Raw genomic sequence first — 144,179 nt, 5'->3', positions numbered from 1 at the left:
AATACCCTAGAAGGAAATAATTTTTTTTTCTCGGCATCCACTGAAAAGAAAGGAAAGTAGCACTTCACATCCCAGAGATTTATGAAGTACTAAGCAATTGTATCTATGAATGAGACGGAAAGGAGGGGAAGTTGCTATCTCGTTGTTACCCGAGTCGAAATTCTTGTGTTAGTATCCAACATCTCCTATCGTACCAGTCGAAGTATTAAATTCCACTTCAAAACTGTTCAAACAAGAGAAATAAAATTATTCACACCTCGCATTAGTACATTTCATTCCCACGGTACGAGTTAAAATCTTAAGCACCCCTTTGAAGCTGTCGAAACAAGAGAAGCAAACGTATTTACACATCGAATTTAATAGAAGACATGACTAAATTGCCACATTAATAGCTCTGCGCACACATTAGTAACCAACAAGATTCGATATTAAAAGTGTTATTGTCATATATAGACCAATTCTCTTAGATTTTAATAATTCGCAATCATCAATTAGGCTAACTTACATCAGTTTAGAACATATGAAGGGTGCAGAACCATAGTGGACCAAGCGCCATTTACTAAAACCGTAGAAAACAAGGGTTAAAATGAAGTTATTACCATAATTCAATGGAAACATATAGGCCTAGCAAGTAATATAAAGTATATACATTAAAACTAAATGACATATCAATTTTCATTAAACTATGGTATTCACTTAACTTTAACCCTTGCTTTCTTCGTTTTTAATAAATGGTGCTTGGCCCACTATGGCTCTGAACCCTTCATATAGGATCTGCTTCGTTCGAATTCAAGATGTTCTCGATTTCTCCACCTTATTTTCGGAAGACTTACCCTCTGGTCATAAGATGATAATAAATGCTACTTCTGAAAGTTAATTCCTTCGTTTTCTAGTAGAATATAATAAGCTTTCAATTTTTTTCTCATGATTGTATATCAACTAACACACGCAGGCCTATTCACACTTGTAGATTTTCTCTGCTAGGCTATCCACATTTTCATTTCGGTATAACGTAGTATATTTTAGTAACGATCGTACACAAACCATTATGTATATAAAAATTTGTCGTAAATCATTACAAATTCTAATTAAAACTTTTACACTGTTTCTGTAACTTCTGGTAATATTATGAAGTTAAGAACTTAATAAGATTATTGCAAAAAATCTTAAAATACGAGAATGTTTCTTTACTCTCCATACTGTATTCAAAATCTTGATCTGTAACTTCGTTAAGAAGAGAATATGACTAATGTATGAAATTTCATCAGTCAGTTGTTAAAAATTAATGAAAATGTCACAAATTGCTAGGCAATATTATTACTTTACATATAAACTTCTAAAAATATGCATATAAAATACTTTACTTAAACGATTGCATTTTGTAACTAAAATTTACTGTATTAGCCTACATTTTTTAGGTAGATGAATTTTATTATGTAATAAAATGTACAACTTCACCCTTGCTATAGGTAAGGTTGATCGAGATGTAAATGCGTTACAAAAATAAAGTGGGGAATCCACAGATATAACGAAGTTGCGGAATAAAGTACTACACATCATATTAATGTTTTCCTTAGCCAGTAATAGATAATTATTTTAAAATGTTAAGCGTACGTAATTTTCTTGTAGAGGAAAATACGGTTTTGTGAAAATTTAGATTAGATCAGTAAAGTTGTCAAGAAACGAATTTCATTAGCCACTGCTTGTTTCTTAATTATTAATTTTTGTAAAACAAACGTGACAATGGCATTGTTTTGGAGTTAATATTGACAGACATCAAAGGTTAGAGTGTTAGACGACTTAACGGGAGAGGATGGTTCTTACAGGGAGGAAAATCAGTAAATTAAAAATATTGCTATAAAATACACTTTGATATGTGAAAACTATATTACATATAATATATTCTTGTCAGTTGCTACGACGCTATTTTTAAAGCTCTGGTGCACAGGGTTTTAAGGGGAAAAGAGGGTAAAATATGGCGAAAATCCATTACGTTTTCCAAAGAAAATATTTTTTTCCTTCAAAATAATCTTTAACGTGTAAAACATATATTATACAAAATTTTATGCGCATTTATGGCCTTATTAAGGGGTTAGGTACAGCTTACAGCAGTAAAATTTTGGAAATATTCAACATTTTTTTCCTCCATTACTATATCTTGTACAATAATAAAAATTAGTATGTGTAAAACACTGTCCTTCTGCTATATGAAAAAAAATTACGATTAAAAAAATATTTACATTTCTTTTTTCTTTTTCTTTTTCAAAATTCAGTTCACTGTGCAGTGATAAAGCGTTTCCCATATAACTCAAAAACTATCCAACATTCTGTGATGACATTTTTGTGTGTATTTATGCATGTCATATCTATAATATGATGCAAGATCACTTCTCTACCTTTGATATATTGTATGATAAAAAATAAATTCATAAAAAAATGTTCAAATAGCAGTATTTTCTTCTAACACAGAATAAAAATTATTATTTATTTAGGAATATAGTTGAAATAGCATGATATTGTAAACATGAGTTTCAGCCATAAAATAAAAGAGAGAACATGAAAACGTGAACAAATTTATGAGTTATGAGGGAAACGCTTCATCACTGCACAGTGAACTGCCGCTATTCTGAATTTTGAAAAAAAAAACTATGTACATGATTTTTTTAAATCTTAAAAATATTTTTATCATACAGCAGAAGAAAAATGTTTTACATATACCAATTGTCATTATTGTAAGATACAATAATGGAGCAAAGAAATGTTGAATATTTCCAAACATTTTTCTCCTGTAAGCTGTACCTAAGCCCTTAACTACTGTGACAACATTTTTAAAGCTATGTCACATAAAGTCTTTAAATGATACTAAACTTTACAATTTCCCATTTCCCGTAATTTTAATTTTTTGTTTTATTTTCAAGCAAAATGTCCTGTACCTTTGGAACCATTAACGCTATAATATATATTATATTTGAAACACATATTCTTTAGGCTATTAGAAAAATTTTTCCTGTAATAATAATTCGTTAATTTGTTGTACTTGAAAAATATGCCTCCACATTTCTAAAATTCGCTCTTAAAACGTAAATATCATAAAATTATGGAAGTTAATACCAAAAGTTTACTATATACATTTTAAAGAACGTGCTTTGAGGAGTAAAATTTCGCATAAAATTTTATTTTATTTAAAAAAATAGCTGAAATGGAGGCCTATCCATTTTAATAAAATACTGTATCTCGATAGTCTTTTTCAAAATTTAGACCCCAATTTTTTTTTTTCAAAAATAGATCTTGTATTTAAGTTTTTGCAGCAATGATACTTCTATAATTCTACCAAAAAAATGAAAAAAATGTCTATCACATAGGAAAAAATTAAAGAAATATCACCTTCTTCCCTTAATGACTTTCGTTTGATAAGCTGATGACCAGAGACCGGAAGTTTAGGCATTATTAATCATTAAAATAGGCAGGCAAAAAGGCATCATAAATAGTTAAAATAAGCAGGCAAAAAGGCATTATAAATAGCTAAAATACGCAATAAAAGGCAATTACAAAAACCTTGCACTTTCCACAAAGGGATTTCGGCAGCAAGAAAAGCTCTACATAAGTCGAATGTAAATTGAGATTTTCGATTCGATGTTGCAATTACTGTTGGAAGCAAAGAAATCTTCTTCCAGGTAGCCTCGGAAAGTGCATTTTTGTGTTTGGTTGTACTGATATGATGCGATGTGAAATATTTAGCTAGCTACAACAACGTCGTCGCAATGAAAACTGAAAGAAAAATAACCGTTAAAAATAACGTTACACCCGCACTCAAAAGGCAAGATCCTTAAAAAGTACTAGAAAAGAAACAAAATTTAATTTTATAAGGTAATGGCAGTGCCAATGTTTCTTTATGGGTCTGAATTTTGGATCCTGACTAAAAAAGAAGAAAGAAGAATAGAAGCAGCAGAGATGAAATTAGTAGGCTAGCGGTGTCAAAGAGGACGGAAGCTTTGTAGTTTCAATAATTTTAATTATATCGCTGTCCATTGTCGTCAAGTCTTTTGAAGGCCGCTCCAATACTCTACGCGAAGTGTATAAACCAGAGTTGCAAATTTTAGCAGTGTGTCTTGTTCTAGTTCACAGTGAAAATTAATTATATTACAGTTCAGTGTATAATAAAAATGTGGAGGCCGTGGGAAGCGAGTGAAGTGTCGGAACCGATACCCATGAACGTCAATAACGACGATGGTAATAATAATAATAATAATAATAATAATAATAATAATAATAATAATAATAATAATAAATCACAGTTAAATAACAATTCAAATTCAAAAGCTAGACCAAAATTATGTAAGCAGTGTCAAACGTTTGCGTGCAATGCTCACACGTATGTTCTGAAAAACAATTTAGGTCAAGGAAAAATTTCGGAGACATCTAAAATTCTTAAATTAAATAGAAATACTGTAAATAAAATTGTAAAAAAAGGGACCTAAGACACCTAAAAAGCGTGGACACAAAGTCACAAAATTTAATAAAGTAGATGGTTTTACGTGTGATTACATTCGCCGTGAAATATATAGTTCTTACAATAAGGGCCAATCCTTAACAATAAAAGAATTATTACAAAAAGTCAAACTTTCCGGTTTTCCTTATGGAGAAATATTTAATAATTTCTTTAAATAATTAATTTAAAATAAATAATCTAAATAATATAAATAATCTTCAAATTAACTCATGCTTTGAGCGATTAAGCCTAGCCCATATCCATGTTATATTAAAATATAGCAGCAACAAACAAGACGTGACAACGTCGCATTTTCATTTTATTATCTGTGCATGCAATAAAGACCTACAAATCTTAAAAAGAATGCCGCTGCCTAATAATTAAACGAGGCAACTATACAAAGAATGGAAGCAGACCGCAAACCAAAACTGATGATTAACTATAACCCAATAGGTAGAAGAAATGTTGGTAGACCGAAAACAAGATGGGCTCAACAGTGTTAAAAAAATGAGACCGGAACGAGCCTTATAAGACTTAATCCATGATGCTGATGATGATGATGATGATGATGATGATGATTATGATGATGATGATGATGATGATGATGATGATGATGATGATGATATTAAAAAGGCAGAAAAGGGCAATATAAAACTGTGACGTTTCAATCACAAAGGTATAATTTGTACAGATTTACTTTCAAAATGAAGATAGATTTAACACATTTAAAAAGGCATTCTGCCAAATTTCCGGTCTCTGCCGATGATTATGGGAATACTGAGTGCGCAATACAGGTGCACCTCGTCAGGCTGTGAAGTAAGGAAACGAAAAAAGCAGCAATTTTTCCAGGCGGAAAATTTTCCAGAAATATACTTACTTACTGGCTTTTTAAGGAACCCGGAGGTTCATTGTCGCCCTCACATAAGCCCGCCATTAGTCCCTACCCTGAGCAAGATTAATCCAGTCTCTGCCATCATATCCCACCTCCCTCAAATCCATTTTTCCAGAAATATAATTATGGAAAAATTTTTCTATTCAAAAACTTTTACTTCTCACATGACAACTTGTAGGACAGGCAGAGCAATTGGAAGCCAGAAGGCTCTGGGTAGATCCTTGTTTGTACACGCTTGTTACGCAACTTGTGTGCTTTTGTCAGGCATTTCCCTTGGAACCCCGTGACAGCGGAAGGAACTGCAGAAGCCGGCGGCGAGATGCTGGTCTTGCGGCCGGTGGTATGATAATGTCGTGCCCGGGATCACGGCGCGGTCTGCAGACAGGTAAAACCCGTTCAAGCTCCTTGTAGACTCAACCGCTGACAAAAACATAGCTTGCTTCTACCCTTCTTTTTGCTTTATTTACCTTTGCGCATTGCATAAGTTATGTCCTTCTGGTTTATTTGATATGGTATCGTTTAGTTCTTCAAATTGCAACAATTAGACCATTCTTGCGTATCCATCAACAAATAATGAAGATAAAAATTGGTACAATTCGTCGCTGCTGAAGTATAAACCTTCTTTTAATCCAAGGTTTACTCTATATCGCTATAAAATTGTGAGCTTCATAACAATTTCAAACTGATAACGAAATATTTCATAAGTTGTAGATAAAAAATATCACCTAGAGTATTGTAGGCTATAGTTATTATTTTATTGCTACTATTACACTTTCGTATCTATCAACAAATAATGAAGATACAAATTAGTACAGTGCGTCACTGCTGAAGTATAAACCATACTTTAGTTTAAGATCTAAGCTTTGTCGCTATAAAATTGAGAGCTAGATTTGTAAGCTACATTTATTTATTGCTACTATTATTCTTTCGTATCCATCAACAATTAATAATGAAGAAAAAATTTAGTACAGTGCGTCACTGCTGGAAGTATTTTAATCTAAGATTTAAGCTTTGTCGCTATAAAATTGAGAGCTTTATAATAATTTCAAACTGATAACGAAATACTTCATAAGTTATAGATAAAAAATAACATATAGACTTGTAAGCTACAGTTAGTTATTGCTACTATTATTCTTTCGTATCCATCAACAAATAATGAAGATAAAAAATAGTACAGTGCGTCACTGTTGAAGTATAAACCATACTTCAGTCTAAGATCTAAGCTTTGTCGCTATAAAATTGAGAGCTTTATAATAATTTCAAACTGATAACGAAATACATCATTAGTTAGACATAAAAAATATCATCTAGACTTGTAGTTAAGTTATTTATTGCTACTATTATTCTTTCGTATCCATCAACAAATAATGAAGATAAAAAATAGTACAGTGCGTCACTGTTGAAGTATAAACCATACTTCAGTCAAAGATCTAAGCTTTGTCGCTATAAAATTGAGAGCTTTATAATAATTTCAAACTGATAACGAAATACATCATAAGTTAGACATAAAAAATATCATCTAGACTTGTAGTTAAGTTATTTATTGCTACTATTATTTTTTCGTATCCATCAACAAATAATTAAGATAAAAATTATTACAGTGCGTCAGTGCTGAAATATAAACCATATTTTAACCTAAGATTTAAATCCTGTCGCTATAAAATTGTGAGCTTTATAATAATTTCAAACTGATAACGAAATATTTCATAAGTTATAGCTAAAAAAATATCATCTAGACTTGTAAGCTACAGTTATTTATTGTTACTATTATTCTTTCGTATCCATCAACAAATAATGAAGATAAAAATTAGTACAGTGCGTCACTGCTAAAGTATAAACCACACTTTAATCTAAGATTTAAGCTTTGCCGCTATAAAAATATGAGTTTTATAATATTCTCGAACTCTTTCGAAATATTTCAAAAGTTACAGATAAAAAAGTTGTTGATAATTTTGTGTTTCTGAGAGTTATCCAACAGCAAGAGTAATGTAAATACTTTTTATGCCATCCTAGCATTATAAACAGGTTGTTACTGCATCCAAAATCGTGCATAATCGCCTTATTATAGCACGCGTGCCAATAAAATCAATGACGTATTCGCTATGACGTAATACCGGACCGCTTGCTTTCTTGCTTCCGTTTGTACGCGTCACGTAACAAGAAATAAAATTCAGGACAGAAGGAAACGTATCATTTACTTCCAATCTATAACTATTTTGTATCACTTTTGTAACATCACATAAAACAGTTTTGTGGTTTACAGAAACTACATTAATAAAACGAAGGAACATTTGTAACATAACCTGCAAGGTCATCCATTTCTCTTTATTCAGTGTCAATAACAGGCGTCCACACCTGTGTAGTAACGGTCAGCGCGTCTGGCCGCGAAACCAGGTGGCCCGGGTTCGAATCCCGGTCGGGGCAAGTTACCTGGTTGAGGTTTTTTCCGGGGTTTTCCCTCAACCCAATACGAGCAAATGCTGGGTAACTTTCGGTGTTGGACCCCGGACTCATTTCACCGGCATTATCACCTTCACATCATTCAGACGCTATATAACCTAGATGTTGATACAGCGTCGCAAAATAACCCAATAAAATAATAAAAATCAATAACAGGCGCAACTAATTGATAAGAACATACGAAGACTGTCAGCTATGGAATTTATTTTATAATTTATTTCCTACAATTTATAAAGCTAAGATGCCTTAAAGTGTTGTAGGCCTATCCAACTCGTGAATAACCTTATTACGACACTCGTGAAAATTGTCGCACGAACGATACTGAGTGCGACAAACATTCACTCACGGCATAATCATCAAGATTATCCACTTGTTGCATCAATAACTATTATGGTTGGTTACCAAACTCTGTAACTTAAGCCTGGGCTGAAAGTAAAATCTCTAAATACAACCTTAAAGAAAACTGCAAATTTTGTACATGTTAAAAGCCAAGTACTCAAATTTTCTGGCTTTCTGCATAACGGCCTAGATTAATCCTAAATGTTCCATAAATTTCAGCTACCGATATTACAACGTTTTAACGCAAGCAGATTGTAGACACTTTTACAATTTATATGCACATGTTAATAATAATAATATTCATCATCGTCCTTGCAGGTATTAGGCCTAGTGGCCTGTTACGGTCTCCGGCCATCTTTTCAGGGGGCGTCCCAAAGCTCGTCTTCCATGTGGCAGGCCTATATAGCGGAGAATTTGTCTTGGGAGTCTGGAACGGTCCATTCTATTGACATGGTTAAGCCATTTTTGTCTATAGTGGTTGAGATGTTCATAAATAAGTAATAATAATAATAATAATAATAATAATAATAATAATAATGTATGCGGTTTTTATTCATGTATTGCTACGAGTACATTTCCCTCACTCCCAATTTCAAAGCTCCTCTGACTTCACATAGATTTTCAGGAATATCAATTCATTTCTTCATCTATATCATGTTTTCCATTTTAATAATAAAATCCATCTTAAGGGGTTAGGTACAGCTTACAGCAGTAAAATGTTTGGAAATATTCAACATTTTTCCCTCCATTACTGTATCTTGTACAATAATGAAAATTAGTAAGCTTATGCGTAAAACACTGTCCTTCTGCTATGTAAAAAAATATGTTTTTACGATTTAAATTTTTTAATTCAAAATAGCGGTAGTTTACTGTGCAATGATGAAACTTTTCCTTCATAACAGCTCATAAACTTGTTAACTTTTTCATGTTCTCTCTATTTTATTTTATTGCTGAAATTCATCTACGATATCAACTACATTCCTTAATTTTTTTGTCTTCATATTTTGTGTTAGGAAAAAATGCTGATATTTTACCACTTTTGAAATGAATATATTTTTTATCAAACAATCTATCAGAGGTAGAGAACTGATCTTGCATCATATTGTAGATATGACATGCATAAATGCACACAAAGCATTTCATCACAGAATGTTGGATAGTTTTTGAATTATGTGGGAAACGCGTCATCACTGCACAGTGAACCGATTTTGAAGAAAACAAAAGTAAATAATTTTTTTTAAATCGTAAAAATATTTTTTCATATAGCAGAAGGACAGTGTTTTACACCTACTAATTTTCATTACTATACAAGATACAGTTATAGCTATATAAGCTGTACGTAACCCTTTAAAATATGATTTAGCCTATCGTCTTTTATTGTAGTTTTTATCTTATTTTAGTGCATTTCTCTTTTCATTTTGTAATTAATAATAACTTAGTTTTGAAACGGCGACCGAACACGAGAATTGCTCATTCGTTCCTCAAATTTATTGAAATTATTATATTCACTAGTTTCTTGTCATATGTAATTATTACTTTATTCTATTCGTATTTTTTTCTCATGTTGTACTTAGTTGTAATTCATTGTATTTCATTCATAAATTTAGAAGTCGTAATAGGCCTATGGATATTTCGAGTGAAAAAAATTGTATTATAAACTTGTGTCCTTTTTCAATGAGTGTAGAAATGCAGCTGTTTGAATAAGACGCTTAAAAAGTCTTATAAATAATATGAAGAAGAGATAATTAGTCTTTTTTTGCACAATCGTGTTTTTTGTTGTATTTACGGCTATTGTTTTTAGGCCTTGAAAGTTAGAATTCCCACACAGAAACTGTTGCTAGGAAAATCATTCTTCATAATACAGGCCTAAAACTATACTGAAATAAACCCATTACAGTGCACTTATTGTTATTTAGTTATCATTACAGTGCAGTTTTACGAAGGCTTTGGAATAATATTGCTCTAAATTTGCAATGCAAAATATATTGTATTTGTAATTTTAAAAATATGATCGTGCAAAAAAAATGTTGTACAATACACGTTTGTGAAGTGCATTAGGCTACAAAATCTCGGAAATTAAAAAACTCGGTCTGCTCGTTTTTCAAATTTTTCCTGGATTTTGTAAAAAGCATTTTCCAACCTAGTATCGTTATATAGGCTAAATGATTACATTTACTGACTTTTAAAGAAATCAATAATTTGCTACTTCCAGGTTAATGTTTCTAAATGATCTGTAATAAGGCTGTAAAATTATATCAAATTATAACTGTAAATTTTTATAACTCTACAGCTTAAATATTAGCCGATTTATGATAATTTTTCCATGCGTTTACGTACAATACTCTTCTTAAATATGTAGTTCAACGCTATTAACATCTATGTAGCTTCAAATATCTTGGCAATAATACATGTAGCTCTTCTAAAATCTTCTTGGCATTCTTTCATAAGGGCAGAACTGGCCATTATACCCATTATCTCCTGGCTTAGTTGCTTCATGAGTGATGTCTTCTTAGTGTCACTTATGTGGTGCCAATCTGTTTGCGCACAGTTGACTAACCAACAACAACATTATTCATAAAGTTAGTGACCGATCTATCTTTTGTGTTTACTGTTTCTTTGTGAACCTCGCTTCCCATCAATCCCCAGAGACAAAAGTGTGTACGACTAAAGTCTGGGGACCTTGGTGGCCAATAAATGAGAGCGCTACGACCGATCCGTCTTTCGGGGAATGGTAGATCTAGTTGATGCGTTACCTGATGGTTATAATGTGCATGTCATATGTTTTATAAGGCTTTCAATTAATCAATACAGGCAATCAATAAATTATTTAAGCCTACATCTCTATGTATTTTATATGTAAGGTTTTATGCGTAATATTCAAATAGGCCTAGCTATATCTTCACACCCAATAAAAACTGGACAGTTTATATTAACTTCTTACTCGAAATAGCCCATACTGTTACCTTCTCATAAAATATTTACTATTCCTCCTGAAACACCCTGTGGAGTAATAGTAGCCTATAATGATAAAAGCAGGAAAAATCGAAGAAAACTTGTCTTAAAGTTGTAGGCTATTGTCCAACAACATATCACAAAGAATCTATAGGGAATCGAAGGCGTTACAAGAGAAGTAACCTCACAAATTTGTTGGTATACCTTAAATTCATGTTCACTGAGTAGCGTTTAGAACGAAATCAATGTTTAATCTTGAACTGCAATCCATCACAGAGTGAGTAAAAGCTTGCTGTCGTGGAAATAAACTACGACACGCTTTTAGAAACGACCCTGTCGTCCCACGTCCCTTGTCTAGCTTCCCTTCCAGTAAGACTGAACATACTTCAGCATGTACGAGCAAAGACAATATATAGATTGGAAGTAATAGGCCTATAACCCGGCAGATTTTAATAGCTTATTTCTTGGATAGAGTACAACGCAAAATTCCAGTGACATATTAGTCCCGAATGGAAACTTTTCCCTGAAAAAAATAATGTTAACATTGTTTTACTGAATGAGTAACCTTACCATCCGAACGATTCTGATTTTTACACTTATAATTAGAGAAACTGAGGAATGATTTACCCGTTTGTAGTTTTTAATTAAAATAAACGGTTTTCTTGCAAACTAAATAAAAATATTAACTCGTACATAAATTGTACATTGTAGAAATAAGTAATCCTTTTTAATTGATTATTTAACGACGCTGTATCAACTTCTGGGTTATTTAGTGTCGATAGAATTGGTGATAGCGAGATAGTATTTGGCGAGATGAGGCCGAGAATTCGCCATAGACTACCTGACATTCGGCTTACGCTTGGGGAAACCTAAAAAAAAAACCAACCAGTTAATCAGCCCAACAGGGAATCTAACGCACGCCCTAGCACAACTCCGGATCGGCAGGCAAAAGCGCTACTTCCTGAGCTATGCTGGTGGTTGTAAGCCATTTTAATTACTTAGGTTGAGATCTCTTTTATAATTCTCCGGTGGCTGGGCAAAAGGGCTTAAGTGATTACTTTTTGTGATATAAGATTTCCTTCATTAAACCCGTTTCTTAAAAGAGATTCTAAAACCAGTGACGTCAGCAATAAAGAAAATCATGAAATAGTTTAAACATGTAACTTTTCGGATTTACAGCAGTTGTTTAAATCTTTGGAAATTCCTCCCGTAAATTTTGCATAGAGTGACTTAAGGAATTTGGTACTGCTTACAGCAGTAAAATGTTTTGGAAATATTCAAGGTTTTTTTCGTCCATTACTGTACCTTGTACAACAATTAAAATTGGCATGTGTAAAACACTGTCCTTCTGCTATATGAAAAAAATATTTTTAAGGTTTGAAAAAAAAAATTATATATATATTTTTTTTAAATTGAAAATGGTGTCAGTTTATTGTGCAGTGATGAAGCTTTTCCCTCATAACTCATAAACTTGTTAACTTTGTCATGTTCTCTCGTTTTTGTTTTTATTGATTAAATTCATGTTTACAATATCATGCTCTTTCAACTACATTCCTTAATAAATAATATATATTCTTCTATTTTGTGTTAGAAGAAAATACTGTTATTTGACCACTTAAAAAAATGAATTTATTTTTTATCAGACAATCTATTAAAGGTAGAGAAGAGAAAAAAATGTTATGTTTTATTTAACGACGCTCGCAACTTCAGAGGTTATTCAGCGTCGCCGGATGTGCCGGAATTTTGACCCGCAGGAGTCCTTTTACTTGCCAGTAAATCTACTGACAAGAGCCTGTCGCATTTAAGCACACTTAAATGCCATCGACCTGGCACGGGGTCGAATCCGCAACCTTGGGCATAGAAGGCCAGCGCTTATACCAACTCGCCAACCAGGTAGAGAAGAGATCTTGCGTCATATTGTAGATATGACATGCATAAATATACACAAAAAATTTCATCACAGAATGTTGGATAGTTTTTGAGTTATCAGGGAAACGCTTCATCACTGCGAAGTGAACTGAAGTTTGAAAAAAAAATGTAAATAATTTTTTAAATCGTAAAAATATTTTTTTTAATATAGCAGAAGGACAGTGTTTTACACATACTAATTTTCATTTTTGTATAAGATACAGTAATGGAAGAAAAAAATGTTGAATATTTAAAAAATTTAACTGCTGTAAACTGTACCTAACCCTTTAAGACCTTTTGCCCACCCAACAGAGAATTGTGATGGTGATTTGCAAAACAAATTTATAAATTTCAGTAGGCTACATGTGTGGGATGATAAAACACACTGTCAGTAATAAAAACAAGAAAGATAACAAAGTGAAATTGTATAGAACAATGACCACGCCCACATTGTTAAATGGATGCGAAACTCAATAGAACACAAGAACGAAGCACAGAGAGAGCTGAAATGAAGTTTATATGACTTGTAGCTGGATATAATAGAAGAGATTAAATTAGTACCGGTAACCTCACAATTCGATGAGAACTAAAAGTTTTTAACTTAAATTACATCTATATATATATATATATATATATATATATATATATATATATATATATAATCTATATATATATAATTTGAACTGGTAATGGAAATTACGGGAAAACGGCTGGTCGGATTTTAATAAATGACCCCTCATTTTGAAGCTTGGTACTCAAAGGTTTTCGGAAAAATAGTAGTTTTCAGTGAAATGTCAATTTTAAACATAATTTTCCCATTTTCCAAAATCCATCTGTCGTCAGTTTTGAGAACTAGCTAATAGCATTCACGGCCGACTTGATATACCCTTCGCTTTTTTGTAAAGAAGAAGCGAAGCGAGCATCAAGTCGGCCGTGTTGCATTACAGAATAAAACAAAACACATACTACAGTAAACAATATTACACGAAGGCCATGATCTACAAGAATGCTGACATATTTAGAGCTCAAATTAAATTGGTTATTAAAAACTTAACTTACTAAAAATAATTTACAGGTTCGATTCTGTGGCGTGTAATTTTCTGGGTACAACTGTGTATTGGATATTAAAAACTACAAAACTTGAGGTGGTTTGGTGACATTATTACCATTAGAAATGAAATATTATTGTAGTTAATATCATGATGTGACTATTTTTCATTAATTATACATATTAATGCTATATTGATGATATGAAAGTGAAACGTTTTGGGGTTATATAAGTAGATGTAGAGAATAACTAAAATTAGATTTTGATTTCTATATTTTACTGAGTGGCGGCTCTATAGTACATATAGAATATTTACTGAACGCTATAAAACTTACGTAAGATAATAATATTATTAAAAATCAAATATCTTTATAATTATTAATCAAGCGGTGTTGGGGTCTTTTTCATATATTTAATGGCGGTGTGGTGTAGATATTTATATGCGTGGTTCTCTTCAGTATTGGCTCGAGAGAGAGAGTATCGTTCATTATTATGGAAGCAAATAACTTTCTGAATGTCTGGTATTCTACATTGAAAATAAATCTGAAAAGTGTTTATTTGAACGTCTAATGAACTTAGTCTAATGAACTTGCTGCACAAGCCACTAGTAATAATAGAAAGGGAAAATAATTGGAAAGACCATATATTAAGAATGGATCAAACAAAAATAACGAAACAAGCTATGACTTAAAGACCCATTGGTAGGAGAGATGTTAATCGACCAAGGAGACAATGGGAAAACGACTTTGATTCCTGAGCGAGCGGAACGAACCTGGGAAGGTCCAACCTATGTAGATGATGATGATGATGATGATTAACGTGTAGTCTGTCATTAGTTTCATAAGGAATTGTGGCAAATTTACTGCAATGACTAAGGGACGGAACTCTGCTAACTCTACATATTAACTTTGGAAAACGCATGATGATGATGATGATGATGATGATGATGATGATGATGATGATGATGATGATGATTAACGCGTAGTCTATCATTAGTTTCATTAGGAATTGTGGCAACTCTACTGCAATGACTAAGGGACGGAACTCTGCTAAATCTACATATTAACTTTGGAAAACGTATGATGATGATTAAAGCGTAATCTATCATTAGTTTCATTAGGAATTGTGACAACTCTACTGCAATGACTAAGGGATGGAACTCTGCTAAATTTACATATTAACTTTGGAAAACGTATTAGGGGCCTATAAAGGCTATCTTTCACGTGTTAAATTTTATATTACCTTGTTAACATGTTTCGGCCTGCTATCGGCCATCATCGGAACTGGTCGTTACTGGTCTTGGCGCCTTTTGTTTTGTTTCCTGGGGGGTGTGATTGTGTAGTGTAATGTGGAGTCAAAGAGTGTGTGTGTTCTGAAATTGAGTTGTGTGTTGAGAATTTCATTTGGATGTGTTTTTGTGTGTTAGTATATTTCGTATTGTTCTAGTGTGTTTAGTTTCTGGCTTTCTGGTTGGATGTGTAGAATTTCCATGTCTGTGTTGATGTCTCTCTATGTGTGGTTAGCATTTGTGATGTGTTCTGCATATGTGGAAGTGTTTTGTAATTTTGTTATGGCTGTGATGTAACGTGTTTGAAATGATACATATTACATATTAATTTTATGACGTGCTACATTTTTTCAGTTGATAATTCTAGCTAAAGTTCTCAGCTAATCGTTAAGTTATTGATGCTCAATTCATCAATGGCAGTGGAACTACAATGATAGTTTTATGCTGCTCAAAACTAATAGGCCTAAATAATATATACATTTTCAATGAGTTCAAATGTTTTATTCCAACATGGTGGAAAGTTTAAAAGAAAATGCTACCAATCAAACAATTACATCAAGCACACAAGGTGAACATGAAACTGTCATTAATTATTGTATGTCATTTCCAAGTACGAACAAATAACGCCTAGCTAAAAAATTAAATGTTAGACTATATAATGTAGGCTATACAGAATGGACCGTAAGGAATGTCATTAATTTCAGGGGGTTACTCTTTGAGATATTTCAAACAAAAAAGTTAAATGCAATTTTACTCGTTTTTTCTTCCCTTTCGAGATAAAAATTGTTTTGTATAAAATATTTCATAGAGTATTTTGGGAAAGCCATTGGTTTAATTTCCAATATGCTCAGTCAATTTAAGGGAGCAGTGTATTATGACAATAAATGATTGAAAGAATTTTAGTTTTGTCATCTCACTTCTCAGAAATTTGATCTGAACAAATATAAATTTCGTTCTTCAAAGGAATTTTAAAATGTTACATTTGTTCGGATTAAATTTCTGTAGCCTAAATTTAAAGGACAAAACTAATATTCTTTCAATAATTTATTATCATAATAACTGCTCTCTTAAACTGGCTAAGAATATTTGGAATTAAATCAATGGATTTCTCAAAACACGCTATGAAATGTTTTATATAAAACAATTTCTATCGCGATAAGGAAGCAAAAATTAGTAAAATTATATTTAACTTTTTTGTTTCAAATATCTCAAAGAACAACCCCCTGAAATTAATGACGTTATTTACAGTTCACCCTGTAGGCCTACTGTAGGCCTATATAGCCTACTTACAATAATTTTAAAAATAAACACATAAAAGCAAGCATTTGACGATAAAACTTTATAATACATTAATCACAAATGTTCACTTGTTTTACTGCAAAAGGCTAAGGTCTTCACTTTCTCAAATATTTATCAATAAGCTTTATATTCCTGAAGGCTTAGGTTTGAATCTATAACCTCTGCTTTCACAGAAAAACAATGGATTACACTCATGCAATTAGATTACATTTTTGCGTGGGAATTATCTAGCCGAATACCATTTGTGGTGACAATTTTCTGTGACAGGCTAATTTAATTTCTCCTTAAACTCATGGTTCTTGTCAAAAGATAATTATTTCTCGACATTCGGTCTTCAAATAATAAACTATCATGACAAGAAACTTTCATTGAGCTCTATGAAATTATAATAAAACTGCCAGCACTTGTGGTATTAGGCCTACTGTAGATAGGTCTAGTTTCCTGACATGTATTGGGAAACAAGTAGGCCTACTTGAAGTTTGTAATTGTTATTTACGAACTAATGGAGAAAAGACGTTCAATAAAACTGCAGTAACGTGGAAATCAGCATGGAAAAATAATCCTCATTCTAAAACAGCACCGCTCACCATATCGTCAAAGAGTAGGGCGATTTTCATCTTAAAGAACAGAATAATGAACAAAATAAAGAACATCATAATGTATAACATAGAGAACATGATGAAAAACATATCGCCGTTGTTCCTGCAATATGTGACATATTTATCGATTTTCAGATTTTTGCTCTGTTAAATAACTTAAATAGTGATGATACAGCAAATAATAAAATCTCCTATATGTAATTATATTTCTTTGTTTCGAAAATGTAAGAATTCACAGTCTGCTATGTACGGCTGCCATAGGATGAATAAACGTGTTTTTTTCTTCCTACTGAAAAATTTTATATTTTGCACATAGGAGTTATTGCAGGAACAACGACGATAAAGAACATGATGATGAACAACATAAAGAACATGATGACGAACAACTTAAAGAACATGATGATGCACAACATAAAGAACATGATGACGAACAACATAAAGAACAGAAGGATGAATAACATAAAGAACAAGATAATGAAAAATATAAAGAACATCATGATAAACAACATAAAGAACATGATGATGAACAACTTAAAGAACATGATGATGCACAACATAAAGAACATGATGACGAACAACTTAAAGAACATGATGATGAACAACTTAAAGAACATGATGATGCACAACATAAAGAACATGATGACGAACAACATAAAGAACAGAAGGATGAATAACATAAAGAACAAGATAATGAAAAATATAAAGAACATCATGATAAACAACATAAAGAACATGATGATGAACAACTTAAAGAACATGATGATGCACAACATAAAGAACATGATGACGAACAACTTAAAGAACATGATGATGAACAACTTAAAGAACATGATGATGAACAACTTAAAGAACATGATGATGCACAACATAAAGAACATGATGATGAACAACTTAAAGAACATGATGATGAACAACATAAAGAACATGATGATGAACAACTTAAAGAACATGATGATGAACAACTTAAAGAACATGATGATGAACAACATAGAGAACATGATGATGAACAACTTAAAGAACATGATGATGAACAACATAAAGAACATGATGATGAACAACTTAAAGAACATGATGATGAACAACTTAAAGAACATGATGATGAACAACATAAAGAACATGATGATGAACAACTTAAAGAACATGATGATGCACAACATAAAGAACATGATGACGAACAACATAAAGAACAGAAGGATGAATAACATAAACAACAAGATAATGAAAAATATAAAGAACATCATGATAAACAACATAAAGAACATGATGATGAACAACTTAAAGAACATGATGATGCACAACATAAAGAACATGATGACGAACAACTTAAAGAACATGATGATGAACAACTTAAAGAACATGATGATGAACAACTTAAAGAATATGATTATGCACAACATAAAGAACATGATGATGAACAACATAAAGAACATGATGATGAACAACTTAAAGAACATGATGATGCACAACATAAAGAACATGATGACGAACAACATAAAGAACAGAATGATGAATAACATAAAGAACAAGATAATGAAAAATATAAGGAACATCATGATAAACAACATAAAGAACATAATGATGAACAAAATAAAGAACGGGATAATGAACAACATAAATAACAGAATAATGGACAACATAAAGAACATGATGATGAACAACATAAAGAACATGATGATGAACAACTTAAAGAACATGATGATGCACAACATAAAGAACATAATGATGAACAAAAAGAACAGAATGATGAATAACATAAAGAACAAGATAACGAACAATATAACGAGCATCATGGTAAACAATATAATGAAAATGATGAACAAATTAAAGAATGGGATAATGAACAACATAAAGAACAGAATAATGAATAACATAAAGAACAAGATAATGAACAACGTAACGAACATCATGATCAACAACATAAAGAACAGGGTGATTAACAAGACAAAGAACATGATGATGAACAACAAAAGAACAGAATGATGAATAACATAAAGAACAAGATAATGAACAACGTAACGAATATCTTGATAAACAACATAAAGAACATAATGATGAACGAATTAAAGAACAGGATAATGAACAACATAAATAACAGAATAATGAACAACATAAAGAACAGAATGATGAACAACATATAGAATAGGTCAACAGAATGATAAACAACATAAAGAACAGAATGATCAACAAGCTAAGGAACAGAATGATCAACAAACTAAAGAACAGAATGATCAACAAGCTAAGGAACAGAATGATCAACAAGCTAAAGAACAAAATGATGAACAACATGAAGAGGAGGATGATGAAGAACATAAAGGACACAATAATGAACAAGATAAAGAAAAAAGTGGTGAACGTGATAAAAGGAGCAAGCTGATGAACAACATAAATAGAGTGATGGAAAACATTAAGAATGGGGTGATGAATAACACAGAAATTAAAAAGATAAACGATAGTCATGAAAAAGATAGACAGAACAGGTTGACAAGGAGCTTAAAGAACAGAATGATGAAGAAAATACAGAACAGAATGACGAACAACATAAAGAACAAGATGATGAACAACGTAAAGAACAGAATGATGAACGATTTATAGAACAAGATGATGAACAATATAAAGAACTTGATGATGAATGACTTGAAGAACAAGATGATGAACAACATAAAGAACAGGATGATGAACGATTTATAGAACAAGATGATGAACAACATAAAGAACTTGATGATGAATGACTTGAAGAACAAGATGATGAACAGCATAAAGAACAGGATGGTGAACGACTTATAGAACAAGATGATGAACAACATAAAGAACTTGATGACGAATGACTTGAAGAACAAGATAGTGAACAACATGAAGAACAGGATAATGAACGACTTATAGAACAAAATGATGAACAACATAAAGAACAGGATGATGAATGACTTGAAGAACAAGATGATGGACAACATAAAGAACTAAATGATGAATGACTTGAAGAACAAAATTATGAACAACATAAAGAACAAGATGATGAACAACATAAAGAACATGATGACGAATGACTTAAAGAGCATGGTGATAAACAACACGAACAACATAAAGGACAGAGTGATCAGGATAAATAACAGCATAACAAACAATACAAAACAGGATGATGAACAAGACAGAGGCAATGATGAAGACGAAGGTGAGGGTAATAATATAGATGAAGAGGTGAAGAAGAATGTGAGAATTATGATGGAAACTAGTAGCAGGCCTAATACGTAATAATAGCACTATGTTAGTAGAAATAGTAGTCTAGTGATAATAGTTTTATTCAATTATTCTTCCAACTTCAAGGGATAGGCCTATTCAAAGTCGAAATTCAACATAGTCATAAATATACAGTACAGCTTTAGACTAATCCTCTTCTGCAGTAAGCCAAGCTAAGTATCTCATTGCTCTCAAAAATTCATGGCCCTCGGCAGATGGTAGAGAATAAATTATGATTTTGATCAATAAAATAACGGTGAATAGCCTACAATTTAGAAGGTGAATAGAGTGCTTAGGATAATAAATAGGCTGTTATTATTATTATTATTATTATTATTATTATTATTATTATTATTATTATTATTATTATTATTATTAAGACACTGGAAAAGATTCAAAACGGGCTCTCAAGTGTTGTAAAAATTCACCATTAAAATGGGACACACTCACGGACAGGAAAACGCGAATTCTATTATGCGCAATTTTCAAAACATACAGAGGTGAGCCTGCCTGGAGAGAAATAAAACATAGGTTGCAGCCGCCAAATTATTCTTCAAGGAACGACCACTCATATAAATTGAGGGAAAGGAGACAGAGGACGGACACTGAAAAGTTTTCTTTTCTCAACCGTACTATCAGGGACTGGAATGCTTTAACTGCAGACTTACTAAATGTATTTAAAAATAGACTTAAGAACTTTATTAATAGACGGTAGTATATTATACACACTATTTAAAGGGTGTAATTGATATTTTGTTATTTGAAGTGTTGTATCAGTGAATAAGTGTGTTGTGTCATTGAAGTGTGAAGTATGTTTTGTAGGTTAAGTGTGTTTCTGTCAGTGAAGCTTTATAGTTTATAGTGACAGTGCAAAGTATTTGAACAGTGAAATGTTTTTGAAGTGTTAGTGAAATCAGGATAGAATAAATGAAATGTGTCGTAGTTCCAGTGCAGTGAGTGAGTTGACAGCGAAATGAGTGTAATGCTGAAAGGTAGGATCTACTTGTGCATGTATGAACATATCATACTCGTGGGTTTTAGTTCGAACTTAGGGTTGAGATACAAATTAGATTTACTTTATATGTTGTTTTAGGCCTAAGTGATAGTGCTTCATTTAATTTAGGATGCTCCCTGTTGTTATTGTTATTATTATTATTATTATTATTATTATTATTATTATTATTATTATTATTTATTAGTATTAATTATTATTAGCATTATTATTAATTTATTATTAATTGAATTTTTATTGATTGTGTTTATTATTGTCATTATTGAGTGTAATTACTTACCACTGCCACCGGGTATATACCCATTGCAGTGTGAATAAATACATACATGCATACATATATTCATTATTATTATTATTATTATTATTATTTATTAGTATTAATTATTATTAGTATTATTATTAATATATAATTAATTTAATTTTTATTAATTGTGTTTATTATTGTCATTATTGAGTGTAGGTTACCACTGCCACCGGGTATATACCCACTGCAGTGTGGATAAATACATACATGCATACATACATTCATTATTATTACTATTACTATTATTATTGTTATTATTATTATTATTATTTATTAGTATTAATTATTATTAGTATTATTAATATATAATTAATTTAATTTTTATTCATTGTGTTTATTATTGTCATTATTGAGTGTAGGTTACCACTGCCACCGGGTATATACCCATTGCAGTGTGGATAAATACATACATGCATACATACATTCATTATTATTACTATTACTATTATTATTATTATTATTATTATTATTATTATTTATTAGTATTAATTATTATTAGTATTATTATTAATATATAATTAATTTAATTTTTATTAATTGTGTTTATTATTATCATTATTGAGTGTAGGTTACCACTGCCACCGGATATATACCCATTGCAGTGTGAATAAATACATACATGCATACATACATTCATTATTATTACTATTACTATTATGAATATTATTATTTATTAGTATTAATTATTATTAGTATTATTATTAATTTATAATTAATTTAATTTTTATTAATTGTATCTATTATTGTCATTATTGAGTGTAGGTTACCACTGCCACCGGGTATATACCCATTGCAGTGTGAATAAATACATGCATACATACATTCATTATTATTATTATTATTATTATTATTATTATTATTATTCTTATTATATTATATGTGGAGTAACGGTCAGCGCGTCTGGCTGCGAAACCAGGTGGCCCGGGTTCGAATCCCGGTCGGGCCAAGTTAGCTGGTTGAGGTTTATTCCGGGATTTTCCCTCAACCCAATATGAGCAAATGCTGGGTAACTTTGGGTGTTGGACCCCGGACTCATTTCACCGGCATTATCATCTTCATATCATTCAGACGCTAAATAACCTAGATGTTGATACAGCGTCGTAAAATAACCCAATAAAATTTAAAAAAATCATTATTATTATTATTATTATTATTATTATTATTATTATTATTCTGAAGATTTAATCTTACTTTTCAGACCTACCAGAAATGGCTCACTAGAAATTTACAATAATTCTAAGCTGAGGTAGACATCTTTATGTCACTGTCAGGCTAGAAGGAAGGGAAGAAATTGCTAGGTTCTATGAGGAAACCTAAACACTGACGCTGCAATTAAGGGAATTTGCTCTCGCGTAAATAAATAGGAGCTGCCATTCGCTCTGGAGGTAGGCAATCCATATCGTTTGTACGTACTAAACCCGAGCTATTCAGGTCTGTTTTATAGACAGATGCACATTTCTCCCAGTAATACATTTCAAACACGAATTGCTACCCATTCTACGGAGATTAATTCATCCGTGACATACAGAAATCTCTCTCTTTCCCTTCAAAACGGACTTATGCGGGGGGCTGTGCTGGAAATCATTTTCTTAGGCTCCGATGTGCAAAGGTTTTATTCCTCAGACTTCAATTTATCCCAGTCATCGGTAATAATTGAATTATGTTTCGAACTTCAAATACAGACTAGAGAATTCCCTCCTCCTTCCCTCCGCCTCTGTACTTGTACCATCAGGATTAAGCCACTGGTGAAATTTCTCTGGTAGGTGAAGAGGGATGTTGAAGTTGGGGTTGAAGAGAAGTGAGGTAGAATTAGGAGGGTTGGAGAAGAGGGAAAACGCCTTTTCGTACGCTTGCATCTTTCAGAGAAATGAAAGGACGATCTAAGTGACAATTTGCGGGGGTAGAGCAGGAACACGTCTCTACCTTCAGAGGGCGGTAGCACCCCTTTCATTTTTATTATCAGACCTGTAGTAACTTTCCACCTGGGCGGTAGGTTAGACCAGATAGTGGAGCTCTGAATTGAAATCGAGAACCGGAGAAATATTTGAAGATCACTCTCGTCAGGACTTGAGTCATTATTTCGTTTTCCCCTCCAATACGACCCTCCAACTTGGTATTGTCTCAGATAAAGGAATAGCGTTTGGAAGCGTCGTTTTGCGCATCTCCAGAAATATCCCTCCCTTCCACCCCCTCGTGCTCTGTCATCCCCTCGCCTTTACATCACAAGCGACCTCGTTTCCCAGCCCCAAAATGTGATTCGTCGAGAAGGGTGCCTTCGACGCCGTCTTTCCCCTCTGTTCCGCCACACTACTCGTCTCATCTTCGGAGACGGTATCCAAGGAAAGAGGCCATTTTCGTAAAACCGCCCTTTCCTCCCCCGTCCCCCCCCAACAAACCAAACCGCCATTTCCCCCCCGCCGCCACTTCATCTAAGAACGGCCCTCTTCAACGTACGATGCGACCTTAAAAATTCACATCTTCTCTCCCTCCCTCCCTAACCACCTACGTAATCTACATACTTCATCACAATCAACCACCAAGTTTTTTTTTATAAAAATAACCTTAAAACCAGGGGGGGGGGTAAAAAAAATTAACATGCATTCAGCTTCCGCAAGGGTAACAGTCTCAATTTATAAAGCGACCTGATTTTCTTAGTTTACAAAACGGCAGGGATTTACTTGAAAGAGGGGTGGTATTACGGAAGAGAAAAACATCCCCTTATAAGGAGTGGGAGGGGATAACGTATGGCCACCTTTACCACTCCCAAACGAATTGCTTGCTTGAAATTTTGTTGCCCGCTTATCTCGCAAGACACACCGGCCACTCTTCTCCTTGCACTCGACTAGACCGCCTTTCCAGCGTGTAATCACTCTTCATATAGGCCTACGCCGCATCACTTAATATCTACCGCGTTTTTTTTTTTTCACTTTTCGGGTGTTGACAATACACACGCTGCAATTTTATCGTAACGCTTCAACTTTTATTGTTTTCACTCGTTCACTATATAACGCACAAATTATCACAAGTGTCGCCGACATGAAGAGAAAGTGAATTAACATTTCACTCGGTCGTTTTTTATTTATTCCACAGAACGGAACTTGTAACAGAATAACGAACACGAACTTATACTTAAATAAAATTTAACAGGCTCTGAAATATTAACCTTTTGTGATTCTTACGTAAAATAAAACGAAAATTAATTCAGATAACATTTCTTTACAATGTTTTATCATTCGACGTATTTTTGCACCAACAACAGTGAAATATTTCTGTAGAAATTAAAAATTTTAAGCTTATTTGCATATTGAACTCACTTAACAGATAATTTAAAAGTGTTTATATGAGGACGAAAGATATGACAAATAAAATTTAGAATTTACTCATGGCTATTTAAAATACAACAATTTGTTTTTGTTTTCTTGCATCTCTTTTTATCCTACTGAACATTTAAACTTCGTGTGAAATTATTTTATCTTACAAATTTTATCATAACAAATTGACTACAATTTTAAAATCTCACATTTTAGATCAATAAAACTGCTATTCAAATTATATTCAAATAAAAAAAAAAATTGGCTCGCTTATAGCCTGACGAAGGAAATGGCAAGTTATAGAAGGTTTTGCTCTTTAATGTGACAAAATAGATCTAAAGCAGATGAAAAAATTCACACATTCACTTGAATACAGAAATATTTGATCAAATAAAAGAAAATGATACACAGACGATGTTTACTGTACAACTCGAAGAAAATGAAGATGAAGAAACGGAAAAATAAACAATTAAGAAACGTTTCTAGGAATTTTACGAAGAAGAATGTTTAAAAATAATAAAAAAAAGGGAAATTTATTGGATAAGAAGATAATTTCATAACAGAAGGTTTTATAGTGTATTTTATACACTTATATTATACTTAGTGGACACAAAATACTACTGGAAACTACGTCTTGCTAAAGATAACGGAAAAATATCTTCGCAGCAACCTTCCACAAGCAATTCAACACTTTTATGGCACTCTTGTTCACTTTATATTCACAAAAAACATGAAAAATGTTCCAATAAACTGGATACTATTTAGAAAATTATTTGCAAGTCTCAATCGGAACACGGAAAATACCTTCAAAATAATCATAAAGTAAAACATAGAAAATAAACATTTCACATTCTGCTGGAAGATGGCGTTAGCATCACAGATTCATGACGAAATACCAACTGATGTCTTCTTTAAAATCCAAAATGGCGGAATTTGTCACGGATGGTGGAATACGAAAAAAGAACAAACGACTGCAAGAAACACCAGAGTTGAAACAAAAGCGAAACTGCGGCCGCAGCAGGTCTGAAACATGGCCCACCACGATCTCCCGTACTAATGATAGCTGATGGCCTTTTAGAGGGCTGGCCGCGTGGACAAGGCCTGAGCGAGACAGACAGATATATGTGTTACCTCGGCCTCACATGCATGTGGTGGACATACACAGATCACAGCCAGATAGGAGAGAGGGGGTTGGAAAGGGAGCAAGAATGACTACTGCATGTGATGGTGGTGTATCTATTATTTTTAACCCTCTCCCCCCCTTCGACCGAACTTGGGTAACGCCACTACACGTAACCGAACCGAACCACTTCCTTCCAATATCCAAGAATCAAGCCCTGTTGTTTCCCACCTCGTTCCACAATAGTCCGGCAGCCCTTGTTATTAGGTTTTCCTGTTCGTTTGTCGAAACACATGCACCGGAGTAGGGAAACCCCCTTGTTTGTCCTCCCTGCATTATTTTATTTTGATAGACATATATTCGCCCCCAACTTTATCTCTATCTCTTTTCACTGCTATCCTATGGGTGAGAATGATTTTGGGGTGGTCTCTACTGTCTCGCTCCCACTCTGTCTGTCCTATCCCCCTTTCAACCCCCTCTTCTCACTGTACTCTCATACTATGTTGATGTTGGATTCGGGAAATGGGAGGTAACAGGAGTGGGGGGTGAATATCTCCAGAACTATGGAGCTGAACTGTTGGACTTCAACTGGACATTGGACGGAGAGAATGAATGGCACAAGAGAGAGGGAGAGATGTGTGGTCAGTGCGGGCATGTGTGTGTATCTACGTGTTTGTAAACTGCAACATATGTGGAGAGGAAGGGGGAGGTATCGGGAGATGGCGTGACAATGAGAAATCAGTTTACACCGTCAGAAAATAGCGGTCTTTGAAAGTCATCATCATTATCAATGTTATAATCTTAAGTCCACTGGTTACGATTAAAAAATTATGCTTATAATTTATAATTTACTGTTCATACAATATGTATAAGCATAAATATAAATTAATTTTGTAGCTTGAAATACCAACAGCCTAAAATTGAGAAAATAAACACTGAGACAAGGAAGGGAAGGGATGGGGTAGGTATTGAAAAGAACAAAATTGCAACGTTAATAAGAATAATATTGAGAAAAGATGGAAAAAAAAGAGAGGAAGGAAAAATATAAAATAAGACACAAAAGATGGCGACGAGAAGAGAAGAGAAAAGTGAGAGAGCCGAAACTGGAGAAAGAAAATAAGGTAAAAAGTAAAGAAGTAAAAGGAAGAAATAAAACAGATAGGAGAAGAAGGAAACGAAAACGAAGATGGAAAAGATGAAGATAGAAGAGGAATGTAAGAAAGAGAAAGAAGAAAAAAAATAAAAAATAACAAAACGCGAAATATAATTCAAGATATCGAAAATTAAATGGAATGACAAGAGGAAAAGAAAGAAACTCGATAAATAAAAGACGATATAGAGAAAAGAAAATTAAAAATGTAATAGGTAAAAATGGGCAACACAAAGGTGAGGTGAATTATAAATATGGTAACACTGATAACAAGAAATGAGAAGAATAGAAACAGACAAAGAAAGAAAAGTTACAGGAAGTAAGAAAAGTACGAAAATGAGTAGGGAAAAAAAGTGAATGAGGTAGACCTATAGGAAAAATTAAGAATATTCATTCATAAAAATATAAGACGAAAAGTAAGGGAAGAAAAGACGGAGGAAAAGGTGAAGATGAGAGAGAAAATTAAAAGAGGCCTAGGGTCTACAGAAGGATTTCAGAGTTAGGGCCTATATGTTTTTATTCACAATTTTCCCAATGAAAAATAATGTTAAAAAAACGTTAGAAATGAAGTATCACATAATATTTCAATTATATTTATAAATAGATCCCGAGAAAACAAAATAAAATTTCAGTCACCTTTACAACTCGACGCGGAGGAAAAAGAAGTCTAGCTTAGATCTTTAAAATATCTACCAGATGATTTTATTTTCTGTACCGAAACGGATCATCCGGTCTAAAATCGTGAAGGAAAACAATGATGATGATGGCGGGTGAAGATGCTAAGAGTAGTGATGATTATAACGATGATGATAATGATTATGATGATGACGATGACGACATACATTTCTCCATGCAATTTTTCTAAATAAGTGAACTCCTAGAAAAATAAGCAGTATTGGATCTATTTTAGTTAATATTAGAAGTAAAACTATTTAACAACAGAAAGCATATTGATTTAGAGTCGCTTTTATTGGCCTAAGTTACTTACCAAATAGTCATTGACGAGTCGCAGGTTTTCTCCTATTATATCCACATACTCAGAAAAAGAGTAGGCCTAACAGGCCTAAGTGATAAAAAGTTAACATAGTCTTTCTATAAATAGGGACCTATATTTTTTTTGTTTCACAACGTTACAGTTCAGAGTTATTCTCTTCAAATATTACTCAAAATAGGCCTACGTAAGTTTCATAAGTGAAGACATTTAATACCTACGCACAAAAATGAGATAAACTTTTTATCTTGGATTTTACACAAAACACTTTTGTAGGCCTAATTGAAATGTATTATTATTACTGCAGCTTCCGCGAGTGTTTCTTAGCAAGCAGATGTGGTAGGCTATAAGCTTACAGTGGAGAACCTAACGGTTGAATATAATTAATATTAATATTTCAGTCTAAACAATGGGTTTATTCCAGCATGGCTCAGAATCGATTCAGAACTACCCGCTCATGCGCAGTAGCTCAATGTGTGTTCCAACAAGACTAGAACTGATTCCGAACCGATTCTGAACTCCAAGTTACCTGTTCCAACATGCTTTAGAACTCGTTCGGAGCAAGTGAAATTGGTTCTAGATTAAGAGCAGGAAATGGGAATTCTCAACTCTTGACGCTTGCGCATGAACTATTCGGAGAACCACATCTGCATTTGCTTAGTAGGTTCATACGAACTAGACGGAAGGATTGTCAGACAACTCCACCGACCACATCCCCTCTTCACTACTTAGGGAATACTTCTGCATGCCATGGCAGGTCAGCATTCTGAAATGGCTTTTCTTCCATTTTTTAAGAAACAGTCATACCTCTGTGACTCGGTCCCCAGAGCCTCGTTTGTTAAAACAGGTTGCACCACGGGAAGGAGAGGATGGGATTTGAGTAGGAGAGGTTATGGAATGCACTTCACTACTCCTTGCAACCCAATTATATAATAAGACTAACGATTGTTTGTAATAGTACTGAATGAATAATTTCAAAATGAAAAAAACAATACGATATTGGAGATATTAAGGCAGCTTGTGCATGCTGCTATATTTTTGGTATTTGGGAAATAATTGAACGGAGTTAAGCAATAATATACCATCCGGCAATTTTAAAAAATTGAGATATTTGAACAAATCTGTTATTGGACGGATTATTTAACTATTTTGCTGCTTATAAGCAAAATAAGTTTATTGCATAAAATTTATTTAATTTAATTTAATTTAATTTAATGTAATTTAATTTAACTTTATTCTATCTATCTATCTATCTATCTATCTATCTATCTATCTATCTATCTATCTATCTATCTATCTATCTATCTATCTATCTATCTATCTATCTATCTATCTATCTATCTATCTATCTGTCTGTCTGTCTGTCTGTCTGTCTGTCTGTCTGTCTGTCTGTCTGCCTGCCTGCCTGCCTGCCTGCCTGCCTGCCTGCCTGCCTGCCTGTCTGTCTGTCTGTCTGTCTATCTACCTACCTACCTACCTACCTATCTAACTTATATCTATATCTATATCTATATATCTATATCTCTATATCTATCTATCTATCTATCTATCTATCTATCTATCTATCTATCTATCTATCTATCTATCTATCTATCTATCTATCTATCTATCTATCTATCTATCTATCTATCTATCTATCTATCTATCTATCTATCTATCTATCTATCTATCTATCTATCTATCTATCTATCTATCTATCTATCCATCCATCCATCCATCCATCCATCCATCCATCCATCCATCCATCCATCCATCCATCCACCCACCCACCTATTTATTTATTTATTTATTTATTTATTTATTTATTTATTTATTTATTTATTTATTTATTTATTTATTTTGCTTTTCAATATTACATCAACTGCTGGTCTGTTACTAAAAATCGCTTAGCCTTTTCTAGTATTATTTGTGCTATTTTTTTTGTGATAGTATGAATGTTACAATATTTCTTGCATAAAATGTTTAATAAAAACCAGATTTACTTCAGTGATCAATAGGCCTACGTCGGAAACAGGTTTTTGGCGGTTGGTCTCTTATTGCGTAACTCCGTCTAATTAATTGTGTGAATATGTTTAAAGGATAGGCCTACAATTCATAAATCATCATACTATAGCTTACATTTTTGGATTATAAAACTTAGTTTTCTGTGCAATGTAGGTAGCAAAAGGCTATCTTTTTAACAGGATTGTAGGCCTACAGCAAATGATCTTATTTCTGAATGCATCCTACTAGTAAGTAAACAAACTTCCCCTAAAATAGGGGTTGCCCTGAAGGACAAAGTATACCAAATATACAAATATTAGTAAATACGTACAATTTTATGAAAATGTTTTCGTGAGAAATATAACGATTATTGTTGTGTTATTAATTTACTTTATATATGTGATTTCTCAGAAGATAGATTGAATATTTTAGAGCTATCAAAGAACCAGTCTTGGCCAAAGAAGATTCAAGATTGAACTCTTTACAGAAATTAATAATTTTTTTTTGTAATCGTGCCTCTAGCACCTACTAATAACCCAAGACAATTCAAGATAATCTGAAAACACGAATAGCCTATCACTATTCGTGTGATAATATTGTGGGTCGTTGGGAAACGTGTGAAAATAAACTGAGACATTATGAATCAATATTGCGAACAGATTTTTCTAAAATATTCCCTTAGGTCTATATTTTAAAAAGTTAGCCTATAGAATTATTGTCTTGGGCTTGTAAGACTTATCTATTTAAGATCTAAACGGAACAAAACACTCACCATCTTCTAATACTTCAGAAAAGGAAGAACGTCCTCGTATGCGTTGTTTCTGTCGGACAATTAAGGCAATATTAATCTGGTGTCACTGCTTCCATTGGACGGGTCGTAGCGCGTCGTAGATATAGAGGTGTCTTTGAAGTCCATTTGGAAATTCTGAAACACAAATGAATAAAATAGCTTTAAATGGGAAAAGTAGCAATGCACTTTCTTTCTAAAATGAATTTAAATTTTATTGTCTGAAATGATAATAGTACATTATGCAACGAGCTTCTTAACTACCATTATAGGCGAGTTTCATACGACTTTTTATGCTCGACCATATTTCTAAGTTGATATTATTAATTTTCTTTGTATCTGACATTGACCAATGTCCCGTATGTTGTGAGATGTGCGCAGACGCGAAAGTATTGATTTTTTCCGAGGAACAGATGTTCACATTGACCTTGCTAGGCCATAAGAACCTACAGAGATAACATTGAAATTAAATTAGACATTGAAAAACGAGATGACAAATTGAATTTATTTGAATATTATTTACAATTAATGCTAATTATTATAGTAACAGAACATAACCTTCTGCGACAGTATTGGATTTCCAGCCTCCGTGACTTTTCGCTAATTCTCTTTCGATTGCATATCCGAGAATAATCGATACTTGCGGTTTTATAACGGTAGAAAGCTGACCTGTCATTGGCTGAACAGTTGTAACCTGAGTCTTCATTGGCTGAAAGACCTGGCCTTTAATGAGTAGGTGTACTTTAATGACATGCATTAAAGGTCTGCTACCAGGTGTATAATTACTACATTTCGGCATGGTCGAGCATAAAAATATGAAACAACATATTATGCAAAGTATGAACCTATTCCGCTTTTCGCGTGGAAGTGGGATCAGAAGAGTAGAGTATGTAAGACATGTTGTAACTAGTCTATAATTTATTTTACCATATCGCTAAGAAATGCTGATAACTGTGACTGTGAAATGTTGATCTTAAATTATCATAAGAGTGAAGACGAATCGGGTCATACAGAATAAGTCTTCAAGATAAATAACTACCCAATGTGGCTATATGAATATTGAACCTCCGTTCTCGCTTAGGCTACACACAACACACGGGATTGATGTCTAATTTATGTTGCGTTATTTAAATGAAACTGAAATATGGAATAACTTCACAAAATATAGGCTACAGACTGGAAGTATTATAACTCTACAGATTTTAACAGCCTATTCTTGGACGAAGTAACATAAAAATTCTAATACCATATTAGTCACAAATGAATACTTTTCTCAGACTATTACATGCTACTTTTGACCAATAAAACGATACAAAAGGACGACTTTCAACCAATCATGGCTGTTTATCGCACAATTTTATCGTTTCCCCAGCATTTGTTTAATTTTATCGCTTTTATCACTACCCCAGCATTTGTTTCTTTGTTTGCCAACATTTCAAACTGAAAATTCTTTACGGTACTATAAAACATGCTTTGCGATCGTAATTTGTTTCCCGCATAGACAGTCGACTTAAAATGGCGGCTCCGTTCAAACATTTTGGTGAAGCTAACATTAGTAAAATAGAATTTTAGTAAGTCATTTTTAATATCCATTTTATTGTATTAGAGTACTTTATTTCTTCTAATCTTCATATAACTTTTTCCTGTTTCATCACCTTTCTACCATTTGTTTCTTTCTTTGCCAACATTTCAAACTCCAAATTCTTTACGGAACTATAAAACATGCTTTGCGATCGTCATTTGTTTACAGCATAGACAGTCAACTCAAAATGACGGCTCCGTTCAAACGTTTTCGTGAAGCTAACATTAGTGAAATAGAATTTCAGTAAGTCAATTGAAGGGTTCAAAGCCATAGTGAGCCAAGCGCCATTTATTAAAAACGGAGAAAGCAAGTTTAAATTTAAGTGAATACCATAGTTTATGTGTAAATATATGACAGAAGTAGTTGAAGTATGCTAACAAGTGTCTCCAGTCCGCAGAAACGGTCCGAGGTACTTCTGTCGCCTATGAAATTATATAAACTGCACAAAATATTCAACCCCTCCCACCTGTTGAATGGTTTCTGATAGTTCGGGACAGTCACACGCCAGTTTGCCGGATTAAAACACGGGAATGAATATTAATTGCTCCACTGCCGCCTACTCCACTACTCACGTCTGTGCTTCTGCTCTCCGCCGTGTGTTCTCTGGAATAATTATTTACTTTCTGGCAGTTCTAAATTCGCTCCAGCTTCTGAGCTTATATTTAATAGCGACCTCCGCTACCACTTAAAGGCTGTACCATGACGATGACTTAGTAGTGATTCAGTGACAGGGGAAGGAAAAGTACTAGAAGAATATCGGCCAATTGTGGCTTTGTCCAACATAAATCTATCAGGATAAAATAAAAGCATTTTTATCTTCTCTCTACATTATTTGTAAAGAGTGAGCATATGAAAGCGGTAATAACACTTGAAAACTTTAACAATAATACGATGAAAGAGTAATGGAACGGAGAAAAATTCTCTCCGGCGCCGGGATTTGAACCCGGGTTTTCAGCTCTACGTGCTGACGCTTTATCCACTAAGCCACACCGGATTCCACCCCGGCGTCGGAAGAATCGTCTCAGTTTTAAGTTCCAACTCTTGGGTTCCCTCTAGTGGCCGCCCTCTGCACTACGTCATAGATGTCTATGAACCTAGGACCGAAGTCCACACATGTGCTGAGATGCACTAGTAATGAGTGACTAGTTGGCCGGGATCCGACGGAATAAGCGCCGTCTTAAATCACGAAGTGTTTTACGCATATCATATATATTATTATAATGTACCGAAATACATATGATATTTCCATGCAGATATTCTGCGTCATTATACGATGAAAGAGTAAAAAAAAAATTCTCTCTGGCGCCGGGATTTGAACCCGGGTTTTCAGCTCTACGTGCTGACGCTTTATCGGATCCCGGCCAACTAGTCACTCATTACGAGTGCACCTCAGAACATATGTGGACTTCGGTCCTAGGTTCATAGATATCTATGACGTAGTGCAGAGGGCGGCCACTAGAGGGAACCCAAGAGTTGGAACTTAAAACTGAGACGATTCTTCAGACACCGGGGTGGAATCCGGTGTGGCTTAGTGGATAAAGCGTCAGCACGTAGAGCTGAAAACCCGGGTTCAAATCCCGGCGCCGGAGAGAAGTTTTCTCCGTTCCATTACTCTTTCATCGTATGATGACGCAGAATATCCGCATGGAAATATCATATGTACTTCGGTACATTATAATAATAATATATTTAACAATTATGTCACACTATTCTGACGTCAAGTGCTTAGCAACGGATCTTTCAGATAAAAAAATAATAACTTCATTGTAAATACCTGCACGTTTATAACTAGAGCCCGGATGTTTAGGCATTTATTTTGGTTAAAATAGGCAGGCATATAGGCACTAAAAATAGTAAAAATAGTCAGTGAAATAGGCATTTAATACTCATGGAAACAGGCAAAAAATAGACAAATACTTAATAAACTATCCCATACGGTACTCACTTTCCTTGGTTACATGTCACAACAAGATGCTTTTTTTAGGTTGTCAACTGTCATAGTGAGCCGCCTGTCAGAGAGAACGTTTTTCATGGTGGAAAAAGATATTTATACTTCTACTGAAGTGATTGGAGCAAACTTAAAACAACTTATTTCAGAAGGACTGACACTACTTTCTTTCAGAGATCGGAAAAAAACCGACTGTGTATTGTCTCAAAAAGAGGGACGTGAGAAGAGATTAGAGACTTCAAAGTACGCGTAACTTGTCGTGCAAGCGACAAGAGTAACAGAATCTGGAGACTTGCTTTTAATACTTCCCTCATTCTCTTTCTTTTGCTGGTAAACCCCGAAGTGACCTGAGCACTGAGGATTATACTGTTCAAACATCTTTGTTAAGTGACATAAAAGATGGAATCGGTATGGGAGAGCAGTTTACGACTTCTTGGAAACATATGTATTGCTGGAGAATAAGATTCTCAGCAAATATTTGTGTGAGGTGAATATATATATTTTTAATTTGTACAACCGTTCTTTTTTTTGTTTTTATATATATATATATATAATTTTATGTGTGATTTATTTTAAATGTATTAAAAATATAGAAAATGTACAATAACGACGTAAAAAACCCCTAAAAATGGAATTTAATCTTAAAATAGGCAACGGGAGCTAAAATAGGCAAAAAAGGAAAAAATTAAAATTGGGTCTATCGTTCTCAAATGTGTGGAAACGTGTTTATCTCTAATAACTTAGGTCTTTCATACATACACTCAATTTAAAAAAGGCATTTTGCCTAACATCGGGGCTCTATTTATAACATATGGCAGCATTTTTCAATCTTATTCAACATATGTCAGACCACCGGCGTGGCTCAGTCGGTTAATGCGCTTGCCTGGCGGTCTGGTGTTGCGCTCGGGCACGGGTTCGATCCCCGCTTGGGCTGATTACAAGGTTGGGTTTTTCCAGAGGTTTTTCTCAACCGTTAGGTGATTGCCAGATAATCTATGGTGAATTCTCGGCCTCGTCTCGCTATCACAAATATCATCGACGCTAAATAATCTCGTAGGTGATTCAGCGTCGATAAATAACCAACTGAAAACATCTGACAACTAAAGGTGTAATTAAAAAAAACCGTGGCAATTCACATAATCTAAATCAGCGGTTCCCAACGAGGGGGAATTTTGAGGGTTTTAGGAGGAAATGGGCTTATATAGGCTACTGAATGTTTATTTTTTAGTAGGTTATTTTACAACGCTTTATCAACAGCTTAGGTTATTTAGCGTCTGAATGAGATGAAGGTGATAATGCCGGTGAAATGAGTCCGGGGTCCTGCACCGAAAGTTACCCAGCATTTGCTCATACTGGTTTGAGGGAAAACCCCGGAAAAAACCTCAAGCAGGTAACTTGCCCCAACCGGGAATCGAACCCGGGCCACCTGGTTTCGCGGCCAGACGCGCTAACCGTTACTCCACAGGTGGAGAGTTGACTCTAGTTGACTCACGTATTTTAGTACTTTGTCTTTTCATTTTACTTTCCCAATTTTTGCTAAGGCAACCTTTACTGTTTTAATTTTCTCGCTGCACACCAGTTGAAAATGGCTGATGTATGGTATACAGGATGAACTGTAGATAAAGTCATTAATTTCAGGGGGTTATTCTTTGAGATATTTCAAACAAAAAAACTTAATACAAATCTGCTCGTTTTTTTTTCTTTTCGAGATAAAAATTGTTTTATAAGAAATATTTCATATCGTGTTTTGGAAGTTATTGATTTAATGCCCAATTTACTCAGTCAATTTAAGAGAGCAGAGTATTATGATAATGAATGATTGAAATAATTTTAGTTTCGTCCTTTAAATCTGCCGAAATTTGTTCTGAACAAATATAACATTTTAAAAATCCTTTTTCAGAACGAAATGTTACATGTATGTACGAATACGAAAATAAAATTTGGAGCACCCTTATTGAACAAGTTTCGCTTACTACACAATGCGCATGTGCCATAAACAAGAGCCCCTCTATATAAGCTACCTGTGAATAGTTTTACGAAATTGCTGCCTACATACAGGTGGACTCCCTTCAAAACGTGCTCCAAATTTCAATTTCATATCTGTACCTAGCGCACTTATATTAAACGTTAAAATTATACTCACTTTGTATTGATTAAAAGACATTTGGACAATTTCAAAGGATTCTTAAGTACCTATCTGTTAATTGATTTCTAGTAATTTGAAATTTATCTTACATTCAAACCTCATTTATACGCAGGTTTGAACTATGCGTAATTTTAATTATTCCGTTTCAGATACGTACAACTCAAGTTTTACTCTAACTCCTTAAAAATCTGAATACCACTCTAACATCCAACAGAGAAACATTTCACTCAATTACAGAGATCTTATGAATCCTCAGTCACATTTTAGGTTACCCGTTTTTTCAGAGAAACAGATGAATGTCGAAAAATCTATTGCATACTACCCGCTATCGACATTTTCCCTCAATTTCGCGCTGTTGTCACTTATATTTCTATGATCTTAAATCAGCACTTAACCAACTTCAAATAATCTGATATTGTGAGTGAGTGAGTGAGTGAGTGAGTGAGTGAGTGAGTGAGTGAGTGAGTGAGTGAGTGAGTGAGTGAGTGAGTGAGTGAGTGAGTGAGTGAGTGAGTGAGTGAGTGAGTGCCCACTTCACTTGCGTAATTCGGGTTCCGCATATGTGATATTAAGTTGTTCAACATAAAAACTCATTATTTTTTTTATCAAAAGTGAACTCCATTAAGCGATTTTTATAAAAAAATTATTTGTGTACAGTGTATTTATCCATTTACTTAGGCCTACTTACAAATGGCTTTTAAGGAACCCGGAGGTTCATTGCCGCCCTCACATAAGCCCGCCATCGCTTCCTATCCTGAGCAAGATTAATCCACTCTCTATCATCATATCTCACCTCCCTCAAATTCATTTTAATATTATCTTCCCATCTACGTCTCGGCCTCCCCAAAGGTATTTTTCTCTCCGGTCTCCCAACTACACTCTATATGCATTTCTGGATTCGCCCATACGTGCTACATGCCCTGCCCATCTCAAACACCTGGATTTAATCTTCCTAATTATGTCAGGTGAGGAATACAATGCGTGCAGTTCTGCGTTGTGTAACTTTCTCCATTCTCCTGTAACGTCAACCCTTTTAGCCCCAAATATTTTCCTAAGAACCTTATTCTCAAACACCCTTAACCTATGTTCCTCTCTCAAAGTGAGAGTCGAAGTTTCACAACCATACAGAACAACCGGTAATATAACTGTTTTATAAATTCTAACTTTCAAATTTTTTGACAGCAGACTAGATGACAAAAGCTTCTCAACCGAATAATAGCAGGCATTTCTCATATTTATTCTGCGTTTAATTTCCTCCCGAGTGTCATTTATATTTGAAGAGTCCACTGCAAGAATGATGGATGTCATTTGGAATACATTTTGCAGGAGAAGCAATTGGAAGTTTGAAATGCTTAGCGCTCAAAGCTTAACTGTGATTTTCCGATCATTATTGGACAATGACTATTAGTGTTAATGCCATATAATTCTCTATGTACATTCTATATGTCTTAAGCTATGCATTGACAGTCTTGGTTCATTTTCGACAAGAAAGTGACATTCATCTCTCTTGCAGTGGACTCTTCATTTGTTACTGTCGCTTCAAGATATTTGAATTTTTCCACCTCTTCCAGGATAAATCTCCAATTTTTGTTTCCATTTCGTACAATATTCTACAGTACAGTATTTCGTACAGTTTTTATCCACTGGATTCTTTTAATAGAAAATTATATGTTCTGATGGCTGTGTGACGGCAATGTGATGAAGAAAGAGGAGGACGTTGAAGCACAGAAAGGAGACTGATTTCTGCCAGTCTTGTGTTCAATATTCGTTGCATAATTTAACATCGGTGCCGTCATCATATTTATTGTCATAAAATTTAGAACGTAACAAATGTATGGGAATGCCAAACCCTGTCAGATATCAGAAGCATACACAGAACGGAAAATCCATTCTGTCAGCCATTACGCTCATCCATCATTGTATCATTGTTATCGTCATCGTCACTCGAGCTTGGTCCAAACTTCCTGATGGATGCTTCCAGCAACACAAAGTGAAAGTGAGGGTTGTCATAACATGTCAAACTATTGCAACCGCACGGATCGTTTGGCACAGAAAGGTCACACCCGGATTTTACGCGTCATTTTTATTACTACGTGACAGATTGAACAGCTGGGATTGTGTCAAAAATTAACAAAAATTATACAATTTTAACAGTTTCTCTACGCTGAAGTGAATTCATTCGTTTCATTCATAGTTTTCTGCCCCATTAGTAGCATTTTACAACATTTAAGGCACAAATGGGACACAAAGCATGGACAGACATCAATGCTGATCATATTAGGAAGTTAATTTTCCTTTGTTAACCGCACAATAGTAGACGAGAACAGCTTACCTGCGGCAATCTTTCAGGGTGGTCCTCTCAAAATCAATACATTTAAGGGTACTGGGACATGACGACTGCCTATTTTAGCTCTTGAACTTGCAAATGAGATATAGGCCTTACTGAACCATTCCTATGTCACAGATTTACGAAATTTATACCATGCATTAAAGAATTCTTACGGTATCTTTTATGAAAAATTAAATTACTTATCCTCAACAGAATCTTTATAGGGTGCCCCCAAATATGGTAATTATAAATTCCCGTAACCTTCATTTTTCAAAACTTAGGTACACTTATCTCATAAACTAATGAAGATAGAGTCATAAAATTTTTGTGGAAGGTACATATTAATTATCTCTTTAAAATGAATGGAGTGGTTTGCTTTTAAACTTTATCATTGAATTTTAAAAAATTCAAAAATAAAAAAATAAATAAAAGAAATTATGTTCATACATATACACACATATATATATATATTATACATATGTGGTGTTTAGTTAAGAAAATAGTGCATTCATTTTGTCATGTGATATATTCTCATTATACCAGAAAAAATAAGAGAGGTTTAACTAAAATCCTATGAGATAATGTGTACCTAACTGATGAACCATGCGTAACAATTTGTTTTCTAATTACCGTATTTGGCGGCACCCTATAAATATTCTGTTGGGAATAAGTGACTTAATTTTTCATCAAAAGATAGCCTAGTATAAGCATTGTTTAATGCATGGTATAAATTTCGTAAACCTGCGACATAGGAATGTTTCTGGAGGACATATATATCATTTTCTAGTTCAAGAGCTAAAATAAACAAGTCGTCATGTATCATTACCCTTAAGGAAAGGTTGAGAAGATTAGACTGACAATGTAATTTGTAGGTGCAGTGTAATTATCTAAGTTGTGTCATGTAATTAATTAAGTTGATATGTAATTAATTAAGATATGTAATTAAGTTGATATGTAAATAAATTAAGGTTATAAGTAATTAATTAAGATGATATGTAATTAAGTTGATACGTAATTCATTAAGGTGATATGTAATTACTTAAATTGGTAATAGTTGGATGAAATAGGTTAGGTTTACTTTTGCTTATTGAAGGCGTTATTATAGCATAGTTTTTATTTATAGTCCTAGGTTTATTCCATCTATTTATTTATAGTTAGAAGTAAATTTACGTTTATTTGATTTTTATTGCTGTAATTATTGTACTATTGTAATGGTATTATTGTATATTATATACCACTGCCACCGGGTGTATACCCAATTGTAGTGTTAAAAAAACACACACACACACACACACTCTCTCTCTCTCTCTCTCTCTCTCTCACTTCCAGTTTATCACCTTCCCCTTAGTCTCCGCACACGATCCATATAACTTAATGTTGTCTACCATCTGATACCTTCTTCTACCCGAACTCTTCTCCTGTTCACCATTCCTTCCAGTGCATCCTTCAGTAGGCAGTTTCTTTTTAGCCAGTGACCCAGCCAATTCTTTCACCTCTTCCTCAACAATTTCAGCATTATTCTTCCTTCACCCACTCTTTTCAACACAGCTTCATTTCTTATTTTGTCGCTTTATCAACAGCTTAGGTTATTTAGCGTCTGAATGAGATGAAGGTGATAATGCCGGTGAAATGAGTCCGGGGTCCAGCACCGAAAGTTACCCAGCATTTGCTCATCTTGGATTGAGGGAAAACCCCGGAAAAAACCTCAACCAGGTAACTTGTCCCGACCGGGAATCGAACCCGGGCCACCTGGTTTTGCGGCCAGACGCGCTGACCGTTACTCCACAGGTGTGGACTTGTCTATACATTTCGCACGCTCCATTTTCTACATATCAATGTTTCAAATGCTTCTAGTCGTTTTTCTCCTTTTCGTCGTAATGTCCATGTTTCTTCCCCATACAATTGCCACACTCCACCCAAACCACATCACTAGTCTCTGCCTTAGTTCTTTTTCCAGAAGTCCACAGAAGATGCTCCTTTTTCTATTAAAAGCTTCCTTTGCCATTGCTATCCTCCTTTTGATATCCTGGCAGCAGCTCATTTAACTACAGTGCTTACAGGACACCCCAAATATTTTAAGCTATCCACTTTTTGTAGTTGATCGTAACATACTATGGAAAGTACTGATGAATCGTGGAATCCCGTCTCAACTAATTAGTGCTATACAGGGCCTTTACAAAAACAATAAAATAATGATTAAAATACCGAACAGTACAAGCGAAATGGTAGAAATAAATCAGGGAGTGCGACAAGGGTGTCCCCTCTCACCCACTATGTTTAATATATACATTGACGAAGTCATACAAATATGGATGACGAAGATTGAACATTTTACCATTAATAAGCTAAATTTTACAACATTATTTTATGCAGACGATCAAGTGATAATTAGTGGCAGTGAAAATGAACTACAGAAAGCAATTTCCAGATTGAATAAAGTAGCCATTGATTTTAATATGAAAATATCAGCAGAAAAAAACAAAAACTATGGCATTTGTAGGATCACAACCGTTGCGGGTGAAAATTGAATTAAACAATATAATTGTACAACAAGTACATACATTTAAATATTTAGGCTGCAATGTGACTTACAAGGCAAACTCAGAGATTGAAACTAAAATCAATATTTTTAATCATTTTGCGGAACTATAAGACGAACATTGGGCAGAACAGTGAGGAAGGAAACTTTATTAAAATTTTACAAAGTTATGGTTCTACCAGCATTCCTTTATGGCAGTGAGAGTTGGACATTAAGAAAAGATCAAGAACGTAGAATTGTAGCCAGCGAAATGAAGTTCTTAAGATATGTGGCAGATAAGAAGAGAAATGAAGATAAAAGGAAGGAGCTAAAAATGGAAAGTTTAATAGAGACGATTAACAATTATAGAACTAACTGCGTAAGTGCAAGTTTAAACCAATAAATTATTGAGATTTGCGATAGATTAATTAGTTTAGGAAATTGTATATGTATTATGTAGAACTACATTTGTATATAGATCTTTTGTTAAATTATTAAGTTTTGTACTTTTGTGAACTACATCAATAAATCAATCCATCCATCCATCCATCTATATATCTATCTATCTATCTATCTATCTATCTATCTATCTATCTATCTATCTATCTATCTATCTATCTATCTATCTATCTATCTATCTATCTATCTATCTATCTATCTATCTATCTATCTATCTATCTATCTATCTATCTATCTATCTATCTATCTATCTATCTATCTATCTATCTATCTATCTATCTATCTATCTATCTATCTATCTATCTATCTATCTATCTATCTATCTATCTATCTATCTATCTATCTATCTATCTATCTATCTATCTATCTATCTATCTATCTATCTATCTATCTATCTATCTATCTATCTATCTATCTATCTATCTATCTATCTATCTATCTATCTATCTATCTATCTATCTATCTATCTATCTATCTATCTATCTATCTATCTATCTATCTATCTATCTATCTATCTATCTATCTATCTATCTATCTATCTATCTATCTATCTATCTATCTATCTATCTATCTATCTATCTATCTATCTATCTATCTATCTATCTATCTATCTATCTATCTATCTATCTATCTATCTATCTATCTATCTATCTATCTATCTATCTATCTATCTATCTATCTATCTATCTATCTATCTATCTATCTATCTATCTATCTATCTATCTATCTATCTATCTATCTATCTATCTATCTATCTATCTATCTATCTATCTATCTATCTATCTATCTATCTATCTATCTATCTATCTATCTATCTATCTATCTATCTATCTATCTATCTATCTATCTATCTATCTATCTATCTATCTATCTATCTATCTATCTATCTATCTATCTATCTATCTATCTATCTATCTATCTATCTATCTATCTATCTATCTATCTATCTATCTATCTATCTATCTATCTATCTATCTATCTATCTATCTATCTATCTATCTATCTATCTATCTATCTATCTATCTATCTATCTATCTATCTATCTATCTATCTATCTATCTATCTATCTATCTATCTATCTATCTATCTATCTATCTATCTATCTATCTATCTATCTATCTATCTATCTATCTATCTATCTATCTATCTATCTATCTATCTATCTATCTATCTATCTATCTATCTATCTATCTATCTATCTATCTATCTATCTATCTATCTATCTATCTATCTATCTATCTATCTATCTATCTATCTATCTATCTATCTATCTATCTATCTATCTATCTATCTATCTATCTATCTATCTATCTATCTATCTATCTATCTATCTATCTATCTATCTATCTATCTATCTATCTATCTATCTATCTATCTATCTATCTATCTATCTATCTATCTATCTATCTATCTATCTATCTATCTATCTATCTATCTATCTATCTATCTATCTATCTATCTATCTATCTATCTATCTATCTATCTATCTATCTATCTATCTATCTATCTATCTATCTATCTATCTATCTATCTATCTATCTATCTATCTATCTATCTATCTATCTATCTATCTATCTATCTATCTATCTATCTATCTATCTATCTATCTATCTATCTATCTATCTATCTATCTATCTATCTATCTATCTATCTATCTATCTATCTATCTATCTATCTATCTATCTATCTATCTATCTATCTATCTATCTATCTATCTATCTATCTATCTATCTATCTGTCCGTCCGTCCGTCCGTCCGTCCGTCCGTCCGTCCGTCTGTCTGTCTGTCTGTCTGTCTAAATTATAGAACTAACTGGATACAACATGTATACCGAATGCCTGAAACACTCACAACAAAAGCTGCTCTACAGTACATGCCTAGAGGAAGAAGATCGCTGGGAAGACCTAGAAAGAAATGGCGTGATCAATTGTGAGGAGACGTAACAGGCTATTCGAGAGGCCTAATACTTGTTTGAAGATGATGATGATGACTTTTTGTACTGCCTCGTTTAGAATTCGCACCTTTACTTACAGGACACCCCAAATATCTGAAGCTATCTACTATACTTGTTCTACTGCCTCGTTTAGAATTAGCACGTTTAATCTTCTTATTTTTCTTTCGATAACCAGGTCTTCATCTCCATCCCATATTTCTCACAGCTGTTATTTAGCCCCAGTAGCATCTCTCTTAATGTCATCTCTTCTGCCATCAACGTCATATCATCAGCAAATGTTAGGCAAAGTGAAAGACGATAACGCCGAAATTGACAAATGTAATGACGGAGATGGCGATGGTAATGACGATATTAATTATGATGATGATGATGACGACGACAAATGTGAAAGTAGGCTAAACGAAGTTGAAGACGAGAATTCTTTTGATACTACATCGTAAGAAAGACTAAAGCATTGGAAGCTACCCAATTTTTTTCAATGTTGAAATATCACAAATCATTTACATATTAATAGCAAATCTCTTTGAGCAATAATTTATATCGATTCTGGCTGTATTGTTCCAGCTCGTTTCAATTTGATGCATAGCGCATATTGCGATATACCGCAAACACACAGTGCATTCAAGCACTACACATACACTAACCTGAGGCTTCAAGCATCAGCTCTTTTTATTCAGCCTGTTCGTTAATTAAATTTATGTGAACTGTAACATTTACGATCTATGAATTCGTAACATCTGTACCAACCCTTCAGGCACCTGGAGTGAAATACATTATCATGCAGCATCCATCGAATGCAATCGTAACTGGAATTCAGGTGCAAAAATTCTCAACAGAATAAAGTAATTATGCAATGGTTTATTCATGAATTTATTTATTTACAGAGATTTCCGTAACAGAGATACAGTAACGTTTTCACTAGATCCGACGATTCTAGGTTCAAACTTGAGAGGAGTAAATGGAGTTTGAAGACAGGTAAGTCCTTAGAGTGACTCCTTTTGTGAAGGACATGAAACTGGGAGGCCTTGCCGCGTATTTACGATATGTTACTGAACTTTGTCTTTATATTAGACCTATAAGTGGATTTCAGATACGGTTAATTAAACATTACCTCCCCAATATAAAATTTACCTTGCTAATTGCTAACCTGAACTATTTACGAATAATAAAGATTCAGTCTTCATACTACACTTCCCTATTACGTATTTTAGTAGTAGTTGTTTCAGTAGTTCTTAGTAGCGTAATAGAAGTAGTATATCCTAATAGCAGTGACAGTAGTAGTAGTAGTAGCAGTAGTAGTGGCAGTAGCATTAGTAGTGGCGGCAGCAGCAGTAGTAGTAGTGGTGGTGGTAGTAGTAGCAGCAGTAGTAGTAGTAGCAACAATAGTAGTAGTAGTAGTAGTAGTAGTGGCAGTAGCATTAGTAGTGGCGGCAGCAGCAGTAGTAGTAGTAGTGGTGGTGGTAGTAGTAGCAGCAGTAGTAGTAGTAGCAACAATAGTAGTAGTAGTAGTAGTAGTAGTAGTAGTAGTGGCAGTAGTATTAGTAGTGGCGGCGGCAGCAGCAGTAGTAGTAGTAGCAGTAGTGGTAGTAGTAGCAGCAGTAGTAGCAACAATAGTAGTAGCAGCAGCAGTAGTAGTAGTAGTAGTAGTAGTAGTAGTAGTAGCAGTAGTAGTGACAGTAGCATTAGTTGTGGCGGCAGTAGTAGTAGTAGTGGTAGTAGTAGTAGCAGCAGTAGCAGCAACAATAGTAGCAGTAGCAGTAGTAGTAGCGGCAGCAGCAGTAGTAGTAGCAGAAGTAGTGGTGGTAGTAGTAGTAGTAGTAGCAGCAGCAGTAGTAGCAACAATAGTAATAGCAGCAGTAGTAGCATTACTGGCAGTAGCATTAGTAGTGGCGGTAACATCAGTAGTAGTAGCAGTAGTAGTAGTAGTAGTAGTAGTAGTAGTAATAGTATTAGTAGTAGCATCAGCATTAGTAGCAACAATAGAAGTAGTAGTAATAGTAGTAGTAGTAGTAGTAGTAGTAGTAGTAGTATTTGCAGTAGCATTAGTAGTGGCGATAGCAGTAGTAGTAGTAATAATAGTAACAGTAATACTTAGTAGTTGCAGTAATAGTAGAAGAACTTTTACGGGAGTTTTTATCTATAATAATCTCACTAGAGGTTTTGATTTATCTAGAGAATATCATTACTCGAGTGAGATTTAATTGGCTATTACACGATTAGAAGAAAGTATATAAAGATTAGAAGAAGTAAAGTACTCTAATACTATAAAATATTAATTGACTTAACGAAAATGCTAAACTGTCTTGAAAATGTATTATTGTACCATCTCATCATTACAAATATTTCGCTAGATGGCAGTAGTGTGTTATGATTAGCTGTTCGCTTGTTACCAGTTGTGCCAATTATAATATCTTCATTGAACTCTATGGATGGTTACTAGTCAAGAAGGCTTTGTTGATTCAGTATCACTTTTATTAAAACAGTTGCATTACACTTCAATTATCAATACATATTAAACAATCTCTAATACTTGAATATCCATAATCTCATACAGTAGAAGCTATAACATAACCTAAATAATATAAACAAGATAAATGATAGAAAAGTTTTAATTAAGGATGATGAAATAAACATGAATCATTTTAAAAAGTACAATGTTGGAAAACAAGGAAACAAATGTTAGGAAGGTTTTAAAAACAAATAAATGCTAGGGAGATGCCAACGAGACGAATACCATGGTCATAGGAAAAAAGTAAAGAAGGTAAACTGTCGAATTCTAAATGAGACAGTAGAGCAAGTGGACAGCTTCAAATACTTTGGGGTGTACTGTAAACAGTAGCAAGAGCTGCTGCCAAGAAGTCAAAAGGAGAATAGCAATGGCAAAGGAAGCTTTTAACTGAAAAAGGAGCATCTTCTGTGGACCTCTGGAGAAAGAAGTACGGAAGAGACTAGTGAAGTGCTTTGTGTGGAGTGTAGCATTGTATGGGGGCAGAAACATGGACATTACGACGAAGTGAAGAGAAGCGAATAGAAGCATTTGAAATGTGGATATGGAGAAGGATGGAGCGTGTGAAGTGGACAGATAGAATAAGAAAAGTACCTGTGTTGGAAAGAGTGGGTGAAGAAAGAATGGTGCTGAAAGAGGAAAAGAAATTGACTGGATCACTGGTTGAGAAGAAACTGCCTTCTGAAGGATGCACTGGTTGGAATGGTCAACGGGAGAAGAGTTCGGGGCAGAAGAAGATATCAGATGATAGACGGCATTAAGGTAAATGGATCATATGAGGAGACAAAAAGGCAGAAAATAGAAAAGACTGGAGAATGCTGGGTTTACAGTGAAAGGCCTGCCCTTGAACAGAACACTATATATGAATAAATAGTGACAAGTCTTAGAAACTTCAAAGTACATGGAGTACATTGTACTTTAGAACAGCTTAGCTGCTAGAACATTATTAATTCTGAATTAGTTTTATCAACGATTCCTAACTAAAAATGTGTCAGAAGAGTACTGCTTAAGCAGTGGGTTGAAGGACGCGCGACTTCAACATACTGATGGTGTCTCAATATTATGTATAACAGAAAATCCATCAATAAGAGTAAATTGTTTTTTTTTTATTTTAACAGTGCATATTTTGTTATTTTTAATACATATATCGTGGTTTTTAAGTGCATACGTGCATGTATATTTTGCCGTTACTTAATGCTTGTGAATCCGTCCCCTAGTTATGAATAATATTTAGGCCTATTTAAATTATTTACTTATTTAAATTAGTATTTATTTATTTATTTATTTATTTATTTATTTACGTATTGACCTATTTATTTATTTATTTATTTATTTATTTACGTATTGACCTATTTATTTATTTGTTTACGTATTTTCCTATTTATTTATTTATTTATTTACGTATTTTCCTATTTATTTATTTATTTATTTATTTATTTATTTATTTATTTATTTATTTACGTATTGACCTATTTATTCATTTATTTATTTATTTACGTATTGACCTATTTATTTATTTATTTACGCATTTTCCTATTTATTTATTTATTTATTATTTATTTATTTACTTATTTATTTATTTACGTATTTTCCTATTTATTTATTTATTTACGTATTGACCAAATTATTTATTTATTTATTTATTTACGTATTGACCTATTTATTTATTTATTTACGTATTTTCCTATTTATTTATTTGTTTAATTATTTATTTATTTACGTATTTTCCTATTTATTTATTTATTTATTTATTTACGTATTGACCTATTTATTCATTTACTTATTTATTTATTTATTTATTTACGTATTTTCCTATTTATTTATTTATTTACGTATTGACCTATTTATTCATTTATTTATTTATTTATTTACGTATTGACTTATTTATTTATTTACGTATTTTCCTATTTATTTATTTACGTATTGACCTATTTATTCATTTATTTATTTATTTACGTATTGACCTATTTATTTATTTGTTTACGTATTTTCCTATTTATTTATTTGTTTACGTATTTTCCTATTTATTTATTTATTTATTTATTTACGTATTTTCCTATTTATTTATTTATTTACGTATTGACCTATTTATTCATTTATTTATTTATTTACGTATTGACCTATTTATTTATTTATTTATTTATTTATTTACGCATTTTCCTATTTATTTATTTATTATTTATTTATTTATTTATTTACTTATTTATTTATTTACGTATTTTCCTATTTATTTATTTATTTATTTATTTACGTATTGACCAAATTATTTATTTATTTATTTATTTACGTATTGACCTATTTATTTATTTATTTACGTATTTTCCTATTTATTTATTTACGTATTTTCCTATTTATTTATTTATTTACGTATTAACCTATTTATTTATTTACGTATTGACCTATTTATTTATTTATTTACGTATTGACCTAATTATTCATTTATTTATTTATTTACGTATTTTCCTATTTATTTATTTATTTATTTATTTATTTATTTATTTATTTATTTATTTATTTATTTACGTATTGACCTATTTATTCATTTATTTATTTATTTACGTATTGACCTATTTATTCATTTATTTATTTATTTACGTATTGACCTATTTATTTATTTATTCATTCATTCATTCATCCATTCATCCATTTATTTATTTATTTATTTATTCATTCATCCATTCATCCATTCATCCATTCATTTATTCATTTATTTACTTATTTATTTATTTCTCCCTGGTAGGAGACTTAGCAATACCCATTGCAGGAGATGCAATGAGCTTGAAACGTTACCCCACGTGCTAGGTTTCTGCCATCGGGGCGAATTGACAGACATAACACAGTCCGCTCAATAATTGCTAACAGATTAAGGGAACATGGTGAATATGAAGTATATGAGGAAGTTCAATGTCTTTCTAGGGAAGGATCTACACGGCGTGCTGACATCATAATAATTGACCGAGATAAAAAAAACTGGTCTCATTCTTGACCCCACAGTAAGGTTCGAAATTAATGAAGATCAACCAAAGCAGGTACATGAAGAGAAACGCGCTATTTACCTTCCATGCTGTGATGAGCTCAGTCATACAGTAAATTTAATATTCAAGATTGGAATGTCATTGGACTTATGTTTGGTGCGCGAGGAACAATTCCCAAATTTATATTGGAGATCCTCAGAAAAGTAAAGGTTCCTGATAAGACTCTTCAGACAATTGCATCAACCATTTTAAAATAATCAGTGAACATCATCAATCATCATATCTATTCATCTTTATAATATTCAATGTATATTACTTATTTTTAATAAATTTTTATCGTTTTGATAGCCACTACATCTTGTCGCAGAATATTCTTCTTTAAAATGCCATTATGTATTTTTTTAACATTAATTTACATTTTTTTTTGTTCACTTCAATTGATTAGGATGCCGATATTTTAAATCCAAGATTTGGACGGCTATCATTTCGATGATATTCTCTCTATTTATTTAAATATTTTACTCATTTATTTATTTACTCTGGAGGAGTTAAGGCTATCAGGCCTTCTCTTCCACACCTCCAGAAATACAATACAACTACAAGAAAAATTGTACATCATCATACAGTATTAGTAGTATAAATAGCAATTTTGATTAACACAGCGTTTATCGTTTCCATTTCTCAAATTGTGTTCCATTAAAATAGTAATATACGTTACAAGAGCGGTATGTTGACGTTTTCATGGTCGAGGAAAAGATTGAAAAAGCGAAACGTAGTTGAGCTTTTTTAATTTCCGAGAACATGAAAACAAACATACCGCTCGTGTGTCGTACATTATTTTGTACGAAGATCGTTTATTACATACTTAAAAGAGGAATTTCTAGTTAGTTGCAATGAAATCTCCATGTTGGTTTGTATTTAATGACGCCAACTTCGGAACACCAAAATATCTTTCTTCAACATTGTTGCTATAAAATGTTTTCTGTGTTTACTATACTCCAGCAGGTCGTGATATACGTCTGTCTTTTTTTCCCCCCCCCAGTCTATAAATGCGAACTTAAAACAAACGGTAAGGTTATGTAATGATTTATTTTTCATTTTAATATTTTAACAATATTATTTATATAACATATTGCAGTAATAACATCTGGAATCTCATTGATTTTTTCACGGCTTCCTTAATGTTACTTGTATCAGGAATGCAATAAGTTTCGTGGAGTAGTAGACTTTACTTAATTTTTGCAAATATTTAAAAACAATAATTAACATTGCAATTTAGATGAAATTTCAGTGGTAAGTTTCCAATTTATAATTATTACTATGTTAAACGTCTCTAAAAATAATATGTTAAAAACCTAAAGCAGTAAAATGAATGTCGCGCTTAAGCGGTAAGAAGAGAGAAATTGTTATGTGTGTTACGTTGGGAATACTGAATGTGGTATTTCACACTTACCGCGTATTGGTTCTGTGCGGAAAACAAGCAAATACGCACGATCTCGCACAAAAATATTTAAAATAGGGTATGTTAACGAATTCAATTTCTAAGCGTGCAAGAATGCACTCCTCCTGTTAATGTGATTTCTTATTTGCAAATCTCTCGAGAAAGTTGGCGGTCAACAACCCGTGTCTAACTTGAGAAGTTTCCGAGCCTCCAGGATAACAGCGTAGTTTACCGTAATAATGGTTAACTGTCCATATCACATGAGAACGAGAGAGGGATGGTGCCGGTGGAGAGAGGGCGGAGCGGTGGAGAACACAATATCACATCTCACACGAGTTGCATAACGCCGCAACCCCACCCTCAAAATGCCCAGGACTTACACACATTGGTAAAGCTCCTACCCTCACTCCAGCGCTTCCCCTCCATTTATGGTGTTACCCCCTTCACACATGCTCACTGCCACCCGTGCACTTCCTCTCTGATTTGGCCGGACATCACTCCCTATCAGGTGGTTGATAAGTCGCAGTGAGTACACAGCCATTCACCCGTGCAAGGGGCGCCACTATCTCGGCCGAGGAACTGAATCAATCAGCGGAGTGCAAGTGCTACACAACACAGAATAACCAAAATTACGTCATCAAACACCAGATCTCTCTAACAGAAATCAAGTCATCCCTTGAGAAACAAGTGCAATCTGCAAATTCAGCGGCACTCGGCTCGAAAGGGAATCGAAATTTACCTATCTTCCACAGGAACTGACCGTGTGTCCCTATGTCTTATTCTGTGTTGTGTCGTAATACGGCCAGGTCATACTTCTTCTCAAAGTGCCATAACTGCAGCGCGCCGCTTTGTATCCTGTTTTGGATAAATATTCAGCATAGCTGACAATTGGAGATTTATCATCAATCCATAAGAAATTTAAAAAAAAATCGGATTGTGGCTGTGATGGGGACACGGTCGTGGGTGTTACGTGAATAGGTCTGGCATAAATCCACAGATCTAGACGAGATCTTCCGTTTGGTACCAAAATCAGCGCGCTAGCACATCGGAGTCTCGAGATATACTGCCCGGAAATTTTCGCCCACGCCCGAAATGGCCGTCAGTCGCCGCAGGACTCCACGGCGCCAACTTGAGTTCCTGCTCGCATCGTAGTCGTATACCCGATCGAACGAGACCGCATTTATTTCAATAGTGTTAGTCACGAAGTTATAGTATCGGAATTGATAATCCTACGAACGTTACATCGCCGTTTCCGTCCTGGTGCCGCATGTGCCGGTCTAAATTTTTAAAATGTATTCAAGTCAAAAAGAAAGTTTTTTTTTTTAAACTCAGTCTTCATTAGATGTCTTCTTTAGCTACACATCACTAGCATATGCAAAGCTGTGACTATTTTGACTATGGCATCAATGATAATTACGAATATGACAAAGACTATTACGACCTTGACAACGACCACAACGACTATGACTACGACTACTGTGACTGTGACTATGACGCTAATAACTACTACGATTGTGAATTGTGTCGACTACTACCCTGATTATAATAAATTATAATGACTATTACCATGTCTATGACAATGACTACCATGGCCATGAATATAACTACCATGACTATGATAATGACAACCCTGACTCTTGCAATGACTACCATGACTAGATAATCACTACCATGGCAATGACTAACGTGACTATGACAATGACCACCATGATGATCACACAATGACTACCATTATGACTACGACTATGACTATTACAATGACTACCATGACTATGATAATCACCTACCATGGCAATAACTAACGTGACTCTGACAATGACCACTATGATGATTACACAATATTACCATTATGACTACGACTATGACTATTGCAATGACTACCATGACTATGATAATCACTACCATGGCAATGATTAACGTGACTATGACAATGACCACCATGATGATCACACAATCACTACCATTATGACTACGACTATGACTATTACAATGACTACCATGACTATAATAATCACCTACCATGGCAATAACTAACGTGACTATGACAATGACCACCATGATGATCACACAATCACTACCATTATGACTACGACTATGACTATTACAATGACTACCATGACTATGATAATCACCTACCATGGCAATAACTAACGTGACTACGACAATGACCACCATGATGATTACACAATGACTACCATTATGACTACGACTATGACAATTACAATGACTACCATGACTATGATAATCACCTACCATGGCAATAACTAACGTGACTACGACAATGACCACCATGATGATTACACAATGACTACCATTATGACTACGACTATGACAATTACAATGACTACCATAATTATTGCAATGACTACCACGAATATTACTATGATTGCCATGACTATTATGATGACAATAACTACCATAACTATGACGATGACTCAACGACTATAACAACAATGACTAGTCTACCATAACTAACGAGTATGATTGTTACGACTATGAAATTGACGGTCACGATTATGACAATGATATAATGACAATAACTATCACGGCTATGATAATGACTACCATGACTATGACGACAATGGCAACCATGACGTCCACACTGTGGAGTAACGGTTAGCGCGTCTGGCCGCGAAACCAGGTGGCCAGGGTTCGATTCCCGGTCGGGGCAAGTTACCTGGTTGTTACCGGGGTTTTCGCTCAGCCCAATAGGAGCAAATGCTAGGTAACTTTCGGTGCTGGACCTCGGACTCATTTCACCGGCATTATCACCTTCATCTCATTCAGACGCTATATAACCTAAGGCAGTGGTCGTCAGCACTCGCTGAAATGTGCAAAGGGTACGCGGTGCTGTCCCGTGTGCACTGTCGTGCAACAGGGAGAGATAGAGAGTATACCCGCTAGCAGCTACAGAGTGCACCCTAGCGTCGTAAAATAGCCTACTAAAAAAGTACCATGACTATGACGACAATGACTACAGGCACCGTAACTATGATGGTTTTGACTACCATGAATGACCACTACAGTATGACAATCAAGACTATGACAATGATCAACATGACTATGACGACTATTCTATAACCACCAAGCTTATAACAACGAATATCATAATTACTATGACGACAATGACTATCATATCTATGAAAATGATTACCACGACTGTGACAGTGACTACCATGACTTACGACAATGACTGCACTGCCATGACTGTGACAATTACTGACATTACTAAATTGATTATGGCGATAATGACTATGCGACTAAGAAAGTAACTATTTTGACTGACGCAATTGGAAATCGAACCTAAGCGCAGGTCCAGATCAGCAGGCATACCCATCTACCGCTTCAGCTATGCCTAGGGCTTATTTATTATTATTATTACTATTATTACTATTATTATTATTATTATTATTATTATTATTATTATTATTATTATTATTAACAGTCAAGAAGAATACTCTTTGCCACTCATATTACAAGTACGCTGTTCTGTTGCAAGTCTGGAGAATTTTAAAGTACGGTACTTCCAAGTCGCTCTATCTTGGAGATTTCAACGCAAGTCATGTCTGAACATCAGAAACAAAAAAAGTCTACATAAGTTAATTTTAAACGTATCGTATTTAGAAATTCACGTTTCCACGATGATCAAATTTTTATGTATGTTCCTGATACCTGTACTGTGTACGGACCAACCTGTAACATTTCGTTGACTCTTACACAGTTTCATATCCTACGATATATATTTTAGTTCTTTCTAAGAAGAAATCGTAACCCATTCAAAACTGGACCGCAAAGAGGATCCAATATGTTGACAGTTCTTTCAATAACACCCGAAAGTACGTTAATTTTGTAGCATGACTAAAAGAAAGAATATCAACAACCTATTACATCATATTTCAAAAACACTGTATTTTAACACAAATATTATCTCAAAACTTAAACAATTCATTCTTCTCAAAATTTGAATCGATTGGCGTTTTCAAAGGTTTCATCGATTATAAAATAATTAGCTATTTTTAAAAATCAATATGACGGATTGTTTTCCATTTCCTCTGTTTCATTTCAACTTCGCCACTAGATGGCACACATAAAATGGAAATCCAATGTAGGTACTATTATTTGCAGATGACACAAGTATAGTAATTACAGCCAATAACTCCAACACATTCCAATCTTCAACAGAGGAAATTCTCTTCAAAATATGTGACTGGTTCTCAGTCAATAAATTAGTATTAAATTGTAACAAAACTAACATAATCCAATTTAAATCCTGTCCAAATTCAACCTCGCAAATTTCTAGCGCAATAATTAATAACAGATCCTATTAGAAACAACAATAACCAAATTTCTTGGCTTAAAAATCTATAATGTGTTAAATTGGAAAAATCATATTAAAGAAATTACCACCAAACTAAATTCAGCTTGTTTTGCTATTAGAACTTTGCAAAAGATAGTAAATATCAATATCTTAAAAACAATATACTTTACATACTTCCACTCGGTAATGAGTTTTGGAATAGTATTCTGGGGAAATTCCACAGATAGTAACAATATATTTCTATTACAAAAAAGAGTAATTATAATAATAGTAGGTGCCAAATCTAGGGAATCGTGTAGGACTATTTTCAAAAAAACTACAAATAATGTCCATGGCTTGTCAGTATATTCTTTCATTAATAATCTTCCTCGTATGTAATCGTGAAAATTTTGTAACTAATTCAACAGTTCATAGCATAATTACACGTCAAAAAATGACTTCCATACTCCAATCGGCAAGTCTATCGTGCTATCAAAAAGGAGTGCGTTATATGGCAGTAAAAATTTTTAGTAGCCTCCCTGTCGATATAAAAAATGAAACTCAAAACATAAAATTATTTGGGGCCAAATTAAAGAAGCACCTAATTTCTCACGCCTTCTATTCTGTAGGTGAATTCATGACATTCAATAACACTTCATGAAATTGATACTAAAACTATGTGTTGTACTAGTAGACTATATTGTAAATCTCGTCTGTATATATTTCATCTAGACTGTGACTATAAATTAAGATTTTATAATAGTATTAAGTTTTTTGACTTGTTCTATATTCTAGCTGTAAGCTTGTATGAATACCATGGAATGTTAATAAATACAATACAATACAATTACCAACAGACAATAGTGGTATGACCTTGCAGTTAAAGCAACTAACAGAAAGCAAAAGAGAAGTGCGATCCAGAAGCAATTTATTCCCCGCAATTAAAATTAGAGGGAGCAAGGCTAATTATGGTCCGTCCCAGGGATGTGTGGAGTAACTTCACGCATATGGAGGCAGAGTCATCTGTGCCGGAGTGTATTGCGGGCTGCATCAGCTCGAAGCCGCTAAGGGGTAAGATGGTCGTGGTAGAAGGTAGAGTAGAGTTCAGGTAGAAACGATCCAATTCCTGCAAGCGATTGCTACCTTCGTTCAACCAACACCTCCCTCCAGAGCGGTCATTGGCCCTACCCCTCCCACATACCACTTGCGCAGAGGTCTTGTTTCGTCTTTCTACTCTACAGATTCCTGGAACGGAGCATAGGATTTTCCGGTCTCTGATCGGGTCAAAAACACTGAAAGAATTGATATTTAACCAATGTGATGAATTTTGGTGAAATCCGGAGGACCTAATTAATCAAATCCAGTCTCCTCACCTCCACACTGGGGCCCCTGGGATCTTTTAAGGTGCAAAAGAGAGGGTGGTGTGCGGAAAACAACGGAAAGCTACCGCATTTATCTTTCCCAAGGTAAAGAAGATGATATCAGATTACAGACAACATCAAGATACCTGGGTAATATGAGGAGACTAAGAGGAAAGCAGAAAATAGGAAAGATTGAAGAATCCTGGATTTACAGTGAAATACCTCCCCTTGGGCAGAACAATATGAATGAATGAATTTTTTTATAGTACAGCACAGTGTTAAAGAAATTAGGCCTACATGTTGTAATTATTATTTTAATTAAAATATAATATTGTTTCATTCAATCAGTGAGATTTCCTTAAATCATCTACCACTTTTCCATTTCTCTAGACAGTTATTACTTTTGCTTTTTTTTTTATTTCGATATTTTTTGTTTACTTCCTCCTACCGGATAATTTCGTCTTTTATCAAGTTTTGTTCCATTCATTTCTTAGCCGACTTCTCCTATCTCCTCTTGAATTATTTCTTTTCATGCAATTCCTTTTCTTCACTTATTTCAATCTTTCTTTTATACATTTTATTTTCTTCTTCTTCTTCCTCATATACGTCTTTCTTTCTTCCCTCATATTTTCATTCTTTCCTGTTGGATTCTTTCTCATTTTTTCTTTATTTTCCCGTTTTTTTATTTATGTTTTTACTTTGTTATTTAACGACGCTGTAACAACTACTAGGTTATTTAGTGTCGATGAGATTGATGATAACGAGGTGGGATTTGGTGAGATGAGACCGAGGATTCGTCATAGATTACCTGACATTCGCCTTACAGTTGAGGAAAACCTCGGAAAAAACTAAAACAGGTAATCATCCCAAGCGGGGATTGAACAAGCGCCCGAGCGCAACTCCGGATCGGCAAGCAAGCGTATTAACTGAATTAGCTACGTGGTGGCTATTTGCCTGTTTTTTCCTTCTTTCTTTCTTCATTCGTTCCAGTCTTTCGTCTTTTTGCTTCTTAAATTCTCTCCTTATTTTCTTGAACTTAAAGTCGTTTTCTTTGTTTATTGCTTTCCTTTTCCCCTTTTATTAATTGTGTTCCTCTTTATACCTCTTTTCTTATTTCTTTCTCTCTCCATCAATCTCAGAAATACTGTATTACACCCCTTTTAGTTTTGTTCTGGTTGCTTTCGATATTTTTTTTTCAACATCATGTTAAATGTAATAAAAATTCTACACTTGTAAACTGCGACTTCCAGTGTCATCAAAAGCGGCGGCTTAATCTATAGGCCTATGTAGCCTACATCACGATAGCTAACAAAAGACTGAAATACAAAAAATTTATCACTAAAACGTATGACATACACGTCAACAATAAAATCAATTACATTTTATTTAATATATACATCATGAAATCATTTATCAACTGCTCCAAGCTGTTAATTCACGGGTATTTAATTAAGCACGCATGCATTGTGCCCTTCATTGCAATTATATGTACATTTTGCAGCTGTAATAATAGCTGAACACTGCATGATTACGAGCCTGTAAATTTTGAGTATACATTTTTAAAATCAGACCACACACACTACCGTTCACACAGTTCATGTTTCTATTTTCAGTTATCAGTACAGAAGTTACACACTACAATTTGTTTTTAAATATTAAGTTCTTACCTTTTTAATAATTGCGAATTAAAGAACCTCACAGTAATGTTTACTAAACGTTTCGCTACAACATTTAAAAAATGTGATTTTTCAATAGGCCTAAATAATATTAGTAGGCCTACTTCTTAAAATTCAGTACATGAATATGAAATGCTACCAACGATGTAACCAATTATAAAAAACGTTCGAATTTTTTTCCCCCGCAGTAGTGACAGTAAAGACTCATTCACGATGAAAATTAAACATAACGTAAGCGTTAACTTAAGAATATAAACGTTACGCTAAAATCAAGAAGTCATACCATCATTCACGATGGGAACATAAACATAACAGCAAAAATACCTGGTAACCATGGAAACATAACAACGACGCCATTTTCTCATATTCTGTCGTATACTTCAGCGCTCCACGATAGTGTTCTGTTTGTAAATCACGTAAGCATAATCATGAAAGTTTGGAGTTTGCAAATTTTCATGTTAACGTCTTACGGTAATGTTTATGTCAATGTTTATGTGAATCATTGTGAATGATCCCATTTGGTAGCCTGGGCGCAAACTTCTGTGTTTATGTTACGGTTATGTTTAATTTTCATTGTGAATGGGCCTTAAAATTTAACTCAAAAGTTCACGGCTAAAACGAAAAAAAATTTTATCGCGTATTATTATTATTATTATTATTATTATTATTATTATTATTATTATTATTATTATTCACCACGGCATGGCGCGTCCTCAGGTTGCGAATCGGGGAGACGGCCTCCAGATATGGAGGATAGCTGTGAATATATTGAATAAGCAGTCGCGGACAGCCGATGAGGGGTGGTCCTCCAGCTTGGAGGTTGGGCGAAGGGCTAACAACCCATCACCGTAAAAAACAGCTTGTTACGAAACCTAACAATAAGCCTCGGAATGGGACTGATTCTCTGGCACGACCACAGGCACGCATTGTATTCTTCACCTGACATAATTAGGAACATTAAATCCAGACGTTTGAGATGGGCAGGGCATGTAGCACGTATGGGCGAATCCAGAAATGCATATAGAGTGTTAGTTGGGAGGCCGGAGGGAAAAAGACCTTTAGGGAGGCCGAGACGTAGATGGGAAGATAATATTAAAATTGATTTGAGGGAGGTGGGATATGATCATAGAGAATGGATTAATCTTGCTCGGGATAGGGACCAATGGCGGACTTATGTGAGGGCGGCAATGAACCTCCGGGTTCCTTAAAAGCCAGTAAGTAAGTATTATTATTATTATTATTATTATTATTATATTTTTACGTTCCTTTAGCTCATTCTCTCCCAATAGAGATAGGATATCGACCCAAAACTATTCACAAATAGGCTAGTGGAACCTCCTAGTCATTTAAGCACAGAACAACACAAGAGAAGAGATATGCACCCACATCCCATGGGAGCTAAATAAATATTCACTTCCGTGCCGGGAATCAAACACGAGTCCGCTGGATTTACAGTCAAGAGATGGCACCACTTGAACGACAGGGAGGACATACTTTATTTGCATGTCATTATTTACTGTTTGGCGGACAATTAAGCGGTTACAAGAGCCTTAATTGGCAGGTCATCTCCATTTCATTAATTTCACGTCTGCATTCACCGCTGGAATCATAGTCCAGTCCACTGAATAGGTAGGCAATGCCTGTTACCACTTCAACAACGAGAACCCATTATATTTGCATCTCTTTTATGTGGACTACTGTTTCCCCAGGCAATTAAGCATTTAGCACAGTATTAAATAACAGTTATTATTATTGTTGTTATTATTATTACGTCATCACTATTATTATTATTATTATTATTATTATTATTATTGTTAAGTTTATTTCTCTAGAATATAATGTATTTAAAACTGCACATAGCCGTAAGTTCAATAATAACTACTGTGTGTGTGATTTATATTAATATACAGAGTGTTCCGTTTGGGTATGGATAAAATAAAAACACCGTAAACATTCACTACTGAACTTTATTTGTTGAAACCTTGTGCATAAGAACACTGAAAGATGGGAGATTCCTCAGAAGTACAGACGTGGACAAATTATTAACAAAATTGACTATTTTTATGATAATTCTGTTTACAAAATTTGACTTTTCAATTTAGGCTACAGTTGACAATTTTGCCTATTTCTATCATTACAGTAGATAGAAATATGCAAAAATGTCAACTGTAGTTTAAATTGAAGAGTCAATTTTTTTAAAAATATATAATAAAAAATCTTCATAATTTGCTAATAATTTGTAAATATGCAAAAACGTCAACTGCAGTGTAAATTGAAGATTCAAATTTTGTAAAAATATAAAATGAAAATCTTCAATTTTGCTAATAATTTGGAAATATGCAAAATGTAAACTGTAGTCCAAATTGAAGAGTCAAATTTTGTAAAAATATATAATAAAAATCTTCACTTTGCTAATAATTTGTAAATATGCAAAAATATCAACTGTAGTCCAAATTGAAGGGTCAAATTTTGTAAAAAAATATGCAATACAAATCTTCAATTTTGCTAATAATTTCGAAATACGCAAAAATGTCAACTGTAGTCTAAACTGAAGAATCATATTTTGTAAAAATATGTAATAAAAATCTTCAATTTTGCTAATAATTTGTCCACGTCTGTAAACATGACCCCCATTGCGCACCCTGCACAACTCATAACGGTGATGCAGTTTAACCCATGTCCGTTGTAGCATAAGAGGAATGATTTGTTGAAAAATCTGAGTAATTTTTACTATCAGATCATCAATGTACCAGGGTTTCTGTGAATAGACAATGTATTTAACAAAATCCTACATGAAGAAGTCAGCAGGTGTTAGATCTGGGGAGTTTGGGGGCCAAGCCAAGAGATAGCTGCTTCTCGTACTGGGTTTCGTCTGCAACCTCCTGAATGTTTTTTTTTTTAACACAGAACCTGTTTCTACAAATGTTCGATACCACAACATTATGGAATCGTATTGAGGTGCATTACGCACACCACACTCACGTCGAAATTCCTTTTGAACGCTTTTAACACTCTAAATTTAGCATCCCAAAGAACACATTGTGCCCGCTGTTGATTTATAGTAGCCATTTTAATCGTCTACGATTTTCATTTGTCCTTTCAGATTATGCATTGTTGATTGTCATATAGCCTATGGGAACGTCCATCTTTTAATCATAATAGGCCTAAAACTAGCAAGAAATTTATCCTACTATCACAATAACTTTATAATAATAAATGAATATTATCGATACCCAAACCGATCAGACTATATATTATCATATGGTATTTATATTTGGGGAAATATCAAGATTCTCATTCAAAAAAAAAAGTTTTACGCATTTTAACAGGGCCTGCATATGACGCTCACTGTAGACCACTATTTATTCAAGAAAAAATGTTAACTGTCAAAATTTGTATGTATTCCAATGTCTAATGATAATTAAGAAAAACCTTAATACTTATCACCTTAAAACAGAAGTTCATCACTATAATACAAGGTACAATTATAGTCTTTCAGAACCTAGAGTTAGATTAAGTAAGTCCAAAAAATAGTTCAATTCTATTGCTATAACAATGTTTAACAAGTTACCACAAAAGCAGCATGATGCAAGTGATAGACAATTTAAATCTGTTTTGTATAACTGGTTAATCAACCATCCATTCTATAGAATTAGTGAATTTCTTGACTCCACTGTAAATGTATTCTAAATTTCTAAGCTGCATTGCTCTATATTATTCCGATTATCATTAGTATTGTTTATTGTTATTATTAGTAGTAGTAGTAGTAGTAGTAGTAGTAGTAGTAGTATTGTTATTCCATTTGTATTGTATTCATCTATTTTTACATTTTATATAAAATATTATTTTATATATCTTGTAATTTAGTATATTTTATGTCTGTGGCAACAAATTGTAGCTCATGTCATTAATAAACGATTGATTGATTGATTGATTGATTGATTGATTGATTGATTGATTGATTGATTGATTGATTGATTGATTGATTGATTGATTGATTGATTGATTGATTGATTGATTGATTGATTGATTGATTGATTGATTGATTGATTGATTGATTGATAATAATTTTTTTCTTATTACTGTGTGTCGGAAGAAGTTTAAGATCACCCCTAAAACAAATTGTTTGCACTCTGGTCATATACATTTTTTACAGTTCACGTTCCTAATTTCATACCTCGAAGATTTTGCTGAAAACAATACCTCATGTTTGAACCTCAAAAGTTAAGGTTTGTTAATTTTTTTAAGTATGCAACATAAAAACAAATTCCACTTTTTATTTAAAACAATGTTAAGAAGTGGGTTAAAATAGATCTACTTATTACAGGTAGGTCTATTTAACTATACAGCACGAAAGAAACAAATGAAAAGATTATCGTTAAGAAAGGGGTTAAAATAATACTATTGAATATTTGATTACAGATCGTGAAAAAATTCAACTCAATATTTCCGCAGGTTTAATGTTTCTGAAATCATGATTAAAACTGTTAATAGTGACATTTTATTTTTAGTGTATTTTAAAATTCCCGCTTTCACGTCTAAGTTACAAGAATATGTTTTCTTTTTCTGAAATTTATAGATACCGATGAGAGTTAGTTGTCCTTGTAATAAAGTAGTTACAACATGAAGAAACAAGTATTTTTATTGATATTCACTATTTTTCGCATATTGCTTTTAAATATATTTATGAGTTGTTTAGGTTTAAATATTTATTTATTTATTTATTTATTTATTTATTTATTTATTTATTTATTTATTTATTTATTTATTTATTTATTTATTCTCCTAATTTCCTATTGGCTACTTGTTGTTGGCTAGTATATTATTAAATGAATAAAATATTATTACATATAAAAATGTAATATTATCTAAGTTCGAGACGTCTTAATTGACATTTCATCTTCGTTTCATTTTATATCTTTATTTCTGTTGGAGTCCAACACCAGTCCAAAGATTTGACCACAACGAGGGGCCATTATAAATACATGTTTCTATTTATTATTTGGCATAAATGAATATGTAGCCTATTTGGGATTGTATTATAGTAATGTATTATTATTATTATTATTATTATTACTATTATTATTATTATTAATATTAGCTTTATCATTATCATAAATACCTCAATTTATTAAGTACAGTATTAACGATAACTGGACTGTATTATGCAATGAGATCAATTAACAAAAACCTGTTTTTGAAATATTGATCATGGAAGGAAACTTGGCTCTTCATTAAAGACTTTATGCAAAAAGTATTGTAACATTCATACTATTACAAAAAAATAGCACAAATAATAATAAAGAAGGTAAATCGATTTTTAATAACACACCAGCAGTTGATTTAATATTGCAAAGCAAATTGAATAAATTAATTTTATACAATAAACGAATTCTTCTTATAAGTGACAGTAAAGTGCAGATATCTAATTTTTTAGTTTTTCTCAGTTACACAATCCAGCCAAAAACAGAATTCTTCAAATATCTCAATTTTTTTTCTTCAAAATATTTATATGTCTACCGTTGCATAACTCTGTCCAATAGTTCAACACTATTTTCTTCTTGTGGCAACATATCACAGATTAAATATATAAATATTTATAAATAAATATTAAATTAAAAATCGAAAATGTAAGAATAGTTCTATTTGGTGATTGATCTCACTATATTATGCTTGCATTTTTTACTTAAGAATTTATGTATTTAGTAACGTATGTTAATATCAACATTTTATTATTATTATTATTATTATTAATATTACTATTGTTATTATATATTATTATAAATTGCTATTGTTATTAAAGACTTTATTATTATTAATATTATTATTATTACTATTGTTTTATATATTATTATAAATTGTTATTGTTATTAAAGACTTTATTATTATTATTATTATTACTAATATTATAATTACTATTGTTATTATATATTATTATAAATTGTTATTGTTATTAAAGACTATTATTATTATTATTAATATTATTATTACTATTGTTATTATATATTATTATAAATTGTTATTGTTATTAAAGACTTTATTATTATTATTATTATTATTATTATTATTACTACTACTATTATTATTACTATTGTTATTATATATTGTTATAAATTGTTATTGTTATTAAAGACTTTAATATTATTATTATTAATATTATTATTATTATTACTATTGTTATTACATATTATTATAAATTGTTATTTTTATTAAAGACTTTATTACTATTATTATTATAATTATTATTGTTATTATTACTATATTAATATTATTATATTAGTCTTAGTGTTAGTAATAATTTTATTATCATTATTATTATTATTACTATTGTTATTATATATTATTATAAATTGTTATTGTTATTAAAGACTTTATTATTATTATTATCATTATTATTGTTATTATTACTATATTAATATCATTATATTAGTCTTAGTGTTACTAATAATTTTATTATTATTATTATTATTATTATTATTATTATTATTATTATTACTGGTGCAGCTGTTGACAGAATTCTTCCAAGCACTTGGGCGCTTGCACTCCTTCACATCACGCCAGCCGATGCCGAAGATGTTCCCCTAATACTCCAGATATTAATTAATAGAGTGGAGCAGGCTGCTAAACCTTATTACTGAGCCAAACTAATCCCCGATCAGCGCGGCTGAGCCACATGGGCCTTGTAACGGGATTCCGATTCCATCGTCTCACTCTTTCTCATTTGTAACAGTCATCTCTTCCACTCGCTGCTGTCATTCTTCCTGTCACTCTAGTCTGCCCCTGGAGCCAGGCTGGCCCGCCACACATGGAAGGGTAGGGAAGACAGACGGATTCGAGAGCACAAGACTATATGTGCAGGAGAATGACAACGGCATAAAAATTCCACCAGACCAAACAAGAATGTTGGCTTGTGATTGGTTAGAATCAACCACCAACCTCCCCACCCCTCTCCATCCACCCCTATGCTCTCTTTTTTAACCCTTTCTCTCTCTATCTCATGTATGTATTATCATCCCCCCTTTTTTCCGACCTTTTTTTTTGTACAAAAAAGGCTTTTTCCCTCTCTTTTAAATAGCTGCGCGCATGGACAGAAAAATTGCGCTAAACTTGATGCGTGGAATGGCAAAAGGTGGAAATGGAAGGGGTGGTGTGCGGGGGGGTTGACGGGGATGGACTGAAAGAGGGGGTTGAAAATTTTATGGCACTAAAAGAAGCAACTTTTGGCGTTGTTTTATGAGCCGGATGGGTATGCTGGACGGAGACTAACCCCGTTGGAAGAGAAAAGTTTCGCTACATCCCCTCAGAGAAAAAGTCGCTGTCGCCTCGTCATAAAACGCTGCCGCTCTTTTTGTTATATAAAAATGATATCAAGGTGCTATTAAAAGTGTTTGTGTGTTTGTGTGTGTGTGCTGGTGATAATTGTGTTACTAGGATTTAGAGGCTCGGCGTTCGATTTTATTTGAATTTATAGCCCAGCGAAAGCAACAAACCCAAATGTGAAATGAGTTGTGCAACTTCGGAAATTGCTTATTAAGGAACAAGAACCCAGGAACATAATAGATCGCTCCGGACCGGACTACACTGCCTCGTACACAAGCATTCCTGCCTTTTTTTGTGAATTCAACGGCCGATATCACACCTGGCAAGAAAGACATTAGCTCAAGATGTTCCCCAAACATTTAAATGCAAACGGAAATAATGTTGGTAACATGGCGGAACATTACGACATCTAATATTCATAGCACGGGCAGATAGTGGTCATTACTAAATTCACACAACGAATAAGTAAACAGGAAGGCCTTCCAAATATATATCACATAATTATGGGTATTTCTAGATATCAAAACAGCTCTCATACAAAATAATTATAACAACTTATGAAATAATTCAACAATAAAAACTCTATAGCCTACAGAGTTGAAAAATAAAAGCTATATTAATATATTCAAAATTCTAATAAACATTCAACATAATAATAAAAATAAATTTATTTTATAACAGATTTTTTAAAATATATAAAATAATTTTTGTTCTCCAATAGAATCCACCAACAATATTTTAGCTTAAAATGAAATAATATTGTTTTAAATATTAGCAAAAAGTGTAATTGCAGAACTTTACTAAATTTAAACATTGATATTTCATAAAGTTCTTTTAACTGATTTAAAATATTACTCAATTCTTAGTGAATTATATAAAATTAATTCAATGTTATGGTACAAATTCTCAAGAAATTTATTTCACAAGTTTTACTCATTAAACCGAAATGTATTATATTCCATCAATAATAAGTATTTCAATCCCAATTATTAGGCTTAATGAAGAAAAAAAATGTTTTGTTTTACATTTAAGCTACCAGAAAATAAATAATTAATGTACACAAAATTAATAAAAATGAGTAATTATGCAATATACTATACAATTACAAGCAAAATTAATCCAAACATACATCTAAGCAACATACTTTATTATTTTCAATTTTGTAATATTATTTTTTCAAGCTATAAAATATTTAAACAAAAAAAAATAACAAATATTAAAAAAAAACACAAATATTTTAAAATTTTAATTGCACATTTAAACTTGGATTTAAATGACACACAAAATACTTTTCCAAAAAAATATATTGAACTGATTTCCAACTTGAACTAAATCATTTCGATAAATTTTTAATGTTTCCTAAAACTTCAAAATGTTTAACGGTTCTAGATTTTTACATGAGTTTACTTCTACAAGCATTCATTGTAAGAAACTATAATTATTAATATCCTTGGGCACAATAAAAGTAGGAAATAAGCATTTCATAATATTTCACGTTTATTGTTTTTTTTCTGTTAAGTAATTGCATAATTGAATCGGTCATTAAAAGGTACTAAGTCAACTTTGAACACATGGACATTTTGATGGATTTCTTAATACTTTTCTGTATTTAATAGAGAATGAAAAGTATGAATTATTTTCCATGAGTGATGCTTAACCATAACACAAATTATTTTAACAATTATTAAGAGAACATAAAATTTTCTTCGATTATCTGAGTACTGAAAAAGAATGACTTGTTGCCTTTTAATAAACTCAATTATATAATTTATTTAGAAAGTTTCAAACTCTAGTAAAAAAAAATAAAATTGTTTTAGTTTGAAATATTGCAATAATTTTGCTAATTCCATATTTGTATTACATTAAAATTAAATTTAGGAATTTTTAAAATGATAATTATAAAAAATTTTCACAACAATTTATAATTTAGTTTGTTCGGCAAATGAAGTAGAAATCTACATAATATTTTTTCCTATAAAATTGTCAAGTGAATCATAAAAACATAACTGTGAAATGGCCATTCAAGCAATACATTTTCTAACAATAACAGAATATTCATAAAAATTCAAATTTTGAAAAAGAGAAAAGAGGGCTAGTTTTCAATTTTAAAATGTTGAATTAGACTAATTTTTGTGGTATATTTATGTTATCTTAATATTAAATCTTTAAATTTTACATAAAACTTTATTTTTAATATACAGTAGTACCTTTATAAATTGCCTAAATAAAGAGACTGCTTGAGAATTTATGTACTGTGCTGTACGACGTTCTAGGCAAAACTTCATAATTAATTCTCTTGTAAATATTCAAGCAGTATTTATGAAAATGTTTTAAGATTATTTTACTACACGGTATGCTATGTGTAAAAACATTTTTATTGAGGTGGATTTTAATATCAAAATCTCAAAACTTACATTTAAATAAAACTACAAGACCACATATATTTTTAATTAAATAAATATCTCATTTAAGGAACTACAACTGGTTGTAACATTTCTGATAAACGTAGCATGTACTTTATACGTGATTGTTCATGAACTGTTAGAAGTACGAATGTATACAACTATAAAAACAAAAATATTTATTGCAGAAAACTTGAGAATAATATATTTTTCATTAAACGCTTTTCTCTAACTGTAACTAATGGATGATCTAAATTTCTGAAGTTGCTTACATTTTAGTTTATAGAAAACAATTTGGAAGGTCCTGCTGACTCAAAATGGATTCACTAAAGTATTTTTATTACTGGCAGGATTTTTGGTACTGTAATTAATGTTCTATCTATGTATTATGGTCACATTCACTAAGGAATATTTGATTAAATTTCTTATTTAAAAGGATAATTTGTAGATTATAAAATACACAATACTTTACTATCAGTTTACAAGTAAATTTACAAGCATTCACTCGCATAATTTTTGCGATGTGTGTAAGTTTCAAGTTATTTGTTCAAGAAGACATAGAACAGAGAACTATTTAATCAATTTTCTTTCATGTAAACGGAAGCCTATATAAGGAATTCACAAATGCATGTAATTTAGTACAAGATATCTCTCTATCCAACACTAATTTTTGATGGAAGAGCATTCTCAGATCAGAGCATAAGCTGTGATAGCTGAAATTTCTCTAGATAATAATATCAAATCAATGAAAAATTTTCCATTTTCTTGTCTTATGATATACGTTTATTGGTCCACATTTGAATGATTTGTTTCCAAAACCTGCTACTTTTCTCAAAAACCGATTTTCACCCAACAAGATAATAAACGTATTTCTTACATTCTGGATTCAATGCTAAAATTATTTTTTGTCATTTTCTGCTATTTGCCACTGAAAAAATGATATTTAAAACTATAATTTATTTTTCAAAAACTTCTATTTTTTTGTTTTGTTTTTCAGGCCGAAACCTATTATTTTAGATTTCAATTTAGAAATTGTTGTAAATTATGAAGTATTCTAATGCATTCAGTACATAGAGTGGTATAAAATATCTGCAAGATAAGAATAAGCACACATTTCGAAAATAGGTTCTTGTATTTCAAAGCCAGCCATTTTTCTCCTTCCTGTAAACATAACTGAAAGTGAAACATCAGGTTTTGGAAACAAACCATTTATTTACGTACAAATGCAATGATAATATCATACAAAATTTGGTAATTCCATACTTCAAACGAAAACAGGAACAAAATAAATCACAAATCCACTTGACAGAACTCATGCTTTGGAGCCTGAATAGTTTAAAACCCAAAACTATGCACGGAATAGTAATTTGTAATGAGAAATAGCGTTTCATCCACTTTGAATTGAAACAAGTTGCGTAGAAAATCTGCTAACGAAAGAGAAATGTTCTCTTTGATATGTTGCCGGCTCCCACTTGATGAAAAACGGTGCTTCTGTCTGAGTTCGCACGGAAATAAACAAGTGCGAACACATTAGCGCAATACCATCAAAGAGAGAAATACATGGGGACACTCACTCTTGTTTCCACCTCAGTTCGGAAACAGTTTACTGCAGCCTTATATGTACAGTATTTAGAGTCCTTATAGAATATTAAGAAGTTATTTCAACTATTAACTCAATCCTATTCAAATGTAGACTAAAAAATTTGTTAGTGTTTCGCTGAATTTGTCTCTGTGTTCTGAGCAACGAATGTGCACTGTATTGAAGACTAACTATATCTGGCATTTGTAAAATAGTTCTTCTGTGTAACACAAGATACAGAGATTGGAAAAATTACTAGTCACGGCGTAAATATTATGACAGCAAACTATTTTTAAAATTGCTAAAGGATCACAAAATAAAATTCGTTTCAAATTTTAATTTTACTAAACATTTATTTCAAACTTCTCTGCATTCCTATCTCTAAAATATTACGTGCATTCGACATATATCATAAATTAATAAAATGAACTCATTAATAACACATTTAAAAATATGTTGTAATGAATCGATTATCATAATTTTAAAAAATGATCCATTTAATAAACTTCACCATACAGTTACAGAATTGTTATATCCAAATAGGACACATTTCCAAAATCTAAATTCTGAATTTAAAATTCTTCAAGATAATCAGAACAGAAAATAAACCTTCTTATAACATTCTACATACAAATTATAATTTTAAATAACATATTAAATGTATTGAATGTCGAATACTACAAAGTCTACCTAATTTATAAGACAGATCAAACATAAATTAATTAATTTATGTTTCAATAAAATATTGAAGGTGTATATTCCTTTGATGTTGAAGAAATTCGTCGTGATTGAAAATACCTATTACTTAGAAAGTAATGCTGTGATGATCTCAGTCATAAATATAATATTCAAGATTGGAATGCCATTGGACTTATTTTTGGTGCGCGAGGAACAATTCCCAAATTTACATTGGAGATCCTCAGAAAATTAAAGGTTCCTGAAAAGACTCTTTACAAAATTGCATGAACCATTTTAAAATCTTCATTGAACATCATCAATCACCATCTCTATACATATTTATAATATTCAGTGTATATTATTTATTTTCAATAATTTTTATCGTTTTTATAACTACCATATCTTGTCGCAGAATATATATATATTTTTAATTTCATTATGTATTTTTCTAACATTAATTTACATTTTCTTTTTTGCCCATTTGAATTGATTTTTCAAATCCAAGATTTGAACGGCTATCATTTCGATATACTACTATAATTTTAGTTTCAATAATATTCAAATAAAATAACTTAATAATTTATTAATATGCGTAATAGTTTTAAGACTTTGTTTTCAATATGACCATTAATGTAATATATTGAATGTGACGAACCGGTTCATCAGCGTTATAAAAAGAAATATAGTACTCTCAATAGCCCTACAGACTTCAACGAAGATGAGATCAAAGTTGATCTATATCTCACTATACTTCATTTTAATTTATTGCATTTTTTAATTCTTTCATGCAATATTACCTTCAGTGACATATAATCGAGCATGTACAATCAGACATTGCTGAAGTAGTGTTACGAACAAGTTGATAGTTTATTTTCGAAGGAAGTATTAAGTTTTAAATAATTTTTATCTAAAAGAATTTTATGAACAGCAAATACAGAATACTGACACCAATAAAACTTTAGATGGTAAAATACGAATTTGTTAGTACTGATATCTATGTTTCTTAGACAATAACTAAAATTTAGACATTTTAAACCGGGACATATTTTTTTACCTCAAAAGTTTTCACAGAAATAAGAATACCAGATGTTTCAGATAAAAATTTAAATTCATATATCTTAAGGTAACATTTTATTTTGTGATATACAGTATACAAAATAATCAGGTACCTACAGCAAATAGCCAGTTACTTTTTAAAACACTAATTTTATTTGATTCTTTGTCTAATTTTCAGTATTGACAACAGTTTTACATTGCAACATACATAGCGACATTGGTATACTACATTGAATAACAACAATTCGAACTTTTATTGTATTGACAAATAAACTAATATTCTGAAGGCATAAATAGATGGTATTTCGGTAAATGGACATACGTTATAAAACTGAGTTTTGAGATAAATGAAAATTAAACTTCGAAACCTTATTGCAAATAATTTTCCACATAAAAACACATAAAATACTAGTATTATTTTGTTTTTTTTTTCACACCCACTTGTAGAATTTAACTTGTGTGTTCACCTGGGAAGCAAAATTCCATTTGCACAAAAAAGTACTTAACCCTCTTTATCCGAAAAACATCGAAATTATAGAATACTTCACTAAAAAAAAAAATACGACAAAATTTCATTAACAGTATCACTTATTTGTATCATTTCCACCACTAATCCTTAATGAATTTGAAGCTGAGTGATCTATTTTGTTACCAATTTTGAGTGTTATAAATCAATTACCTAAAAAAAAATTTCTTGGCTCGAATTTCTGTACTGTAAAATAATTTATGATTTTTATTGTTGCTCTCTTTAACAGTCATTGAAGCAAACTTTATTCTGTAGATCTATAATTTACGAACTGGTAGAATTAATTATTTTCCTAGTCACTAATTGCAAAAAAAATAATATAAAAAGAGCTACGTAGGCCTACATAAGGAAAGATAACATTACAAAATCACTTTTACAATACCTAAACTGCTAAAAACAAGTGAATATTCTCTATTTTGTGTCCTTCATACTTAATAATGATGCCAATTAAATCTTAGCTAATTAGGAAACTTGCAAGCAATTATAAGTCACTACAAATTTTATCTTATTTGATTCTATTACATATTTCACGTTTCTAATATGCATTCTAAAAGCTCATATTCTTTTACATCCAGCATAACGTGTAATCAATATAATTATTTGATACTAAAAAAATGTAGTACTTTCTTTATGTTTTGTGGAAGGAAACAATTAAGTAGATTGTAAAGTAATATCTAATAAATAAACACAAAAGCAATTTTAATATGCAAATGTTTTATATTACAAAAATGTTGTTCTATGTTACTCGCGTCCGATTCTTATTAATTCATTATGACTAAATAGCAAAGAGGAATGGGTAGAGCGGAGAAAAAAAATTCTCTCCGACACCGGGATTCGAACCCGGATTTTCAGCTCTACGTGCTGGCGCTTTACTTACTTCGGTACATCATAGTAATAATGTTATTTTTAATACTTCTGCACAATTTATAAGAGAAACGTATATTTATAGTCTTGAAAATATACGCAAGCACAATACTTTGTATTATAAGAAAACATTTAGTAGTTTGTGCTCAAAAATTGTGATCAGCATTTTTTGAGTAAAATAGGAGGCTATACTTCTGTCAAATGTACTAAGTTGCAGTCAACTGCAGAGAATGATAAAATATATTAACGATATTAATTTTTTAACCTCAAGAATAAATTGTGAATAAAATTAAACCAACTTGTTATACTGCAGAAATATTTTGTAACTATTACTTTTAATTCTCTACACATTGTCTAAAAAGTTACTAACACAGATACCATTATTATTTCCATAATATTGAAACATAATAGATATCTCGAACACACTGAACATTAAGTAGTTCATTTTTCTGATTATTACACGTGCGAAAAAGTTGCATAGTTGTAGTAAATCTGTACATGGAATAAATTTTAGACGTCGTCACTATTTTATATTCTTAAAAAATTGTTCAAATACTATTTCAAATCTGTGAAGTTAATTTTGAACGAATATAAAATCATTTATAAGTAAATCATGAAAGAAAAATGGTTTATAAATATTCGTTTTGATACTTCCTCTAATTCCTAAATGTATTACTAATAAACGTTCACCAGAATAACCAAGGGCTGCTGTATCATATTATATCATTAATATATTTTTCAATTCCCTTTTCATATTTGTTGCTAAAATATGTGACATTGTTAAAAAAAATATATAGGTACGTAAATTGCCAGCTTGGGTGGGCAGCTGTAGAGGCAAGAAATATCTCTACCTCTTGGTGCGAAGAGTTGTGGGTTCGAATCCCGCTTTGGGAACGGGTGTTGATTTTCTCTCAGCTTTAAAAAACGGAAAACTATAAAACAGAGAAACCTTAGGAATATGGCCTCTGGCCGGTAAAATAACAAAAAATTAAACTTCGCTCCAGAATATATCATTAGGAAAGTCCAGGATAACAGAGAGGGTTTGGAATTGAACGGGTTACATCAGCTACTTGTCTATGTGAATGACGTGAATATGTTAGGAGAAAATCCTCAAACAATTAGGCAAAGACGAAAATTTTACTTGAAGCAAGTAAGGAGATAGGTTTAGAAGTAAATCTCGAAAGGTCAAAGTATATGATTATATCTCGTGACCAGAATATTGTACGAAATGGAAATATAAAAATTGCAAATTTATTCTTCGAAGAGGTGGAAAAATTCAAATATCTTGGAGCAACAGTAACAAATATAAATGACACTCGGGAGGAAATTAAACGCAGAATAAATATGCAAAATGTCTGTTATTATTCGGTTGAGAAGCTTTTGTCATCTAGTCTGCTGTCAAAAAACCTGAAAATTAGAATTTATAAAACAGTTATATTACCGGTTGTTCTGTATGGTTCTGAAACTTGGATTCTCACTTTGAGAGAGGAACAGAGATTAAGGGTGTTTGAGAATAAGGTTCTTGGGAAAATATTTGGGGCTAAGGGGGATCAAGTTACAGAAGAATGGAGAAAGTTACACAACACACAACTGCACGCATTGTATTCTTCACCTGACATAATTAGGAACATTAAATCCAGACTTTTATATGGGTAGAGCACGTAGCACGTACAGGCAAATCCAGAAATGCATATAGAGTGTTAGTTGAGAGGCTAGAGAGAAAAAGACCTTTGGGGAGGCCGAGACGTAGATGGTAGGGTAATATTAAAATGGAATTGAGAGAGGTGTGATATGATGGCAGGGACTGGATTAATCTTGCTCAGGATAGGGACCAATGGCGGGCTTATGTGAGAGTTGCGATGAATCTCCGGATTCCTTAAAAGCCATAAGTAAGTAAGTTCAAAATCATATAAGTATATAAAAATCTAGCCTACTTTACAGTCTAAATTTAGCTGAGATATTTTTCCTTAAAATATGTAGTCAAAGTACAAATTTTACTTTTATGCTGCAAAACTTTCTAAATAAAATAAGCAGTACGTTTGTACCAGATATACTGACTTTTCAATAAACCTATTGACTTTGTTATCCGTACTGCGAAAAGGTGAATATAACCTATAAAATTAAATGAACAGATGTATAAAATGTGTTAGAGAGTTAAAAATAAAAAAAGTTATGTTTCATTTAACGACGCTCGCAACTGCAGAGGTTATATCAGCGTCGCCGGATGCGCCGGAATTTTGTCCCGCACGAGTTCTTTCACATGCCAGTAAATCTACTGACATGAGCCTGTCGCATTTAAGCACACTTAAATGACATCGACCTGGCCCGGGATCGAACCCGCAACTTTGGGCATAGAAGGCCAGCGCTATACCAACTTTCCAACCAGGTCGACTATTAGAGAGTATTGTGAATATATTGCACACCGTAAATACCTCGAAATATTCGCTAAAAAGAAATATATTCACATATATCACAAGAATAAGCAAACACTGTATTTCAGAACACTGTTGATCTTCAAATTAAATTATTAATCCTGGTTTTGTACGTCATCATTATAAAATATGTTTGTCAAGACTAAAACATGGATTTCAGAATATGCGGTGTTTGGATTTATAAGCTTAAGAAAGCAGTCTCCCGATGGCATTATTCATGAAGTGCCTCGCTCCCTTTTGTTTCGTTCAAATAGATTAGCATTTATATTGAAATAGTGGGAACTGCACGAGGAAGGCCGGCGCTAGAAAGATCTGCAACTATATCGCTCATGTTTTGCTTACGAGTCCTTTTACTGGTCTCGCTGTTACAGAGGTTTTGTGTTCCGTAGTTGTCAGACCATATCATATGTTCCATTAGTGCGAGACAAGGCTGCAACTGTATCACTGACAGTACAGCCATGGGAATCAAGCCTTTAATACAGCTTTGATGTACCAATCAATCTCGACAGCTGTCACCTCTACGTATAGCTTACAAATTTCGCCAAATCCGTGTAATGTGAATTCCTAAAAACATCGCAATTGACAATTTTATTTAGGACTAGCCGTACCCGTGCGCTCCGCTGCACCTGTTAGAACTAAATATAAAGTAATTACATAATTAAAATAGGACGTTTGATCCAGGGAACAACTTTTACAACAGCGCAAGATAATCTGCTTCGCTCATTACCCAATTTTTTTTTTGCATTGCATTTATTGCATATATATTTTATGTATTTTAACACGATTTAATTGAGCATAGTTAAAATTTGAATTATAAAATAATGGATTGCTAAGCTAACGTACTATTGCTGCATACTAAATCAATACACTCTCGTTGTTCGTTAATTCTCTGAGATTAAAATGAGTGTACATAAATATTATTTTAAGAAATACAGAAAACGAATGTACAAAATAGCCTATCAAATTTTCTGTGCATAAGAAGCTATTTTAATCTTACCTGTCCTCGATTTACTCAGACGTTACTGTAATAACATTATACTCGTAGCATTATGTCCATCTAGAGAAACTACACTTTCCAATGGTGAAATAATAATTAATTAGACAAATCGGTTAATTTAGCTTCTGATATTACTTCATACAAACACAGAAACATTCTCTGTACGTTTTCGATTGTTGATGTCCAAGGCCCCTGTTTCGATTGTTGTTGTCCAAGGCCCCTTATAGACGAATTCATTTGTTCTTAATTCATTGCAACGTCTTAGATGGCGTTATTTTAATTTTAAAACTCATTTATCTCATTAAACATCAGCCCTATCAAAATTTTGTATAGAGTAAAACTTATCTGAAATCATTTTTAAAGAAACTTTTGTTATTTAACATTTTTCACAAAAATCAATAATAAGCGAGATATTTCGATTTATTTAATTCAGGCCTCCTTATAGCCCCCCTTTTAAATAAAGTATTTTGAATGCCGTATATCCTAAAATCTAAGTTATAACAAACTTAATTTATATTCCAATTTTCATATAAATCGGTTCAGCCATTATCGCGTGAAAAGGTAACAAACATACAGACAGACATACAAACAAAAATTTCAAAAATGCGATTTTCGGTTTCAGGGTGGTTAATTATATATGTTAGGACCAATTATTTTTGGAAAATCGAAAATTACCAGAAAAATTTCGGCTACAGATTTATTATTAGTATAGATGAAAATCATATGTGAATTGTGCAATTAAGCGAGTACATTGACATTGTCATTCATAATTTAATTTTCCATTTAACATCATTCATCCATTTTATTAATGTCTACTCGTAATATATTTTTAATTAACCTCATAGCTAACAAACTTTTCCACTACTCATTTCACTTGTTAATGTCAATGAGTTAATTTCTGAATGAAATGAATTGCAAAATAATTTCCGACGTTTAGCTTCCAAGTATTTGCTATATAGACACCCTAATTGAGAATTCGTAATAACTTATTTCACAAATAGTAATCTATAGTAATAAATAAATAAATAAATAAATAAATAAATAAATAAAATGGAATAAAAAATCTCTGGAAAGAATAATTTCGACTTACAAGCAAACGTTCTGATGAGAGCAGATAAAAAAGTTAATTTTTTTTCTTCCACTATCTTAATAATGTCAAAAGAAGTGCTTATACACATTTTGGCCACTCGACCGTAATTACGAGGCCGTCCAGAAAGTGATTTTCCTTGGGGCCGTGTATAGGAAAAAGCACAATTGCATGGAAATATTTATTGAAACAGATACAGCAATTGTTGAGCTATTAGTCAGCATATCCCTCACTAGAATTGAGACATTTGTCATACCATGGGATCGATTTTTGTATCGTAGAAGTCAGCCGCCTCAGATCGAAACCGTCGTTTGACTGCGTCTGCACCTCTCTTTGTGTATCCCATGATGGGATATGTTTCAATTCCGATGAAAAATATGTTGAAAAATAGCTCAACAATTGCTGTGTCTGTTCCAATAAATTTGTCCAATGAAATTGTGTTTTCTTTCTGTTAACGGCCCCTGGCGAACTTACTTTTTTACGGCCCTCATAATTGCAGTCGAGTGGTCAAAATTTGTATAAGCACTTCTTTGGACATTATTGACATGCTGGAAGAAAAAAAATTAACTTTTTTATTTACCCCCAACAGATCGTTTGCTTGTTAGCTTATTTATTCAGTATGAACAATTGAACGTCTTTTACTTGAAATCATAGCCAGTATTTTCCTTTATGTATTCATTAGTGAGTTGTTCCATTTTCTCATAAGAAAAATTAAACACATCATTATTCGCCAATAAGTCCGAGACTTAGAAATTTTTTCTCGATAGTAATTTTAATGAACATCTGTCAATAAAATAACACTCGAGACTCAAAACAATGACGTTTTAAACAGGTCATGTACAAATTAATCCATGTTTATATTCATGACATTTCTTAGCTTTCTTTTGGGCCTATACATAAGCATAATAATGTTTAAACGAAATGTATTGTTATAATTGACGATGCAATTCTTTTACACACTGTATACTTCCATATTCTTCGCAACTTATTTTGATAACAGTATTTTACTAAACAAACCAGAGTTCAATTCCTGACAAATTTTACAATATTTGTGATAGATAAAGCCATTATAAGGCTTATTTTTTATTTAGTACTTTGGTTTCTCCTTTCAATACCATTTCGTCATCACTTCATAAAATCACATCACTGTCTCTAGTTAGCTTCTGTTTTCTAAAAAGGCCACTAACTGTAGACTTGTAACTACTCGTAAATATAGTATACGTAGTTTAATGCTAATATGCTTAAGCTTTAAGAATCATTAACAGAGCTAAAATATGTTATGTCCATAATGACTAGGTGCATATATACTTTCATTCATTCATTTATTTTATTCCATAGATCTTACATGAGCAATGAAGCTTTAAGATGTGGAACAAGTCAAAATTTTACAATATTACAATTACAATTATTACAAATTTTTACAGTTTTACAATTTAGTAATTTTCTACAATTTTGTGCAATTTTTTACAATATTTTGGCGAGATGTAGTGAGATGAGGTGAGGTCCGAGGATTCGCCAAAATATTATCCGGCATTTGCCTTTTGGTTGGGGAAAACCTCGGAAAAACCCAACCAGGTAATGAAATCAAAGGGGTTGATAGAACTAAGTCATGCTTTAATGAAAGTCACAAAGTTTCTCACTACGAAATATATCTCTGACATCACATTCCACGTGATGATTCGGACATGCGCACTATGTACTTCCAATAAAACACGAAGCTTATGTCTCAGTAGCATATAGGGCTTATGTACAGATACGGAAATAAAATTTGGAGCTCCCTTATTTTATAAATTTCGCTTACAACACACTGCACATGTGCAGTAAACAAATGCCCCTGTAGGCCTATATAAGCTACTTGTAGGCAGTCGTGTGAAATTGTTGCGTACATACAGGAGGACTCCCATCAAGACTCGCTCCAAATTTTAATTCCGTATCTGTACAATACTGTACTGCTAATAGCATCAAATAGTCCACACCTGTGGAGTAACGGTTAGCGCGTCTGACTGCGAAACCAGGTGGCCCGGGTTCGAATCCCGGTCGGGGCAAGTTACGTGGTTGAGGTTTTTTCCGGGGTTTTCCCTTAACCCAATACGAGCAAATGCTGGGTAACTTTCGGTGCTGGACCCCGGACTCATTTCACCGGCATTATCACCTTCATATCATTCAGACGCGAAATAACCTAGATGTTGATACAGCGTCGTAAAATAACCCAATAAAATAAAAAAAAATAAAAAATAGCATCAAATACTGACGCATTTAAGTCACTCAGAAGAATTAAACATCCAGTCCACGAAGGAAAATCTCTACACTTCTCGCGTTCTACATGCTGTAAATCTAGACGAAAAAGATGTACTGATCATTCAGGTCGTATCATTGATTAGCGGAGCATTAGAGCCTACTTCAACTTCCTCACTCATTCATTCAGTGTTCTGCCCAAGGGCAGGTCTTTCACTGCAAACCCAGCTTTCTCCAATCTATCCTATTTTCTGCCTTCCTCTTTGTCTCCGCATATATCTTAGTGTCACCTATCATATGATATCTTCTCTGCCCCCAACTCTTCTCCCGTTCACCATTCCTTCCAGCGTATCCTTCAGTAAGCAGTTCCTTCTCAGCCAGTGACCCAACCAATTCTTTTTCCTTTTCCTGATCAGTTTCAGCATCATTCTTTCTTCACCCACTCTTTCCAACACAGCTTCGTTTCTTATTCTGTCTATCCATTTCACACGCTCCATTCTTCTCCATATCCACATTTCAAATGCTTCTATTCGCTTCTTTTCACTTCGTTGTAATGCCCATGTTTATGCTCCATACAATGCCACACTCCATACAAAGCACTTCACTGGTCTCTTCCTTTGTTCTTTTTCCAGAGGTCCGCAGAAAATGCTTTTTTTTTCTATTAAAAGCTTCCTTGGCCATTGCTATCCTCCTTTTGACTTCTTGGCAGCAGCTCATGTTACTGCTTATAGTACACCCCAAGTAGGCTATTTGAAGCTGTCCACTTGCTCTACTGTCTCATTTAGAATTCATTTTCTCACTATTAGATATAAATTACATTTCGAATACACAGTTTATAGATTATCTTATACGTTATCCTGCGGTAGGAAAGTTCGTCTCGTCTTTGTCATCTCTGGGCGCCTCTTGCTGCGTAATGCAAATATCGTACATGTGAACAGTGACTCGATGGTAGCGTTTACAGCTCCAAGTCCAGCGAAGGGAACATGTCTGTCCAAATGCTATGATATATTTAATTGGTCACAGATTGAGCTAACGATTTTAAATATGATATGATTATTTAAAGTAAATTTATGTGTTGTGGGGCCTAATTACAATATCACAGCATTATCGGAAATCCAGTTATAAACCAACCTAACCTAACATGACATTACAGCCAGCGGCGTAGCTCAGACGATAGTGCGTTTGCCTGCTGATCCGAAGTTGCGCTTGGGTGCGGGTTCGATTCCCGCTTGGGTCGGTTATCTGGTTGGGATTTTTCAGAGGTTTTTCTCAACCGTAAAGCGAATGTCAGGTAATCTACGACGAATCCTTGTCCTCAACTCGCCAAACAGCATCTCGCTATCACCAATTCTGTCGACGCTAAGTAACCCAGTAGTTCATACAATGTCGTTAAATAACCAAAGTAAAAAAAAAAAAAACGAACATGACATTATAGAAGACAAGGAACATTTTCTCATGATCTACTAGAGATACACATCTAAAATTTTGTACACATTTGCCATATATTACCTATATCAAAAAAATCTCTACGGATTGAATTTTAAAATATAATTTATTTTTATTACAAATTTTAAAACACGTGTCATAAAGAATGTATAAATTATTACTACTTCTTCTAAGAAAAGTAGGCTACTTTAAATATTCACATAAAAACAATCTGTCAACAGAAAAATTTCGGTTATTCAATAACAGAAAGTTGTGCAAAATTTCATTAATTTATCTCAAGTACTTATTGAGAAAATATTTCGTGCTTGCAGAAAATTGTAACTTTCGGAAATTAAGCTTAAAGTTCAAGATTACACGTAAAGAAAAGTGGTGTGGCACCATAGCATTAATTGAAGAGGTGGATTCCAAAGTGTCTTAAGTCCTTTTTTCTTAGATTTTAACTTGCTTTATTCCAGTTTTAATTTATCCTTTTCAAACCTATACATAGTCTAACTATGTAGGTTTATTTAACAGACTCTCCTAAGTCTTGACTTAGTGTTTGCATATGTTTTTTTTTTCAACGGATCTAAGGATGTTAAATTTATTTTATCAATTTTGTCACTTTTCTCATAACTTGTCATTTTGACTTAGGCCTGTTTGGAATCCATCTCTTCAATTGAAGATCTCCCCGGAAAAGGAATGTAACATCAGACTCTTGAAATATGTTATGTACGTGAAAAAAGTAATTTTAAAATATTTATTAATAACAAGAAATTATTGCGCTCAATGGCTGAATAAACTTGTACTTTACCCTTGTTCATTCAAATAGTTGTGCTCGTAAATATAGGCCTAATGAAATATAGCACTGAAATTATTTTCCTTTCTCCTGAAACATGAATTATAGTTTTGTTGGTTATACCCTTATTCCGGGGAGATCCTCAATTACTTGGGGCACTTTCTGACGCAATTTCGAAATAAAATTTTGGCAAGCGAATCTTTAAACATAGGCCTAAGGGAATTAAATAAAAATGAAATAGAAAAATCGAATTTCTTTACTACGTATTTTCACCTTATGTCTTCACTTACAGCAACCACTGACACGAGAAAATGCAACCATAGCATCATATACTATAATAGTTATAACTGAACGATTACAGAAACATAATCAAGAACTCTGTATAGATGGCAATAATTGTATAAGATATTCACGGCAGATAATTTGATAATTATATCTTTTGTGTACAGTGATTGACGTGTTTCTTTTTATTTCGTTAAAGAAAGTGGTTCGATGCTGTAAAGATTGAGTTTTATACTTTTGCGGAAAAAAGTAATGATTTCGAGTATGAAGTCTGCCTGTCTGTGTGTCCCTCTGTCTGCTTACATGGATATCTCCTAAGCTACTGTATTAGTCGTATTTTCTTCGAATTCAGTATGCAAGGAAGAATTTATCCAGGAATGATGAACACAAAATAAAATAATTTTAAGTGTAAAACTGATATAAGACATTATTGGGAATTAAGGGCATGTAATGATGCTAAAATAAGAAACAAAGGCAGCCAATTTTGGTGCTGTCTTTCGTCTTAAGCATAGGTTACTAAACTGACAAATGAAACAGTTTGCTTAGAACTTACAGAAAATCGTTTGGCTGAGAGAAACTATTAGGCATAATATTATATTTTATAGGCTTACATTTCGTTGTGAATTTATTTTAAATCTTGACGCTGGAAGCTAGTCAGATATTTTATTTTAACGGCATAATAAATAAATAAATAAATAAATACATACATACATAATTAAATACATAGTTAAATAAATAGATAAGTAAATACATAAATAAATACATGGATGGATGGATGGATGGATGAATGAATGAATGAATGAATGAATGAATGTATGAATGAATGTATGAATGAATGTATGAATGAATGTATGTATGAATGAATGAATGAATGTATGAATTAATGAATGAATGTATGTATGAATGAATGTATGAATGAATGAATGAATGTATGAATGAATGAATGAATGTATGAATGAAGGTATGAATGAATGAATGTATGAATGAATGAATGTATGAATGAATGAATGTATAAATGAATGAATGTATGAATGAATGAATGAATGTATGAATGAATAAATGAATGAATGTATGAATGAATGAATGAATGTATGAATGAATGAATGAATGTATGAGTGAATGAATGTATGAGTGAATGAATGTATGAATGAATGAATGAATGAATGTATGAATGTATAAATGAATGAATGTATGAATGAATGAATGAATGTATGAATGAATGAATGTATGAATGAATGAATGAATGAATGTATGAATGAATGTATGAATGAATGTATGAATGAATGAATGAATGAATGTATGAATGAATGAATGAATGTATGAATGAATGTATAAATGAATGAATGTATGAATGAATGAATGTATGAATGAATGAATGAATGTATGAATGAAGGTATGAATGAATGAATGTATGAATGAATGAATGAATGTATAAATGAATGAATGTATGAATGAATGAATGAATGAATGTATGAATGAATAAATGAATGAATGTATAAATAAATGAATGAATGTATGAATGAATGAATGAATGTATGAGTGAATGAATGTATGAGTGAATGAATGTATGAGTGAATGAATGTATGAGTGAATGAATGTATGAATGAATGAATGAATGAATGTATGAATGTATAAATGAATGAATGTATGAATGAATGAATGAATGTATGAATGAATGAATGTATGAATGAATGTATGAATGAATGAATGAATGAATGTATGAATGAATGAATGAATGAATGTATGAATGAATGAATGTATGAATGAATGTATAAATGAATGAATGTATGAATGAATGAATGTATGAATGAATGAATGAATGAATGTATGAATGAATGAATGAATGTATGAATGAATGAATGAATGTATAAATGAATGAATGAATGAATGAATCTATGAATGAATGTATGAATGAATGAATGAATGTATGAATGAATGAATGAATGAATGAATGAATGAATGAATGTATGAATGAATGAATGAATGAATGAATGTATGAATGAATGTATGAATGTATGTATGTATGTATGTATGAATGAATGTATGAATGAATGAATTAATGAATGAATGAATGAATGAATGTATGAATGAATGAATGAATGTATGAATGAATGAATGAATGTATGAATGAATGAATGAATTTATGAATGAATGAATGAATGAATGAATGAATGAATGAATGAATGAATGAATGAATGAATGAATGAATGAATGAAGTAAATAAATATATCTTCGGAGAAATATCACTGCTTTGTTACTGATCAGAAAGGAAGTTCACTAGGCCTAATCTGCTTGCAGTTGCAGTAGAGATGAATTAAACCTTGTACTTCAACCGCAATACATCTCACAGTGACTAAAATCTAGTGATCAGAGTCTACGCAGAGGATTCACTTCTCCATACGCTTTTGCGTTGAGCATGCGCAGAGAGTAGACTCCTTCCAGTCTACCAAGATCTTAGATTCGACCGGTGACCGGCGTTTATAACCCGGGGATAATACTGGGCATGCGTAGGCTAATACTTCGGCATATGCCAGATCGAGTAACGTGTATAAATCGAGGCACTGTAAAGTTCGTATGAATGAAACACTAGAGTGTTCTGTTTGTGGTATAGCTCTTCGTTCGGTCTAGCTTTACACTTTATGTAATTTTACAGTTTCTATGGTTACTGATGATGGTTATAACTAGAGTCCTGCGTTTGGTTACTTTGAATACAAGTTAGGTGAACATCGATCATACTAGATTCGTATGGAGAGCTAGTTGTAGGTGAACAAGTCACGCTTCAGTGAAACCAGGGAGTCTTCCCTCATGCACCGGTACTGTGCGCCTGCATCTGTTTATTCGTGTACCTGTATGTGCAAGTCGGTGAACAACAGGAATGCCACTTGGATTTAATGCAGTAACGAAGCATAATATATTTAAAGGCAGCTTATATGTAATGGAAGATATTTTTTGCTAGGGATAGATGAAGTTAAAAAGAATTCAGAAGCCAACCCATTTATTTTCAGAAGTCACCTCATTTCGTCCAACATATAATGTACTTATCATTTACTCTTGTGCCTATGTACTCATTTACTCGTGTACTAATCATTTACCCTTGTGCTTATGTCCTCAGTTACTCGTGTACTCATGTATTCATTTATTCGTGTACTCATCATTTACTCTTGTGCTTATGTCCTCAGTTACTCGTGTACTCATGTATTCATTTACTCATATACTCATCATTTACTCTTGTACTTATGTCCTCATTTACTCGTATACTCATGTATTCATTTATTCATGTACTCATCATTTACTCTTGTGCTTATATACTCATTTACTCGTGTACTCATATACTCATTTACTCATGTACTCATCATTTACTCTTGTGCTTATGTCCCCATTTACTCATGTACTCATGTAGTCATTTACTCGTGTACTCATCATTTACTCTTGTGCTTATGTCCTCATTTACTCGTGTACTCATGTATTCATTTACTCGTGTACTCATCATTTACTCTTGTGCCTATGTCCTCATTTACTCGTGTACTCATGTATTCATTTACTCGTGTCCTCATCATTTACTCTTGTGCATATGTACTCATTTACTCGTGTACTCATGTATTCATTTACTCGTGTACTCATCATTTATTCTTGTGCTTATGTCCTGATTTACTCGTGTACTCATGTATTCATTTATTCATGTACTCATAATTTACTCTTGTGCGTATGTCCTCATTTACTCGTGTACTCATGTACTCATCATTTACTCTTGTGCGTATGTCCTCATTTACTCGTGTACTCATGTACTCATCATTTACTCTTGTGCGTATGTCCTCATTTACTCGTGTACTCATGTATTCATTTACTCGTGTACTCATCATTTACTCTTGTGCTTATGTCCTCATTTATTCATTTACTCATGTACTCATTAACTCTTGTAGGCCTATCTACTTATTTATTTATTTTAAATAATTTATGCATTTTTCTATTAAGCAAATTTTCCATTTATTTATTCATTGCATTAATGAATATCTCATATATTGATATATTCATTAATTTAGTGGCTAATTTCAATCATGTATCCATTAAATTAAATAATTAATAATTTAGTCATGTGCGAATTGCTATAGTAATTTCCTTCATTATGACATTGTATTCCTTTTTTCCTGCAGTCATAATTATTATTTCTTCGCTCGCCCATTAATTAAAGGCCGCTCACTGCACTGCATCGCAAGACGTCGCGATCAGCTCTCGCTCTGGCTCCTAATTACGAAACTCGGGCTGCTGCCGTTCAATCGATATGCGAGGGTGCGACCTGCACGGCTAAAAAACCAACAGCAGCATTGCCGGCTAGCACTGACCTTGTCATGGGGCCGCGGAGCCCCGCGCGTTAGCTATTCCTTTCAGACAGAAGTCCACATAACAAACAGCGTACTAGATCATTCACGTACACGCAGGCAGGCTGCGTAAAAGAGAACTGACACAAATTAATAACATAATACAATAATGAGCTTCCATATTTACAAAATATTAATATATAAGCCCAAAATTATGGTGCCGATACACATCTAGAAAACGCCAGACCCCCATCAAGACACAACGTTTCGTTGAACTTAGGTTACAAGATCGTAACTCATGAATGGAGATGGTAGATTTTAGCAAATTAAAATAAAAAATCCTGCACTTCAAAAATTATATTTAGCATTTTATAACATTTTTCATGTTTAAGTTCAGCATTTTGTAGTTTTTTTGGATTGTAGTGGTTGGTTTTATGACAATAATGGAGTTAATTTTTTGATATTTGTCTTCATGATAGTTCAGTTTAGGATACGATAATGACACTGATGATTATCGAACAGTATCGTGGATTTAGCAATAGTGTGTTGAGCTTCACGATAAAGTCTGTTACATTGAATTTGTAGACTGAGACAAATTTTTTATGATAACAATGGAGTTATGGTTTAAAATGTTGAGGATACGATAATGAAACTGATTACAATCAAATAGCATCATGAAAAAGCTAACAACAGTGTATTGAACGATGAAGTTGTAGATTAAGACAAAGTTTTGATGATAATAAATGAAGTTCCTGGTTTAAAATTTCTTCTCATAGTAGTTTAATTGAGAATACGATGATAAAACTGACGACAATCAAATAGCATCTACATAGATGAAGTTAACAATGCGTTGAACTTCGCGATGAAGTCCGTTACACTGAAGTTGTAAATTAAGACAAAATTTTGATGATAATAATAGAGTTAATGATTTAAAATGTATTCTGATAGTACGTAGGGTAGTTCAGTTGAGAATCAGCATCATGATAAAGTTAACAACAATGCGTTGAACTTCACAATGAAATCTGTTGCATTGAAGTTGTAGATTAAGACAAAGTTTTGATGATGATGCTGATAATAATGGAGTTATTGGTTTAAAATTTGTTCTGATAGTAGTTCAGTTGAGGATACGATGATGAAACTGATGACAATCGAATAGCATCATAATAAAGCTAATAATAATGCTTTGAACTACACAATTAAGTAAGTCTGTTACACTAAAGTTGTAGATTAAGACAAAAGTTTTGATGATAATAATGGAGTTACAGGTTTAAAATTTGTTATGATAGTACATCAGTTGATGATACGATGATAAGACTAATGCCAATAAAAAGTTTATAATAATACGTTGAACTTCACAATGAAGTTTGTTATATTGAAGTTGTTGATTGCGACAAAATGTTGATGATAATGATGGAGCTAATGGTTTGAAATTTGTTCTGATAGTAGTTCACTTGAGGATACGATGATGAAACTGATGACAGTCTGTAGTATCATGATGAAGTTAACAGTATCTTCAACTTTAGGATGAAGTTTGTTACACGATGAAGTTACTGATTATGACAGAGTTTGTTCATGATAATGATGACGATTATGGCTTGCTATGGAACAGTAATTGCCGGGCGAGACATGTGGACATATCTAACTTGAGCTGCAAAGACCTACCACTTGCCCCTCTGCATTCAAGTAGCTTTTAGTTTGTCGCCTCTCCATGGGTCAATGTATTCCCAATGGTTTAAACGACAAATTTGATGAAAATAATGAAGTTAATAACTATATGTTAAGATGGATTTGTTAATGAAACAATAATGCAATGATAAAAACAACGAAGATAAGAGGAATTAACGGTAAGGTGAAGTTGATAGAAGGAAGAATTTTTTGACTACGGATGTTGATACTGAAGTTGATCATAACTTGATGGTGATAATGTAATTATAGTTTATGGTTATAAGGTCATAAATTGACAACCATGATCTTGAGAATGATTACATAATGAAGTTCATATTTATAGATATGAACTAACCCTGGTTTAGTTTCACAGCATTTTTTTCTGTCTACAAAAATTTTCAGAATTGATCCTTCTATTTTTTTAGTGGGCGGCTTCTGTCTCTTTTTTTCTTCAACGCCGTATTTGTGAAGGCTAGTGAGATAGTTGTTTAGGAATTCTGTTATTTTCCACCATTTCAACTTAGTTTATCCATCCACTTCGCTAAATATCAACATCTTTTACCACGTTGTTTACACTTAATCTTTGTTTGGTATCTTCATTACGAATTCTGTCGGTTCCTGTAATTCTGAAAAAGGTATTTTTTTTTTAGTGGTAAGGTCCTTAACTTGCCGTTATTCGCCCCCACTCTACAAGCATGGTTCATAGATGTCTCTACTGCCGAGAAAAGAATAAACCACTTAATTCATCAGAGTAGGCCTATTTACGCTGTCAGTATTCTTTATTTTTGCTGTTTTGTCAGGGTCCATGATTCCGTTCCATAAATAAATATGGGTGACTGATGTCACCTTATAAAATTTTGAAACTATTTCTACATTGACTTTGTTGTATAATGTTCCTTTCATTGCATCACAAAATTTTGAAATTTGATTTTTAAATCGATAATTTTATTGGTACATTTTTAAACGTAGGATGTAATCTAGGTTTTTAAAATCGTTAACGTATTCAATAGTGCGCCTGTAATTATAGTTTTTTTGTTCCATACATTTTTCCATGAATGCTTGTACGAAATTAAATATGACTATTATACTTTTACTACGTCATACTACTTTTGACCAATAAAACGGTAGGTCTACGAAAGCACGTCTTTCAACCAATCATGGCTGCTTAACGAACAATGTTATTGCTTCCCTAGCATTTGTTTGTTTTTATCACTACCCTAGCATTTGTTTCTTTGTTTGCCAACATTTCAAACTTCAAATTCTTTACGGTACTATAAAACATGATTTGCGATCGTCATTTGTTTTGCACATAGATAGTCGATTGAAAATGGCAGCTCCATTTAAACATTTTGGTGAAGGTAACATTAGTGAAATAAAATTTTAGTAAGTCAATTAATATCTATTTTATTGTATTAGAGTACTTTATTTCTTCTAATCTTTATATACTTTCTCCTGTTTTTACCACATTCTTACCATTTGTTTCTTTGTTTTCCAACATTTCAAACTTCAAATTCTTTACGATACTATAAAACATGTTTTGAGATCGTTATTTGTTTACAGTATAGACAGTCATTGAAAATGACAGCTCCGTTCAAAGATTTTGGTGAAACTAATATTAGTGAAATAGCATTTCAGTAAGGCAATATTTTATTGTATTAGAGTATTCTATTTCTTCTAATCATGTAATAGTCAATTAAATCCCACTCCAGTTTTGATTTTCTCTAGATAAATCAAAACCTCTAGTGAGATTACTGTTGATAAAATTACTGTATAAAATGATTTTTATTGCGATGGTAGTGATGAAGATGATGACAATGATGATTTTGATTATAATTGTGATAAAATAAGCTCTTCTACTATCCTATTGCACGAGTTAGACATAAAATATTATAATGGCACACAAATTAATTTCCATAATTTCCTGAAAAAAAAAACAGAGTACAGCAATTTTGTTTTCTGGATTTCATTCCAAGCCAAAGACACCAATAATAAAAATAGAATTTTGACCAAATATGTGTTTTAAATAATGTGTATGTCTAATTCTAGTCATGATTCATTTCACGGTTGTATCGCAGTCTTACAGTTAACCCACATAAGCTTTTTGAGCGTAAGCCCAACACCCGATATACCCCACTCAGAGACGGCTTTACAGAGCGAGGATTTTAAGCATTGATTCAAACTGCTACACAAAGTTTTATGTTATGGGTCAGTTACAATTTCAGGCTTCATAAAGCGTCTAGTTAGGGTGCTAAGCTTCTGGAGTGCTTGTCATGGTTTTTGATTTGCTGCGGGTTTATAATATTAGTACAAAGTAGCAACTTTATCCTCCAACTTGTGACCTGTTGATTTTATTGTATACCAACTCGTAGGATGTCGATGGTGTCAGCTAATAGGTCCAATGTTGCACAATCAGGGTTGTAACAAGAGCTTTTACACCATTTCGTTTCTGCAGCGAGAGGGGAAGACTCTCTCTATGCGGGAGGGAAATGAAAAGTCCGCTATCGACTTTTCAGTTACTTCGGTACCTTGCTTTCCATGCGCAGGTCACTGCAGCCTTTGAGGTTTCCACTTCGGTCAAGTTTCAGAGGCGGTCTGTGAGCTTGCATGCGTTGGATAGGAGTCGCATGGTCACGCAAATGAGACACTATTAATACTAGTTTTATTATATTCATTTTGTATGAACTGGAGTCCACATGTTTGGCTGCATGCATTGTACACCGAGCATGGACTGGTGGACTTAAACAATTTTTGTATTTGCCTAAAACAATGAAAATTATCTGGTACTGACACTTGAACATCTTCAATGCTTCAAACTTCATAGGTAAAATGTGCTGTGAAATCTGAGTTAGACATTATTTACCGGTAAAACTCGGATTTTTACTGGGCAAACAGGATGTGAGACAGGTTTCCTACTTTTCTTTAGAGAGTTATGAAATACTACAAAAGGTTGGATAAAAAGTAATGGCAACAGTTCGATATTTCTGACATGACTTTATTCACAGAGGTACAAAATTTAAGCTGGCTACGGACTGGAAGGTCCGGGGTTCGATCCCAGGTGGTGGCAGGATTTTTTCTCGTTGCCAAACTTTCAGAACGGCCCCGAGGTTCACTCAGCCTCCTATAAAATTGAGTACCGGGTCTTTCCCGGGGGTAAAAGGCGGTCAGAGCGTGGTGCCGACCACACCACCTCATTCTAGTGCCGAGGTCATGGAAAGCATGGGGCTCTACCTCCATGTCCCCCAAGTGCCTTCATGGCATCTTACGGGGATACCTTTACCTTTTTTACTTACAATATAGTCGCCCCCCTTATTTATCAACTTTTTCCAAATGTTTGAAAGGCGGCATACACCATCAGCGCGTCCATCTTTGTTGATGTTCCGTCAGCCCTATAGCACAGATAAGTTCATCTCTGGTATTGTACCGGGTCCCTCGCAGTTGTTCTTTCATTTTGCCGAAGAGATCGTAATCGCATGGACTCATATCAGGTGAGTACGGTGGATGTTCCAGAATCTCCCATTGCCAGCGGCGCAAGTGCTCCTTAACAGCAGCAGCGGTGTGACTCCTTGCATTGTCATGAAGAATGATGGGGTTCTGTTCCACCAAGTATTGTCGTTTTCTCCTGAGCGCTGGACGAAGGTGGTGCTGCAGGAACCTGCAGTATTCGTCAGCGTATTCCGAATCTCACCGGTCCGGTGGCATCAATGACGTGACGTTGCAGCGAAATAAGGAACAAAACTGCTGGAAGGATCGATGGCTGTCATGGCGACTGTACAAGTTGTTTTCTGTGCTACGCTAGCAAAATTTTGCGGAATTTTCGTACTCCCATCTCGTTCAAAGAAAAGATAGCGTAAACAATTTATTTCTTGAACCGGTAGTAATAACTGGTCCGTTGACATGTTCGCTCATAAGCCATTAACATATTGTTTTTACGTTGTGCTCATTACAAACAATACAGCAGAACTAAAGCAGAACACACCGCCATGACACAACAGTGCACGATGTTATTCGTCTGCTAATTCCCGCCCTAAACAAGAACCAATCAGATTCACTGATGGCGGCTGATGGAGACTGCCACCACCTCTGCAAGTTGATGGCACCGGTACGACACCGGTGGAGTATCAATGACGTCATCGGTGGAATTCGGAACACCGTGATGCCATCGGATTGCTCACCGGTGAGATTCGGAATACGCTCTTAGCTTGAAGAATGATGGGATTCTGTACCACGAAGTGTCGTCGTTTTATCCTTAGCGCTGGACGAAGGTGGTGCTGCAGGAACCTGCAGTAGTCGTCAGCGTCTACTGTCTGCCTTGGAGGTACAGCGTGGTGCAGTATTACCCCATCAATGTCATACGCCACAATGAACATCACCTTCATGGGCACTTTGTGTAGGGCGCACTTTCTTTGGACGAGGAGAACCGGGATGCTTCCATTCATTTGATTGGCGTTTCAAGTTTGATTCATAAGAGCGAGTCCAGGTTTCGTCCCTAGCGACGATTCGCCCACGAAAGTCGTCACCTTCCCTTTGGTACCGGTCCAACAAGGCCTTCCCGAAACGCTTTAACCCATCGTGCCACTATGCGATATGGCAACGCTGCATCGCCACATGCTTCACGCAGTCCCTGAAAACATTCTTGTGCACTATGACCTCGTGCCATTTCAATTTTGATCCAGGAACGTTGCTCTATGTTTGTAAACATGGTCTTAGGGCGCTCGCACTATCCCTATGAAAGTTAACGTTCTACACACTGCAGTAGATTGACAGAATACTGTCACCGCTGGCTGCACTAACTCATCTAACAGTCCTTGTTCATGTTCACACAGCTGGCAGCTCTCGAACTCACCATCATCATGTGATAGCAGTGTTGCCATAACTTTTTATCCAACTCTACTAGTTTTATTATATTCATTTTATATGTTCACATGTTTGGTTGCATGCATTGTACACTGAGCATGGACTGATGGATTTAAACAATTTTTGTATTTGCCTAAAGCAATGAAAATTGTCTGGTACTGACTCTTGAACATCTTCAATGTTTCAAACTTCATAGGTGAAATGTGTTGTTAAATCTGAGTTAGACATTATTTACCGTATAACTCGGATTTTTAGTAGGCAAACAGGATGTAAGACAGGTTTCCTACTTTTCTTTAGCGAGTTACTTTACGATGATGTATCAAAATTTCAGGTTATTTAGCGTCTGAATGAAATAAAGATTGCAGGCCAAATGCCGGTGCAATGAGACCGGGGTCCAGCACCGACAGTTACCCAGCATTAGCTCATATTAAATTGAGGGAAAACCCCGGAAAATATCTCAACTAGGTAACTTGCCCCAACTGGGATTCGAACCCGAGCCACCTGGTTTCGGGGCAAAACGCGCTAACCGTTACTCCACAGGTGTGGACCGAAAATGTTTGGAAGAAATTTTATTAATTTTGTTAAAATATGCAGAATTACACGTACTTCTAATTGCGAAATATTCCAGAGTACAATACCCAATCAAATTCAAGTAAACACTACCATTAGTTAAAAGCGATTCACTGTTATGTGACGAGCAATCCTTATCATAAATATACAGCCCGTCGAACTTGCAGCACGGGGAACTATTCCAAAAAATGTTTCTAATTTCTGGATTGAATTAGAAAAAGCATTCCTCTTTCGATTAACCACTCTCGCTATCAAGGGGTCGGTTTCATTTTTGAGAAATCATCTTCATGTATTTAACAATGTATTAAGTGTTTTATTTAAGATTGAAGATTTTGTTATGTATAATTTAGGCATAAAATTTATAAGCCTCATATTTTAGTTTGTAAACAAACATTTTACATTCAATAAAATTAATTGTTCATAACACTTTGTCCTTGTGGCAACCCTTTAATAAGGGACATTTGTAGCAATAAACTTCGTGTCTACTCTACAGGATGAGTCACGAGGATTTACTGTCGCTTACGGAGCTTATTTCCGAAGACATTCTGAGCAAAAAATATCATATAAACATTTGTCCTAATCTCAATATTTTCAGAGTTACACTAATTTGAAATTGTTTGTATAATACCATCATTCTTGAGTTTTAAGGGTAAAAGAATACTACAGATAAAGAATGAATTATTCAGGAGTATCATTTATTTAATTAGCTAATATTCTGAAGTTAAAAATGTATTATGATTTCCATAGTTGCTTCGTGCAGATTTTTTTCTTTCGATTTTTAACTGCAAAATTACATTTTCTTACGCATTTATCACAACAATTGTTACAAATCACCCCACTCTCGTAAATTCTTCAAGACTGTACATTACATACTTACAAATGACTTTTAAGGAACCCGCAGGTTCGTTGCCGCCCTCACATAATCCGGCCATCGGTCCCTATCCTGTGCAAGATTAATCAAGTCTGTATCATCATATCCCACCTTCCTCAAATTCATTTTAATATTATCCTCCCATCTACGTCTCGGCCTCCCCAACTCTATATGAATTTCTTGATTCACCCATACGTGCAAGACTGTACGTACATTAGGATGCATAATTAAACTGTAAAGAATAAAGTTCCTGAAGTCGTATGATTTGTAACAATTTTTGTGAGAAGTTTGCGTAAGAATTATGTCATTTTTAGTTAAAAATTGAAAAACCAAATGTGTACGAAGCAACTTACAACACATTTTTAGCTTCAGAACACTAGCCAATTAAAGAAATGATACTTCTCAATAGTTCATTCTCTATTTGTAATATTCTTTTACCCTGAAAATTAAAGAAAAAGAAAGGCATTTTACAAACAACTTCAAATTAGTGTAACTTTGAAAATATTGTGTTTACGACAAATGTTTGCTCAGAATGTCTTCGGAAATAAGCTCCGTAAGTGATGGTAAATCTTCGTGAATCACCCTGTATAATATAATTAAATATTATAAAGTATAACAATTCTAACAGGATAATTGTCAGAGGTTTAAGAACGATGATGATGATGATCATGATGATGATCATGATGATGATGATGATGATGATGACATCACAATAGGTTATGTACTGAATTCTATTAGTTACAACGCGTTGTAGTACAGAGATTGCAGGCTTCGTCGACAGATATTTCGTTATTACATGAGGAAATTGGCCCCAAACGAGCTGAGAAATTCTTGCAGATCCGTAGTACAATCTTGAATTCCACACAATTCGTCAGAGGACAGACGTACAGGGGACTGTACAAACAACGAAGATACATAGAGCATTGTGGCTTATGTTGGTTCAAGGAGGATAAAGGAATACTGGCCCGTTCTTAGCGGGCCGAGAAATCCCCATAGGCGTCCCGGCTCTATATATCTGGGAATTAAACCTTGTAATTGCCTCTTAAGGATGAGGCAAAGTTGTAACACAGAACGATACCTTGGAGACCATTCATTGTTTACACACAATTTAAGACGGAAATCGACCCCGCTCTCCTCAGCTCTCTCTGCTACCCCCAGTTTCTCTCGGACACTTGCGAAAACTAAAGTTGCCACTATTTTGAATACAAATAGTCGCCCGCATGTAAGCCATAGCGTCATTTCTACAGAGTTCGGACCATGGGAGCCGTTTCGAAGGGCAACAATACTGTTCCTTGGAGAAAGCAGTTGAGATTTCTGTGCATGTGAAGTTAACAGATACCAAAAATCGGGTTTAGATTACACGGGCAGACTTTGTTAAGGCCATGGGAACCATTTCGGATGTCAAGGAGTTTAACTGCCCGAGAGTTATGGGTGCAGAGCTACGGAAGTTCGCTTATAGGAATTCGCAAACCGATGCACAGGGCCAAGTGGCCGTTATGTCGTTACGGCTTAACGATATTTAGTTATGATACTAATTGGAAATAACCGTATATTATCCACTGTTTAAACTTTAGAACCTCTGACATCCTCGTGCAGTACGCATAAACTTTACCAAACGGTTTCCTTCAATTAGACTTATTTCCGTTGTTTTAATAATTTGTGAAAAAAAAAAAAACATGATTTTTACAAGGTTGGATCTACCATTGCCATAAAGTAAGGGTATTAGGTAAGAATTAATAGTCTCTTGTCATCGGTAGTGTATTTCATGTATTATTTTTCTATTGAAAAGTTTGTCTGAAAAACATTACTTTCAAAAGAAAAAATTTACCTTCGTTTTATAATATTAAACTAGTGGCTTGTGCAGTAAATGCTATAAACTAAGTTCATTAGAAGTTCAAATAAAATTTTTTTCAGATTTATTTTCAATGAAGAATAAGCCTACCAGTCATTTTAAAAGTTATTTGCTTCCATAGTAATGAAACATACTCTCTCTTAATGGTTTTTTTGTGCCAAATACTTTTTCCTGGACCTATTTATCTTCAGCTTTTGAGTTTAAAAGCGAAAACGCAAGTAACAATGTCAAGATGATCAGTGGATTTTTCATGTGGGAGTATGTATATCACTGACAAATACTCATATCATGGCATTAACTATAATAATATTTCACTTTTATTGGTGATAATGTCATAAAACTACCTCAAGTTTCGTAGTTTTTAATACACAGCTGTATTCAGAAAATTACACACCACAGAATCAGACCTGTAAATTATTTTTAGTAAGTCTTGAAAATTTTGAATAACCAATTATAGTGACGTTATAAAAAATTATACAAATGAAGATCGACATATTGTTGTCGTTATGATGTTACAGAATTTGCTCTGATTTGCTCTAAATAAGTCAGCAATCCTGCAGGTAATATTACTTATTGTAGTTTGTGTGTGTGTGTGTGTGTTTTTGTCTTATTCTGGAAAGCCATTAGTTCTCAAAACTGACGACAGATGGTTTTCGGAAAATAGGAAAACTATGTAAGGTAATTGGCATTTCACTGAAAACTACTATTTTTCTGAAAATCTTTGGGTTCCAAGCTTCAAAATGAGGAGTCATTCATTAAAATCCGTTCAGCCGTTTTCTCGTAATTTCCATTACCAGTTCAAGTTATATATGTAATTAATGGTAGTAATTGTTTACTCGAAAGATGTTATTGCGGATTAAATTCAATATTGTAAATACTATAAATACTAGTGCAACAAGTATTTATACTGCAGTAAATATGTGTCATTCGGTGGCAGCTTTATAGGCCTATACAGTGGAAGTAATGATAGCTTATCATTCGGAAGTGAGTTTCTTTAAACTAATTCAAATTGTTGTAGATATACCGTGAGTTTTTCTGGGTATTACATAGTGATTTAATAATGCCACAGGGAATCTGTGCATAAAAACAATAAACAATCTAATTGCCATAAGAAAGCTATGCATTTTAGTCATTTATGCTCGACCATGCCGAAATGTAGTAATTATACACCTGGTAGCAGACCTTTAATGCATGTCATTAAAGTACACCTACTCATTAAAGTACAGGTGTTCAGCCAATGACAACTCAGCTTACAGGTGTTCAGCCAATGACAAGTCAGCTTTGTACCGTTATAAAACCGCAAGTATCGATTACTCTCGGATATGCAATCGAAAGAGAATTAGCGAAAAGTCACGGAGGCTGGAAAAACAATACTGTCGCAGAAGGTTATGTTCTGTTACTATAATAATTAGCGTTAATTGTAAATAATGTTCAAATAAATTCAATTTGTCATCTCGTTTTTCAATGTCGAATTCAATAATCAAGGTTATATCAAGTTTAACGGGATAACATCAAGGTCAATGACATTATTGTTCCTCGGAAAAAATCAATACTTTCGCGTCTGCGGACATCTCACAATTCACGACCTACAACAAGGTCACTTCCGATCTTGTCAGATACAAATAAAATGTATACATCTGAATAATTTCAAGTTAGAAATATGGTCGAGCATAAAAAGTCGTATGAAACTCGCCTATAATGTTAATTAAGAAGGCTGGTATGAAAATTATGAAACTCGCTTGCGCTCGTTTCATAAACATCCATATTCGCTTCTTAATTACTATCATTATAGGCTCGTTGCATAATGTACTATTATGATATAAGTTCGTAAAGGTTGTGTTTTTGGCACGAGTTTCACAAACACGAGATGATACGAATGTGTATCATATAACGTTTTTTCTATGGCAGCACAGATTCACATTAAATAAATATTTCAAATTGGATAGGTTATAAGATCAAAATTTGACGGTTGTCTAAACTCAGAACTATTAAGAAAAAAGTACCCATACAATGACAGTCTGTTTTATTCCTGATCACGATTTCATATCTGTCTAAACCGGCCATATAATCAACAAACTGGTTTGGAAAATTTTGAATGCTGCAATGAGTAGCTACTACAGATGTAACTTCAGAATAATATGGACTAAAGTGTAAACATTAGGCGTAATGTTAAGTATGTTCCTTATGTTACATGTAATATTTAAGTAATGAAAGATCGAGGCGATGCATTAATTTTTTATTAAATGAAGTTTGTACATTGAATATTGCTTTTCTTGGCAGTGCTTAAAGTGATTACTTACATTTTTTACGAACTAGTGTTTTAAAGGCTCATTTTACGCATTGATAACACTAGTTAAATTAAACTCTAAGTAGCCTACTATCGTAAAAAAACAATGGATAAATAACTTAACCAGTGGGCCATGTATAGAAAGTAGAAGGCTTAGACAATTTTGTAAACTAAGATAAAATTTATGGTTACTAAGTCAAAGTCTGATATTCTCTTGTTTTACAAATTGCCAAAGTCTGCTAATTTCTATGTATGACCCACCGATTAAGCTATGAGTATTTCTTCATTGTATTATTCAAAGTTTTCTTATGACAGTGTTAAAACTCTATGTCCTATACCCACAAAAGCATACGGTATACACCGTATATGTACACATAGGTTAGGTTAGGTTAGATCACTGTGGCTAGATGCGGGTTAGGACGGCCCTTTGGAAGTCGGACATACTGAAGCATATTGTTCACCCCGAATTTATGGGATGAATGAGCATGAAGTGTACCAGCCCACCGGCCACATGTGATCCCACACTCGCTATCAACTTCTCTGACTAGTCTTTACCAACTTCCTCGACTCGTCTTTACGAACTATTTTGCCTCGTCTTTATCAACTTCTTTGAATGGTCTTTACAAACTTCCACGACTCGTCTTTACCAACTTCTTTCACTCATTTTTATCAACTTCTTTGACTCGCCTTTACCAACTTCTTTGACTCGTCTTTGCCATCATCTTTGACTCGCCTTTACCATCTTCTTTGTCTCGTCTATGCCATCTTCTTTGACTCGTCTTTGCCATCTTCTTTGACTCGTCTATGCCATCTTCTTTGACTCGTCTTTACCATCTTCTTTGACTCGTCTTTACCAACTTCTTTGACTAATATTTGCCATCTTCTTTGACTCGTCTTTGCCAACTTCTTTGACTCGTCTTTACCATCTTCTTTGACTCGTCTTTGCCAACTTCTTTGACTCTTCTTTACCATCTTCTTTGACTCGTCTTTGCCAACTTCTTTGACTCTTCTTTACCATCTTCTTTGACTCGTCTTTACCATCTTCTTTGACTCGTCTTTGCCATCTTCTTTGACTCGTCTTTGCCAACTTCTTTGACTCGTCTTTACCATCTTCTTTGACTCGTCTTTACCATCTTCTTTGACTCGTCTGTACCATCTTCTTTGACTCGTCTTTGCCAACTTCTTTGACTCGCCTTTACCATCTTCTTTGTCTCTTCTATGCCATCTTCTTTGACTCGTCTTTGCCATCTTCTTTGACTCGTCTATGCCATCTTCTTTGACTCGTCTTTACCATCTTCTTTGACTCGTCTTTACCAACTTCTTTGACTAATATTTGCCATCTTCTTTGACTCGTCTTTGCCAACTTCTTTCACTCGTCTTTACCAACTTCTTTGACTCGTCTTTACCAACTTCTTTGACTCGTCTTTGCCAACTTCTTCGACTCGTCTTTGCCATCTTCTTTGACTCGTCTTTGCCAACTTCTTTGACTCGTCTTTGCCAACTTCTTTGACTCGTCTTTGCCAACTTCTTTGACTCGTCTTTGCCAACTTCTTTGACTCGTCTTTGCCAACTTCTTTGACTCGTCTTTGCCAACTTCTTTGACTCGTCTTTGCCAACTTCTTTGGCTCGTCTTTGCCAACTTCTTTGGCTCGTCTTTGCCAACTTCTTTGACTCGTCTTTGCCAACTTCTTTGACTCGTCTTTGCCAACTTCTTTGACTCGTCTTTGCCAACTTCTTTGACTCGTCTTTGCCAACTTCTTTGACTCGTCTTTGCCAACTTCTTTGACTCGTCTTTGCCAACTTCTTTAACTCGTCTTTGCCAACTTCTTTGGCTCGTCTTTGCCTACTTCTTTGACTCGTCTTTGCCAACTTCTTTGACTCGTCTTTGCCAACTTCCTTGACTCGTCTTTGCCAACTTCTTTGGCTCGTCTTTGCCAACTTTTTTGACTCGTCTTTGCCAACTTCTTTGACTCGTCTTTGCCAACTTCTTTGGCTCGTCTTTGCCTACTTCTTTGACTCGTCTTTGCCATCTTCTTTGAATCGTCTTTGCCATCTTCTTTGACTCGTCTTTACCATCTTATTTGACTCGTCTTTGCCAACTTCTTTGACTCTTCTTTGCCATCTTCTTTGACTCGTCTTTACCATCTTCTTTGACTCGTCTTTGCCAACTTCTTTGACTCGTCTTTGCCAACTTCTTTGACTCGTCTTTGCCAACTTCTTTGACTCGTCTTTGCCAACTTCTTTGACTCGTCTTTGCCAACTTCTTTGGCTCGTCTTTGCCAACTTCTTTGACTCGTCTTTGCCAACTTCTTTGACTCGTCTTTGCCAACTTCTTCGACTCGTCTTTGCCAACTTCTTTGACTCGTCTTTACCAACTTCTTTGGCTCGTCTTTGCCAACTTCTTTGACTCGTCTTTGCCAACTTCTTTGACTCGTCTTTGCCAACTTCTTTGACTCGTCTTTGCCAACTTCTTTGACTCGTCTTTGCCAACTTCTTTGACTCGTCTTTGCCAACTTCTTTGACTCGTCTTTGCCAACTTCTTTGACTCGTCTTTGCCAACTTCTTTGACTCGTCTTTGCCAACTTCTTTGGCTCGTCTTTGCCAACTTCTTTGGCTCGTCTTTGCCAACTTCTTTGACTCGTCTTTGCCAACTTCTTTGACTCGTCTTTGCCAACTTCTTTGACTCGTCTTTGCCAACTTCTTTGACTCGTCTTTGCCAACTTCTTTGACTCGTCTTTGCCAACTTCTTTGGCTCGTCTTTGCCAACTTCTTTGACTCTTCTTTACCATCTTCTTTGACTCGTCTTTGCCAACTTCTTTGACTCTTCTTTACCATCTTCTTTGACTCGTCTTTACCATCTTCTTTGACTCGTCTTTGCCATCTTCTTTGACTCGTCTTTGCCAACTTCTTTGACTCGTCTTTACCATCTTCTTTGACTCGTCTTTACCATCTTCTTTGACTCGTCTGTACCATCTTCTTTGACTCGTCTTTGCCAACTTCTTTGACTCGCCTTTACCATCTTCTTTGTCTCTTCTATGCCATCTTCTTTGACTCGTCTTTGCCATCTTCTTTGACTCGTCTATGCCATCTTCTTTGACTCGTCTTTACCATCTTCTTTGACTCGTCTTTACCAACTTCTTTGACTAATATTTGCCATCTTCTTTGACTCGTCTTTGCCAACTTCTTTCACTCGTCTTTACCAACTTCTTTGACTCGTCTTTACCAACTTCTTTGACTCGTCTTTGCCAACTTCTTCGACTCGTCTTTGCCATCTTCTTTGACTCGTCTTTGCCAACTTCTTTGACTCGTCTTTGCCAACTTCTTTGACTCGTCTTTGCCAACTTCTTTGACTCGTCTTTGCCAACTTCTTTGACTCGTCTTTGCCAACTTCTTTGACTCGTCTTTGCCAACTTCTTTGACTCGTCTTTGCCAACTTCTTTGGCTCGTCTTTGCCAACTTCTTTGACTCGTCTTTGCCAACTTCTTTGACTCGTCTTTGCCAACTTCTTTGACTCGTCTTTGCCAACTTCTTTGACTCGTCTTTGCCAACTTCTTTGACTCGTCTTTGCCAACTTCTTTGACTCGTCTTTGCCAACTTCTTTAACTCGTCTTTGCCAACTTCTTTGGCTCGTCTTTGCCTACTTCTTTGACTCGTCTTTGCCAACTTCTTTGACTCGTCTTTGCCAACTTCCTTGACTCGTCTTTGCCAACTTCTTTGGCTCGTCTTTGCCAACTTTTTTGACTCGTCTTTGCCAACTTCTTTGACTCGTCTTTGCCAACTTCTTTGGCTCGTCTTTGCCTACTTCTTTGACTCGTCTTTGCCATCTTCTTTGAATCGTCTTTGCCATCTTCTTTGACTCGTCTTTACCATCTTATTTGACTCGTCTTTGCCAACTTCTTTGACTCTTCTTTGCCATCTTCTTTGACTCGTCTTTACCATCTTCTTTGACTCGTCTTTGCCAACTTCTTTGACTCGTCTTTGCCAACTTCTTTGACTCGTCTTTGCCAACTTCTTTGACTCGTCTTTGCCAACTTCTTTGACTCGTCTTTGCCAACTTCTTTGGCTCGTCTTTGCCAACTTCTTTGACTCGTCTTTGCCAACTTCTTTGACTCGTCTTTGCCAACTTCTTCGACTCGTCTTTGCCAACTTCTTTGACTCGTCTTTACCAACTTCTTTGGCTCGTCTTTGCCAACTTCTTTGACTCGTCTTTGCCAACTTCTTTGACTCGTCTTTGCCAACTTCTTTGACTCGTCTTTGCCAACTTCTTTGACTCGTCTTTGCCAACTTCTTTGACTCGTCTTTGCCAACTTCTTTGACTCGTCTTTGCCAACTTCTTTGACTCGTCTTTGCCAACTTCTTTGACTCGTCTTTGCCAACTTCTTTGGCTCGTCTTTGCCAACTTCTTTGGCTCGTCTTTGCCAACTTCTTTGACTCGTCTTTGCCAACTTCTTTGACTCGTCTTTGCCAACTTCTTTGACTCGTCTTTGCCAACTTCTTTGACTCGTCTTTGCCAACTTCTTTGACTCGTCTTTGCCAACTTCTTTGGCTCGTCTTTGCCTACTTCTTTGACTCGACTTTACCCAACTTCTTTGTTTCGTCTTCACCAACGTCCTCGACTCGTCTTTGCCATCTTCTTAGACTCGTCCTTACCAACTTCTTTAACTTGTCTTTACCAACATCTTTGACTCGTCTTTTTTAATTTCATTGACTCTTCTTTTCCAATTTCTTTTGACTCGTTTTTACCAATGCCTTTGACTCGTCTTTACCAACTATTTTCACTCACCTTTACCAACTTCTTTGACTCGTCTTTTCCAATTTCTTTGACTTGTCTTTATTAGCTCTTTTCACTCGTCTTTACCAACTCCTTTGACTCGTCTTTATCATCTCCTTTCACTCGTCTTTACCATCTCCTTTGGCTCGTCTTTATCATCCCCTTTCAATCGTCTTTACCAACTCCTTGGACTCGTCTTTATCATCTCCTTTCACTCGTCTTTACCAACTCCTTTGACTCGTCTTTATCATCTCCTTTCACTCGTCTTTACCATCTCCTTTGACTCGTCTTTATCATCTCCTTTCACTCTTTACCAACTCCTTTGACTTGTCTTTATCATCTCCTTTCACTCGTCTTTACCATCTCCTTTGACTCGTCTTTATCATCTCCTTTCACTCGTCTTTACCATCTCCTTTGACTCGTCTTTACCATATCCTTTCACACGTCTTTACCAACTTCTTTGATTAGTTCTGACCAGTTTCTTCGACTCTTCTTTCCTAATTTATTCTATTTTTTCCCAATTTCTTCTATTCTTTTTTTCCCAATTTCTTCTATTCCTTTTTCCCAATTTCTTCTACAGTCCGCATTTCACGATAAGGTCCGAGCAAAGAATGCGAGTTTTTCCCCCACTCTTACAACCTAGCCCCGACATGGAACCGGCCGGCCATTGACTGAGCCTTGTTTGTCCCAGCCGGCCAATGACACCACTCCCATCCACCTGCTCCTTCAAGAACACGGAGCTACTGGCTTACTCTCTCCTCTTACCCCGCAAGGACCATAGTTCCCATGCAGGGATCCTCTGGTGAAATTTGGACAGTACCGGTACTCGTCTTTTCCAAATTCTTTGACTCTTCTTTTCCAAGTTCTTGAACTCTTCTTTCCCAATATCTCTGTATCGTCTTTCCCAATTTCTTTGTATCATCTTTTGAACCTTCTATCCCATTCTTTTTTATCTTTGCTTAGTCACTTCTACATTCTTGTTTGATATATTATTTTTTTTTTTTTGCATTTTTCAACATCTTTTTCTATATTACTTCTTCTATTCTTTCTCATATTCTCCACTTCATCAACAATTTTATTCTACTTCTTCATCAAATCCTTTCTCGAACATACCTTCATTTCATGTTCGCTAACCGTTTTAATGTTGTTATGCTTGACATTCATCTTCCGCGATATTCACCCTCCACAGCATCCAGTAATTTAAACTGCTCTTGAACTAAAGGCAGCAGCACGTGGTCCTGTTTCTCATCACGTGACTATCCTCCTCGTACCGGAGATGGAAGCCTCTTATCAGCGATACTAGCAAAGCCACGCTCCCAGAAACAAGACATGTTTCGATATTAATGACATAGAGCGGCAGCAACCTAAGGATATATGTATATATAGAGAAGAGAGAGGCTGCAATATTAAACTTTGCTGCTTCGTGTTCCATAATAACTGTACAAGACTCCAGGCAACAAGGATCTATGTCGCAACTGAAAAGAATTCAAGACACGCAAACCGGAGATTGGCTGCGAGTATTCCATGATTGGCTTCGCTCTTTTGTTTTATGAATTTCGTACCAATAGCGATCGTGAGAGGAAGACGAATGTTCATATTTCGAAAGTGATTAATCATATAAAGTGATTGAACGAGAGCGATCTTCATGAAAAGTTCATGCATAATCACTAGACCTTCTGAAGTTCTGCAGGACGAAGGCTCCACCTGTACTGAATATTGAATATTAACAAAAGAATAAAAAAAACAATGGATCGGCAGTAATTAAGTTTTCAAGATAATGAAGGGAGAAATTCAGGCAGTAAAAGTGAATTTACAGTATATAAACTTTAATATTTAAAAAAATAAAATACTCTGATACGCGTATAACAAGAACTACGAATAATAACGTATCCAAAGTGAAAAAACTAATCTAAAAATCAAAGACAGTATGGTTGCAACACTCTTTTAATGATTTAGACATACTATAAGCAGACATACTTAATCCTTTTAATGATTTGTGGTAATTTTATTGTTACCGTTACCATTATTATTATTATTATTATTATTATTATTATTATTATTATTATTACTTACAAATGGCTTTTAAGGAAACCGCAAGTTCATTGCCGCCTTCACCCAGCCCGCCATCGGTCCCTATCCTGTGCAAGATTAATCCGGTTTCTATCATCATATCCCACCTCCCTCAAATCCATTTTAATATTATCCTCCCATCTACGTCTATGCCTTCCCAAAGGCCTTTTTCTCTCCGGTCTCCCAACTAACACTCTATATGCATTTCTGGATTTGCCAATACGTGCTACATGCTCTGCTCATCTCAAACAGTTCTATCTGATGCTTTTCCAATTCACTGCGGGCTAAAGCAGGGGGATGCACTATCACCTTTACTTTTTAACTTCGCTTTAGAATATGCCATTAGGAAAGTTCAGGATAACAGGCAGGGTTTGGAATTGAACGGGTTACATAAGCTTCTTGTCTATGCGGATGACGTGAATATGTTAGGAGAAAATCCACAAACGATTAGGGAAAACACGGGAATTTTACTGGAAGCAAGTAAAGCGATCGGTTTGGAAGTAAATCCCGAAAAGACAAAGTATATGATTATGTCTCGTGACCAGAATATTGGAAAACATGGAAATATAAAAATTGGAGATTTATCCTTCGAAGAGGTGGAAAATTCATATATCTCGGAGCAATAGTAAAAAAAAATATAAATGACACTCGGGAGGAAATTAAACACAGAATAAATATGGGAAATGCGTGTTATTATTCGGTTGAGAAGCTTTTATCATCTAGTCTGCTGTCAAAAAATCTGAAAGTTAGAATTTATAAAACAGTTATATTACCGGTTGTTCTGTATGGTTGTGAAACTTGGACTCTCACTCTGAGAGAGGAATATAGGTTGAGGGTGTTTGAGAATAAGGTGCTTAGGAAAATATTTGGGTATAAAAGGGATGAAGTTACAGGAGAATGGAGAAAGTTACACAACGCAGAACTGCACGCATTGTATTTTTCACCTGACATAATTAGGAACATTAAATCCAGACGTTTGAGATGGGCAGAGCATGTAGCACGTATTGGCAAATCCAGAAATGCATATAGAGTGTTAGTTGGGAGACCGGAGAGAAAAAGGCCTTTGGGAAGGCATAGACGTAGATGGGAGGATAATATTAAAATGGATTTGAGGGAGGTGGGGTGTGATGATAGAGACTGGATTAATCTTGCACAGGATAGGGACAGATGGCGGGCTTATGTGAGGGCGGCAATGAACCTTCGGGTTCCTCAAAAGTCATTTGTAAGTAAGTAAGTTATTATTATTACGCAAATAATTCACACCTGTTGAGACAGAAAACCGACTTCAGATTCTTAACTACCATAATATATTCTAAAGTTTTGTGACTCTCTGGAAATGTGATGAACATGGCACACCTATACTGATTAAGATATTACGAAACAATACAAAACACAATCCCCCACGTAAATAAGATACATCATCGTGTCTGACTCTCCCAAAGAGAGTCGCGGACCTCCCTCTGAGAACTCCGTTAAGACTACAGTGTCGTATGATGGCCCCAGTTACTACCGCATCAGCGAATCCGCAACATCAAAGCGTTTTGCGTGTAGTATCTCGCAGGCGGAATTCCTCACACTTGCAAACAGAAGTTGGCTCATTGTTTTAGTCCCGTTGACCACTACACGACTTCGGTCCTTCACCTCTTGTCTTGACTGATATGCTTATATGACATGATACACAGCCTTCAACACTAAGCATTTTACAATGATTTTATCTATTGACAAACACGTAGCATATACCTTCGCATTAAGGAACTGTGCCTGTGTATTACATATTTACATAGGCCTACCTATGTGAGTGTTTAAAAATGTATGTACACAGTTGGCCGAAAAAAAAGCCACAAAATTAGAAGTACTCTATTTTCGGAAATACATAACATTAATTTATAATGAATAAGTTACACTGTTGGAAAGAGTAGACTTTAAAGATGAGCAGGACATTTTGTTGTGCTTTTTTAGGCTCAATTAAAATCTTTTGGAGGTCAATACAAAATGATGCTAAAAATGTGGTTTTTGAAGACAATTTATTACTTCAAAATGCAGAAACTGAATGTTGGTAAAATTAATAATAATTAGTGACCTTTCAAATAATCAAAATTAAAAATGATGCTCTATGTGACCGCCATTTGCCCCGCACAACCATTTGTAGGCGTCTTCTCTATTGTTCAATAGCACTGGATATCTGTCTTTGATCAAGCCGGTTCCAAAATTCAAGAAGGCGTTGTCTTAAATGTTCAATATTACGAATTCTTGTTTTGTAGTAAACTGATTTTTGTAGTTGATTCCATACAAAATAGCCCATAGGATTAAGATCTCGTTTGAAACTCCAGCGGAAACCATCAGAGAATCTGAGAAATGCGATCTTTGACGCAATAATCTCTCAGGGGGGATATCATAACCGTATCTTGCTAATCAATCGTTGTACACTTGAAACAGACCATTTTCGCTGAGAGTAGTTCCTTACAATTTGACGGGCAGATAAATTATCGTATTGGTGCAAATGTTTAATGAAAATCTTGTCTTCGTTCGTTAAGCGACCCGTTATTCACAAAATGAGAACTCAAAACGGAAGAAAACAAATGATGATAGCACAACAAACGGCTTGGCCTGCTGAACTCGTAAGACCAAATTTTTTAGTTCGGCATAAACGATCGATTTTGCACTGCCCTACAAAAAATAAAAAATAATGTTCAATAAATAGTAAAGAATTAATATATTACAGTACTTTCTCGGTCTACAAGGACTGTGAAATTTGCCTGTGAAATAAACTTTTAAGTGAAATCATTAGCTACTGGAATATAACCATTTAAATTTTGTGCCTTTTTTGGCCCACTGTATAGACCTATATATTATATATATATATATATATATATGTGTGTGTGTGTGTGTGTGTGTGTGTGTGTGTGTGTGCGTGCGTGCGTGTGTGTATATGTATATATTGGCATTTATATGGATTGTCACCTGGAATGGAATGAACAAGTGAATCACACTCCTAAAAAAATATTTTCGATTAATCACGCTTAGCGATTGAAGCACTTTCTTCCCGATAAACTAAAATTAATCCTTATACAAACAGTTGTCATGCCACACTTCGACTACTGCGATGTTAAATTACGCAATCTAAATGCAAATTTGAGTAGAGGCTACAACGTGTGCATAATGCGTGCGTCCGTTATATTTGCAATATTCGTAAGTATGATCATGTTTCTCCGTCTTTCCAAACTCTGTATTGGTTAACACTAAGCGATCGACGAGCCCTGCATTCTCTTATTCTCCTATTTCAAATTCTGCGCACCGCTACCCCAATCTATTTGGCTTCTCGTTTTCAAAATGTATCCGCATATCATCAGCTAAGTACCAGGTCTCATCATAACAATTTACTCATTATACCCTACCACAGGACATCTTTATATTCTACATTCTATACAGTTTCAGTTGCTAGAAATTGGAACTCGCTTCCGAGTGATGTAAGGGGTTGTTGGACAATAACTTCATTTAGGTCAAAATTACATAAATTTTCTCTCTACAGATTAATTACTGATTAATATTTGTTACTTATAATGAAACTAACATCTGTCCATTCTTATTATTACCATTAATTTCTTTAAATAGAATACAAAACCTCTAATGGCAAAATCTCATTACATTAATATTCTCATTATATCAATTTATTTTAGATTTATATTTTGCTCCCTATAACATAGTTCTAGTTAATTACTATTAAATTAATTCTCATCATTTTAACCAACTAGCTATCTCAACTTAATTATAATTCTTTACATATTGCATATAGACTGAACTGAATTACATTAGATCATAAAATAAGTTATTACGTTTTCGTGTAGGATTTATCTCAATTTAAATAAACATATACTTGTCGTTAAAACTTAACTGAAGAATATTACTGAAGAATCTTTAGTGTTTTGTAAACAGTCATAATTTAAATATGCACGTCACTATTGTACTGATTAAAGCTGGTTGAGTGGAAGAGAAGGCCTTATGGCCTTTAATCTGCCAGCGAAAATAAAATATTCTATTCTATCCTTTGTGTGTGTGAATGTGCGTGTGTGTGTGGTGTGTGTATGTACATATTCATTCCTTATCTTTATTTTAATAAGCTTATGGTTGATGTGTACTAATATATTAGATGTGAGATGTATCAAAAGGGAAAAGTACGAGTACAGCCTAGAAAAAAATGGCCCGACTCTTGAATAGACTATCCTTACAGAGCACAATTCACACAACGGTTTAACAATGGTTTTCAATTAAGTTTTATTTACATGGTATTACATGAATCAATTTCACAACTAATGTAAAAGACATTAAATTAATATTAAAATAAGATCAAATTAACGCCTAAAAGTTATTATGTGACGAACACGATACAGTATGACAACCCGATTATCACAATTCATTGCAAACATTCTGAATATGTAAATAATTATAATTAAGTTGAGAGAGCTAGTTGGTTAAATAATGAGAATTAATTTAATAGTAGTTTACTAGAAGTATTGCCTCTGATTGAGGTTCTGGCTCAAATGTTACACCTATTACGAGGCAGTAGGCCTACATCTCACTTTAAGATACGTATCAGAGGAAGAACAATTATTTATATGCATCTGAAGTCTGATTAGTGTAATATGTGTAGCTAATCGGCGATGTGTGTAATGGAGGGGAAAAAGAACTGGTCAACCTAACACATTATTTCCTGGCCTGGTTACCTCATAAGTAGTGCCTTATTGGTATCACTTGTGAGGTTCAGACGTGTTTTCTAAACAACGAGAAGTGTGTTATAGGGAGCAAAGTATAAATCTAAAATAGCCTATATTGAGATAAGTTCATGAGAATAGCCTTCCATTACTGTAATGTAATTAGCGATTTTGTATTCTATTTAAAGAAATTAATGATAATAATAAGAATGGACAGATGTTAGTTTCATTATAAGTAACAAATATTAGTCAGTAATTAATCTGCTAAGCATGAATTTGTGCAATTTTAACCTAAATGAATTTATTGTCCAACAACCTGTTACATCACTCGGGAGCGAGTTCTAAATTCTAGCAACTGAAACTAGTATGATATTATTATTATTGTTATTATTATTATTATTATTGTTATTATTATTTTTACTGTTATTATTATTATGATTATTATTATTATTATTACTGTATCATTGTTATTATTATTATTATTATTATTATTATTATTATTATTATTATTGAATAATTTCGAGGGAAAAATTGTTCCGGGGCCGGGTCCCGGGAATTGGATCGGTGTCGGGTAGAGTTCCCGGGTAGCTCAGTGGGAGAGCGTTGGTACGTTTAACCAAAGGTCCCGGGTTCGATACCCGGCCACGGAACAATTTTTCCCTCGAAATTATTCAAATTAACTTTACAGGGAGTTATTCCTGAAAGCTTAATTTGTATTATTATTATTATTATTATTATTATTATTATTATTATTATTATTATTATTATTATTATTATAGTTTGGCTGATTGTCAAATTCTACAAAATGACATTAATTCAATTTCGCGATGGTCTGTTGAAAATGGAATGAAAATTAATCTATCCAAAACTTTTGTCATTTCCTTCTCACAGAAAACTACTTCCCTAAAATTTAATTATTCTCTTAGTAATGTCATAATTACTAAGATAAATAGTATTAGAGATCTTGATGTCATACGTGATTCAAAATTATATTTCCATGATCATGTGCAATATATTTATACCCATTCATTAAGAATGCTTGGTATAATTAGATCTATAACTTATTCTTTTTCTACTCCGATGTGTGTATTAATTCTATACTATACATTGGTCAGATCCAAGCTTGAATATGCATCTGTTGTATGGAACTCCAGTACTTCCACTGACTCGGCTAAATTGGAGAATATTCAAAGAAAATTTATTTCCTTGTGTTCTTATAGATTTTTACCAAATTCCGATGACTATAAATATGAGATTAACTGTAAATATTTTAACTGCTGTAGTTTATTTGCCAGACGTCAAGATCTTGATCATTTATTTTTTTGTAAAGTCATTAAGGGTGATATTGATTGTGAATCATTCATAAGCAATATCAGTCTTCGTATTCCTGCTAAGGGTTTAAGATTTCATAACATTGTTTATAATAGAAAATCAAAATCTCTCTCTCCGGTCTGCAGATGTATAAAATATGCTAATTTGCATGGATTAAGCTTGGATCCATTTAATGTGTAGTATATACTTTTTGAGTTTATCATGATATATCCTTACTTGTTATTATTGTCAGATACTGCTATTTATTTTGTTGCATTTGGTCAAAGATTATTGATGACTATTATATTGATTGTATTCCATCTCACTGCCATTTCTATCATTCATTCTCATCATCATTTCTTCTGTTTTGTTTTGTATCTTGTGCTAAACTGTAATTGGCCTTGTGCTGTTGTTTTGCACGTTAATATTCTAAAGCTATACTAATAATAAATCTGTAGCCGAAATTTGTCTGGTAATTTTCGATTTTCCAAAAATAATTGGTCCTAACATATATAATTAACCACCCTGAAACCGAAAATAGTTTTTTTTTTAATTTTTGTCTGTCTGTCTGTCTGACTGTCTGTATGTATGTATGTATGTATGTTTGTTACCTTTTCACGCGATAATGGCTGAACGGATTTCGATGAAAATTGGAATGTAAATTAAGTTCGTTATAACTTAGATTTTAGTCTCTATAGCATTCAAAATACATTATTCAAAAGGGGGGTTATAAGGTGGCCTGAATTAAATAAATCGAAATATCCCGCTTATTATTAATTTTTGTGAAAAATGTTACATAACAAAAGTTTCTTTAAAAATCATTTCCGATAAGTTTTATTCCTTGAAAAATTTTGATAGGACTGATATTTAATGAGATAAATGAGTTTTAAAATTAAAATAACTGCCATCTAACGCCGTGTAATGAATTAAAAAACAAACAACTTCGTCTATAAGGAGCCTTGGACAGCAACAATCGAAAGCTATGAAAGATAGCCTACAGACAATGTTTCTGTGTTTGTATGAAGTAATATCGGAAGCTAAATTAACCGATTTGTATAATTAATTATTATTTCACCATTGGAAAGTGTAGTTTCTCTAGATGGACAAAATGCTATAATGTTATTACAGTAACTTCTGAGTGAATCGAGGACAGGTAAGATTAAAATAGCTTCTTATGCACAGAAAACTTGATAGGCATTCGTTTCCTTTATTTCCTAAAATAATTTTTATGACCAAATGAGTGGTCTCTGGATCAAAACGGTCGCATTTTAATTTTTTTAATACAATTTAAGTAACATGATAATCGATTTATCCTTCTATCAAACACTAATGTTCCTTGGATCAAATGTCCTATTTTAATTATGTAGTTACTTTATATTTATTTCTAATGGGTGCAGCGGAGCGTACGGGTACGGCTAGTAAATAAATAAAAATAAATAGATTGTTATTATCATCAATCTTTAGGCCTACATTTCCTATAACATTTTACTCTTATTTACTTTCATAAACTCAAGTTTTATTCTTGTTAAACACTGCTTGCTTAGATAGCTTATTTTAACGATCATCACACATTCTCAGGAATCTGAACTGTGATAATGTGGTCAACAAGAGACCAGGTAACCGTCTAACAAAACAAAGAACTAACATAAGATAAGAAACACAATTAATTCATATAAGAAAATAATAGGCCTATACTAAACAAATATCCTTTTGTATGTTATGCCGGGAATAAAACCCACGCAAGCAGAGTTAAGGCTGGTTCACAATAAACCGAGAATGGAAACGATAACGAGAACTGGAACGGAAATAATGTTAAAATAAATGTATTTAAATACGAAAATTCACAATAGTTAGTTGTGAATACTCTCATTACATACATTTATTTTAAGAATATTTGCGTTCTCTTTTTCGTTGTCGTTTCCGTTTCCAGTTTATTGTGAACCAGCCTTTAGTCAACCTACTTCTACTTCATGTAACTAGTTACATTATTTCAAAATAACAAAAACTTAACATCAGGAACAAATGGGAACATAGGCCTACATGTCGCGTTAACAACCCTGCCCACGTTGTGAGTTGTACCGGATTCCTTTGCTTGTATTTTGCTACTCATTCCTCCTTTTGAATGTCCGCTGAAAACAAAGGAACTAATTTCTCATGGCCCACTGTTGTTCGAATCTGGTTTACAGTAATAATACTGGCAGCTAGAGGATCCTATGCTACAAGGCCTTCGCTCTGCTTGCCTTCAAATTAATCTCTCCCCTCCACCCACCCACAGCCGCCGCCATCTTGCTTATTAAACAAACAACGTCGGAAGATGAAGGAGAAGGCACAATTCGCACCATGCAATATAGAGCCATATTACACGTCTTACACTCGCGTGAATTCCGCCTCCAAAGGAGCATGAGGACTCTAGAGTGTCAAAATTTTATTTTCAGTATTCTCATTAATTTTTTTGTAATAAGACAGATCAAAATTTACCGCATTTAATTACGATTTTCTTCTAGTGTGTAACGTTGCTTTTAATATCTTCTAGTGGTGCGTTAGACCCATATTTCATACATCAACACAAAATATGACGTTACTGCAAAAGGGAAACAAGGTATTTAAAAGAAATTTCTCAAAAATATAGGCCTAACAAATTCAAGACTAAAAACCTTACAAATTCGTAAGTATTTTATAAATTCCTAAACATCAAACACAATAAATTAACATAAAATTCTTCACACCAGTAAGTTTACTACACACTAAACGTAAAATGAATAACATGCGAGGGGTTCACACAAAAGGGTCCTTGTTTCAGTTCTGTAGCAAGCTACTAGAGCGAGCGAAAGAGAGGGAGTCATGACGGAAGAGAAGAAGAGGGTATTCTGTTTCACGAAGTTGATTGATGAAGTGCGCGGCGCGGCCATGTTTCATCTTCGCTCTGGTCCCCATAATTCGAGTTTATATAGCGTGGAGCTGAAATTAAACTTTGGAAGGTGGGGGTCGGGGGTATAAGAGGCGGCTGGATGGTTGGAGGAAGGATCCAAATGAAACAAGTTGATATTGAAGTCAACTCAAGCCCTAATTTAAGATTCTGCTTGGACAAGAGCTGTCTTGTGTATAGAGACAAAATCATTTGCCGACTTAAAACTTATTAAGAAGCACGTGATGCTGTGGCATAGAATAAGCTACGGCCCTAACTTAATTAATCAGTTCTTTAAATTTGTAATCGTTTTCTTTCATGAATTAGGCCCATATTACACAGGGTGCACAAAGATTGTACAGTCAACTATGGATATAGTGAACTAGGTTATAGTGAACATTCGGCTATAGTGGACCTACATCGTTGGTCCCGACCACATACATTAAAAAGTACATTAATTTTTCCGTGTATAGTGAACCCTCATTTCGTTTGTAATGAACCTTAAAAATTGAAGTTACAAGAGTTGTATCCTGACAAATTCTTATTTGAAGTCAGACCTTGTATAAAATTGAAAGAATGTGTTGAGAACAACATTTTAAGTTTCTTACTCCTTTAGTCAAAAGACAAAGGTAGGATTAGTGATTCCTAGACAATGAGCTGTACTGTAAATCCAGGCACGCGTGACGACTTTGCCTCACTTCACCGTCGAAGGGTTGTCATTCTGTTATCTACTGTTATTTCTAATCTTCCACCGTCAAAGGGTTACCTTTTGTTCTCAGAAACATTTCCATTATGACGAATAGCATCCAAACAACGGAAAATGAAATTGCCTTCTTTTATTAAAAGGGGACGAACATTATGTCCAGAGCATAAATGAAGGTAAGATTTCGATGGCTTTCAAATTCCATCAACCCCCTTCCAATTTTCATTAAGTGATCCGGGAAATTCCAAGGCTGAGTACACAGTCACACCGTAACAGTGTTTGTTATTTCTACCTGATCAGTCTGTTTCTAGTGTTTGAACAGTGAATGTACTGTATAAAAATGTCGAAGAGTAGAATGTTTTCTTTGGGAGATAAAGCGAATATTATAAGTGACATTGAACGTGGTCTTTCGCAAGCGGACGTGGGTCGACAGCATAGTTTAAGTAAATCAACTGTGAATAACAGTATACAGTGTAATTCATTCCACAAAAATGAAATATTTTAATTACTGTATAGTATTTCATTTTCTTGTTCACAATTTCATTCATTCTTGTTATTTAAGGTTAGGGGAGAGGCACTTCGGATTTAATGAACCTCGGATATAGTGAACGAAATATGTTGGTCCGCGAAGGTTCACTATAACCGTAGTTGACTATAGTTCCATCTGTTAATTTACTTGCATATCCAACTAAAGCATTAAACATGGAAAACTATGGTTTCCTTGAACTTCTTGTTTTATCCATCTCACATCAAACCAAAATTGGGTTAAATCAGTTGATTTCAATGATAAAAGTCATAATATTGCTGTAATTGTAAACAATATTCTAAATGCAATTATAATAAACATTTCACAATACTTTAACATACCAGCTTCTATATAACTAATTAACTAGGTCTACACATTACAGTAAACTATTAACATATATTTGCAAGAATATACATACGTAGAATATAAGTTAGGCTATAGTATATACAGAGTGCAAGTGAAATAATTGTTCAAATTCATTAAAATAAAAAAACTATTATGCATTTTGTAATAAGATCATGCTTAATTAGAAAATTAGGCTAAAAGAATGCGAACTTTGGAAAAAATGTAACGCCAGCCCACCTATGAATACATACAAGAACTCAAGTCCGAATAGCGGCATTCCGCCCTTCAGTCACTGCAGTAAGGTTGCCAGATTTCCTAATGGCAGAAAATTAGATAGGCTACGTGTGAAACACTTATCTAAATTGCAAGAAAACCAAACACTTTATTGAAAAACTGCAAAGAAGTAAATCCCTATTCATAATAATAAAAATCAGAATCGTACTGATAATACTGAGTAAAACAGTGTTAAGAGTTAAGGGAAAATTATTTTTTCTGAGAGAAATATACATTTGGAATTAATGTAGTAGTTGTACCAGAATATTTTATCGTATTCTATTCAAGGAAACGTACAAATCTTCAGGTATCGATCAAATTCCAGTAGAATTAATACAACAGAGAGAAAGTGTAATATCTAGCAAAATTTATAAGCTTGTACTTGCTATTTGGAAAAAGGATATTGTACCAGATCAATGAAAGGAGTCCATAACTGTACCTATTTTTAAGAAGGGAAGCAAGACAAACTGTAGTAACATCCGAGGAATATCACTTTTGTTGACGTCGTACAAAATTTTGTCGAATATCCTTTTGAGAAGATTAATACCATACGCAGATAAAATTATTCGGGATTATCAGGGTGGTATTAGGCGTAATAGATCGACTATTGATCAGATTTTTTATATTCGACAGATATTGGAAAAAAAAATGGTAGTATAAGGATACAGTACATCGGTTATTCATAGATTTCAAAAAGGCATATGATTCGGTTAAGAGAGAAGTTTTACATGACATTCTGATTGAATTTGGTATTCCCAAGAAACTAGTTCGATTAATTAAAATGTGTCTCAGTGAAACGTACAGCAGAGTCCGTATAGGCCAGTTTCTGCCTGATATTTTTCCAATTCACTGCGGGATAAACAAGGACATCCACTATCATATTTACTTTTTAACTTCGCTCTAGAATATGCCATTAGGATAACAGAGAGGATTTTGAATTGAACGAATTACGTCAGCTTCTTGTCTATGCGGATGACGTGAATATGTTAGGAGAAAATACACAAACAATTAGGGAAAACACGGAAATTTTACTTCAAGCAAGTAAAGCGATAAGCGTGGAAGTAAATACCGAAAAGACAACGTATATGATTATGTCTCGTGACCTCCTTCGAAGAGGTGAAAAAATTCAAATATCTTTTCATTCATTCATTCATTTATTTTATTCCATAGATCTTACATGAGCAATGAAGCTTTAAGATGTGGAACATGTCAACATTTTACAATATTACAATTACAATTTTTACAAATTTTTATAGTTTTACAATTTAGTAATTTTCTACAATTTTTACAATTTTGTACAATTTTTTTACATTTTTTTACATTTTGGCGAGATGTAGTGAGATGAGATGAGGTCCGAGGATTCGCCAAAATATTACCCGGCATTTGCCTTTTCGGTGGGGGAAACCTCGGAAAAATCCAACCAGGTAATCAAATCAAAGGGGGTAATCAAATCAAAGGGGTTGATGCCGAGGACTCGCCATAGACCATCCGGCTTCAGTCCCACGGCTGGGGAAAACCTCCGAAGAAACCAAAGTCCAAAGGGGGATCCAACACAAGCCCGAACGCAGCTCCGGATCAGCAGCCCAGCGAGTCTGTCGACTGACCAACATCGATGGCTCTACTAAAAGTATACAATACATAGCCAATCAGATGATTAAATTTACAAACGCAAACGATCATTCATAAGTTGAGCTATATTATAATACAAAACAATTTAATTAAATTTAAGGCATAAACAATTCAACCAGTTGTGATATACAGAAATTGATAATACATATCATGCAAACTACTTCAAATTACAAACACAAACAATTTATCAGTAGAGCTATATAGATTACTATTCAATTTAAGGCATATACAATTCATCGGCCAAATCTATACAAATAAATGCAATACAAAGTAGCATACTTTCATTAAGCTATACAAATTTGTGCAATTAATATCAAGTAGATTAATTCAATTTATAATCATAAACAATTCATCAGTTGAGCTATACATATTACCATTCAATTTACAGTAGGTCTATATACAATTCATCAGTAGAGCTACACTGACTAGTAATCATTTTAAGAACATATACAATTCATCAGCCAAACTATACAAACATATACAATCAAATTAGTTCAATTTACAAACTTATTTTCGTTAAGCTATACAATTCATATGAAGTAGATTAATTCAATTTATAAGCTTAAACAATTCATCAGTTGACGTATACAGTATACTATTCAATTTACAGTACATACAATTCATCAGTTATGCTAAACAAAAAATACAATACATAGTAAACAGATTAAGTCAATATAAAAACATATTTTAGTTGAGCTATATAAAATTGTACATGTCATTTAAGTAGAATAATTCAATTCACAAGCATAAACAATTCATCAATTGTGTAGAAGGTATGAGTATGTAGAAATTTGGTTAATTCTTTTCTGAACCTTTTCTCGTTGTTCTTCAAATCTTTAAGATAATTAGGCAGTGCATTGAAGACTGTTATACATGAATAGCGAACTCCTTTTTTAAAACAGCTTAGACTAACAGAGGGTAGATGAAGATCTGATTTATGTCTTGTATTAAAATGATGAATGTCTTGATTAGAACTGAATTTGTCTTGGTTCTTAATATACAGCATCATTAGGGAAAGAATGTATTCACAAGGTAAAGTCAAGATTTCTAAGTTTCGGAAAATATTTTTACATGAGGTCCTTTTATGCACACCGGCCATTATTCTTATAGCTTTCTTTTGTAAAACAAAAACGTGTTTAGCTTCAGACGAGTTACCCCAGAGTATTAATCCATATTTCATTACAGAGTGAAAATATGCAAAGTATGACATTTTAAGTAAGTTTATATCACCAATAGTAGATAAGGATCTTAATGCATAACAGGCAGAGCTCAATTTACGAGTAATACATTCTATATGCGTTTTCCAGTTCAAGTGATTATCCAATTCTAAACCAAGAAACTTTGTGCTTATAGATTCTTTGAGATGAGTTCCATTTAATCGAATACTGTAGGAAACCTGAGCACTATTGTGTGTACTAAATTTGACTGCACTGGTTTTATCAACATTAAGTGCTAGTTTATTTGCATGGAACCATTCATTCATTAGATTCAGCACTGTATTAGAAGTGTTTATAAAATGATCGTATTGTTTGCTTGAAATAATTACACTTGTATCATCTGCAAATAAAATTACATGGGATGAATTGTTTATGGTCAAGGCTAAATCATTAATATAAACTAGAAACAACAATGGAGCAAGAGTAACAAATATAAATGACACTCGGGAGAAAATTAAACCCAGAATAAATATGGGAAATGCCTGCTATTATTCGGTTGAGAAGCTTTTGTCATCTAGTCTGCTATCAAAAAATCTGAAAGTTAGAATTTATAAAACAGTTATATTACCGGTTGTTCTGTATGGTTGTGAAACTTGGAAACTTTGAGAGAGGAACAGAGATTAAGGGTGTTTGAGAATAAGGTTCTTAGTAAAATATTTGGGACTGAAAGAGATGAAGTTGCACGAGAATGGAGAAAGTTACACAACACAGAACTGCACGCATTGTATTCTTCACCTGACATAATTAGGAACATAAAGTCCAGACGTTTGAGATGGGCAGGGCATGTAGCACGTATGGGCGAATCCAGAAATGCATATAGAGTGTTAATTGCGAGACCGGAGGGAAAAAGACCTTTGGGGAGGCCGAGAAGTAGATGGGAAGATAATATTAAAATGGCTTTGAGGGATTTGGGATATGATGGTAGAGACTGGATTAACCTTGCTCAGGATAGGGACTGATGGTGGGCTTATGTGAGGGAGGCAATAAACCTCCGGGTTCCTTAAAAGCCAGTAAGTAAGTAAGAATTTAAGAAGGATGATTCTAAAGGGAAATTTTAAATTATCACCCTGGACGAAGTAAAGAACCTGGAAGTCCACTTCTCCAAACAAGCACTTTACGAGCCTAATCCATGACGGAAAAATAAGAGAAATGAAATTATTATGTCTTGGCAAGTGGACTACGCAAAGCGTTTATTCAGTTCCCACCGAGATGAATGTCTAACAAACTTATCTGAAAATGATCAAGATATTGCCCACTGCCACGAATGAAGGAACGCCGCAGGGAGATGACAAAGTACAGAGGATTAATAATTGTACTCGTAGGCCTATCTAAAATGACACAATAAAGCTTTCGAGACTGGCCAGAAGTTAGCGATAGCAGCGGCAATAAATTGTAGCGGGACGGAATGTAGAGCACTATTGCTTCCAACTGGTGATGATCTGTAAACATTAATATCAGCTGTTTACCTGGCGTTCATTTACAGTCGCGGGGGGGATTATGTACAAAGCTGCCCACCCCCCCCCTGCCTGACGGTTATACGTAATTTATTTACCTACGCCAGCTATACAAATATCTTCCGGAGTGTCATGGAACAAACCTCTAAGCGTAGGCATCATAAAGTATTTTGCTACCGCTTGCAAGCTTTGTAAGTAACAGAACTATATATTTTTTTTTTCTTCAAGGGAGGGGTGTACGAATTTCTTTTCTTGTCAGATGCAAACACGGACAAATTACAAAAAAAGAAATTCTCTCTACTAAAGTAAATCTCTCAATTCTTTAAAAATTCGGTGCAAATAACGTGTAGGCGATATCAAAATGTTCAATATTAAGTACTTTGTGCATTTTTTCTAATGAAATCCACAGGAAAACTCTGCAAGCTCTACGAAAATCATATCTACTTCATTTTTTGCGAATGTAAATTCAGCTGCCATGAGTTTTCGTAACTTATAAGGTTTTATACTAGACCTAATAATTAGGGTATTATTATATTTATTATTATTATTATTATTATTATTATTATTATTATTATTATTATTATTATTACTATTACGGTCTACTACTATTATTACTTACTTACTTACTGATTTTAGAGAACCCGGAGGTTCATTGCCGCCCTTACATAAGGCCGCCATCGGTCCCTATGTTGAGCAAGATTAATCCAGTCTCTATCATCATATCCCACTTCCCTCAAATCCATATTTATATTATCCTCCCATCTATGTCTCAATCTCCTCATAGGTTTTTCCCCCTCTGGCCTCCCAAATAACACTCTATAAGTATGCATTTCTGGATTCGTCCATACGTGCTACATGCTCATCCCATCTCAAACGTCTGGATTTAATGTTCCAATTATGTCAGGCGAGGAATGCAATGCGTGCAGTTCTGCGTTTTGTAACTTTCTCCAATCTCCTGTGACTTGATCCTTCTTTTAGCGCCTAATATTTTCTTAAGCACCTTATTCTCCAACATCCTTAACCTCTGTTCCTCTTTCAAAGTGAGAGTCCAAATTTCACAGCCATACAGTACAACCGGTAATATAAGTTAACTGTTTTATAAATTCTAATTTTCAGATTTTTTGAGAGAACACAAAGACAAAAGCTTCTCAACCGAATAATAGCAGGCATTTCCCATATTTATTCTGCGTTCAATTTCCTTTCGAGTGTCATTTATATTTTTCACTGTTGCTCCAAGATATTTGAATTTTTCCACCTTTTCGAAGGATAAATCTCCAATTTTTATATTCTCATTTCGTAGGCCTACAATATTCTGGTCACGAGACATAATCATATACTTTGTCTTTTCGAGATTTACCTCCAAACCTATCTCTTTACTTGCTTCAAGTAAAATTCCCGTGTTTTTCTTAATAGTTTGTGGATTTTCTCCTAACATATTCACATCAATTGCATAAACAAGTAGCTGATGTAACCCGTTCAATTCCAAACCCTCTCTCTTATCCTAGACTTTCCTAATGGCATATTCTAGAGCGAAGTTAAAAAGTAAAGGTGATAGCGCATCTCCTTGCTTTAGCCCGCAGTGAATTGGAAAAGCGTCAGACTGAAACTGGCCTATACGTACTCTGCTGTACGTTTCACTGAGATACATATTATTTAATCGAACTAGTTTCTTGGGATACCAAATTCAATAAGAATATCATATAAAACTGATATTTCAAACAATAACGTTTATTATAATGCAATTTTATTCGTTTTTTCTTCCTTTTTGAGATCAAAATTATGTTATATAAAACATTTCACAGACTCTTTTAGGAAAGCCATGGTTTGATTCCCAATATGCTCAGTCAATTTAATAGAGCAATGTATTATGATGACGAATGATTGAAAGAATTTTAGTGTTTCCTTTAAATGTGCTGAAATTTCAACGAACAAATGTAACATTATAAAATTCTTTGCAGAACGAAAAGTTATACTTTTTCGGATCAAATTTCTACACGTTTAAAGGACATAATTAAAATTATTTCTATAATGTATTATCATAATACACTGCTCTCTTAAATTGACTCAGCATGTTGGGAATTAAACCATGGTTTTCCTAAAACACGCTATGAAACACTTCATATAAAACAATTTGTCGGAAAGAAAGTAAAAACGATCAAAATTGTATTTTTATTTTTAAGTTAACCTCTGCTTTGTATTCTGGATCCTAGTGGTCAGCCGTAGATGTCGGCCAGATGTCCCAAATTGTGGAATTAGTAATAGTAAAACTCTTTTGTTTAAAGTATCTCAAAGAATAACCCCCTGAAATTAATTACATGACTTAATGTTCGCTCTGTAGCTCCTATATACTTAACAAATATTACTTTGTTGCTATGATAACATAGGCATACGGTACATAAAATAAATAAAGCACTACATAGCAAAACAGATAACTTGAAAAGATATAGGACGCTATTACCATGTCATCATAACTCGCACAACAATGTTCTCAAAATAAGTATCTTGTTTTCATAAAATATATGCCTATTACTTTCTAAATTTCATGCTTGACGTATCCGAGAAACATTTTTTATTTAGTTTTAAATAGATTTATAACTTACTTTATGAAAAATCCTACAAAAATTAATTTTTTACGAAATTATCAATTTAATGATTACAAATAAAATTTGCCTAATTTCTTGAAATCAATAAGGCTGATTATATATCCGAGATATTTAAAATATTTTACTTATTCGATTGGGATGCTACTTAAGGGGTTAGGTACTGCTTACAGCAGTAAAATTTTTGGAAATATTCAACGTTTTTTCCTCCATTATTATATCTTGTACAATAATGAAAATTGGTTTGTGTACTGCTATATGAAAAAAAAATATATTTTTATGATTTAAAAAAATTATATAGGCTTTTTTTTTTTTTTTTCAAAATTCAAAATGTGCAGTTCACTGTGCAGTGATGAAGCGTTTTCCTCATAACTCATAAACTTGTTAACTTTTTCATGTTCTCTCTCTTTTATTTTATTGCTGAAACTCATGTTTACAATATCATGCTCTTTCAACTAGGCCTACATTCCTTAACAAATAATATATATTTTTTTTATTTTGTGTTAGAAGAAAATACTGCTATATGACTATTTTGTAAAATGAATTTATTTTTTGCCAAACAAGCTGTCAAAGAAATTTCATCACAGAATGTTGGATAGTTTTTTAGTTATGTGGGAAACGCTTCATCACTACACAGTGAACTGAATTTTGAAAAAGAAAATGTAAATAAATTTTTTAAATCGTAAAAATATATATTTTTTTTTCATATAGCAGAAGGACAGTGTTTTACACATACTAATTTTCATTATTGTACAAGATACAGTAATGGAGGAAAGAAATGTTGGATATTTCCAAAATTTTACTGCTGTAAACTATACCTAACCCCTTAAATCAATATTGCATATAATGACATTCCTTGCTTTAAATTCCATCATCCTTATTTTAGTATTTATCACTTGATTATAAGAAAATATTCGGAAAGGCGATATCTGAATTTCTATAGACTCGATAGCCAATACGGTAGTCAAGGTTCAGGAACGCGTGGAAATTGACACAACATTCAGTTCCGAACATAATATCGGCTGAAACGAAATCCGGTAGAGGCCCAGAGCGGAGCGGCTGACCGGGAGACCGGTGTGGTGGCGCGCAAGACCCTCGGAGGGTCCGAACCGTGGCTATCGAATGAAAACGAGATTATCCGGTACGGTATCCCAACTGGACATGACATCACGTCGTGCCACTGCCTACAGTGAGCAATATAAATCACAAAATACGCTAAGAGTTTCAACAGAAGTAGCGATTCTATTGAAACTTTAGAACCAGAATGAAAACGAGAAGCAGAGGACGTGAATGTGAAAATTTTTGATTCACAATAAACCGAGAACGTAGACGACTATGCATATCGATATGCATGTCAATAACGATATGTAAAGTCGATATTACGCATTCTGATGTTGTGTATAATTGACCAATGACGTTCTCTCATGAGTACAAGGCAGCCAACATAAACACAGATTAACCAACTTCGCAATTTCAACTGAAACATTTCATTAGGCACGGTAGACCTACTATAAATATCCCCATGCATATTTATTATCACAACCTATTTTAAGTCTACCATAACGTAAAATAATTAGAGAAGAAACATTTGTAATACAACAAAAATGAACACAACAGTAGTTACTGAACTGAAGCATGAATATGTAGTGTGTAATACAACCAATACAGTAATAAAATATGATTCACTTACGATCGGTATTCAAAGACGCAGCTATTGAAAGCGACGTATTCTCCTTCATTTTCTCATCTTTATACGAGGCGCGCCGCTTATAGCAAAAGTGAGAATTTTCCTCAACACTCAAAATTAGAATCTCATCATGCTCCCTGATGCATAGCACAGAACAAAATAATGCATAGGTTATGTCACGGTCTTCTTGCTACAAAATATACGACGACAAAATAGCTTTTAGATGGCAATAGAATGAATCTAGTGGGCTGTGATCGGAAACGTGAACGCCAAAGTTGAAACTTGGCCAACTCTCCGTTCCCGATCCCGGGCTCCGGCAAGCTTTTCGTTAATTAATTGTGAATGCTCACATTTAAATGTACACATTTTAACAATTTTACCGTTTTCGTTTTCGTTCCGAGTCTCGTTTCCGGTTTATTGTGAACCAGCCTTAAGCTGTGGAAAATAATGCAAGATAAAGGATACCACATGTATTTGTTCAAAGTGGTTCAGAGTTTGTATAAAAGCACAAAAATTGTAACTGACAATGGCGTGAGGCTAAGAAAGAAGACAGAAGAAACAAACCAAAGAATTAAACAGGATGTACCTCGTTGCCAGCCTTATTTGGAATACTGGCCTGCACTGACGAAGTAACTAAACAGTGGTAAAACGATTTTAAATGATTAAATTTATGGAGTAAATATCGAAAGAAAACTATCTTATTTGCAAACGACCCGGTATTTTTTTAAGAAACAGAACACGGGAGTTCAATGAACAGCCAGCAACATCAAAGAAGTAACTGAGGCATTTAATTTGAAGATTTCAACTATTGAAACAAAATCCATCGCATTTAAAGTAAAAAATTACAAACTATATAAGATAGTTACAGGCCTAAACAATTAAATACTTTAACAAGTACCTAATTTTAATTATATAGGCCTAGGTTTTAATATATCATACTGTGATGAAGAAGATTTAAACATAAAACTGAACAAATTGAGAGAATTGAATCGGATAGTAAGAAGAACTTAAAAAAACAAAACAAAACGCTAATACCAACGCAAAATGAAAATTTACGAAGTCATGTTAGTTCTAATGGCAAAGTATGGAAGCGAGAACTGAGCTTTGATTATAACTGATAAAATGAAATAGAATCCGCTGAAATGGGGTTCTAGAGATCGGTAACTGGAGGATCAAAAGAGAAGCATAGACATCTGCAAGCAACTAAATTTAATATAGGCCTAAACTTATGCAGTTTGAACACAAAAATTGTAGTACAAAAAATCAACTGCTAATACAAAGAATGCCCCTACCTAAAATATTATTAAACTACAGATCCATAAGGTACAGAACTACTAGCAGACCGAAAACAAGATGGCAAGACACTTGTCGGATATTATCAGCATTTTTTTTCCTAACTGGTTTGATATATGCTGCTGTTCTTCTCGGATATTATCAGCATTTTTTTTCCTAACTGGTTTGATATATACTGTTGTTCTTCTCGGATATTATTAGCATTCTTTTTCCTAACTGGTCTGGTATATGCTGATGTTCTTCTCGGATATTATTAGCATTCTTTTTCCTAACTGGTCTGGTATATGCTGATGTTCTTCTCGGATATAATTTGCATTCTTTTTCCTAACTGGTCTGGTATATGCTGATGTTCTTCTCGGATATAATTTGCATTCTTTTTCCTAACTGGTCTGGTATATGCTGATGTTCTTCTCGGATATTATCAGCATTTTTTTCCTAACTGGTTTGATATATACTGCTGTTCTTCTCGGATATAATTTGCATTCTTTTTCCTAACTGGTCTGGTATATGCTGATGTTCTTCTCGGATATTATTAGCATTCTTTTTCCTAACTGGTCTGGTATATGCTGATGTTCTTCTCGGATATAATTTGCATTCTTTTTCCTAACTGGTCTGGTATATGCTGATGTTCTTCTCGGATATTATTAGCATTCTTTTTCCTAACTGGTCTGGTATATGCTGCTGGTCTCCTTTGATATTAAGTTGTCTGCATTCTTTTACCTAACCAGTCCGGTACAGCCTGCTGTTCTCAGAAATTAAATTTTATTAGGCCTACCCTACTCTCTAAACTTTTTCCTGCCGTTAGTGCGAATGGCCCATGCTTCGCTGATGAAGATAATAGCAATAATAGATCTAATAACAATAATAATAATATTAAATGTCCTCATATTATTAATATAGGCTAGCGATACCATTTTACAGAGTTTCGCGTAGGCCTATCTAAAACATATTTATCATGTGCCGAGCTCTGAATCTCTTAGATTTGTATAATATAATTAGACCTAAGCTTATGTGTTTGAATGTAACTAACATTTCATAAAAGAGTTTAAAGATCCTGATAATGTTAAATACTATTGGACAGTAAAATTATAAAATAAAAAGCTGAAAATAAATACTGCACAAATGTTCAAAACGAAACTCTCCCGTATATTAATCTCCATCAGTGCAGAGGTGTATTGTCAAACATTAAAAAGATAAGAAGGGATATTCAGCGTTCAGGTTTTGCCCAAATCGCAGACAGCAGAATAAAATTCTATGACGAAGGTATTCCAAACTTGTGAGACGCTATGACACATGTCTCAATTTGGCTAGACTGTGTTAAAAATATCTGAATGTTGTAGATTCAAGTTGTGTGTAATAAATGTTTGCAATTGCATGGATGTTTTAATGACCTAACGGAAGTTATTTTCTGACAGTAGGCCTATTCGTATCTTGAAAAGACGCTATATTTTAAGTAGCATAACACCCCTGCCATTCATAAACGTCGAATGACATGTAACAAGTCAAAATTAATTTAAAACGAAGGCATCTCAGAACTTGACAGCACGCCCATAGGAAAGATCAAATGAAAAGAACGTGTAAGCAGCTTCTACGAACTCTCGTCTAATATTTTCCATCGCCGGTATTTGTCGGAGTTCTACACCGTTTTCATCATTTTAACGAGATGCGGTCTGCAACCCTGGCGTAGCCTGGAATATCCTAGGACACGATCTAATTTAGGATTCGGTTTCCATCGAAACAGGCTTCCCATTATTACGAAATTTGAGAGAGCGACAGAGACAAAAAATCTGTTAATTTTCCAACATCACTTCCACGTTAATTTCGCGATGTAAAAGCCGAACTTTCACCCTTATTTAGCAGCCATATTGGATAAGTTTTTGAGGCTTGCGGAAAAGGAACCCAGGGGCAGGTGGATGAGGACGGAGAGGAAGAGAGGAGGGTGTCCTAGAGTACATAGACGAGACACGGGTGGAGGAGAGAGGAGATAAGACGAAACCTCGGCTTCCTATTGGTTAAATGGGGGTACGTGGGGGCGTGACTTACATTCTTTTCTCTTTTGTCTAGAAAAATTCTTGAGAGAACGATGTTGTCGGAAGGCGTCCATGTGTCTACCATTTTCCCTTAGTTCCCTTTTCAACCCCCTTCGCCCGCCCGAACGCACCATCCAGCTTCTTGTCCCACGCCCCTAACTTCCACCCCCATACAGTGAGGCCGACCCAGCTTCGTCTCTATGACGACTACTTACAAGCAGATATGACTAAGTCCAGCACTACATCTAGTGCAGATATTCAAAGTACATTAAAAATATATAAATCATAAACTAATAAGAATTAACATAAAATGACAGGAAATACACGTTCTGGTATGTGTGATGTTGGTGAATAACTACGATAATATATTTGTTTTCAGTTTTTTGGCTGGAACTACAAGAATTATCTTGCTATTCCCGGAGGATATAAGTCACTCTAGCTCGGACATCGTGGGAAATGAAGTTAGAATGCAAAAGTGGGTGCTGTCACTTGCAGAAAGGACCTAACAAGTTTCTTCTGAATAAAAAGAAATCTCATAAATTCAGCCTACAAACTAAGTAACAGCAAGAAAAAGGAGGCAAATATTAACTAGCACAAAAAGGACAGTTGTACGCATCTGGAAACAATAATAACACTAGCAATTAAGGCACTGTGGATATGCAACCAACTTCACTCTTGAATTCTACCGACATGAAACAAGAGGAGGAGGTGGAGAGGAAAGAGGAGCATGGGCAGCAGCACGGGGATAATTTGGCTTATTTGTAAAACGTAGCAGTAGCGAATTTTAGGAGAGAAAAATTACTTAGTGACGCAAACGTGATAGCATGCTTGATACGCACAACTTTCCGTTTATTTTCCAGCAAAAATCAACAGAAAATGTGTACCTAAAATCACTAACGAACGAGTGACCAAAAATAATTACTCTGGTACATACAGCGTCGCATGAATGTGGACACTGTGTGTAGCCTACATGTATCATGTGCTTCGACAATAAAGCTATTTGTATGCAACGCTGCAGATGTTTTTGTACTTTAATTTTACCCACAAGATTATAACGAATCCTCTCTACCTACCACTCCAGATTCCTTAACAAGGGAAGAAATTTGTAGTAGTCTTTGGTATAAAACAGCAAACACACAAAGAATATTCACACTGTACTTATAAACAATATTTAGCTTACTTCTAGGCATTACAATTCCCTTCTATAAATTTGACACTGTAAAATTTTACACTTAAGAAAAGATTATTTAACATTAGGGCAAAAGGGATATTAAGAACAAAGGTTAACTTATTTATTACTGAAATAAGAAACTAAAACGTTTAAAACTTTCAGAACGAGTTTTCATAGTCTAATTATTTATTTTTTAACCAAAAACACCTAAAAACTAAAAAAATTGAAGGTGCATTGAAGTAAATGTCATACATAGGCACATAATATCATGCTGCAGATCTCTTTTTGCAATTTAATCTTAAACAAACGTAATAAATATAGAAATACGCCTATTATTTTCTATTATTAATCTGCGAAAATTTTCCACAGTATTTCAGAGGACAGCACGCTCTCTTGATAAAGGATAAACGAGAGCATTTTAGTACCAAACAGGAAAAACTGAAGGAAGTATAGAATAGATCTACATTCTACGACTGCAATAAACACAAACTTTTAGTCTACACGTATTTCCTTTCTTTCGAAGCATTTATTCAGTTATATTCTATGCGTCTATGATCTAAACTGATGCTCTATTAAATATATTTCAATGTTAAGAAGTCACTAAATTAGTAGGCCTAAGTAATTTATTTCTATAGTAGGCCTATGATCAGTCAGAGCTTCATAAAGGTGATTTCATAATTTCCTTTTAGGCTTACCTCTCTTGAAGCAAAAAGTATTTGAAAATTATTTTAAGTTGAAGTGCTTTAAAAGTAATGACCTTTACCATTGATGCCATATTGCAAATAGGTATTGTTATTTTTGTTTTTAATATTATACTTAATTAATAAAACATTTTATATCTAGTACTTTAACTCAGTAAATTCCCTATAAAATAAAAAGAAAAATCTATGGAAAAGAAGCATTTAGATACCAGGAGGAAACGACGAAAGCGTAGACTTTATTATTTAGACTATATTTAGGCCTAAGTATCATTCTCTGTTAAGTAGCAGAAATAACTTGTACAGGCTAGACAGAATTTTAATTTTACAGAAAGAATAGGGCTTAACTCAACAACAAGATAATTAGTAACAACATAATTACACAAAGAATGACCCTAATAGAATAATATCCACCTTATTGAACCTCAAATTCAAATAAGAAAGGAACTTGGACTCCATACAGGCCTATACAGATGACACAAGAAAATATATATTGTCCTAGGCTATTCTTGAGGGGAAAATGAAGAAAAATAGGCCCAAGTACTTACAACCTATATATCTGGAAGTTAACTTACATTTATTCGTGTAGAATAAGGTAACTGGAAATGTTGTTGAAGTGTTTTTCCTTCAATTTTACAAGCAATAAAATAAAAATACTTTTGCAGCACAATTTATCTGAGCCATTTTTCTGCATCCTATAGAAGGTTGCATAGGCCTATCTTAACAAGAGAATAAAAATAACAGCATCGTACTAAACAAAGAATGACAAAGAAATGTAGGACACAGGCCTATTGTACCACTTGAAGAATACAGGCCTAATCCCCAACATTCAAAATTTATAGACAATTAAACTATGTCTATAATTTATTATTTTCCGAATAAAATCATTGCAACACTTCTTGTAAGTTAAATTGGCCTATATAAGTAGGGCCTATGTACTGTTCTAAAATTAAGGCTCTTTATCATAGATTATATATTTCAAATATAAATTTTTCCACCAATTTTATACAAAAATAAACTAATTATTTTTGGTACTTTCACTCAACTAAGTTCCTATAAAATTAAAAAAAAAACAGATAGCAATCAGGACAATGAAGAAAATGAAACGTAGGCCTATTTAAAAGACAGCCTACACTCTTTAAATCTTGATGTTCATTCAAAACAGAACACTCTGACATGCAAAGTTGCAGATATTATTTTAATCTTTAATCTTACATACAAAGCAATAAAAATCTTTATTTCAGATATTGCGCCCAAGAAATTCCCTACAAAATGTAAAGAACAGCATCTGGAAAATTTCTTACAAAATGTGAAGAATAGTACCTGAGAAATTCCCTACAAAATGTGAAGAATAGCATCTGAGAAATTCTCTACAAAATGTGAAGAATATCATCTGAGAAATTCTCTACAAAATGTAAAGAACAGCATCTGAGAAATTCTCTACAAAATGTGAAGAATATCATCTGAGAAATTCTCTACAAAATGTGAAGAATAGCACCTGAGAAATTCTCTACAAAATGTGAAGAATATCATCTGATAAATTCTCTACAAAATGTGAAGAATAGCACCTGAGAAATTCTCTACAAAATGTGAAGAATAGCACTTGAGAAATTCTCTACAAAATGTGAAGAATAGCATCTGAGAAATTCTCTACAAAATGTGAAGAACAGCACCTGAGAAATTCTCTACGAAATGTGAATAGCACCTGAGAAATTCTCTACAAAATGTGAATAGCACCTGAGAAATTCTCTACAAAATGTGAAGAATACCATCTGAGAAATTCTCTACAAAATGTAAAGAACAGCACCTGAGAAATTCTCTACAAAATGTGAAGAATAGCATCTGAGAAATTCTCTACAAAATGTGAAGAACAGCACCTGAGAAATTCTCTACAAAATGTGAAGAATATCATCTGAGAAATTCTCTACAAAATGTGAAGAACAGCACCTGAGAAATTCTCTACAAAATGTGAAGAATAGCATCTGAGAAATTCTCTACAAAATGTAAAGAACAAGACCTGACATATTCCTACAAAATGTAGTCTAAAGAACACCATATGAGAAATTCTCTACAAAATGTAATGAACAGAACCTGAGAAATTCTCTATAAAATGTAAAGAACAGCATCTGAGTAATTCTGTACAAAATGTAAAGAATATAATTTGAGAAATTCTCTATAAAATGTAAGAAAGAGCATCTGAGAAATTCCCTACAAAATGTAAGCTAAAGAACAGCCCCTGAAAAATTCTCTACAAAATGTAAAGAACAGCATCTGAGCAATTTCCTATAAAATGTGAAGCACGGTACCTGAGAAATTCTCTACAAAATGTAAAGAACAGCATCTGAGGAATTCTCTACAAAATGTAAAGAACAGCACCTGAGAAATTCTCTACAAAATGTAATGAATAGCATCTGAGAAATTCTCTACAAAATGTGAAGAACAGCACCTGAGAAATTCTCTACAAAATGTGAAGAATAGCATCTGAGAAATTCTCTACAAAATGTGAAGAATAGCATCTGAGAAATTCTCTACAAAATGTGAAGAACAGCACCTGAGAAATTCTCTACAAAATATGAAGAATAGCATCTGAGAAATTCTCTACAAAATGTGAAGAATATCATCTGGTAAATTCTCTACAAAATGTGAAGAATATCATCTGAGAAATTCTCTACAAAATGTGAAGAATATCATCTGAGAAATTCTCTACAAAATGTGAAGAATAGCACCTGAGAAATTCTCTACAAAATGTGAAGAATATCATCTGATAAATTCTCTACAAAATGTGAAGAATAGCACCTGAGAAATTCTCTACAAAATGTGAAGAATAGCACTTGAGAAATTCTCTACAAAATGTGAAGAATAGCATCTGAGAAATTCTCTACAAAATGTGAAGAACAGCACCTGAGAAATTCTCTACGAAATGTGAATAGCACCTGAGAAATTCTCTACAAAATGTGAAGAATAGCATCTGAGAAATTCTCTACAAAATGTGAAGAACAGCACCTGAGAAATTCTCTACAAAATGCGAAGAATAGCATCTGAGAAATTCTCTAGAAAATGTAAAGAACAGCACCTGACATATCCCTACAAAATGTAGTCTAAAGACCACCATCTGAGAAATTCTCTACAAAATGTAAAGAACAGGACCTGACATATTCCTACAAAATGTAGTCTAAAGAACACCATCTGAGAAATTCTCTACAAAATGTAATGAACAGAACCTGAGAAATTCTCTATAAAATGTAAAGAACAGCATCTAAGTAATTCTCTACAAAAATATAAAGAACAGTTCCTGAGAAATTCCAAACAAATGTAAAGAACAGCATCAGAGAAATTCCCTACAAAATGTAAGCTAAAGAACAGCACCTAAGAAATTCTCTACAAAATGTAAAGGACAGCATCTGAGAAATTCCCTACAAAATGTAAGCTAAAGAACAACACCTAAGAAATTCTCTACAAAATGTAAAGGACAGCATCTGAGAAATTCCCTACAAAATGTAAGCTAAAGAACAGCACCTAAGAAATTCTCTACAAAATGTAAAGGACAGCATCTGAGAAATTCCCTACAAAATGTAAGCTAAAGAACAGCACCTAAGAAATTCTCTACAAAATGTAAAGGACAGCATCTGAGAAATTCCCTACAAAATGTAAGCTAAAGAACAGCACCTAAGAAATTCTCTACAAAATGTAAAGGACAGCATCTGAGAAATTCCCTACAAAATGTAAGCTAAAGAACAGCACCTAAGAAATTCTCTACAAAATGTAAAGGACAGCATCTGAGAAATTCCCTACAAAATATAAGCTAAAGAACAGCACCTAAGAAATTCTCTACAAAATGTAAAGGACAGCATCTGAGAAATTCCCTACAAAATATAAGCTAAAGAACAGCACCTAAGAAATTCTCTACAAAATGTAAAGGACAGCATCTGAGAAATTCCCTACAAAATGTAAGCTAAAGAACAGCACCTAAGAAATTCTCTACAAAATGTAAAGGACAGCATCTGAGAAATTCCCTACAAAATGTAAGCTAAAGAACAGCACCTAAGAAATTCTCTACAAAATGTAAAGGACAGCATCTGAGAAATTCCCTACAAAATGTAAGCTAAAGAACAGCACCTAAGAAATTCTCTACAAAATGTAAAGGACAGCATCTGAGAAATTCCCTACAAAATGTAAGCTAAAGAACAGCACCTAAGAAATTCTCTACAAAATGTAAAGGACAGCATCTGAGAAATTCCCTACAAAATGTAAGCTAAAGAACATCACCTAAGAAATTTACTAGAAAATGTAAAGAACAACAACTGACAAATTCCCGAGAAAATGTAAAGAACAGCACCTGAGAATATAAAATGTAAGCTAAAGAAAAGCACCTGAGAAATTTATTATAAAATGTCAGCTAAAGAACAGAACCTAAGAAATTCTCTACAAAAAGTAAAGAATATTATCTGAAAAATTCCCCCACAAAACATAGTCTAAAGAACAGCATCTGAGAAAATACCTACAAAATGGGAATAACTGCTCCTGAGAAATTTCCTATAAAATTCGAAGAACGGGCAACTGAGAAATTCCCTATATTTACAATATTTAAAGAATATATCCGAGGAATTCCCTACAAAATGTAAAGAACAGCACCGAAAAATTCTCTACAACACAAAGAATGCCATCTGAGAAATTCTCTACAAATTTAATGAACGGCAACAGAAATTCCCTACAAAATGTAAAGAACAGCACCGAAAAATTCTCTACAACACAAAGACTAGCATCTGAGAAATTCTCTACAAATTTAAAGAACGGCAACAGAAATTCCCTACAAAATGTAAAGAACAGCACCTGAAAAATTCTCTAGAACACATAAAGATCAGCATCTGAGAAATTCTCTACAAATTAGCCTATAGGCCTAAAGAATAGCGACCGTTTTGCCTAACCATATAAAATAATAGGGCCTATCACTCCGATACCAAACAGATAGGCCTAATATGAAGAGAATAATGGTAATATTAGATTATCTAAATAATAATAATAATAATATCATTGAGTCTATAACCTACCTTTCTTTTACCTCTAGCCAACTTTTATTGCCGATTTAATTTTTAGATTTTCCATTTGAATGTTATAGATATCTACTGGTAGTAATGAGCATTTTCCAATGTTGAAGCGTGATTTTCTTTTCTTTTCGATTGCAGCGAAATTTTACTACTTAATTAATTTATTATTCCCAGAACATGAATTTTACCAGCAATCGAAAAGTATTGGGAATAAATTTGAATAAGGAACAAAAAAAAGTTTCCTTCCCAGGCAGGATTCGAACCACGAAAGTCTTAATAACCAGTCTATCGTGCTCTGGAGTGAAGAAGGCTCTGAAATCAGCTACAAGGGTCGGTCCGGTTTTTTTGCCACTACTGTAGGCCTACATGATTCATTATAAATGATGAATAAAGTGAAACCTACTTCCTAATTACACCTTGTTTCCAATGAAGCCAATTGGCTTGTCGTGAGTACAACTCATCTTGCTCAAGGTTTTCCGTGGTTTCCCTTGAGTAATAAGACAAATGTCGGGATGAGACCTAAACGAAATGGGCCACGGACCTACTTCCTCCTCTCCGCTCTTCTTTTCTACCATTCCCACTTGCTTGGCAATTATGCCAGGCTCTTTCTACTCTCCATTAATAAATTACTGTCTATATTTTAGTAAAATCTAAAATTTGTATACAGAGGAAATAAAGTTACTGTAAATTCACAGGGCTAACGGCTTCGAAGCTTGGTACCTCGTTTAAATAGAGTGCACTGGTATAATAAAATTAACATGGAGGCATGAGATAATTACTCTGCTTGCCATTAATATTTCACTTTGATTCAATGTCCCCGATTGAAAAAAACTGATAGAAGCAGATACAAATATGGAAAGGCAGATACAGACATGGACAGATAGCTTATGGATAGGCAGATGTATAGGCAGAAATGGATTGGCAGATACAGAAATGGAAAGACATACAGAAACAGATATAGACGTACACAAAGAGGTAAGTACAGATATGCAATAGCAGAAACATACAGAGATAGAATCATATTCAATACAATAAGTTATAGCCTACTTACTTACTTACTTACTTACTTACTTACTTACTTACTTACTGGCTTTTAAGCAACCGGAGGTTCATTGCCGCCCTTACAAAAGCCCACCATTGGTCCCTATCCTGAGCAAGTTTAATCCATTCTCTATCACCATATCCCACCTTCCTCAAATCCATTTTAATATTATCTTCCCATCTACGTCTCGGCCTCCCTAAAGGTCTTTTTCCCTCCGGCCTTCCAACTAACACTCTATAGCTATGCATTACTGGATTCGCCCATACGTGCTACATGTCCTGCCTATCTCAAACGTCTGGATTTAATGTTCCTAATTATGTCAGGTGAAGAATACAATGCGTGCAGTTCTGTGTTGTGTAACTTTCTCCATTCTCTTGTAACTTCATCCCTCTTAGCCCCAAATATTGTCCTTAGACCCTTATTCTCAAACACCCTTAACCTATATTCCTCTCTCAAAGTGAGAGTCCAAGTTTCACAACCATAAAGCACAACCGGTAATATAACTGTTTTATAAATTCTAACTTTCAGATTTTTTGACAACAGACTGGATGATAGAAGCTTCTCAACCGAATAATAACAGGCATTTTCCATATGTATTCTGTGTTTAATTTCCTCCCGAGTAGGCCTATCATTTATATTTGTTACTGTTGCTCCAAGATATTTGAACTTCTCTACCTCTTCAAAAGATAAATTTCCAATTTTTATATTTCCACTTCGTACAATATTCTGGTCACGAGACATAATCATATACTTAGTCTTTTCGAGATTTACTTCCAAACCTATCTCTTTACTTGCTTCAAGTAAAATTTTCCCTAATCGTTTGTGGATTTTCTCCCAACATATTCACGTCATCCGCATAGACAAGCAGCTGATGTAACCCGTTCAATTCCAAACCCTCTCTGTTATCCTGGACTTTCCTAATGGCATACTCTAGAGCATATAATAAGTTATAGAGGGAAAAAGAAGATTAGGCAAACAGAAGCGGAAACAAGCACCCAGAGATAGGCATACATAGGCAGGTATGTAGTGTAAGACAGAAAGACAATCAGGCAAATAAAAATAAACAGAAATAGCATAAGAAAAGCAAACACAAATACGCAGTCAAACAGAAACAAGCAACAGTCAGTCAGAAATGGGGTCTATGGATAGGTAGACATGATTAACAGGTTCAGAATTACGTAAAGTCGTACAGCTGAAATCAAACGATACACGATGTCGGAGCAAACTTGCATTAAAGTATTCGCAACAGCTCGTGACTATACATTCGCTGCTAAATAATGGGGCAAACACGTGTTGACATTCTCCGTAGGTGTCGCTCCACGCCCCCCGCCGCTCCTATTGTGGCGCTGTCACACCACACCATTACTCTGCAAGGAAAAGCCAACACGTAAGTGTCATCTGCGTAATGGTAACAACTAAGAAGAATACACGGCAGGATATGAGGTGGAGACCCTAGACGAGTGCACACAAGGCAGCAGCAGCAGCTTCGAGAATAATATTAAACCTCCTGAGACCCAAGGAGGCAGCAGGTTCCTGACTGACAGACAGACAGACAGACAGCCTTCCATCTCACGGCAATAATTAACCTTATTACCAAGGGAACTTACCCAAGAGGCAACAAGACTTCAGCATAGCTGAACCGGTGTAAAGAACACGTCACGTTCATCTCAGCTACCACATTTTACGCATCTGAAACCTGTTAAAATTAAACAAACAGCAATGGATAAATGTTGTAATTTCATAGCTGCTGATATTGTAAAAAAAATTACGTTTTTCTAGTGATTTCTTGTATCGCTAGGAGTAAACAGAGTGTCGTAACCAACTAGGAGATATACCGCTCTTGATCTAAGCCTTATACAGCGTCAGCTTATGTCAAGAGAACACAGCAACGTGATCAGGTAGTGTTCTCAAATATATGGAGAAGTCTGTGTGTGTGTGTGTTTCTGTTTATATGTGCGTCTCGTCTTGGAAACCTGAATACATGTTTTATATCTAAAGATCCCGAAGGCAGGTTGCTACCAAGTTTGAATTACAGCCCTCAAGATGGCAGCACATAGCAAACTATAAATTATCTTAGTGTAGGTTAAAACTAGAGACGCGAAGTACTGTAGTTCAAAACTAAAGTAGAAGAAACGTCATAATATTATGTTTTACTGTAAAGTACCTATACGAATCAGTACGAATGTTATACACCTACATAAGAAGTTTTAAATAATTTTTGCAATTAAAATGTAATATCATCAGATAATTAGAACATTTATCCTATTATTATAAGCAGTACTAATTCTTGTTATCATTCAGTCTGCTGTCAAAAAAATATGAAAGTTAGAATTTATAAAACAGTTATATTACCGGTTGTTCGTTATGGTTGTGAAACTTGGACTCTCACTTTGAGAGAGGAACATAGGTTAAGGGTGATTGAGAATAAGGTGCTTAGAAAAATATTTGGGGCGAAGGATGAAGTTACAGGAGAATGGAGAAAATTACACAACACAGAACTGCACGCATTGTATTCCTCACCTGACATAATTAGGAACATTAAATCCAGACGTTTGAGATGGGCACGGCATGTAGCACGTATGGGCGAATCCAGAAATGCATATAGGGAAAAAGACCTTTGGGGAGACAGAGACGTAGATGGGAAGATAATATTAAAATGGATTTGAGGACGGTGGGAAATGATAATAGAGACTGGATTAATCTTGCTCAGGATAGGGACCAATGGCGGGCTTATATGAGGACGGCAATGAACCTCCGGGTCCCTTAAAAGCTAGTAAGTAGTAAGTAAGTAATTCTTGTTGATAATCTACAAGAAATTCGCGAAATAAGTGTAACATGACATACAGAGTTAGAGCTTTTTTGTAAAATTAAAACATAAGCGATTTCTCCTATTGCAACTCAAAAGACCAATGTAATTTATTTTATAAATTGGTTTATTTATTTATTTATTTATTTAATTATTTATTTATTTATTTGACCTAGTAGAGATAAGGCCATCAGGCCTTCTCTTTCCCTCTACCATGGGATTACAACTACAATATTAAGAATACAATTACAATTATAATTACAATTAATATTAAATTTACAAATACAATAAAAATCAAAGTACTAAAAGATTAACTGATTAACAAAAGCTAGACAGCTTTTTGTAAAAGTTAAGAAGAGAGAAACATTTTTTTTATTAATTAAGTAAAAATTAAACCTACTCTACGCAGTAAGAAACTGCTTAATAAGTTTGCTTTTGAACGCTACTAAATTCCGACAGTCTCTGATGTCACTGGGTAGGGTATTCCACAAGCGCGAGAGAGAGATTGTGTATGATGATGAATACGATGATGTCTTATGGTTGGTATGGCTAGTATGCGGTTATTTTGCGTGCGTGTGACGAGATTATGATATGATGACAGAGGCAAATCGCAATATCCGATGACAGATAAGTAAAACGGGAGGAAAGGTAGGTGTGAAGGACTTGGAAAAGGAGAACAAGAGAATGAAAATTTCTACGTTCGTTAAGCGTACCCAGTTTAGAATTTGGAAGGATGGGGTAATGTGGTCAGCGCGACGGACATCTCAGACGAAGCGAACACAAGAATAATGAACACGTTGTAATTTTTGCGACATTGACATTGAGGTCAGTCAGTAGAAAATCACAATAATCGAAGTGGGGCATTACTAGTGTTTCCACTAGTATTTTCTTGAGTGGTAGCTGGAGGAATTTTCGAATGCTGTTTAAGGAATGTAGTAGGCCTATCAGCGAATAGGGATTATAAAGAATGGACACTGAGAGAATTTTCCTGTGTTTTGTTTCTCTGTGCGCCAGCGGCTGGTTCCACTTTCAAGCGCTAGCGGTAGTGTAATCGAGCATACGCTAAGATAATAATGGAGAATAGAATTAAGGCACAGGATCCAAACATCGCCTACCTTATTGCATAATCCAGTAACGCTTTGCTTCAAATAAATTCAAGTTAACAGCTTTTCCTTATTCCTCACTAACAAACTAGTTGTAATAATAATATTTTATATTTCAGATATCATAAATTATATTATAAAATAATATAATACATTATAAAATTAAGTATCGAATTCGTTTAATATTTGTATATAATATAATATAGGTATATGGTTTTACTTCTCATAAGAGTTTTGTTTTTCCATTTTCAGTGCTATCAAATCATTACATATTTTAATTGTTGTTGGAGTCAACGTCTCAAATCTCGTTATAAAGGAACTCTAGAGTCTAGACATTACAGTTAATGAAGGATTTATTATTTTATGGATCCAATTTATTTTATTTGAGTACATAATGTACCTAGATGTATTAATTGTATGTGTTATATTTCCGCTGTGTCGACTGCTAGCTGATGTGATGTCAGCGCCAACTCTAGGGAGAAAGCAGAATCTGACGCTCTAGCCGGCTTGAAGGTCATTGAAATCGGTCCGGCTACATCAAAGGTACCGACGCGAAGTGTCCATTCTTTATAATCCCTATTCGCTGGTAGTATGGAAAGTACTTTTTTGGTAATATAGGTTACTTGGTTATTCCAGTGTAAATGCGTATCAAAGTAAATTGCAAGGTTTTTAACACAGGAAGCAAAAGGGATTATTGTGTCGTTTAACTTGACTGGAAGAGCAGGAGTAATACTGCATAATAGACGTTGATGTCCCACTAGGATTGCTTGTGATTTTCTTGCATTGAGAGTCAAACCAAACTTTCTGGCCCATGCAGATATAGATTCAAGGTCCTCATTAAGATTGTGTATTGCGTCATTGAGTGAGTCGTTATGTATAGGATTTCGTATTATGTTCTACAGTGTGTATTGCACATCTGAATTTAACCTAATATTGTGACATACATGGGTCATGGAGTCATTTCATAGCTTTCTTCTTGGAAAGACTCTAAAAATAGTAATCCAATGTTGCGAGAAATCAAGGCAAACTATACACAGAAGTTTATAAGTAGAGCCCAGATTTCCATACACTATCAAATCTTAAAATATGCATGCATTCCTGCACCATCATATGACAAAACATGCATAATGGAACGAAAAAATGGTAAAAACATGCACTATCAATATTGAGTTCTACATTATGTTACATTTTTAATTTTGAAACAACGTACTACAGCTAATGTACAGTACATAGGCCAAATAGAAATGATCGGGACGAAATTCAAATACAAACTCCTGAGCCATTTATACCAAAATCCACACTTTCTGAAGTCGAAATTGCGATAGAAAATCTGAAAAAGTACAAGTCTCCAGGTATCAATCAAATTCCAGCAGAATTAATACAAGAGGGTGGAAGTGCATTACCTAGCGAAATTTATAAGCTTGTATTTGCTATGTGGAAAAAGGAACTTGTACCAAATCAATGGAAGGAGTCAATTCGTACCGCTAGGCCTACCTATTTTTAAGAAAGGGGACAAGACTAACTGTAGTAACTTTCAAGGAATAGATATTCCTTGAAAGTTACTACAGTTAGTCTTTTGTTGACGTCGTACAAAATTCTGTCCAATATTCTTTTGAGAAGATTAACTCCATATGTAGATGAGATTATTGATTATCAGTGCGGTTTTAGGCGTAATAGATCGACTATTGATCAGACTTTTTTATTCGACAGATATTGGAGAAAAAATGGGAATATAGGCCTAGGCTAAGTGTACAGTACATCAGTCATTCATAGATTTCAAAAAGGCATATGACTCGGTTAAGAAAGAAGTTTTATACAACATTCTTATTGAATTTGGCATTCCCAAGAAACTTCAATTAATTAACGTGTGTCTCAGTAAAACATACAGCAGAGTCAGTATAGGCTAGTTTCTATTTGATGCGTGCTAAAGCAAAGAAATATACTATCACCTTTACTTTTCAACTTCGCTCTAGAATATGCCATTAGCAGAGAGGGTTTGGAATTGAACGGGTTACATCACCTGCTTGTCTATGCGGATGACGTGAATATGTTAGGAGAAAATCCACAAACGATTAGGGAAAACACGGAAAATTTAATTGAAACAAATAAAGAGATAGGTTTGGAAGTAAATCCAGAAAAGACAAAGTATGTGATTATGTCTCGTGACCAGAATATTGTACGAAATGAAAATATAAAAATTGGAAATTTGTCCTTTGAAGAGGTGGAAAAATTCAAATATCTTTGAACAAAAGTAACAAATATAAATGACACTCGAAAGAAAATTAAACGCAGAATAAATATGGGAAATGCCTGTTATTATTCAGCTGAGAAGCTTTTAGTCATCTAGTCTGCTGTCAAAAACTCTAGAATTTATAAAACAGTTAGGCCTATATTATCGCTTGTTCCGTATGGTTGTGAAACTTGGACTCTCACTTTGAGAGAGGAACAGACATTGAGGTTGTTTGAGAATAAGATTCTTAGAAAAATATTTGGGGCTAGGAGGGATGACGTTACAGGAAAATGGAGAAAGTTACAGAACGCAGAATTGCACGCATTGTATTCTTCACCTGACATAATTACGAACATTAAATGCAGACGTGTGAGATGGGTAGGGAATGTAGCACGTGTGAGTGAATACGGAAATGCATATAGAGTGTTAGTTGGGAGGCCGGAGGGGAAAAAGACCTTTGGGGAGGCCGAGACGTAGATGGGAAGATAATATTAAAATGGATTTGAGGGAGGTGGGATATGATGATAGAGACTGGATTAATCTTGCACAGGATAGGGACCGATGGCGGGCCTTGTGAGGGCGGCAATGAACCTGCGGGTTCCTTAAAAGCCAGTAAGTAAGTAATGAAAATAGGAAAGAAATACAAGCAAATATATATATATATATATATATATATATATATATATATATATATATATTTGTGGATTTAAGGAAAGAGCTGAGTAAAGAAGAAACAAAAAATACTAGAGAATACAGAAGTAGTTCTAAGTTGAAAGTAAACTAGATGAGGGAAAATGAAATAAGCGAAATGCGAAGGAATGAAAAGCAACAAACGAAAAATAAATACCTAAAGAAAAAGAGTGAAAGAAATTAAATTAAGAAGGGAAAATAGCATATAAAGTGGGGAGAAGAGGAAGTAAGAAATATAGCCTACACAGAAAAACAGGAAACCATAGAAATCAAAGCATCTCACAAACATAATTGACTCTCATCTGTCCGTGAAATAGCCGTATTCAACTGGTACGTGCGATAGATTCTTTTGCAACAAACCGCCGTTTGAGCGACCACACAACCATGAAAAGAAAAAAGAAAAGGGGGAGGCCAGCTGACAGAAGGTTAGGGTAGCAACCATCAAACGGATAAACGAATGGCGTATTGGAAGGGATGATGGCTAGGGAGAGCTGTACAGTACCCAATGGGAGCTGCAACTATTGTGGGAGTAAGACTTATAGTTGAAATGTTTTATAGGGGGTGGTCGGTCTATCGGGGGAGGAAATAGTAAGAGAGAGGGGATTTTCTGAGGGTGATTAAGAGTTGGGGTGGAGTTTAGAGAAGAGAAATACTTTAAAGAGGGGAGGATATTTTAGAAGAAAGTTTCGGTCGGTCTAAGGGTGGGTGGAGTTTTACTGGCTTGGGGGATTGGATTTTAGTAGATGCATAAGGGGTTAATAAGAGGAACAACCCTTCTCTCTTTGAAAATATGTAATCAGGCCATCTTGAATTCATCGAGTCCAGACTTCCTAAGGGATGATGGCGAAGGGAGACCGCAAGCCTGCCTTTCTGTCTTGTACACTCTGCACAGCATTGGAATCTCAATTATACAGAGTGTTTCCGAGGTTTATCGCATTGTTTACGAAGCTGGAAATAACCTAATTTTTACATCACATCTCAACAGTGGCGGCCGGTGAGACATTCTGATAGTGGTGCCAAAAATGAAAAAAAGTTGTACGCAAATTATCCTAGTGAAATTAATAATCGCAGTTCACGTTTGCATTATATTAAATAAAACATATTAATTAAACCAGCTATTTTACCAGGTGTACAGTTAATAATGTATCTAGTAACAGTTACAATAACATTTCCGAAACTAATAACGAAATTTACAGATACAGATAATCAAAACTTTCACAGTATTGTTAGTCAAATACAAATACATTTTATAACTAGTAAAATTACTGGCAAAAACACACGAGATAAACAATGGCATAGATAATAAACAAACACATTTGCACTTTATTTAACAGGCCGATGAATCCAAGGCAGCGGCCTGAATAACACATGTTCATGTCCTGCACAGATCTCATGTATCGTTAACAGAAGCATCAATAGCAA

General features: G+C 33.9%; 1 long non-coding RNA gene across 1 annotated transcript; it reads left to right on the top strand.

Moving 5' to 3' along the window:
* Positions 1-65,550: 65,550 nt before the first annotated feature.
* Positions 65,551-128,982, top strand: LOC138715627 (uncharacterized). Its single transcript, XR_011336517.1, has 2 exons — positions 65,551-65,727; positions 128,352-128,982. It is a non-coding gene; the product is annotated as an uncharacterized lncRNA (long non-coding RNA).
* The last annotated feature ends 15,197 nt before the right edge of the window (positions 128,983-144,179 follow it).

The sequence above is a fragment of the Periplaneta americana genome, chromosome 15, assembly GCF_040183065.1.
Source record: "Periplaneta americana isolate PAMFEO1 chromosome 15, P.americana_PAMFEO1_priV1, whole genome shotgun sequence".
NCBI classification, from domain to species: Eukaryota; Metazoa; Arthropoda; class Insecta; order Blattodea; family Blattidae; genus Periplaneta; species Periplaneta americana.
Note: the sequence above shows the minus strand (reverse complement) of the source record. Positions and strands in the feature narration are given on the sequence as shown.